At 44.9% G+C, this 100,983-nt stretch overlaps 6 protein-coding genes across 14 annotated transcripts in view; all 6 read left to right on the top strand.

Annotated features, from left to right (window-relative positions):
* The first annotated feature begins 538 nt into the window (after positions 1-538).
* LOC110538006 (uncharacterized) lies at positions 539-9,416 on the top strand. The gene is made up of 7 exons (XM_021624527.3): positions 539-650; positions 1,364-1,805; positions 2,085-2,603; positions 2,831-7,102; positions 7,205-7,391; positions 7,530-7,752; positions 7,995-9,416. Exons 2-7 carry the CDS (start codon positions 1,382-1,384, stop codon positions 9,414-9,416), a joined length of 7,047 nt encoding a protein of 2,348 aa, XP_021480202.2. The 5' UTR covers positions 539-650; positions 1,364-1,381.
* LOC110538019 (uncharacterized) lies at positions 9,275-19,173 on the top strand. 4 transcript variants are annotated; one of them, XM_090192830.1, is made up of 5 exons: positions 9,275-9,405; positions 11,307-11,469; positions 13,767-13,882; positions 15,296-15,439; positions 17,217-19,173. In XM_090192830.1, the coding sequence occupies exons 2-5, from the start codon at positions 11,325-11,327 to the stop codon at positions 18,063-18,065; spliced, it is 1,254 nt and encodes a 417-aa protein (XP_090048956.1). In that variant the 5' UTR covers positions 9,275-9,405; positions 11,307-11,324; the 3' UTR covers positions 18,066-19,173. The 4 variants fall into 4 exon arrangements, with proteins under 4 accessions (XP_090048956.1, XP_021480242.3, XP_021480233.3 ...); XM_021624567.3 differs by lacking the exon at positions 9,275-9,405 and adding an exon at positions 9,815-10,201; XM_021624558.3 differs by lacking the exon at positions 9,275-9,405 and adding an exon at positions 10,183-10,456.
* A 2,384-nt stretch (positions 19,174-21,557) lies between these two features.
* On the top strand, positions 21,558-36,608 carry LOC118938460 (uncharacterized). Of its 2 annotated transcripts, none has more exons than XM_036942482.2 (4): positions 21,558-21,919; positions 22,337-23,200; positions 32,775-33,757; positions 33,939-36,608. In XM_036942482.2, the coding sequence occupies exons 2-4, from the start codon at positions 22,342-22,344 to the stop codon at positions 35,700-35,702; spliced, it is 3,606 nt and encodes a 1,201-aa protein (XP_036798377.2). In that variant the 5' UTR covers positions 21,558-21,919; positions 22,337-22,341; the 3' UTR covers positions 35,703-36,608. The 2 variants fall into 2 exon arrangements, with proteins under 2 accessions (XP_036798377.2, XP_036798386.2); XM_036942491.2 differs by having other exon boundaries at positions 21,568-21,855.
* A 322-nt stretch (positions 36,609-36,930) lies between these two features.
* On the top strand, positions 36,931-41,318 carry si:ch211-79k12.2 (C2H2-type zinc finger protein). The gene is made up of 3 exons (XM_021624514.3): positions 36,931-37,183; positions 37,468-37,651; positions 37,787-41,318. The coding sequence occupies exons 1-3, from the start codon at positions 37,157-37,159 to the stop codon at positions 39,262-39,264; spliced, it is 1,689 nt and encodes a 562-aa protein (XP_021480189.2). The 5' UTR covers positions 36,931-37,156; the 3' UTR covers positions 39,265-41,318.
* LOC110534479 (cell surface glycoprotein MUC18) lies at positions 38,142-67,671 on the top strand. 2 transcript variants are annotated; one of them, XM_036942515.2, is made up of 7 exons: positions 38,142-42,544; positions 58,319-58,440; positions 58,783-58,987; positions 61,468-61,613; positions 63,064-63,208; positions 64,210-64,363; positions 66,809-67,671. In XM_036942515.2, the coding sequence occupies exons 1-7, from the start codon at positions 42,487-42,489 to the stop codon at positions 66,894-66,896; spliced, it is 918 nt and encodes a 305-aa protein (XP_036798410.2). In that variant the 5' UTR covers positions 38,142-42,486; the 3' UTR covers positions 66,897-67,671. The 2 variants fall into 2 exon arrangements, with proteins under 2 accessions (XP_036798410.2, XP_090048927.1); XM_090192801.1 differs by having other exon boundaries at positions 64,179-64,363.
* Positions 67,672-73,824: 6,153 nt separating this feature from the next.
* cadm4 (cell adhesion molecule 4) overlaps positions 73,825-100,983 on the top strand; it is a 217,318-nt gene continuing 190,159 nt past the window's right edge. For 2 of the 4 annotated variants that reach the window (XM_090192769.1, XM_090192772.1), the window contains exon 1: positions 73,825-74,190. In XM_090192769.1, coding sequence (XP_090048895.1) covers positions 73,947-74,190 — 244 coding nt within the window. In that variant the 5' untranslated portion in view covers positions 73,825-73,946. The remainder of the gene's footprint in view (positions 74,191-100,983) is intronic. The other 2 variants (XM_090192783.1, XM_036942466.2) reach the window with 2 other exon arrangements.

Genomic DNA, 100,983 nt, shown 5'->3' with positions numbered 1-100,983 from the left:
ATTTTAAGACAATTAAATACTCTACTAACAAAAAAGCTGTTCGAATTATAAGTGTATGTATGCCCCACAATGTCCTTGTGTAATGTGATGTTGTACCCCCCAGACCCAATTGTCCTTTGTATATTATGTATATATATACTTGTGTTCCCACATGTACTTCCTGTATTGATTTGTTGTTAAAGAAAAAAGAAAGAAAAGGAACCCATGCGGTATCGATGATGTGACGCAATCGCGGAGCCTCTGGAGGCACGCAGAGGCCAAATTGAGCTCTTTACCGCATCGCTGTACGACTCTCAAATGATGTAATGATATGGAGGGCTCCATATAGCTCCGCATTGACATGGTTGGTTGGCGGTAGGTCCTGTATAAATACAAATTTACTTCCTTACCAGCAGCTCTGCGAAGCATGAATGCCCAATTTCTGCAGAGGCCATATCACGGTAAATGCTGCACGGCCAATCCAAACAGCAGATTTACCTCGCATGGCCTTTAAGGCTGAGCAACGAATAAATGCATCTCAGGAAAAACTACAAATCCCACTCTGCAACCTGGTTTGTGTATGACGCCATGATCTCTGCAGCTCGTTTCTGTTGGCTTTGTGCGAAGCGAGAAACGACGCGGAGATGTTTGGGCTAAAGAAACCAGCATAGGTAACGTTATAGATTTACACATGGTGGTGTGATCATATGAGCAGTCATACGGTGATACATATGCCGCTTGTGTGTAATGCTGAGCGTTGCAAATGTTTTAAATCCACGCAATATAGGCTATTTGTATGCCTTTCATCAATGCCGTTTCTGAGCAGTCCAGTAGCCTAGCAGCAAGACATCCGAACAATTAAAGATGATTGATGGACACCAGTTAGTTGTGAGCAATAACGTCCCTCGTCAGTATTTGGCATGTTTAATCGGCCCGTCATTTGCGCAGCAGTAAAGTACCCCTGGTTGTAGGCTTGTCGGTGTTGGTTTTCTGTTCTAGCGCAATGTAAAGTACCATCCTTGTAGCCTATTATCCATCCCTCTCTGAGAGCATCTTTGTCATACAAATATAGTGTCCATTAATTTGCCTGCCTGCCAGCTGTCGATAAAGGCAGCAACATGTCATGATTCCCTTGGAATCAGAGCCTATAGGCTTAGTTTGGGATGGCCATTTTATGGTCGTATACTCTCTTTAGAATAAAGAGTCGGTTGCTTTACATGCACACATTATGGGTCGTTGTCTTTTTTAAATAAATAAAACGTCTATTTTAGCCTGTGTTTTAGTGTGCAGTGTGTGCTTCACTGTTTTCCACACCATTGTGTTTTACCTTAATGCAGATGTAGTATGTTGTGTGAGTGTTGTTGAACTTGTCACTCTTTTGCAGGGAATTCATTTTACAGACATGGAGGAACCTCCAGTAGTGGAGGCAGGAACCAAGTCGGTCATGGAGCGCTTGACACAGCCAGTGGAGACAGTTGAACAAGCAGTAGAAATCGAGGAACAACCAATCGTTACAGGTGAACAATGCATGGAAACTGAAGAACAACCAATGAGTGAACTGCTACCTGCCACAGTAGAAGAGGCTTTGGAGTGTGTCTCAGACCCCACAGCTTCTACAGAGATAATTCTTGAACTATCCGCTGTTCCTCTAGAGTCTGCTGCTCCTGAAGAGTGGGAACTGGGCCAACCTGAGGATGCACAGAAGGAGACCCATGTGGATGACGTGGCCGCTAGTGACAGAAAAAATATTCCCCCCAAGAAGAACCGAATGGAGCCACTCAAGATGGACATGTCTAGGCCACCAAAAATGGTGATGCCTCTCACATGTGAGTATTGAACTTCTCTGATAGTCTGACATGACTGGTTACCATGTAATACATTTTTGTATTTATCTTTCAAGGCTTTAGTATTGCAGACAGAATCTCATAATTTCCCCTGTAGTGTTTTTAGGTGATTTATTTGTAGTTCTTTCATAAGCAGTTTTAAGCTATTACTACAGTTCATTCATTTTTTTTGCTCTTATAGTAACCTCCATTGTGTGTTAATATAGGTTTGAAGCTCGGATACAAGTGTTCTGTCCTCTAATCCCTTCTCCCTCCCCCCAGCTTCCCAGATCTCTCTGCAGTGCCTGGAGTGTCACATCATCTTCAGCGACCACAAGAGCAAAGAGCGCCACCTCAAGCAGAGTCACCCGGCAGAGTACGAGCAGTGCATGCTGGGGGATGCCCTGTTTGCCTGCTACGTCTGTGACCGCCAATTCACTAACTCCAGTGACCTCATGCTTCATCAGCGTGCACACACGGAAAAGACACCCTTCAAGTGCCCCATCTGTGGTGAGGCCTTCAGCCGTTCCTCTGAGCTCACCCTCCATAAGAAGCTTCACTTCGGCCTGTACGGATACACCTGCGCAGACTGTGGAAAACCCTGCAAGACACTCACCTTACTGAAGTATCACCGCCGCACGCACACAGGGGAGAGGCCCTATGTCTGTAAGGAGTGTGGCAAGAGGTTTAGTATGTCCAAGGCCCTCCAGAAACACGCACTAGCGCATTTACCGGAAGGAATGAAAGGAGACGTTGGAGGGATCACACCACAGATGAAGGCACAGCTAAAGAAGAATAGTGGTGAGTGCTGAAAAACATGTTTGTTTTCATGTCATACAACTTCCCATACTGGGATGTGCAGTGAAACACTAGTGATATACACTATACAGTGATAAAGCTAGTGATATACACTATACAGTGATAAAGCTAGTGATTCTATGCAGAGTCAAACCTTTATGTTTGTGACAAATGACTACTTCACCTTTTACACCAAGATGTAAACTTTCATCTTTGTTCTTTGTATCTAGGCACTGCAGTGGTGAAATTGTCCTGCTCCGTGTGCAAGGCAACCTTCAAGACTGCCAAGACACGGCTGCATCACATGAAACACAAGCACAACCTGTGTGTTACAGCATCCAGCAGCACCACACTAGCTGGCCAACAGGTGAAGCTAGGTCAGCCCATCATAACCCAGGTTCCTATGGGCCAGCCAACCTTTCTCCACATGGAACCCCTTGGTCCCCTCCACCAGGTGGACAACATAGACACTGAACAAATCCGGAAACTAATAGAGTCTTTGGGGAACGTGCGCAAAGTGAACCAGGTGGTGATACTGGGACAGGTGCTGCCACACGGTCAATCATTGGATCTACAGCGGCTACAGGGAAAGAGAGAGCATTTGCAATTCCGTTTTACTCAACCACATTTTATAGAGCTGAGAAAGATTGGGGGTGGAGAGACTAAGTCAATGGGACTGGAGCAGGCAAAGCCACAATGTGAATCGCTGGAACCAATTATTACATTGGAACCTGTAATATCAGATGGACAAATGGAGACCCCATTACTTTCACACACACAGGAAGTTACATACGCTGAGCATGCTGGATTAAAACAAACACACGAAGGAGAGATGATTCCTCAGCAGTTACTTGGACAGACTGGTCAGACAGTTGAAGAAGAGAACACTATGATTCAGACTGTATCAGTGGAACAGGTGTTCTGTCACAGTGAAACAGTTGAGCTCGGGGAAACGACTGAACAAAGTCAAATGGTTGTGTTGGACGTCACTCCTTCACTGATACCAACTCTGGAATTGGAACAGACTCAAACCGATCAACAAGGACTTATGTCTGCTTCCTCATTCCCAACATTTCTACTTGAACAGACTTCTGGACAGAATCTAATGGTTCAGGAGGGAAATATCTCTGTCCCGTCGCTCATACCAACAGTGGAGTTAAAGCCGAGGCCATTAAAAACTGACCAGCAGGAAGAACTCTCCACTTCCTCATTGGTACCAACAGTTAAGTTTGCACAAACTACTCCTGGACAAACAAGCCAGGTAGGAGGAGAGACAGCCACACAGATGGAGACATTACAGTTAGAGCAGATCTATTCCCGTATTGGACAGACACAACAGACAGGAATAGGACAGCGAAGAGCAGTTGAGAAACATCTTCTAGAAAACACAGAGAATGACCAGCAGCACATTTTGGAAAATCCTTGCGAAGGAAAATCACAAGAGCAGTTGCAGACACTGATAGATAAGTCTGCTTCTAACAACGCACTGAACAGCAGAGAGCTACAACCTTGCACTCCGACGTCAGAAATATTCCCTCCGCCGTCCGAGACAAAGGCACCACAGAGTTCACAACTGCCTGTGCATTTGATGTCAGTACAAGAATTTGTAAAAGTGAGGAAGAGAAAGCAGCCAAATAACTCTATAGTGCAAGGAAATATGCAACAGCAGATGGTTGAGTTGAAAGGGGAGGCTGCCAAACGACCAAGAGCAATGAAAGCTCATCTTGTTGTGAAGTTTGGTCCTAAAGAGAAACCTAAAAACCAGAATAAGCTTCCACAACCATCTAAGTTGCTTCAGAAAGGAGACCAGATTCAGGATATGAACCAAATGTCTCTCACAACTCTACCTGAAAAGAAATTGTCCTTAAAGGTTGGTAAAGAAAAAAAGGTCAAGAAGAAAAATGATATTTCCAAGTCAAAAATCAAATCCCCATCCATATTGTGTGAACCACATGTGCAGCAAGTCTTGCAGGTAGACGAGCAGGTGCATCAAGTGAAGCCGAGGAAGAAGAAAGTAGGAAAGCAAAAGTATGTAATTAGTGAGACTTGTTCTGAGCAGATTAGCGCTGAACCGATTAGGGAGCAAGAGGTGATCGCTCCACCCAAGCCAAAAAAGAAAAAGCAGCAGACGATGGCGCAGGAGGACCAGCCTAAGAAAACAAAGGGGCAAAAGATGTCAAAAATGGGGAGAAAGAAAAATAAACCGAATGTGAAAGCAAGCCCCAAAACAGAAGATATTCCCGACCCTGAAATAAAGCAACAGTCCCTACTCCTACTGAAGGGTCACAAACAGCCCCAATTAAAAGTTTACAAATTAGATGCCTCAAAAGCCCCCCAAGGTCAAACAGATCTCCACCAAGACACCCATCCCATCCATAAGAAGAAAGGGCCAAAAAGCAAGCAATTAAAAATGCTAGCTGCTGGAGGGGAAAAAAAAGTAGGGAGACCCAAAAAGAACCACACAGCACTCTCTGTGTTGGCTCCTTTAAAGACTATGTCTCATTCTTCTGACACCTCTCCGACCAAGCCAAAGACCACCAGGAAACGTAAGGCCCAAAAAGTGGAGACAGAGGGGCTCATCAGTGGCTCTCATTCCCCGCGAGCCCTTGAATGTAAGGACTGTGGTGAGAGGTTCTCTGACGTCTCGTCCCTCCAGCAGCACAAGGCAGCCCTGCATGCAGTGGAGAGCCCTGGTCTCACCTACACTAACGGAAACATCTTTGAGGGCGTTTCTGGGTCAGATCTAGGCCCGCCTCCACTTAAAGTGACTGAGGAGGTCATTGAAAATTCATTGAGTCAAAACACGTTTGGAATGCAGGTAGCATCTGACTGGGAGGTGGAGATGAGAGGGGTAGGGTTGGGAGAAAGAGGGGAGCGAGTCTCTTTCCCAACCCTAAACCCTTCCCCCTCTCTGCCTCTGGCTGCTGTGCTTGTTGAAGGTGGACAGAAGGAAAGAGAGAAGAACATGAATAAAACCTCAGAGGGGATGGAATCATTTTCTCATATGGCACCAAATTCAACTCTTTCTTACTCCCCTCCACAAGTTCAATTCACTTATCTGGCCAAATCTGACAAGGTCCAACCCCTTCTGTCCGAGAATCTTTCTCCTCCTCACCTCACACCCATAGCCCCCCTCCAAAGCTGTCACCAAACAGGGGACACTAAGTCAGAGAGTCAGAGCAATATGAATGACACTGCTGATGCTCTCATACCTACCGTTTCTGGATTTGAGCACCTAGGGCCTATTGAGGATGAAATTAAAGAGGAGTTACTACTTGAGGTGGATATGGTCACTGTTGGGGATGGGGACCAAAATGAGGGGGAACACCAGAGCTCACCGCATAAAGACAGTTCACAAAATGAGGGATCCAGCCTTCATGAAAACAGCACTCATGAAAACAATAGCACTCATGCACTATCTGCACATGCTCAGATTGAAAATGTGAATAGAACTGTAATAACACAAAATGTACAGACCAAATCCTGCCCCTCTGACCCGCTGGAGATCAAGAAAGAGGAGGAGGAGATTATGGTGCAGAGAAGAGAAGTGGAAAAGAGGGGAGTGGGTAGAAGGAATTACACCAGGGGCAGGAGAAGAGGAGTTGGACGTGGGAGGAGAGGTTCAGCCACAAGGAAGAGTCTAGAAGGAGCGGGTATGAGAGAAATTGAACCAGAGAAAGAAATTGATGAATGTCAGGTAGTCTACCAGCTGTATTCACTCAATAATGATACTGAAATCAAGGATGAAGCAGACGTCACTACTCGCCATCCTGGTCAGTCATCTCCCATCAGTTTACAGACCGAGATCAGATCTATCTCTGAGCAAAACATGCTAACAGCTCCATGTCCATCTGGATCCTGCATCTCACCGCTTGAGGATCTTGAGGACCAGGTAGTGTTTGAGCTAGAGTCAGTCACCACCAGTGTAGTGGAGGTGTTGAAGACCGAAGATGGGATGGTGATGAAAGGAGTAGCAGGGGACCAGGACGACAGGGACACTGGCCAATCCCCAGGCATCATACTGGAGAGGTTCCTCACCTCAAGGCAGAGCGAGGCAGCAGTGGGGGAGAATGGAGTGGTGCTCATGGTAGACTTGAGAGGTCAGGAGGTCAAGGTGGAGGAGAACACCTCAGATTTGGTTCCTGTGCCACACACTTCTCATGCCAGACACACAGTGGAGCAGAGGGGGGTCAGGATGTATCTGGTGAAGCAGGAAAACAACCTGGTTTTGAATGACCCCCAGGTTAGTCAAGGTCAATCCCAATTGAATGTGGAGCACAGCAGTACCAGGCAGTGCATATTCTACCCCGTGAAGGAGGAGAGGGAGCTTCTGGATGAGCCATCTCAAAGTGAGCAGGGAGTACCAGCGCTGGTGGTGCCTGGAGAGGCCAAACTCAACCATCCAATGGAGAGTCTATCCACTACCAACCCTGCAGTAGAGGAGTATGAGGTGAACAGGAGAGCAGCAAAGTTGAGATCTGAGATCAATGAGTATGGAGAAGGTAAGATCTCAACATGAGTCATGTATTGTAGCAATGTACCTTTTCATAAGCAATAGTGAAGTTATCCATAGATGTAACTAAATACTGTTTCTTTTTTTCCAGGTGACCTAGACTTTGAGCAGCAAGACATCGAAGAGCTTGTTGATTTCCTACTTCAGAATTCTGACGAAGTGGAGTCCGAGGTTGTTGAATGTTCTGACCCGCAGCCTGACCCCGAGGATGTAGTTATGGCCTGTTTCCATGACAGCCAAAACCATGCCTCACTGCATTCAAATTATATACCAAACAAGTAAGTATTGTAATTTGCATTTTCCTCATGACTACACTGTACAATTTAATTAAAGTTTCTACTTTTTATTGTCATGTACTGTATGTATCCTTAAGGACATGTCATGCTGTCAGTTTTGATGTAAATTGTTGTCCTCAGCTTGCCAACCACAGAAAGCCAGGCTCATTCAGTATCTATGGGAGGGTCCCAGGCAGGGACTGGCTACAGGAAACCCATTGATTACTTCTCCAAGTATTTTGGTTGGGACGCTTGGGCAGAGATTGCCCGTTGCACAAATAAAGTGTCCCATCTTTCGAACGCAGTAACAGCAAAAGAGGTGGCCCAGTTTGTCGGAATCCACATTGCCATGGGAACATTGAAGGTATGTAAATGAAAGTATTGGCGTATAACCTGAATCTTATCCTTATGGCGGCTAGTTTTATTGCATCTTCATCCTTACTACACAGAATGGGACATGTAAAGAACAAATTAGTTAGACCTAGTGGGTCAAACTCATGCTAATCTCTGCACTTTTGAATGTCTACAGTCATTCTTATGAGCACTATCTAATGCTGCATAAACTAACATTGTCTTCAATGTCGTTCTCCCTTTCTCCTCTCCTAGTTCCCCAGTCTCAAGCTGTACTGGCAGGACTTCACCAGGGTGCCTCTGGTTGCTGACACCATGTCTGCCTCCCGCTTCTCCCAACTCTCCTGCAAACTGCAACTGGCATCTCCAGCGCCAGCAGGGGATCCCATGGACACCCAGGAAGCTGGACACAGTGGTAATCCAGACAGGCCTAAGGAGGGAGACCCCACATGCAACCCTCTCAGAGATTTACACACCCCAGCTAACCCAACAGTTGGCACAACTAGAGGTGAACTGGGTGGCAGTGTCCACACACTTACACACGGCCACAGTCAAATACAAGCTCTTAGCTCCTTGTCTGTGTCTGCAAAATCCACAACCCAGACGTCCACAGTCCCTCACAGCATTTGGCAGAGGTGTGGGGACATGCCATCCAGCCAGGACTGTTTTAGTTTTAAAACTGACCCCCTTTGGAGGGTTAGACCGTTAATGGACCACGTTCGGGCCGGATGCCTGATGCTGAGAAGAGAGGGTGACCATGGAGTCGATCAATACCCTCTCCCTTTGACGTGTAGAGCGGTCAACAACAAGCGGCCCTCCTTGCACAGCACTGTCTTAGTTAGATCTGACGGTCTGATCCTAGATTTCAACCTTAGTCTGGATCTCTCCAACAAAGAGGCCACAGTTGAGAAAATGGTGCCCAGAGATGGGATGGTGTATCTCTGCAAGCAGGAGCTCTCTACCCCTGCCATGTTGGAGCACCTCCTTGGGTCTGGGGTGCATGGTGCGGGAAAGGTGGGAGGAGCCAAAGGACAGATGGGTGATGAGTTTGTTAGCTCTGACGGGCGGCTGATGCTACACAGGTACCATCTCGGCTTCATCCTCTCTACGGTAGGGAAGGCCCAGCAGAACATGGCATCGCTCGTCGACAGCTTCGAGAAGGCTCAAAAAGCAGCCAGCCTCAATAGAGACTTATTGAATCTCTACCATTCCCCACTCTCAGCCTCAGCACCAACTAGCTGGCCACAGGCTGTTCTGTGGTACCTTACAGATCTGGCTCTGGTAAACTCATGGATGCAGTACAGGCAGGATCATGTTCCTCTGCCTGAGCCTTTGAACCTCATGGCATTCAGGCTAGAGGTCTCCAAGGCCTTGATCCTCTCTAGTGGCTCAGACACCCAGGACTCAGCCCCTCCGCACCCCCCTCAGAAATTACAGTCCCCGGGCACAGCCCCAGATCCTGGCCTGTTACAGGATAGTCCTCTCCCTGACGTGGCCACGCGGTACGACGGTTCGGGCCACTGGCCGGAGCAGCTTGGGGAGGGAGAAGGTGGCAGGTGCCGCTTCGGAGGCTGTGAGCGACTGTCTCGAGTACGATGCCTCAAGTGTTGCGTGTTTCTCTGTATCTCTCGTAACCACAACTGCTTCTTGAATTTCCACAGTCAAGGTACTTTTTGAAGCTGATAAGATTTGTTTTTTTATTAAGTGGTGCATGTTTTATTTAATGTTATGTTTAGCTTTTCTTTAAATATGTTTTTCTTTTAGGTTAGAAGCTCTGATTTCATATTTCTCCCCCCTACCCCAAATATGTTTTTGAGTACTACTCTTTTCAGTGTCAGCTTCAGTACTGTGCATCAAATTAGGAACTTGGTCCCTTTTTTAGCCTACTGTGTAAATGTAATCTTAGTGTATGCAATGGCTTTTGTATGAATTTGCCTACAAAATAAAATGTGAAAAGATAATTAATGATAACCTTAAAGTCAATGTCTCTGAAACCAAGTGAAAATACATTTGAAGATGTTTTTGAAATTATCATTTAAAATAGTGCTGCATTTTTTTCTGAACCTTATTTAGTTGTTTACATGCCAAGAAGCTTTTGCATGTTTTTTTGGCGTTCTTTGTAAATGTAATAATTGAGTTAATACTGTTGGAGTAAATACATGAACGTTTCCTGACTGTTTGGGTTGTGAATTGTATTGGTCCACCTGCTGCTCTCAAGTTACATTTTTCACCGGAGTTATTCATCAAATCTTTAGCTACAAACAGCGAATTAATTAGATTATTTACCAAATCAACTGCACGCAAGCATAGACAAACATGTCTATGCATTTACTCAAATTAAGGATAAAAGAGCAGAGAAGCATTCAAAATGGAATTGTTTTGTTGAAGACCAAAATATTGCCCTTGTCACGTGACAAGGGGCAATTCAATTTCCACATTCACTGTACTGGAAGCGGTTTGAGGTAGGTGGCTAACGGCTTGTTCGCAATTCACGTTTAGCTGTAACGTTAGTTTGCTAGTATCGTTTAAGACTTATGCTTACATATTTACCATTATCATGGTGGGTCAGTTGGTTTCCGTGAACTAAACGTGTCCGTAAAATGCTAAGTTGTTATTTCTCCGTTTTGAATTGTTAGCCAGCCAGCTAATGTAGCTAGCTGGGTTATGTTATTCGAATTTGGTGTTAGCTCAGCAAACCATTGAGGTATAAGACTAAGGTAAATACACCGCTGACTGTTAAACCGTCTTGCAAGAACCTAAAACTAACCCATAACCATTTATTTTTGTATAAATTTGTAACGAAAATATCGGGCTGTGTATCAGGCGTGTCGGTGTAGCCTTTTCCAACCATTAGCAACGTTTGTCTAACAGGAGTTTCGCGAAATCCTATTTAGACAACGTTAACATTAGTACAAATGTAACATGTCTATCGTCATTGGCATACTGTATACATAAAATACATATAGCCAAAGTATAACTACCGTTGCTTCACTAAGTGAAAATTATAATCGGTTTCTGGGGAAACTCGCAATATATCCTTCTAATGTCGAGTAACTTGCTACGGTTAGCTGATATGGGCAATCTTCTCACCGTTAGCTAACTTTAGGGCCTTGTTGGTTTGGGAGCCTATATCAGCTAACGTTAGCGCATTGAGCTGCTAGCTGTGCATGTTTTAACGTTCTTATGTCTAACTTTTGCAAGCAAATTAAAGCTATTAAATCAATTATGGGCATTTAGCTAGCTGTAGTTAATGTTAGTTAACAGCTGGCTATGTAGTTAACTAGTCAACAACTTAGTTCGCAACTAACATCGAATTAGCCAGCCAGCCATAAAGTCAGTGAACCCTTTTTTATTTTTAGCTTTCAGTCCAAATAAGTGGGATTTAATTGAGATATGCCTGTGCACAGGACTTAGTTATTTTAAATGTCTGTCATAACTTCTCAGTTACCAAGCTTGCAATGTGATCATTTATTATTAGCTATATTAAAACCCATCTGGCTACATTACATATTAATAATGTACCTCCCTGGTTGGCTAAGTCGATCTTCTTATGTTTAAACTTTTCAGGACATCCAGTCTCCCACGATGGACTCAGACATACTGAATATAGAGGAGATAGTGATGGGGAAGGGGCCACCAGATCCCCCTGCAGAACTGACCACTGAGAAACCAGCAGAACCCTACAAACCCATCTCCTTCAAAGCACCGCCTCCACCCACCATTCAACCATGTGAGTGTATTTTTATTGCAGAAAAAACAGTACACATACAAAAGTATACAAACAGACAATGTTAACAACCTATGCTTTGGGGTACAAGAAATTACTTGTACAAAGACCTTAAGATGCACACATATTGGGTGGCAGTTACTCTACTGTTTTAAGTTTTTGTAATGACTCACAGATAGGGCCGTTACGGTGACCGTATTACCGCCACACCGGCGGTCACGAGTCATGGCTGCAGTCAAACTCCATGTGACCGTTTAGTCACGGCAATTAGGCTTCTCCAAGCTCTGATGCTGCTGATGGTAGTAGCCAACCAAACTGCCTAACTGCTTGGTACTCAGCATGCAATTGTCCCTCTTATCACTCTGACATCCATGATAATGAACCATGGGAAAAGCATCCTCCATTTGCTATTTAAGTGCATAGATGACATGTGTTTTTTCCCCCGCTGCCTCTGTTTTGAGACAGGTGCATGATAATTGTCCGTTCTAAATCAAAACATATATTATTTAGTATATGTGAAGACAAGATTAAATCAAGAATAGTGTGATGGGTGACAATATTAGCATATCACTTGTGAATAATATAATACCCAGCTTAAGACAAACAGTGCATGTTTTTTTGCAACTTTTTCAAATCATAGTCACAAACCTCATGTAGCCTACCCCATAGGACTCCATGTTTGTTTGGTAAGGATTGTATCACAAATAAAGTGGCCAAATAACTGGTTAAAATGAAGCACATTAATCTGCTTCACAATGGGTGTAGAGCTTAACTGGCATAACTACTCTGCCCGTAAATTTCAAGTTCAGGGAAGATAGTTTACACCATAAAAATGCACCTTTTATCATAAAAGCATTACATGCATAATCATACTTTTGAAAATTGTGTTTTCCTGCTAATGGAACATTTGCACTTATAACCTACTGCTATGTGCGCATAGCGCATTGCTGCGCTTATAACATTTTATGCCGTTTTCATCTCTTGCGTCAGGCTCATTGCTTGAAACAGGTTTTTTGATGCTAGTGGTTGTATTAATTTGGGATCTATTGCATCCCACAACTGTCCCAGACTGTTAGGAATATGTATTTCTCTCACAGAATAGAATAGGTCAACTTTTGTATTATGGGCGATAGTCGATTGACATAGGCAAGTGCGTTTGCTGTTCGTTGGGTCTACTCATCTTGTTGGCTGATGAATAGTAAATTGGGACAGTTCTTCCAATATCTTCAATATGCACTTCCGAATTGGATAAGGACACGCAGAGTTGCCTCCCGACGTGTCTGTCGTCACTTTTAGCCTGTGAGAAAAACCTGATCACGTGACGAAGAGCGAATGAGAGGTGCTTCGGCACACAGCCGGCAGAAGGGAATTATAATTATTATATTCAGCCCAATGGCACAAAGGCCACTGTCTGAAAAAGGCATGGATTATTTTAGGGGGCATTACAGCCACACAGAGGATGCAGCTGGGAAAATTGAGGCGTTATCAAGTGCTTGTCAAGTTGTGAATGAGAAACTGATGAAGTGTGTACAGCCTTGCCAAAAAAACTAAGCAGAGCTCATGCCTTTCATGCAACTTTAAAGAAAAAAAAATAATCTTTAGTTGCATCATGCAGCCAATAATGTATTAAAAATCACAACCCAACATTTGTCACAACTAAAGTTACATTACTCTAAATTATTCATATAGGAGTGCCTTTTAAAAAAAAAAAGTTAAACCTTTCAACACAGAAAAGCCGCATGTGCGCAATCTCTCAAATAATTTGGAGAAAATATCCTTTCAATTTTGTTCTGCTATTTTCAATTGTATTAGGAAAACTATAAAATAATGCTATGGAATTCTAAGCAAATCTTTTCTCCCAAATGAGCTAGTGTAGCCCACAGCCATATGGCATAGCCAGATCAGGACCTAACATAAGGACAACTCTGAGTATGATATTCTGTTCTTCTGAACTAGACTACATTTTCTTTGTTTCTTTAGACCTGTCTAAAATAAATAATGGATTTGTGATATTACATGGATTTGTTAGACTTTAAAAAAATATATTTTTAAATGTAGTTGTTCCAAAGGTCTGCATCAGTGGCTTGTTGGAGATGCTAAATGTGTTTGTTAATTAACAGTCAATTACTGCGATCTTCAGTCCATTTGCTTGCTAATCACCGTCTGACAAAATGTAATGACCGTCACAGCCCTACACATAGACAAATACAGATTTTCTTTGGGTTGAATGAAATCAATCTGGTAGGTAGGGAAGGCAATGCATATTCAGCTGTCATATCGCTGACCCCTTCTTCTCACAGATCAGCATGAGAACCTGCAGTGTTTCCAGTGCTTCATCACCTTCTGTAACTCCAAAGCCAAGGAGAGGCACATGAAGAAGAGCCATCGTGAGGAGTACAAGCAGCAGCTCCAGCAGGTATACTACTACACAACCTGCCTAACAATCAAAACACTTTCTAGAAGGTATTACCTACTGAAGCCCTGTTTTTACCTTAATGTTTTCTGTCATATCATAAGCTTCAGACCAACATACAGTTGAAGTTGGAAGTTTACATACACTTATGTTGGAGTCATTAAAACTTGTTTTTCAACCACTCCACAATGTTCTTGTTAACCAACTATAGTTTTGGCAAGTCGGTTAGGACATCTACTTTGTGCATGACACAAGTCATTTTTCCAACAATTGTTTAAAGACAGATTATTTCACTTAGAATTCACTGTATCACAATTCCAGTGGGTCAGAAGTTTGCATACACTAAGTTGACTGTGCCTTTAAACAACTTGGAAAATTCCAGAAAAGGATGTCATGGCTTTAGAAGCTTCTGATAGGCTAATTGACATAATTTGAGTCAATTGGGGGGTGTACCTGTGGATGTATTTCAAGGCTTACTGTCAAACTCAGTACCTTGATGCTTGACTATTGTAAAATCAAAAGAAATCAGCCAGACCTCAGGGGGAAAAAATGGTAGACTTCCACGAGTCTGGTTCATCCTTGGGAGCAATTTCCAAATGCCTGAAGGTACCACGTTCATCTGTACAAACAATAGTACGCAATTATAAACACCATGGGGCCACGCAGCCGTCATACCGCTCAGGAAGGAGACGCATTCTGTCTCAGAGGTGAACATACTTTGGTGCGAAAAGTGCAAATCAATCCCAGAACAACAGCAAAGGACCTTGTGAAGATGCTGGAGAAAACAGGTACAAAAGTATCTATATCCACAGTAGGAAGGAAGCCACTGCTCAAAAACCGCCATTAAAAAAAAACAGACTACGGTTTGCAACTGCACATGGGGACAAAGATCGTACTTTCTGGAGAAATGTCCTCTGGTCTGATGAAACAAAAATATAACTGTTTGGCCATAATGAACCTCGTTATGTTTGGAGGAAAAAGGAGGAGGCTTGCAAGCCGAAGAACACCATCCCAACCGTGAAGTACGGGGGGTGGCAGCATCATGTTGTGGGGGTGAAATGAAACATTTGACCCAAGTTAAACAATTTAAAGGCAATGCTACCAAATACTAATTGAGTGTATGTAAACTTCTGACCCACTGGGTCTGTGATGAAAGAAATAAAAGCTGAAATAAATCATTCTCCCTACTATTATTCTGACATTTCACATTCTTAAAATAAAGTGGTGATCCTAACTTACCTAAGACAGGGAATTTTTACTAGGATTAAATGTCAGGAATTGTGAAATTCTGTTTAAATGTATTTGGCTAAGATGTATATAAACTTCCGACCTCAACTGTAAATGCTTATTTCCAGACAAGACCAGTAGGAATTTGCGGCATAACATAATTTATGCACGTCTGTATTTTCTTCCCAGGGAGATACTCTGTTCACCTGCTATGTGTGTGACCGTACCTTTCCGTCCTCGGAGGAGCTGACCCAGCACCAGGGCTCACACAACAAGGAGGACAAGCCCTTCAAGTGTCCCCACTGCCAGGAGAGCTTCCGCACCTTCTCTGAGGTGAGTGCAGAACAGTGACACAGGTTCTGAACCAATATATGTTTAGTATAACACTGCTTGAAATGAACTAGTAAAGTGTCAGACTCAAGGTCTCGACATAATAAATAAATGTGTTTTTATCGTCAGATACACCGGATAGGTGCAGTCAAATGTGTTGATTTATAGGGTCAGCTATAGTACGGAGCCCCTGGAGAAAATAAGGGTTAAGTGCCTTGCTCAATGGCACGTTGACATTTTTCACCATGTCTGTTCGGGTATTCGAATCAGCAACCTTTTACTTACTAACCCAACACTCTAACCCCTACGCTACTTGCCACCCAGGCTACATTAACGCTTGCCCAGGGCAATAAAACATTTTCAAGCAAGGAGATTATAGATTGAAATTGTCCAAATGGACAAGTAAAGAAATCACTATCAAACAATTAGGCTACTCTGATCAGAATTTGATATAATTGTCCTCCGGATGTGATGTTTCTCTCACTGTCCTCCCAATCTATGCAGAGTGCATCGAAGTATAATTATTGTAGTCCTGTGTTGAAGGGCATGAGGGGTCTTTCAATCATGCAGTCGCGAGATGCGTTTTGATCAAAGTGCACATTTGTTGATATTCATTGCTAGTTAGTGAGTTATTTGCCCAGTTAGGGCACATATCTGGTCAGAAATTAAAATCCTGGAAAAGTCATGGTGTGTACATCGCCTGCGTGGGTGTCAGTGGGCTGTTGTCATAGAGGGATAGAGAGAGAGATGTTTGCTCAGCAGGTAAAATAACAGACTAACTAATTGCCAATTCAAAACATTGTGTACTATAGCTGGTTCTCGCTAACTATTTAGCTATTAGCATTTATTAATGTTCGATGACCTAAAATAACTTTCCACTGGCACTTGTGTATAACCGTAAATTGTCGACAGTTCAGTTGATACGGGTGCGCAGTTGATGAAACCAATCCTGCCTACTCTGTTTGTAATACCGTCTCGACCTCAAAATTGGCTAAGAATCTCTATTCAATACTGACCATGAAATTCTGACAAAGTAATAAAAAAAAGTTATTGACTAGTAACTCCTATGCTGTCAACATTTCCCTGAACACTGAATATTTTAACTTTACAAATAGTTAAAGAGCTTAGTTAGCTACCTCTCCCACCTTAGCCATTTGATCCCCGGTACATTGAGTGAGGGAATTATTCTATAAAGATATAAAAAAGTATTTGCTTGTAATTGTAATGTTGCAGGGTGGCCAACTATCCTTCTGGAGAGCTACTTTGGAGTGCAGGCTTTTGTTCCAGCCCTGCTTGAACACACCACATTGTAAAACATCAGCTACTCAACAGGACCTTGACTCTGGTGTGTTTGACCAGGGTTGGATCAAAAGCCTGCACACCCAGTAGCTCTCCAGATGGAGGGTTGACGGACCATGTTTTATACAGTAGCCTTTTATATCAGTGCAGTATTTTACTTTGTGGGGGTTATGTGCCTTTGCTCAAGGCCACTAGGAGGAGATGTAGTACATGGGATCAGAGACCAGCAGCCTTCTATTGTCAATACCAGTGTTGATAATTAATGTTATTTTGTGAAATGGTTCCTTGCATCACTCAACAGTTTTCAGTCACCTTTTTGGCCCATGGTGTTACAGATCCCTTTTTTTTTTTGGCGACTTGAGCTTTCAGACAAGTAAAAACACAGTCCTGCTTGTGGCTAGAACAGTTAATGTCAATCACTGGACTCTTCCCTCAGCCTTGACTCACATTTCCGTTCTGTTCACTCTCTGTTCCCCCTCAGCTGACGACCCACAGGAGACAAGTTTGTCCAGAGAGGCAATTTGTGTGTAAGGACTGCAGTGAGACCTTCCGCAGCCCCGCCCTCCTTCGTACCCACCGCTTGGCCCAGCACCCCCGTCCAGAGGCAGAGGTGGATGAGCCAGATGACCCTACCAAGACCCACCGCTGTGGGAAGTGCAACCGGGGCTTCGAGACTGAGTCTGAGCTAATAATGCACCAGGAGAACCATGCCGGTGACCAGCACTGCAATGGCAGTGCTTCGCCTGCAAAGAAGCGCGGACGGCCCTTTAAAGCAGAGGACGCAACGGTCGGAGAGAAGAAAGGGAAGAGGAGAAAGAAGAAGGAAGAGGGCACAGAGGAGGCGGAGACTGGAAACAATGCAGAGGAGGCTGCAGCAGCTCCGGCTGAGACCAAGGGGAAAGCAGCAGCAGCAGGAGGTGGCAGGCGAGGCCGTCCTAAAGCAGCAGCAGGCGAGGAGGCCAGAGAAGACGACAGTGAAGCCCCAGCAGAGGAGAAGAAACCCAAAGCGGCTCCCGCTCCACCCAAGCAACACCCCTGCCCTGAGTGTGAGCTCACGTTCCCTGCCCTGGCCCAGCTCCGCGCCCACAAGAAGGAAAAGCACACCCCACGTAAGGCCCATCCCTGCGAGGAGTGTGAGGAGAGCTTTGCCCGTCCCGAGCAGCTAGAAGCCCACAAGAACCGGGCACACACCAAGGGGCGTTACGCCTGCCCTACCTGTGGAAAGAGCTTTGGCCGAGAGAGCAACCTGAAGGGCCACCAGCAGAGCAGCCACCCAGAGGAGGAAGAGGAGGAGAAGAAGCAAGAGGCGGCGGGCCGCCGCAAGAGATAATTCAGAATGGGGAAGGGGGTTTTCTGTAAAGTGATTGGGAAGGGGGACGAAGTATCAGAGGGGTTTTAAAGAATTTGAATTTGGTCAGGGGTTTTTGTTTGAGGTTGGGCGTAAAATTTAGATCATAAGTTTGAGGTGTTTTTAGAATTTGAGGAATTTCTTGCAGGATTTTTAACAGGTGACCTGAGGTGTCCCACTGACTGTTCCGCATTTGTCATTTTTGGATTGTGTTAAGATGTTCAAGGCACACATCACACTTGGAGTGACTGACTTACTAACCAAAAGATGTTAGTCTTTGTTAAACCCATCTGTTTCTTTTCTGGACTAAGAACGACAGTAATTAGTTTTGGGGATTGTGTTTGTTCCCTCTGTTTTGATTATCTTTAAATGATGATCATGAGAATTGAGTTACTGTTTTTACATTATTTTTAGAGGTGTATGTAAAATGGCTTTCATGCTGTCTGACATGGAGCTTTTCTTGTTTTATGATTTTTATATTGCTAATTACGTTTTCTGTAGTAGAAGATGAAATGCAACCACCGTGCATTTTATAAAACCTGTTGGCTATTTACTTTTTGAAAAATATTATTGTGATAAGTGAACCATGGATTGTAATGTTTGGGAGTTACATAAACGTCTCTTAGAAATTGCATCTATTTATATACGGTTTCTGGTTCATGTAGTGGTGCATTGTAATGCCAAACTTTCAATTATGATTAACTTCTAAATTGTACTGCTATTGTTAAATGCGCAGGGCATAAAATTTTTTAGGCCCAATGGTTCTTCTTTGATGTCATGCATGGATTTTAAAATAATGTCATCCTAAACAATGGTTGTAAAGAAGACTAATAGTCAATAACTCGAATTAGGATAATCCTGCTACCAGCTACACCTTGTCACCTATATTTCTGATTTGTTATACTTAATTTAAATGTCATAAATATTCTAATGAACTTTACATAAATTATTTGGTGTAAGTTTGGCATGATGACGAAATTACCAGAGGCCTGAATGGACGTTTTCTTGTTTTCATTGTTCTCCCCATGTAACATGCCTGGACACTCTGCCAATATGTAATAAAGGTGCCCCGAGGGCTGCTACAGAATGATACATTTGTCTGTTTGCCTTTCAATGTGTCCTTCATTACCCCCTATTTTTATTAATTTGTGCTTTGTGACGTCACCCGCTATTGCCTAGCAGCTGTAACTACAGACAGACGATTATCAATTAAATTCGGAATTAAAACATTCTTAAAGGTAGTAAGTAGGCCCAAAGAAATCACTGACCATAGGTCAACCAACATTTCTGCGGACAATCCCAAACGTAATCCCTCACCTAGCGCAGGTAATTGAAAAAGTGGACAGGCTATTTGTAGAGTATGATGGATTAACGAAAAAACTGAATCTAAATGAAATATAGGGGTTTTGCCGTCGCGCAGAGTAATTAAGACGACAGCAGATGCCCTGTGCTGATAGCAAGATTAACATAATTGTGTTTACTACGCCCTCTGCTGTTTAAAAGAAAGTATTGCGTTTCTAAAATAAAGTTACCTTTGAGTTGCTTTTTTGCGTTAACAAAATGGATCTAAGCTTAAAGTATCTTGTGAGCTTGCTGATTTGTAAAACAGTTTCCTACACACATAGTTCGTCTTTATATTGGAACCACTGTTTTTTATAGAGCCATGTAGCTATTAAAAATAAATGTAAACCTATAATTTATTGAACTTGTCCAATTGATCTCACCTGATTCATTTGGTCCCCTGTTTACGTGTTCTCAATCATCAAGCTTCAATACCATATTCGACCTGAGGGCTGGATACATTTAGAGATGCCACCAAAAAACAGAGCGAGACCTGGGTTTGATTTTACAGGTATTTTGCATCTTTATTGCACAGCTCTCCTCTGTGTTCCTTTTATGCCAGGGACTTGCACATCATTTTATGAACGCCCACTTTGATCCGCTTGAACTGGGGACTTCTAGGCAATTTTTCCAAAATGTTGTTTTGCTGAATTGATGTCCTTGTCATATATATATTTTTTGTTCTGCCCACCAGGAAATCCCACTGCTCCACAATCCTCTGCATCTCCTGAGGAAGAGCCATTGGACCTGAGTCCAAAGAAGATCTACTGCCATAACTGTGGCTGGAGAGATTCCCTTAGAAATTCGTCCTTCTGTGTCCAGTGCCTTGTGGTCCTTAGGGATCCTGTTCTGAACCTCTCCATTGACATGAAACCAAACCTGAGTCAGACGACTGCTGAGCCCACCTGGGATATTCCACTTCAGCTCCCCTCTCCTGACACCATAGATCTGGGCTTCTCCTCGTTTTCCTTTCCACCATCCCTGGAGGCAAACCAGAGTGTCTTCCAGACCCCTGAGCCTGATGTGGTGTCCCCGGGTCCCTTGCTGTGCCGATTCTGCCAAGAAACTTTTGCTCTGCCTATTCTTCTGCACCATCATGTCAAGGAAAGGCACCTTCATTCATGCAACATGTGTTGCCGCATATTCAAGAATGACATGCTCCTCATCAGACACCAGGTCAACATGCACAGCTTAGCTCTGCCTCGCTATCCTCGTCCTGCCTTCTCCAAACGTGGCCCAGGCCGGCCTAAAGGCGTTGCTCATATGCTGCTGAAACCCTACACCCGCCCCAAACCTACTCATGTCTGCCTGGCCTGCTCTCGAGAGTTCTGGTCACCAGGCGTGCTCCACAAACACAAGTGCAACCCTCGACTGGTCCAGTGTACCACCTGTGGGGGCTATTTCGGCAGCCATCATTTGTTCTGCAAGCACAAAAGCCAGAACCTCTGCAGCAATTCCTGGAGGGCCATAGGGAAGGCAATGGCTCAGGCAGCATATGCAGCAGCTCAGGCAGCACACAGAGCAAACTCAACAAACCCACAGAGGGAGAGTTCAGGTGCCACCTTCCAGATCTTGGAGATAAACTTCACCACTCCTCATCACAGTGACTCTTCATTACCCTCCAGCAATGAGGAGGAGGAGCTGCAGAGTATGGATCGTTCAGGTGCAGAATCCCCTTCTGCATAGTCTTGTCAGGACTGCATATCATAATCTTAAATTTTTTTATTGCAGCATTTTGTTCAGAAAACAGGAGGCACATACTGTTTTTAAAAAATGTTGAGAATATGTGAAATCATTATTTTACAGACGCATCCCAAAAAAATAATAAAAAATGTTCTGGCATTAAATATCCCCCTTGTAGTTTTATGCTTTTTCACACTCTGTGCAAAGTTCCATTCACAGGTCAGGCAGGTAGCCTAGTGGTTAAGAGTGTTGTCCAGTAACTGAAAGTTCGTTGGTTCGAATCCTGAGCCCACTAGGTGAAAAATCTGCCAATGTGCCATTGGGCAAGGACCTTAACCCCAATTTCTCCTGTAAGTCACTCTGGATAAGAGCCTCTTCTTAGAGTCAAATATTATTTGTTATTGTAATACCCCTCCACGACAGTAGGTGTCATTAAGTGTGTAAAGTGCCGGATGTTTTTGTCCCACTGTTGTGTAGAAGACGGAAGCAGATCGGTCGCGGTTTGTGAGTGATTCAATTACAACAAATGGTGTTACAAAAAAAATTGAACATACGTTTTAACCAGTATTTAGGCTAGATAGTAACATTGTGCAACAAGCGTTATACAATATCACAGATCAATCACATATGATAGTTTCTGGATATTTTTCGGACAGTGAAGAGCGCATGCCTTCACGGCCACAAGGTGTTTCTGTCCAGGTGGAGCATCTGAAAATTAGCCATCTTCACTGTTGCAATCAGAACTGAGGTGATCTGCGGAAGTCCTTATGTCGTCATAATTTACCTGCTTATTCTGTCAATAGTTGTAGTAGGTAGGTAGTTTTTATTGACGTGGGGCATTTTTGCGCTTATGATTTTAATTAGGTTGGCTAAGTAACTAGCTACCGTTAGCTAGCTACAATTCAAAGTTAATATGGTGAATGTTGCCGTCACAGTCAGTGCGTTCATGTATTTAGCTCGCTCACTGCACTTGCTTGAATATGGCTAGTTACTTTTTGAATATTTCAGAATCAGTGTCAAACATACATTGTCTTAGCTGTTTTCTGACGTTTTCTGCCAACTTTAGTATAAAAGCATTCAACATTTTGTTTTGTAATGGCAGTTACTTTTAGTGACACTAGAATTGTATTATGGTCTGGTCTTACTGTACATAATTCTGATGGCTTTTGTCCTGATCCTGAAATGGCGGCATTAGAGAATTATATCAATAGATTGTGTTTGTCTCACAGGTACCATGTCAGACTTCACCATCGATATCCAGCTGACAGAACTAGGGTTCCCTGACATCTTGCAGCCCAGAGAAACAACCTGTGTGAAGGAAACACCATCGCCTTCGGCCTCTAACAATATATCCCCTTTATCCCTGGCTAACCTCCAAACCCCCAGTTCCTCGCCGCCTCCTGCTGCTCTCACCCCCACAGCTGTGGTCCCAGAACTGGTCGATGTAGATCAGCTGGTTTCTGTAGACTCACAGACTGCTTCTACAGTTCAGCAGGTTGCCTCACAGACTGGCACTCATATTACAGTAACCCCAAATCCATGTGGTCCCCCTGAGACACTGACAATACTCTGCCCACCCCCTCCTTCTACACACAAACCTGTGGCAGTGCCACACACTTCACGGCCTGTTAGTCCCATATTGCTACCCAAGAGTTTAGTAAGTGGTCAAAGCAATAGCCTTCACCAAAACCCCAAAATAACTAAAACTGTCCTGATATCTGTGTCTCGTATTGGAGTTGGTACTGTGTTGACGTCTGTACCAGCTACTTCCACTCCCCCTGTTGAACACTTAAGAACCATTACGAATGATTCTGAGCTGCCACTGGCAGACCAGACTGCAATATTTCAGACCACTCCAAAACCTGTAAACACAGGGAAGCCAGGAAGGGCAGTTGCTGAGGAAGAAGAACCAGGTGAAAAAATTGGAGGAGGGAAAGGTGTTTTCGATGATGGGAAAGTGCAAGAACCGAAAGAGAAAGAAGCAGAAGTTGCAAAGAGTTTAGAGGAGGATTCTGAGGAAACAGATGACAGTGAGGTTTCTGAGAATGAGGATGATGACGAAGAGGAAGAGGAGGATGAGGAACTGGACCCAGGTAGGCTACAGATCTAAAATCTTAATACCTTATTGTCAAGCAACATTTTTTTGCCTTATTGTCAAACAACATTTTTTAGCTTAAAACAGTTGTAAGTTCACATACGTTAAAGTACACGTCTATGCTTATTTCCTATTCATGTTGTTTGTTAAAGCTCCCAAACAGTCATTCTGATTCCATTGTAAAATAGCCTTTTGAGTGACTAAAACATCAACTGTAATATTTTTTCCCTGATTAAAAATGCTCAAAATTTGTCAAACTACCAGGAAGTCTGAAAAGGCAGACTGAGTGGGCGGGGAGCTAGTAGACTGAGTGAGGCGAGGAGCTCACCTTGAGTGAAGTTTTTTTCAAACACCGATGTCAAGCAACATGTTTGCAGTGAGATTATCTCAAGCAAATTTGCTGATACAAAAAGCAACTAAAACAACATTGAAATTGCATTCAACATTCAATTCTGTCATACATCACATAATGGTTTCACACAAAAAAATGTATCCAACTGTTTGGTTATGTAACAGCATCCATATAGAAAAAATGTTGGCTATATAATTTAGCTAGCTAGCCCAAAAGGAATTGTCAGCACTGTTTATCAGGTGAGCTAGCTAGTTCTTGGACAACTTCAGTTTCAATTTCAGTTCACTTTACAGGGGGAGGTTCAAAAGTGGGATTAAAATGGATTTCATTGTAATTTTTTGTCAACAATCTACACAAAAAATGTTTGATGGAAAATAAAACACTATCTTGATTAGATATGTATTCAACCCCCTGAGTCAATACATGTTAGTCACTTTTGGCAGGGATTAAAGAGCTTTGTCTTTAAGAGCATTGCACACCTGGATTGTACAATATTTGCCCATTTATTCTTAAAAAAATATTCTGTGTCAAATTGGTTGTTGATCATTGCTAGACAGCCATTTTCAAGTCTTGCCATTGATTTTCAAGACGGTTTTAAGTCAAAACTGTAACTAGGCCACCCAAGAACATTCAATGTTGTTTTGGTAAGCAACTTGTGTGTATTTGGCCTTGAGTTTTAGGTAATTGTCCAACTGGAGGATGAATTTGTCTTCCAGTGTCTGTTGGAAAGCAAACTGAACCATATATTCCTCTAGGATTTTGCCTGTGCTTAGCTCTATTCCGTTTCTTTTTATCAAAAAAAAAAAATCCCGTTCCAGTCCTTGCCGATAACAAGCCTACCCATAACATGATGCAGCCACCACCATGCTTGAAAATGTGTAGAGTGGTACTCAGTGATGTTTTGTGTTGAATTTTCCCCAAACATAACGCTTTGTATTGAGGTAAAAAAAAAATTATAATAATAATTCCTAGCCAAATGTTTTGCAGTATTACTTAAGTGCCTTATTGCAAACAGGAAGCCTGTATTCTGTACAGGCTTCGTTCTTTTCACTGTCATTTATCAAATCAAATTTTATCAGTCACATGCGCCAAATACAACAGTGAAACACTTACTTGCGAGCCCCTAACCATCAATGCAGTTAAAAAAAATACGGATAAGAAATAAAACTAACAAGTAATTAAAGAGCAGCAGTAAAATAACAATAGTGAGACTTTATACTGTGCAGAGGGGTACCGGTACAGAGTCAATGTGCGCGGGCACCGGTTAGTTGAGGTAATATGTACAGTTGTGGCCAAAGGTTTTGAGAATGACACAAATATTAATTTCCACAAAGTTTGCTGCTTCAGTGTCTTTAGATATTTTGTCAGATGTTACTATGGAAAACTGAAGTATAATTACAAGCATTTAATAAATGTCAATTACTTTTATTGACAATTACATGAAGTTGATGCAAAGAGTAAATATTTGCAGTGTTGTCCTTTCTTTGTCAAGATCTCTGCAATCCGCCCTGGCATGCTGTCAATTAACTTCTGTGCCACATCCTGACTGATGGCAGCACATTCTTGCATAATCAATGCTTGGAGTTTGTCAGAATTTGGGTTGTTTGTCCACCCGCATCGAGGATTGACCACAAGTTCTCAATGGGATTAAGGTCTGGGGAGTTTCCTGGCCATGGACCCAAAATATTGATGTTTTGTTCCCCGAGCCACTTAGTTATCACTTTTGCCTTATGGCAAGGTGCTCCATCATGTTGGAAAAGGCATTGTTCATCACCAAACTGTTCCTGGATGGTTGGGAGAAGTTGCTCTCGGAGGATGTGTTGGTACCATTCTTTATTCATGGCTGTGTTCTAAGGCAAAATTGTGCTGAGAAGCAACCCCACACATGAATGGTCTCAGGATGCTTTACTGTTGGCATGACACAGGACTGATGGTAGCGCTCACCTTGTCTTCTCCGGACAAGCTTTTTTTTGAATGCCCCAAACAATCGGAAAGGGGATTCATCAGAGAAAATGACTTTACCCCAGTCCTCAGCAGTTAAATCCCTGTACCTTTTGCAGAATATCAGTCTGTCCCTGATGTTTTTCCTGGAGAGAATTGGCTTCTTTGCTGCCCTTCTTGACACCAGGCCATCCTCCAAAAGTCTTGGCCTCACTGTGCGTGCAGATGCACTCTCACCTGCCTGCTGCCATTCCTGAGCAATCTCTTTACTGGTGTTGCCCTGATCCCGCAGCTGAATCAACTTTAGGAGATGGCCCTGACACTTGCTGGACTTTCTTGGGCGCCCTGAAGCCTTCTTCACAACAATTGAACCGCTCTCCTTGAAGTTCTTGATGATCCGATAAATGGTTGATTTAGGTGCAATCTTACTGGCAGCAATATCCTTGCCTGTGAAGCCCTTTTTGTGCAAAGCAATGATGATGGCATGTGTTTCGCAGGTAACCATGATAGACAGAGGAAGAACAATGATTCCAAGCATCACCCTCATTTTGAAGCTTCCAGTCTGCTATTCGAACTCAATCAGCATGACAGAGTGATCTCCAGCCTTGTCCTCGTCAACACTCACACCTGTGTTAACGAGAGAATCACTGACATGATGTCAGCTGGTCCTTTTGTGGCAGGGCTGAAATGCAGTGGAAATGTTTTTTGGGGATTCAGTTTGCATGGCAAAGAGGGACTTGGCAATTAATTGCAATTCATCTGATCACTCTTCATAACATTCTGGAGTATATGAAAATTGCCATCATACAAACAGGCAGCAGCAGACTTTGTGAAAATTAATATTTGTGTCATTCTCAACTTTTGGCCACGACTGTACATGTAGGTAGAGTTATTAAAGTGACTATGCATAGATAATAACAACAGAGTAGCAGCGGTGTAAAAGAGAGGAGGGGGGGGGGGGACAATGCAAAAGTCTGGGTAGCCATTTGACTAGATGTTTAGAAGTCCTTATGGCTTGGGGGTAGAAGCTGTTTAGAAGCTTCTTGAACCTAGACTTGGTGCTCTGGTACCGCTTGCCGTGCGGTAGCAGATAAAAGAGTCTATGACTAGGGTGGCTGGAGTCTTTTACAATTTTTAGGGTTTTCCTCTGACACCGCCTGGTATAGAAGTCCTGGATAGCAGGAAGCTTGGCCCCAGTGATGTACTGGGCCGTTCGGCACTACCCTCTGTAGTGCCTTGCTGCCGGAGGCCGAGCAGTTGCCATACCAGGCAGTGATGCAACCAGTCAGGATTCTCTCGATGGTGCAGCTGTAGAACCTTTTGAGGATCTGAGGACCCATGCCCAATATTTTCAGTCTCCTCAGGGGGAAGAGGTTTTGTCGTGCCCTCTTCACAACTGTCTTGGTGTTCTTGGACCATGTTCGCTTGTTAGTGATGTGGACACCAAGGAGCTTGACGCTCTCAACCTGCTCCACTGCAGCCCCGTTGATGAGAATGGGGGCGTGCTCGGTCCTCTTTTTCCTGTAGTCTACAATCATCTCTTTTGTCATGATCACATTGAGGGATAGGCTGTTGTCCTGGCACCCCACAGCCAGGTCTCTGACCACCTCCCTATAAGTTGTTTCATTGTTGTTGGCGAGACAGCCTATATGTCAGGCCTACCACTGTTGTGTCATTGGCAAACTTAATGATGGTGTTGGAGTCGTGCCTGGCTGTGCAGTCATGAGTGAACAGGGAGAACAGCAGGAGACTGAGCAAGCACCCCTGAGGGGCTCCTGGGTTGAGGATCAGCGTGGCGGATGTGTTGTTACCTACCCTTACCACCTGGGGGCGGCCCGTCATGAAGTCCAGGATCTAGTTGCAGAGGGAGGTGTTTAGTCCCATGGTCCTTAGCTTATTGATTAGCTTTGAGGGCACTATGGTGTTGAATGCTGTCTGTAGTCAATTAATAGCATTCTCACATAGGTGTTCCTTTTGTCCAGGTGGGAAAGGGCAGTGTGAAGTGCAATAGAGATTGCATCATCTTTGGATCTGTTGGGGCGGTATGCAAATTGGAGTGGGTCTAGGATTTCTGGGATTATGGTGTTGTGAGCCATGACCAGCCTTTCAAAGCACATTATGGCTACAGGTGTGAGTGCTACGGGTCGGTAGTCATTTAGGCAGGTTACCTTAGTGTTCTTGGGCACAGGGACTATGGTGGTCTGCTTAAAACATGTTGGTATTAGAGACTCAGACAGGGAGAGGTTGAAAATGTCAGTGAAGACACTTGCCAGTTGGTCAGCGCATGCTCGCAGTACATGTGCTGGTAATCCATCTGGCCCTGCGGCCTTGTGAATGTTTAGAGGTCTTACTCACATCGGCTGCAGAGAGTGTGATCACACAGTCTTCTGGAACAGCTGTTACTATCATGCATGTTTCAGTGTTATTTGCCTCGAAGTGAGCTTAGAAGTAGTTTAGCTCATCTGGTAGGCTCGTGTCACTGGGCAGCTCTCTTAGTAAGGGCGCCTGTATCTTTGTAGTGACTGGGTGTATTGATAGACATTTCAGATTTTCATTTTCTATTAACTTGTAAACATCTATAAAAACATAATTCCACTTTGACATTATGGGGTGCCATGTGTAGATCAGTGACACAAAATCTCAATTTAATCAATTTTTAATTCAGGCTGTAACGTAACAATGTGTAAATAGTTGAGGGGTGTGAATACTTTTTGAAGGCACTGTATACAGTGCATTCGTAAGTATTCACCCCTTGACTTTTTCCACATTTTGTTGTCTTACAGCCTTATTCTAACATCGATTTAAATAGTTTTTTCCCTCGTCAATCTACACACACTACCCCATAATGACAATGCAAAAACTGTTTTTTTTGCAAATGTATACAAAAATACAAAATTAACTGAATAAGGCTGTAACAAAATGTGGAAAAGGGGAAGGGGTCTGAATACTTTCCCGAATGCACTGTTGTATGTATGCCTTCGTAAGTATTCAGAACCCTTCCCTTCTTCCACATTTTGTTACAATGCAGCCTTATTCTAAAATGGATAAAGTAAATAAAAATGATCAGCAATCTACACAATATCCCATAATGGCAAAGCTAAAAACAGGCTTGTAGAAATTTTAGCAAATGTAAAAAAAATAATGAAATACCTTATTTACATAAGTATTCAGACCATTTGCTATGAGTCTCAATTGAGCTCGGGTGCATCCTCTTTCCATTGATCATCCTTGATGTTTCTACAACTTGATTGGAGTCGACCTGTGGTAAATTTTAAATTGATTGGACATGATTTGGAAAGGCACACACCTGTCTATGTCAGGGGCCACAGTTGACAGTGCATGTCAGAGCAAAAACGAAGCCATCAGGTCGAAGGAATTGTATGTCGTGCTCTGAGACAGGATTGTGTCGAGGCACAGATCTGGGGAAGGGTACCAAAAACATTCTACAGCATTGAAGGTCCCCAAAAACACAGTGGCCTCCATCATTGTTTAATGGGAGAAGATTGGAACCACCAACACTCATCCTAGAGCTGGCCGCCCAGCCGAACTGAGCAATCGAGGGAGAAAGGCCTTGGTCAGGGAGGTAACCAAGAACCCGATGGTCACTCTGACAGAGCTCTGGAGTTCCTCTGTGGAGATGGGAGAACCTTCTAGAAGGACAACCATCCCTGCAGCGCTCTAACAATTAGTCCTTTATGGTAGAGTGGTCAGACAGAAGCCACTCCTCAGTAAAAGGCACATGTCAGCCTGCTTGGAGTTTGCCAAAAGGCACCTGAAGACTCTCAGACCATGAGAAACATGATTCTCTTGTCTGATGAAACCAAGATTGAACCCTTTGACCTGAATGCCAAGCATCACCTCTAGAGGAAACCTGGCACCATTCCTACGATGAAGCATGGTGGTGGCAGCAGCATGCTGAGGGGATGTTTTTTAGCGGTGGGGAGAATAGTCAGGATCAAGGGAAAGATGAACGGAGCAAAGTATAGAGCGATCCTGAGTGAAAACCTGCTTCAGGACCTCAGACTGGGGCGAAGATTCACCTCCCAACAGGACAATGACCCTAAGCACACAGTCAAGACAATGCAGGAGTGGTTGCGGGAAAGTCTCTGAATGTCCTTGAGTGGCCCAGCCAGAGCCCGGACTTGAATCCGATCAAACATCTCTGGAGAGACCTGAAAATAGCTGTGCAGCAACGCTCCCCATCCAACCTAACAGAGCTTGAGAGGATCTGCAGAGAAGAATGGAAGAAACTACCCAAATATATGTGTGCAAAGCTTGTAGCGTCATTCCCAACAAGACACAATGCTCTAATTACTGCCAAAGGTGCTTCAACAAAGTACCGAGTTAAGTCTGAATATTTATGTAATTGTTTGTTTTGTAAATTAGCAGAAATGTCTAAACCTGTTTTTGCTTTGTCATTATGTGGTGCTGTGCGTGTGTATAGATATTTTTTATTTATTTTTTTTGAATACTTTCCGAAGGGGGGGGGGGGGGTGGGGGGGGGTGTGTGTGTGTGTGTGTTGGTGCACACACACAGAGACAGTACCAGTCAAAAGTTTGGACGCACCTCCTCATTCAAGTTTTTTTGTTGCATTTTTACTATTTTCTACATTCTAGAATAATAGTGAAGATCAAAACTATGAAATAACACATGGAATCATGTAAACTCAGCAAAAAAAGAAACGTCCTCTCACTGTCAACTGCGTTTATTTTCAGCAAACTTAACAGGTGTAAATATTTGTATGAACATAAGATTCAACAACTGAGACATAAACTGAACAAGTTCCACAGACATGTGACTAACAAATTGAAAAATGTGTCCCTGAACAAAGGAGGGTGGGTAAAAATCAAAAGTAACAGTCAGTATCTGGTGTGGCCACCAGCTGCATTAAGTACTGCAGTGCATCTACTCCTCATGGACTGCACCAGATTTGCCAGTTCTTGCTGTGAGATTTGACCCCACTCTTCCACCAAGGCACCTGCAAATTCCCAGACATTTCTGTGGGGAATGGCCCTAGCCCTCACCCTCCGATCCAACAGGTCCCAGACGTGCTCAATGGGATTGAGATCCGGGCTCTTCGCTGGCCATGGCAGAACACTGACATTCCTGTCTTACAGGAAATCACGCACAGAACGAGTAGTATGGCTGGTGGCCTTGTCATCCTGGAGGGTCGTGTCAGGATGAGCCTGCAGGAAGGGTACCTTCCTGCAGGTCCTTTTCAGCATCAAAAGCCTGTAATACACTGCAGGTCCAATAGGTTCCCCACTGTGCAAATATGTCTACAATATATATATATATATATATATATATATATATATATATATATATATATATATCTCTCTCTCTCTCTCTCTCTCTCTCTCTCTCTAAGGTTTTTACAATTTTCCATGGTCTCCCCATACTAATAGTGAGTGTGCAACTCTCAACATTTCCCCCACTCTTCCCTACCAGGCAGTCAAGGAAATTCTGACAAAGTTCTGACAAATATTTTTCAATGCAAGTAAAAGTTAGTAATGTTACGAGTAAAATAGGAAGCCCAGGTTTCAAGGCGATGAGATATTAATGTTTCAAGAAAAAAGGAATGTGTATATATTTGGCCTGGCCAAACTGCTGACTAAATGGAACTGCTAATTATGCGTTTTTTTTACTCCACTGGCCAATTGAGACATGGATTTTGTGTGTGTGCCATTGAGGTTGAATAGGCGAGACGACAAAAGATTTAAGTGCCTTTACAACGAGGTAGGTCCCAGGCGCACCGGTTTATGTCAATAACTGCAACGCTGCTGAGTTTGTTAAGCTCAACAGTATCCCCTGTCTATCAAGAATGGTCCACCACCAAAGGGAAACCAACCAACTTGACACAACTGTGGGAAGCATTGGATTCAACATGGGTCTACATCCCATTGGAACCGTTTCGACACCTTGTAGAGTCCAGGCCCTGACGAGTGGAGGCTGTTCTGAGGGCAAAAGGGGTGCAACTCAATGTTCATGTTTTGTACATTGACTACCAGACAATATTCATGTTTTGTACATTGACTACCAGACAATGTTCATATGTCATGACTGTCAGTCCGAGGTGGAAGCAAGTCATTATTATTCGTGTTGAAAGTCTCAAGTCACAAAGTCGAATTCTCATGTTAAGTCCCATGTAGAATTGGTTGGGTCAAGTCACAAGGTCCGGTTCTCATGTTGAGTCCCATGTAGAATTGGTTGGGTCAAGTCACAAGGTCCGGTTCTCATGTTGAGTCCCATGTAGAATTGGTTGGGTCAAGTCACAAGGTCCGGTTCTCATGTTGAGTCCCATGTAGAACGGGTTGGGTCAAGTCCAAGTCGTGCGTTCTAAGAGCTAGTCGAGTCGCACGTCAAGTAAAAAAAAATATATTTTCATGCAATGACTTGTTCAACTACAAGTCTTTGTCTATTTATTGAGGATAGCAGACAGCCCTGTTCTTTATTTTGATTATGTATTATTCATTTTAACAACAAATTCCAAATGCAAGTAAATGATTAATTTCAAGCAATGTTGACATACCAAGAGAGCAGTAGACGTATGCTAGTTGTTTGAAGCCCCATTGCTGGTGAGCTTGCAAAGTAAACAGTAAATATTATTAATCACCAAACATTTTTGGAGCTGCATGTTTGCGCTGCATCCGATCCTATAGCTAGCTGTACAGCATGTGACTCGAGTCCACACCTCTGCTATCAATGTCAAGAAGTTTGTATGAATCTTCCATTTGGCGTGTCTAATGATGTAATGACATGACAACTGCGTCTGAGTTCTTGGCAACCCTTCCACTGCTTTTGTTTCATGCTGTCTGAAGACCTGGCTAGCCAGCTACTAGCTAACACACGACACAGATGAAAGCAGAATCCTCTAAGTATCCTAGCCTTAGATGAATAGGGGAAACCTCTAATTGCACTGTGTCAGCAAATACAGTATAGTCACATTTTGGCACCAGTAGTAGACTAGTTACCTAGCTATGTAAACCACGCCTCTCCGAAACGAGGTAAGAGAATATGACAATACCATTGGTCTATTCAAATTTGAGATTTTGTGATGTCACAATATGCCCTTAATATTCCCACCTCTTGAATCCTGGTGTTTGACATTGGGGAGGGGACCAGTAACTTTATAATCAAACTTATCAATGAAGAAGCAACAGTCATTCTTCATACTTTAGGTATCCCAGTTTGATCTGGTTTCATCCAAATATCATCAATTTCCTGAAAACGTTTTGACTGCTGTACCTTTAACACCCTTCCCCCTTTGCCTTTCAGAAGCAGAGCCTGGAGGTTCAGGCGAACACCGCTGTAGCGTCTGTGACCTCGTCCTTTCCTCCAGCTTCCAGCTCCAGGAACACATGAACCTGCACACAGGGGCACGCCCCTACTGCTGTGCCGAGTGTGGTAAGCGCTTCTGTCAGCTGGCCAACTACCGCTCCCACCTGCGGACGCACGCCCTGCCCCAGACCTCAGTCCCACCCGTACAGCTCCGCTGCCGTGTTTGCCTGAAGGGCTTCGATTCTGAGCAGGGTTTGAAGGACCACCTATCCAAGTCCCACTTTGAGAAGGAGTTCTATGAGTGTGACGCATGCAAGCGCATCTTCACCTGCCTGACCAAGTGTGAGGAGCACCTGGAGGAGCACAAGCGCGAGCTGGCGGACCACGTGTGTCTGCAGTGCTGCCGCCGCTTCCGCCTGCGCCGCTCTCTCCGCCGCCACAAGGAGCGGGGCTGTGTCCGCAGCTATCGCTGCACCGACTGCCCCATGAACTTCAGCCGCAAGAATGCCCTCCTCAAGCACAGCTTCTCCCACCTGGGCCTGCTGCCTTACACCTGCATCCAGTGCCGTGCACATTTCCGCCTGGCCAGGCTCTACCGTAAGCACGAGTGTGAGCCGGAGCGGCTCCACTGTGTGGCATGCCTGGGCGTCTTTCAGAGCCACAACGACTTCCAGAGGCACAAGAGGGAGACGGGCTGCTGGGGCCAGCAGGGGACCAAGGGGGATGAGATCCGCTGTATGGAGTGTGGCCAGGCCTTCTCCACGGCTGACGAGCTGAAGAATCACGCCGGGGCCCACCAGAGGGTGATGACCTGCTCCGAGTGCGGCAAGGGCTTCCGCTCGGCCTTGATGCTGATGTCACACATGGGGGGCCACGCAGGGTCGAGGCCCTGTCTGTGTAAGAACTGTGGCCTGGGCTTCCCTCACCAGCAGGGTTACGAGAGCCACCTCAAGGACTGTGGACGCAAACCCCCTCCTGTGGTGAGTATGGGTTACCCCCCTAAGGACTGTTGCAGTACACTGATATATGTTTGTCACTGTATATGGCTCTTTGGAATAAAAGTATTTTCATATTAGTTTAGTTTAGTTAGTTTAAGTTGGATTGGATAGAGAAGGGTACAAGTAGCTCTCTGTTCACTGTTGTAACTCTCTCTTTGTGCAGATGGCTCCAAAGAAACTACGGAAGGACCCCCCTGCTGCTCCTTCCAAACCCCTACCCCAGCTCGCTCCAAGGCATCTCCCTGCTCCTGTGAAGAAACCAGAGAGTCAAGTGTCAGCACCACTTCCTACTCTGATGAGAATGCCAGGCTCTGCCCCTGCCAGAGTCACTATGGGAGTCCATAACACCACTACTGTCCGTGTGGTGAGCCCTGACCAACCCACCAAGGGGCTGTGGAAGCTCAGCCTGGACAAACAGCCGCCTCCTGGGGTGTCCTTGGTCATGTTTGTCCCTGCCAACACCCCTCTGGCCTCTGGCCTCTCTGGCCCATCCTCCACCGCCCAGCTTCCAGCCCTCTCAGGCACCCAGTCCCAGTGGAAGGTCCTCAACCCAGCACCAAATCCAGGAGCCCCTCCTCCGGTGCTGTGCCAGTCCAGCTTCACCTCTGAGCCGGGCCTGAGCCTCATAGCAGAGGCAAACCGGCGCTACTCCTCTGATGCCCCGCTGGATCTGGCATTAAAGACAGCTGACTACGAACAGGAGCCTGCTAATTTACTACCTCTTGATCTGTCTAACAAGTCGACTTGCTCCACTCCTTCTGCTAACCTTGTAGTCAAGACTGAACCGAGAGACCCTGGGTTTGCAGAGGAGACTGAGGAAGAAGTATTCACAAGTTTAACAGGTGATAAAAAGGGGATAGTCTTTCAGAGTAAGAAGGAGCCAGGGGAGGATTCTAAAATGGAGGCTATGGCTCAGAAGGGGGAAAATGGAGAAGGGAGAGGAGATGAAGACAGGCAAAATGACAGCAGAGATGATGGAACAGCTCAGTCTCAAATTAAGAAGGCATCAAAGCCGGGAGTCCCGTCAACACTACAGCTCCTGACCGTCAAACAGAAGAACACTGCCAAAGTGGATCCAGTGAATCAGCTGAAAATCGAGTCAGTCAGCTCTTTGCACTCCAAAATGCTTCGGGGCTTAGTCCATATAAAGCAGGAACCACTGTCTCTAGAGCCTGACAGTGGAACACAGAGCACAGACTTCTGTTGGTCCAGCCCGCTGACAGCATTGAAGAGGAAGATGGAGCCAGACGTGGGGCTGGACTTGAGATGGGATGGGGGCACCCCAGGCTGTGTGCTTGACTTAAGGTTGAATGGAGGGAACCCAGCCAGTTGTGATGTGGCGGTGAAAGCAGAGGAGAGGAACATGGAAGGAGACCGTGTAGAGGAAGCGCTTGATGGTGGCGAGAAGGATGGAGCAACAGAGGAGAGGAAAGCAGATAAGGGTGGATCGGAGGAGAGGAAAGAGCAGAAGGATGGATCGGAGCAGGATGGATCGGAGGAGAGGAAAGAGGAGGATGGAACGGAGGAGAGGAAAGAGGAGGATGGAACGGAGGAGAGGAAAGAGAAGGATGGATTGGAGGAGAGGAAAGAGAAGGATGGAACGGAGGAGAGGAAAGAGAAGGATGGAACGGAGGAGAGGAAAGAGAAGGCTGGATTGGAGGAGAAGGATGGAACGGAGGAGAGGAAAGAGAAGGCTGGATTGGAGGAGAAGGATGGAACGGAGGAGAGGAAAGAGAAGGATGGAACAGAGGAGATGGATGGAACGGAGGAGTCTGACACACCTGTTGATGAACCCACAGCCCATAACCCAGAGACACAGCTCCCCTCCTCTCCCATCCCATCTCCTCCCTCCTCACCACCATGTAAAAGACGAAGGTCACTAAGGACAAGGGAAAAGCCTAGAGCCCTACACGACTGTTTATTATAAGGGCAGTACTTTACAGAGTAAAAAATAAGATTGCTGACAACAATGTTAATTAGGCTGCTTTTTAATGGCCCGAGGAACAGAGGACAACAACCAAGCCTAATGTAAAACAATTCATACTAGGCCTGTTATTAAATCATAATAGCAACACATTTTGTGAATTAGTGGTGATTTTGATAAACCATGCCTCTACATTAATTTGCCCTCGGGATTTGGTTGCTTTCCTGTATTCCAGTGATTTTTTTTGTTAGACATTGCAAGTCTTCAATAGCTATGTTTAATGTACCTGCTAGTGCTTACTGAGCTAGCCAACAATCCTGGTTGTTAGCTGCTTACTGTGTGGCAAGCGATTGAGATTAGGGTAAATAGTGGCTATTGTTTTCTATATTACAGTAGTTGCGTATGTTGGCAATAGGATCATGCTCTTCTTCCAGTGTTACCGCACACATTTCCAAACACTCCATATCTATTTGACTATACCAACATAACTTATTTGTTATTTTTTTGTTATAGGTTGTCTAGTTAGTCTTCAATTGAATGTCATTGTAATTTTGTAGTTTCTATTCAATATAAGCTGCTGTATGGGACTTCAGTCGCCAAGGTTTCTTATTCAGGTACTGATGGAGAATGTTTGGGAGCCAGGATTTAATGTACTGTCAACTTTCTGAGAAATGTTTCTCAACAGCTCGGTTTTTGTTTGATTTGAGTTCCATAATGGGTAAAATATGCAAGAAATATGTGCTGTCCAATTGTAATGTTAAATTGACTTGTATATCTTTTTCTATCACGTTGAATGTCTTACCCCAACTTCAACTGAATGGTTACAGTGTTTTGTAGAGTTTTAAAACATTCTGTTCAGAAATTGGGATCTTAAAGGATACAAATAAAGATCAACGTGTCGGAATGGTATGGAGGGATTTTCTTGGAAAGGCTTCTTTCATTGACCTATACAGAACAACACTTGAGTGCTGGAGAGGAACGCGGGAAGGCACTATGGTAAGTGTTTGTATCTCATTGTAAACACACTGATATAGATATTAATATAACATAACTTAACATTTAACCAACGCGTTGTAATTCCAGTGTTGAATTTTGAAATGTTAATAAATGATGAACTCGGCTAGGTAGGTCTGTAATTATATAGGCCTACCTCCTCGAGACAGTTGGATAGTGCTAATGCGCACAGTACAGAGCTCGGTTGAAGAAAAGACTACAAATATTGTCACATGGTAAGAAAGCCCGGAAATAATTTGTCAAATCCGGCGAAGATAACACAAGTAGGGAAATGTGGCGGGCGTAAAGAACACACAACAGCTTGCAATATATATCCCTTTCAGTGTCGATCGGAAGACCGTTGGGTTACGAAGCGCAAATTCCTTTCTCTTTCTTCGAGCAATGTAGGCTGATGAAACGAACAGACGGCAAAAAACTTTGTATAACTGTACACATTATTCTACATGGACAAAGACAAGTTCGCTGTGAGCGTAAGTATATAGGCCTGTCAATAAAATGCATATTTTGAAGAAGTGAGAATATGATTGTGTAGCCTATTTGTATCCATAATAAGAAAGGAATCAAAAATCAGTCTTGGATTAAAAAATTATTATTGTAAAAAAAGATTTATAATACAGTTTAAATATTTGTTAAACTGATAACTATTGATAATGTATATGTATATGTAAGTCACAAATTAAACATGTTGTAGTATAAGCAATCTCATTGCTATTTACAATTGACACCTATCCTTCCTCTTAATTTCCCCACCCAGCATGACCCATGCTCCTGGTTGGAGATGCACCAGTTCATTGGAGACCTGATGGTGTCTGGGGGGGCTCTGGGGCTAAAAGACGCCCCACCAGCAGGCCCAGGCTCAGCCCCCGGCTCAGCCCAGCCCAGACAGGTCCAGGTCCAGGCAGAGAGCATTAGAGAGGCCAGAGAAATCAGTGGACAAGGTGAGTAGAGAACATTGTGGAGTAATAGGAAAGGACAGGGAATACTAAGGAAACTTGTTTTCGTAGGTAATGGCTTGTCTGGCTTTATAATAAATCTATTTTCTTGCTTTTGTCTTTTCCCCCACTTGTACACAGCTCAGCACCATACCTGCACTTGCCCTGGCTGCCCATACTCTTCCTCATTTTCCTCCTTCCAGACCATAAAGCCCAGAGGCACTGTGTCCTCACAGCCCGAGCCCAGCAGCACCTACAGCCCAGAGCTCAGTCAGCCCCATAGTCAGGACAAGGAGACCAGCACCCATTGCCCCAGCCCAGCCCCTACCACTTCCACTAACCAGGGTACTTCTTCACCAAGCCCCCTGCCTCAAATTCCCACCTTCCCTTGTTTCTGCTGCCGCCGGGGCTTCCAGACCTGCACCCAGCTACTGCACCACCAACAGGGGGCAGCAGACTTTCCCTTCTCCCAGACGCACACCCACTACCACCACCACTGCCCACTTACCACCTGCCTGCCCCACCACCACTCCCACCATGGCCTGTCCCCTGGCACCTTCCCCTGCCTGTCCTGCCAGCATTCCTTCCCCTCCTGCTCCCAGCTCCTCCACCACCAGCAGGGCCACAAACCCCCCCAGAACCATGTTGGAGGGGTGACCACAGTGTCCCCCACCCTACACCCATGCATGCACTGTCCAGCCTCCTTCCCCCGACCCTCTCAGCTGCTACAGCACCAGCGCACCCAGCACGCTCACAAGGCTGGTGGCTTCCTGTGCACTGAGTGCGGGCGCGCCTTCAACTCCCACTCCAACCTCCGCATCCACCTCAACGTACACACCGGCGCCCGACCCTACTCATGCCCTGACTGCGGCAAGAGTTTCAGCCAGTCGGGAGCATTGAAGATCCACCGTCGCATCCACACTGGGGAGAGACCCTATGCCTGCACCTACTGTGGGAGGGGCTTCCCCCACCTGGCCGGGGTCCGGGCCCACCAAAGGACCCACACAGGTGAGAAGCCCTACCGCTGCACCCAGTGTGGGAAGTGCTTCACCCAGTCGGGGGCACTGAAGATCCACACAAGGATCCACACCGGGGAACGGCCGTTTGTGTGCAGCCTCTGTGGGAAGGGCTTCTCCAACCGCTCCGGCATCCGCTTCCACCAGCGCACTGTCCATGGGATGGTGTCGGATATGGGAGGGGGTGGAGGAGCCGGTGGGTCCCATAGGGGGAGACTGAGTCTAGGCAGCTCAGCTGCTGTGGGACGCCCCAGTGCCAATCCAAACAGGATACGCAACAGCCCCCATACTGACGTGTGCTCTAGCATTACTCCTGCCCCGACCAAAATCCTTTCCCCTGGGTCTCTCCTTGCTCCTCCAGGGTCAGGTCTGACTATAACCTCAGACAAAGAGCCCCAGTTCCAGTCTAGCGGTGTGAAGATCCCCTCCGGAAGAGCAGAACCAGACAGTAGCAGGGAAGGGAGGGCTCAGCTGTACACCTGTGAGGACTGTGGGCTGTGTTTTGGGGACGCTCCCTCCAGAAACAGACACCAAACTCTGGAGCACTACTCCACAGAAGGGGTAGAGGAGGATGACCTGGGGGACACTGAGGGGGAGGGGTGAGAGAGAGGGAGGGGTGAGGGGGAGAGATGGAAGCTTGATGCAGTAGATTGTTGGATCAAAGGCTAAGGGAGAGGTGGGAAAACTGGAATGGGAACATGGAGAGGTGAGAAGAGGCTGAAAGTTTGAGACTCATCGAGGAGGACCATGTGTAAAGGCATGTTGGTGAAGGGAGGGTGAGAAGACAAAGTGAAAAATTAAGTGTCTATCAATGGGATCTATGACATATTTCAGATTGAATTCCACTTTAAAAGATGCACTCCAGGCCTAAGGAAGTCTTTTGCGATAGTTTTCACATTTTGTGAGTCCAATTTTCTCTTTGTCAAAAAGATTGGATTGGATGCGCGCTGTGTTAAGAAGCAGGGTTGTGTATCGGAGGACGCATGACTTTCAACCTTCGTCTCTCCCGAGCCCGTACGGGAGTTGTAGCAATGAGACAAGATAGTAGCTACTAAACAATTGGATACCACAAAATTGGGGAGAAAAAGGGCAAAAAAAAAAGAAGAAAAAGTCAAGTACCATGATTAGGCTACTAAAGATGATATTTGAGAGCTTTGGATTCTTTATTTATTTTACTGGTTTAGCAAAATCCACAGATATCATCTCAAATATATGACACTGTAAGACATTGTCCCATAGGGCAGCGCACAATTGGACCAGCGTCGTCCGGGTTAGGGGAGGGTTTGGGCGGGGTAGGCCGTAAATAAGAATTTGTTCTTAATTGACTTGCCTAGTTAAATAAAGGTTAAATAGTACATAAAAAGTAAGTGCAGAAGTGAGGATATGTTGTATTTAGCATCATGATGTAATATATATTTTGTAATAATAGAAACTGATATTGTATGGCCCTTATATACTTGCGTATATCAGTTTATCTATTTAGCTCATTGTGCCTTGATCTCAGATTAGATCATTCTAGTACATAAAAAAATACATATATTTGCATAAACCACACTGTACTAAACTTCATGACAACTGATATGTTAGTGGTTTAGTGATTTTATTGAGGATCAATATCTCCAATGTTGGAAGATATTTCTTATACAAAGTATATTTTTATCAGGATCATTTCTCAGAGACATATGGTTTGTTGACCTGTTTTCTATTGCTTCAGATCTCCACCTAGTGGACATTTAGAAGCATAGCAGCAGAAACACAGACACTGAAACTAGTCAGTCTAGGCTACAAGTGTCACTCATTCCACGGAGGTCCGAGTGTCTTCGGGTTTTAGCTGCTCCCTTGTCCTTGATTTATGAATTGCGGTCACTAATTAGTAAGGAACTCCCCACACGTGGTTGTCTTGGGCTTAATGGAAAGGAAAAGACAAAAACCTGTAGACACTAGGCCCTCTATGGAATGAGTTTGACACCCTTCTCTAGATCAGTGGTTCCCAACCAGTGGTACTAGAACCCCTGGGAGTACTTGGCCTATCCATAGGGGGTACTTGAGAAAATAATGGTAAAATGCACATGAGGGTGTATTTCAGAAGTGGAGGCTGCTGAGGGGAGGATGGCTCATGATAATGGCCGGAATGGAGTAAATGGAATGGAATGGAATCAAACGCATGAAAACCATTTGTTTGATGTATTTGATACCATTCCACCGATTCCGCTCCAGCCATTATCATGAGCGTATCCTACCAAATGAAGGTGCCACCAACCCCCTGTGCTTCAGGAGTAGTCCAGACCGAGCACAATTCAGGTGAGGGTCCAGTTACTGAAAAAGGTTGAACTATTGATCTAGATATCTGTGTTGCCTCCCACTATTTTCAAATGTTACTGTTGCCTGTGGTCTTTATTTTCCAGACACTGAAACTATTGAAACTTCTGTATGGCCAACTTCCCTTCTTTGGTATTCTGTAGCCTCTAGGGCAGTTCAAAAGACTGATTGAGGACCTTTTTACCGAAGATTGTGTTGGTTTTCTATGATTGTGTGTTGATGTGAATATTTGTCTATATTGATGTATATAGTGTGTATGTATACAGACAGGGCTCATCTGTAAAAGAGATGTCTCCCTGTCAAAATACATATTATATATCCATCTGTTTTTCCACGTAGACCAGTTTTCAGTAAATGATTGCCCTCAGTCATTCAGGGTTGTTTAAAAATATCATCTATAGGGCCTTTTGTAATGATAATTTAATTCCAGCCTCTTTGACCCAAGATGTGCTTCTGAGTGTCTCCGATGTTTACTAACTGGTATAAACTGATACTAAAACCACGGTCAGCTGGGATTCCCAACAACAGACAAGACTTGTACAATTATCTGGGAGATCTTATATCAGACATATAGCATGACAAGCCACTAGTGATGACACTACAGAAATAGCAGAATTGGTTTACCTAGAAACAGAAAAATGAAAAACGTATGAGACGGGCGTTCTTGGGAGTATGACAAATCAAAATGTGTCCATGAAAAGGCTCTGTTTCAAGTTTGTTAACGGTTCCTCGAAACTCAACAGCATTTCACAGTACCTTTTGGAAAGAGATTATTTTGTTATAGGTTTTGCAAGTGTTTATTTGGTCGCGCTGAAACGATCTCAAGTGCTGCGTAAAATCAGGCGACGCAGAACAGTCATTCATGGGTAAAGAGCGTCCTTCCACTTGTCATGATATGTAATTAAGTGTAAACGGAACCATTTTCGGACCCACCTGAAGTCGGGACAGGTTTGGTTAATGATAGGTAATTGACCTATAGATGGCAGTACGTCTCCAATCATGATCCTGGTGAGCTGCCGTCCTGAGCGAAAAACTACAGGAGGGTAGCTCTCCAGGAACCGGGTTGGAGAACCATGCATGACACGGTCAGTGCTATCTGGGATCTTTGGGGACATCCCTACCCCATTAAAGTAGAATTTTAAAATGCTAGGTAAGTGCTATGGTTGTGGTTAGGGTAGGGACTTTCCAATGATCCGTATAGCACTGACCTGCGTGAAACTACATCAACATCCTGAGCACACGGAGACAAGTGACGCACTAACAAGTGATTGGTTATTGGAGCGTATACTCCCATTGTTATCAATATATACACGTCTTGTTTTTACTTAATATCTACAACTTTCCAAACTTTGAAAGAAAGACAACCCTGGAAGCCACGCCTCCTCCAGTATCAATAAGTATAGTGCCAGACGTTCCTTTCGACAGTCAGACGGATTTGCATTATTTGGATACAGACAGTGAAGCAGAGTGGGAATACTCATCAATAACCAGAATCCAATAACAAACATGAGAGGTTTTATACTCTTTGCGATTTTAGTAATTGCACATGCTCACAGCAGTATTGGTAAATATAATTTTATTTACTTTAACTGAGTGAATTTTATTCTACTCTCTCTATGCACTTACATTTTATGTAGGCTTATTCGTTTTAATAGAACTGCAAATGTGAACTCTGTTCAGCATTGTCCTTCAAGTTGGTTTATTTGACAACAGTCGTGTAAAGTACTGAAGTAAAAATACTTGAAAGTACTACTAAAGTAGTTTTTTGAGGTTATCTGTACATTACGATTTATATTTTAGAAAAAACATTTCTTCACTACTTTCCTAAATAAAATAATGTACTTTTTACTCCATACATTGTCCCTGACCCCCAAAAGTACATTTTGAATGCTTAGCAGGACAGAAAAATTGTCCAATTCACTTATCAAGAGAACATGCCTGGTCATCCCTACTGCCTCTGATCTGTGACTCACTAAACACAAATGCATCGTTTGTAAATAATGTCTTGAGTGTTGGAGTGTGCCCCTGGCTATCCGTACATTTTCAAAACAAGAAAATGGTGCCGTCTGCTTTGCTTAATATAAGGAATTTGAAGTGATTTATACTTTTACTTTTGATACTTCAGTATATTTAGAACCAAATACTTTTAGACTTTTACTCAAGTAGTATTTTACTGGGTGACTTCCACTTTTACTTGAGTAACTTTCTATTAAGGTATCTATACTTTTACTTAAGTGTAACAATTGGGTACTTTTTCCACCACTGCCATCCGGTTTGTTTAATATAAGGAATTTGAAATGATTCATAGTTTTACATTTACTTTTGATACTTAAGTATATTTTAGCAATTACTTTTACTTTTGATACTTAAGTATATTTTAGCAATTACTTTTACTTTTGATACTTAGGTATATTTAAAACCAAATGCTTTTAGACTTTTACTCAAGTATTATTTTACTTGAGTAATTTTTTTATAAAGGTATCTTTACTTTTTCTCAAGTATGACAATTGGGTACTTTTTCCACCACTATTTGACAAGATATTGTAGATCAGCTGTGTTGGCATCAAATAAGGGCTTATACTCAGATTTAACTTGAACTCATTATCTCATTACCTGCACATGGTGTGTTATCATGGTTGGTATATTATTATATTATTATTATTATATTATTTTGTTCTCGGTTTTGCAAGTGTTTATTTGGTCGCGCTGAAACGATCTCAAGTGCTGCGTAAAATCAGGTGACGCAGATGTGTATGTAAACTCGGCAAAACAAAGAGACGTCCTCTCACTGTCAACTGCATTTATTTTCAGCAAACTTAACATGTGTAAATATTTGTGTGAACATAACAAGATTCAAAAACGGAGACATAAACTGAACAAGTTCCACAGACATGTGACTAACAGAATTGGAATAATGTGTCCCTGACCAAGGGGGGGGGGGGGGGGGGGGTCAAAATCCAAAGTAACAGTCAGTATCTGGTGTGGCCACCAGCTGCATTAAGTACTGCAGTGCATCTACTCCTCATGGACTGCACCAGATTTGCCAGTTCTTGCTGTGAGATGTTACCCCACTCTTCCACCAAGGCACCTGCAAATTCCCAGACATTTCTGTGGGGGATGGCCCTAGCCCTCACCCTCCGATCCAACAGGTCCCAGACGTGCTCAATGGGATTGAGATCCGGGCTCTTCGCTGGCCATGGCAGAACACTGACATTCCTGTCTTACAGGAAATCACGCACAGAACGAGCAGTATGGCTGGTGGCATTGTCATGATGGGTCATGTCAGGATGAGCCTGCAGGAAGGGTACCACATGAGGGAGGAGGATGTCTTCCCTGCAATGACAACAAGCTCAGTCTGATGATGCTGTGACACACCGCCCCAGACCATGACGGACCCTCCACCTCCAAATCGATCCCGCTCCAGAGTACAGACCTCGGTGTTAAGGCTCATTCCTTCCACGATAAACGCGAATCCGACCATCACCCCTGGTGAGACAAAACCGCAACTCATCAGTGAAGAGCACTTTTTGCCAGTCCTGTCTGGTCCAGCGACGGTGGGTTTGTGCCCATAGGCGACGTTGTTGCCGGTGATGTATGGTCAGGACCTACCTTACAACAGACCTACAAGCCCTCAGTCCAGCCTCTCAGCCTATTGCGGACAGTCTGAGCACTGATGGAGGGATTGTGCATTCCTGGTGTAACTCGGGCAGTTGTTGTTGCCATCCTGTAACTGTCCCGCTGGTGTGATGTTCAGATGTACCAATCCTGTGCAGGTGTTGTTACACGTGGTCTGTCACTGCAAGGACGATCAGCTGTCTTCTTCCCTGTAGCGCTGTTTTAGGCGTCTCACAGTATAGACATTGCAATGTATTTCCCTGGCCACATCTGCAGTCCTCATGCCTCCTTGCAGCATGCCTAAGGCACGTTCACGCAGATGAGCAGGGACCCTGGGCATCTTTCTTTTGGTGTTATTCAGAGTCAGTAGAAAGGCCTCTTTAGTGTCCCAAGTTTTCATAACTGTGACCTTAATTGCCTACCGTCTGTAAGCTGTTAGTGTCTTAACGACCGTTCCACATGTTCATTAATTGTTTATGGTTAATTGAACAAGCATGGGAAACAGTGTTTAAACCCTTTACATTGAAGATCTGTGAATTCATTTGGATTTTTACAAATTATCTTTGAAAGACACAGGGTCCTGAAAAAGGGACGTTTCTTGTTTTTGCTGAGTTTATATATATTTTTTTTATATTGTCTCTGTTTATGCCTGGGTAATCGATTCAATTATTAATTGAGAGCGGAACTCCCCTGAAAAGCCAATTATTTGAATACAAATTGAAAGTGTGACAAATCACATGAATCTCTGCACCTCAATCCAATTCCATGGGATTTGATTTACCTTGGAGACTCAACGCCTGTGGAGAAAAGCAATTTAAGTCACTGTTTAGTTTTTTGCCACTGTCTAAAAACATGTTTCCAATTGCTTTTCTTCAGCATTGTCCATGGTGTGGATCGATAATGCCACAGTCATCCCCATGAAATGGTGTGCTTTCAACGTGTTGTTCAAGTAATTCAAGTTTGTGGTTTGTATGTGTTTTTGCACTAAAACGCTTTGTCCAGCAGGGGACCTCCTATCTACCTTTTATTACCAGCATCTCCTAGTCAAGTAGACAAACCTGTTGTTCATCTGGCTGTGTTTGGCTAATTGCCAGCCTGGTTTGAACCAGTCAACAAGAAGGAAAAGGAAGCACTTGTATAAAAATAAAACATTGTATTTTTCACTCAAACAATAAGCTGCTGCAACAGCCCAGTCTAATGCCCTATATGTGGCCTAATGTTAGGGGCACCAGCCCAGTCTAATGCCCTATATGTGGCCTAATGTTAGTTTCACCAGCCCAGTCTAATGCCCTATATGTGGCCTAATGTTAGGGGCACCAGCCCAGTCTAATGCCCTATATGTGGCCTAATGTTAGTTTCACCAGCCCAGTCTAATGCCCTATATGTTGCCTAATGTTAGGGGCACCAGCCCAGTCTAATGCCCTATATGTGGCCTAATGTTAGGTGCACCAGCCCAGTCTAATGCCCTATATGTGGCCTAATGTTAGGTGCACCAGCCCAGTCTAATGCCCTATATGTGGCCTAATGTTAGGGGCACCAGCCCAGTCTAATGCCCTATATGTGGCCTAATGTTAGGGGCACCAGCCCAGTCTAATGCCCTATATGTGGCCTAATGTTAGGTGCACCAGCCCAGTCTAATGCCCTATATGTGGCCTAATGTTAGTTTCACCAGCCCAGTCTAATGCCCTATATGTTGCCTAATGTTAGTTTCACCAGCCCAGTCTAATGCCCTATATGTGGCCTAATGTTAGTTTCACCAGCCCAGTCTAATGCCCTATATGTGGCCTAATGTTAGTTTCACCAGCCCAGTCTAATGCCCTATATGTGGCCTAATGTTAGGGGCACCAGCCCAGTCTAATGCCCTATATGTGGCCTAATGTTAGGTGCACCAGCCCAGTCTAATGCCCTATGTGGCCTAATGTTAGGGGCACCAGCCCAGTCTAATGCCCTATATGTGGCCTAATGTTAGTTTCACCAGCCCAGTCTAATGCCCTATATGTGGCCTAATGTTAGGGGCACCAGCCCAGTCTAATGCCCTATGTGGCCTAATGTTAGGGGCACCAGCCCAGTCTAATGCCCTATATGTGGCCTAATGTTAGTTTCACCAGCCCAGTCTAATGCCCTATGTGGCCTAATGTTAGGGGCACCAGCCCAGTCTAATGCCCTATATGTGGCCTAATGTTAGGTGCACCAGCCCAGTCTAATGCCCTATATGTGGCCTAATGTTAGTTTCACCAGCCCAGTCTAATGCCCTATATGTGGCCTAATGTTAGTTTCACCAGCCCAGTCTAATGCCCTATATGTGGCCTAATGTTAGGTGCACCAGCCCAGTCTAATGCCCTATATGTGGCCTAATGTTAGTTTCACCAGCCCAGTCTAATGCCCTATATGTGGCCTAATGTTAGGGGCACCAGCCCAGTCTAATGCCCTATATGTGGCCTAATGTTAGTTTCACCAGCCCAGTCTAATGCCCTATATGTGGCCTAATGTTAGGTGCACCAGCCCAGTCTAATGCCCTATATGTGGCCTAATGTTAATTTCACCAGCCCAGTCTAATGCCCTATATGTGGCCTAATGTTAGTTTCACCAGCCCAGTCTAATGCCCTATATATGGCCTAATGTTAGTTTCACCAGCCCAGTCTAATGCCCTATATGTGGCCTAATGTTAGGGGCACCAGCCCAGTCTAATGCCCTATATGTGGCCTAATGTTAGTTTCACCAGCCCAGTCTAATGCCCTATATGTGGCCTAATGTTAGGTGCACCAGCCCAGTCTAATGCCCTATGTGGCCTAATGTTAGGTGCACCAGCCCAGTCTAATGCCCTATATGTGGCCTAATGTTAGGTGCACCAGCCCAGTCTAATGCCCTATATGTGGCCTAATGTTAGGGGCACCAGCCCAGTCTAATGCCCTATATGTGGCCTAATGTTAGTTTCACCAGCCCAGTCTAATGCCCTATATGTGGCCTAATGTTAGGTGCACCAGCCCAGTCTAATGCCCTATGTGGCCTAATGTTAGTTTCACCAGCCCAGTCTAATGCCCTATATGTGGCCTAATGTTAGGTGCACCAGCCCAGTCTAATGCCCTATATGTGGCCTAATGTTAGTTTCACCAGCCCAGTCTAATGCCCTATGTGGCCTAATGTTAGGGGCACCAGCCCAGTCTAATGCCCTATATGTGGCCTAATGTTAGTTTCACCAGCCCAGTCTAATGCCCTATATGTGGCCTAATGTTAGGTGCACCAGCCCAGTCTAATGCCCTATATGTGGCCTAATGTTAGGGGCACCAGCCCAGTCTAATGCCCTATGTGGCCTAATGTTAGGGGCACCAGCCCAGTCTAATGCCCTATATGTGGCCTAATGTTAGGGGCACCAGCCCAGTCTAATGCCCTATATGTGGCCTAATGTTAGGGGCACCAGCCCAGTCTAATGCCCTATATGTGGCCTAATGTTAGGGGCACCAGCCCAGTCTAATGCCCTATATGTGGCCTAATGTTAGGGGCACCAGCCCAGTCTAATGCCCTATATGGCCTAATGTTAGGGGCACCAGCCCAGTCTAATGCCCTATGTGGCCTAATGTTAGGGGCACCAGCCCAGTCTAATGCCCTATATGTGGCCTAATGTTAGGTGCACCAGCCCAGTCTAATGCCCTATATGTGGCCTAATGTTAGGTGCACCAGCCCAGTCTAATGCCCTATATGGCCTAATGTTAGTTTCACCAGCCCAGTCTAATGCCCTATATGTGGCCTAATGTTAGTTTCACCAGCCCAGTCTAATGCCCTATGTGGCCTAATGTTAGGGGCACCAGCCCAGTCTAATGCCCTATATGTGGCCTAATGTTAGGGGCACCAGCCCAGTCTAATGCCCTATATGTGGCCTAATGTTAGTTTCACCAGCCCAGTCTAATGCCCTATATGGCCTAATGTTAGGGGCACCAGCCCAGTCTAATGCCCTATGTGGCCTAATGTTAGGGGCACCAGCCCAGTCTAATGCCCTATCTGTGGCCTAATGTTAGGTGCACCAGCCCAGTCTAATGCCCTATATGTGGCCTAATGTTAGGTGCACCAGCCCAGTCTAATGCCCTATATGTGGCCTAATGTTAGGGGCACCAGCCCAGTCTAATGCCCTATATGGCCTAATGTTAGGGGCACCAGCCCAGTCTAATGCCCTATGTGGCCTAATGTTAGGGGCACCAGCCCAGTCTAATGCCCTATATGTGGCCTAATGTTAGGTGCACCAGCCCAGTCTAATGCCCTATATGTGGCCTAATGTTAGGTGCACCAGCCCAGTCTAATGCCCTATATGGCCTAATGTTAGTTTCACCAGCCCAGTCTAATGCCCTATATGGCCTAATGTTAGGGGCACCAGCCCAGTCTAATGCCCTATGTGGCCTAATGTTAGGGGCACCAGCCCAGTCTAATGCCCTATATGTGGCCTAATGTTAGGTGCACCAGCCCAGTCTAATGCCCTATATGTGGCCTAATGTTAGGTGCACCAGCCCAGTCTAATGCCCTATATGTGGCCTAATGTTAGTTTCACCAGCCCAGTCTAATGCCCTATGTGGCCTAATGTTAGGGGCACCAGCCCAGTCTAATGCCCTATATGTGGCCTAATGTTAGGGGCACCAGCCCAGTCTAATGCCCTATATGTGGCCTAATGTTAGTTTCACCAGCCCAGTCTAATGCCCTATATGGCCTAATGTTAGGGGCACCAGCCCAGTCTAATGCCCTATGTGGCCTAATGTTAGGGGCACCAGCCCAGTCTAATGCCCTATCTGTGGCCTAATGTTAGGTGCACCAGCCCAGTCTAATGCCCTATATGTGGCCTAATGTTAGGTGCACCAGCCCAGTCTAATGCCCTATATGTGGCCTAATGTTAGGGGCACCAGCCCAGTCTAATGCCCTATGTGGCCTAATGTTAGGGGCACCAGCCCAGTCTAATGCCCTATGTGGCCTAATGTTAGGTGCACCAGCCCAGTCTAATGCCCTATATGTGGCCTAATGTTAGGGGCACCAGCCCAGTCTAATGCCCTATATGTGGCCTAATGTTAGGGGCACCAGCCCAGTCTAATGCCCTATATGTGGCCTAATGTTAGGTGCACCAGCCCAGTCTAATGCCCTATATGTGGCCTAATGTTAGGGGCACCAGCCCAGTCTAATGCCCTATATGTGGCCTAATGTTAGTTTCACCAGCCCAGTCTAATGCCCTATGTGGCCTAATGTTAGGGGCACCAGCCCAGTCTAATGCCCTATATGTGGCCTAATGTTAGTTTCACCAGCCCAGTCTAATGCCCTATGTGGCCTAATGTTAGGGGCACCAGCCCAGTCTAATGCCCTATATGTGGCCTAATGTTAGGTGCACCAGCCCAGTCTAATGCCCTATATGTGGCCTAATGTTAGTTTCACCAGCCCAGTCTAATGCCCTATATGTGGCCTAATGTTAGTTTCACCAGCCCAGTCTAATGCCCTATATGTGGCCTAATGTTAGGTGCACCAGCCCAGTCTAATGCCCTATATGTGGCCTAATGTTAGTTTCACCAGCCCAGTCTAATGCCCTATATGTGGCCTAATGTTAGGGGCACCAGCCCAGTCTAATGCCCTATATGTGGCCTAATGTTAGTTTCACCAGCCCAGTCTAATGCCCTATATGTGGCCTAATGTTAGGTGCACCAGCCCAGTCTAATGCCCTATATGTGGCCTAATGTTAATTTCACCAGCCCAGTCTAATGCCCTATATGTGGCCTAATGTTAGTTTCACCAGCCCAGTCTAATGCCCTATATATGGCCTAATGTTAGTTTCACCAGCCCAGTCTAATGCCCTATATGTGGCCTAATGTTAGGGGCACCAGCCCAGTCTAATGCCCTATATGTGGCCTAATGTTAGTTTCACCAGCCCAGTCTAATGCCCTATATGTGGCCTAATGTTAGGTGCACCAGCCCAGTCTAATGCCCTATGTGGCCTAATGTTAGGTGCACCAGCCCAGTCTAATGCCCTATATGTGGCCTAATGTTAGGTGCACCAGCCCAGTCTAATGCCCTATATGTGGCCTAATGTTAGGGGCACCAGCCCAGTCTAATGCCCTATATGTGGCCTAATGTTAGTTTCACCAGCCCAGTCTAATGCCCTATATGTGGCCTAATGTTAGGTGCACCAGCCCAGTCTAATGCCCTATGTGGCCTAATGTTAGTTTCACCAGCCCAGTCTAATGCCCTATATGTGGCCTAATGTTAGGTGCACCAGCCCAGTCTAATGCCCTATATGTGGCCTAATGTTAGTTTCACCAGCCCAGTCTAATGCCCTATGTGGCCTAATGTTAGGGGCACCAGCCCAGTCTAATGCCCTATATGTGGCCTAATGTTAGTTTCACCAGCCCAGTCTAATGCCCTATATGTGGCCTAATGTTAGGTGCACCAGCCCAGTCTAATGCCCTATATGTGGCCTAATGTTAGGGGCACCAGCCCAGTCTAATGCCCTATGTGGCCTAATGTTAGGGGCACCAGCCCAGTCTAATGCCCTATATGTGGCCTAATGTTAGGGGCACCAGCCCAGTCTAATGCCCTATATGTGGCCTAATGTTAGGGGCACCAGCCCAGTCTAATGCCCTATATGTGGCCTAATGTTAGGGGCACCAGCCCAGTCTAATGCCCTATATGTGGCCTAATGTTAGGGGCACCAGCCCAGTCTAATGCCCTATATGGCCTAATGTTAGGGGCACCAGCCCAGTCTAATGCCCTATGTGGCCTAATGTTAGGGGCACCAGCCCAGTCTAATGCCCTATATGTGGCCTAATGTTAGGTGCACCAGCCCAGTCTAATGCCCTATATGTGGCCTAATGTTAGGTGCACCAGCCCAGTCTAATGCCCTATATGGCCTAATGTTAGTTTCACCAGCCCAGTCTAATGCCCTATATGGCCTAATGTTAGGGGCACCAGCCCAGTCTAATGCCCTATGTGGCCTAATGTTAGGGGCACCAGCCCAGTCTAATGCCCTATATGTGGCCTAATGTTAGGTGCACCAGCCCAGTCTAATGCCCTATATGTGGCCTAATGTTAGGTGCACCAGCCCAGTCTAATGCCCTATATGTGGCCTAATGTTAGTTTCACCAGCCCAGTCTAATGCCCTATGTGGCCTAATGTTAGGGGCACCAGCCCAGTCTAATGCCCTATATGTGGCCTAATGTTAGGGGCACCAGCCCAGTCTAATGCCCTATATGTGGCCTAATGTTAGTTTCACCAGCCCAGTCTAATGCCCTATATGGCCTAATGTTAGGGGCACCAGCCCAGTCTAATGCCCTATGTGGCCTAATGTTAGGGGCACCAGCCCAGTCTAATGCCCTATCTGTGGCCTAATGTTAGGTGCACCAGCCCAGTCTAATGCCCTATATGTGGCCTAATGTTAGGTGCACCAGCCCAGTCTAATGCCCTATATGTGGCCTAATGTTAGGGGCACCAGCCCAGTCTAATGCCCTATGTGGCCTAATGTTAGGGGCACCAGCCCAGTCTAATGCCCTATGTGGCCTAATGTTAGGTGCACCAGCCCAGTCTAATGCCCTATATGTGGCCTAATGTTAGGGGCACCAGCCCAGTCTAATGCCCTATATGTGGCCTAATGTTAGGGGCACCAGCCCAGTCTAATGCCCTATATGTGGCCTAATGTTAGGTGCACCAGCCCAGTCTAATGCCCTATATGTGGCCTAATGTTAGGGGCACCAGCCCAGTCTAATGCCCTATATGTGGCCTAATGTTAGTTTCACCAGCCCAGTCTAATGCCCTATGTGGCCTAATGTTAGGGGCACCAGCCCAGTCTAATGCCCTATATGTGGCCTAATGTTAGTTTCACCAGCCCAGTCTAATGCCCTATGTGGCCTAATGTTAGGGGCACCAGCCCAGTCTAATGCCCTATATGTGGCCTAATGTTAGGTGCACCAGCCCAGTCTAATGCCCTATATGTGGCCTAATGTTAGTTTCACCAGCCCAGTCTAATGCCCTATATGTGGCCTAATGTTAGGGGCACCAGCCCAGTCTAATGCCCTATATGTGGCCTAATGTTAGTTTCACCAGCCCAGTCTAATGCCCTATGTGGCCTAATGTTAGGGGCACCAGCCCAGTCTAATGCCCTATATGTGGCCTAATGTTAGTTTCACCAGCCCAGTCTAATGCCCTATATGTGGCCTAATGTTAGGGGCACCAGCCCAGTCTAATGCCCTATGTGGCCTAATGTTAGGGGCACCAGCCCAGTCTAATGCCCTATATGTGGCCTAATGTTAGTTTCACCAGCCCAGTCTAATGCCCTATGTGGCCTAATGTTAGGGGCACCAGCCCAGTCTAATGCCCTATATGTGGCCTAATGTTAGGTGCACCAGCCCAGTCTAATGCCCTATATGTGGCCTAATGTTAGTTTCACCAGCCCAGTCTAATGCCCTATATGTGGCCTAATGTTAGTTTCACCAGCCCAGTCTAATGCCCTATATGTGGCCTAATGTTAGGTGCACCAGCCCAGTCTAATGCCCTATATGTGGCCTAATGTTAGTTTCACCAGCCCAGTCTAATGCCCTATATGTGGCCTAATGTTAGGGGCACCAGCCCAGTCTAATGCCCTATATGTGGCCTAATGTTAGTTTCACCAGCCCAGTCTAATGCCCTATATGTGGCCTAATGTTAGGTGCACCAGCCCAGTCTAATGCCCTATATGTGGCCTAATGTTAATTTCACCAGCCCAGTCTAATGCCCTATATGTGGCCTAATGTTAGTTTCACCAGCCCAGTCTAATGCCCTATATATGGCCTAATGTTAGTTTCACCAGCCCAGTCTAATGCCCTATATGTGGCCTAATGTTAGGGGCACCAGCCCAGTCTAATGCCCTATATGTGGCCTAATGTTAGTTTCACCAGCCCAGTCTAATGCCCTATATGTGGCCTAATGTTAGGTGCACCAGCCCAGTCTAATGCCCTATGTGGCCTAATGTTAGGTGCACCAGCCCAGTCTAATGCCCTATATGTGGCCTAATGTTAGGTGCACCAGCCCAGTCTAATGCCCTATATGTGGCCTAATGTTAGGGGCACCAGCCCAGTCTAATGCCCTATATGTGGCCTAATGTTAGTTTCACCAGCCCAGTCTAATGCCCTATATGTGGCCTAATGTTAGGTGCACCAGCCCAGTCTAATGCCCTATGTGGCCTAATGTTAGTTTCACCAGCCCAGTCTAATGCCCTATATGTGGCCTAATGTTAGGTGCACCAGCCCAGTCTAATGCCCTATATGTGGCCTAATGTTAGTTTCACCAGCCCAGTCTAATGCCCTATGTGGCCTAATGTTAGGGGCACCAGCCCAGTCTAATGCCCTATATGTGGCCTAATGTTAGTTTCACCAGCCCAGTCTAATGCCCTATATGTGGCCTAATGTTAGGTGCACCAGCCCAGTCTAATGCCCTATATGTGGCCTAATGTTAGGGGCACCAGCCCAGTCTAATGCCCTATGTGGCCTAATGTTAGGGGCACCAGCCCAGTCTAATGCCCTATATGTGGCCTAATGTTAGGGGCACCAGCCCAGTCTAATGCCCTATATGTGGCCTAATGTTAGGGGCACCAGCCCAGTCTAATGCCCTATATGTGGCCTAATGTTAGGTGCACCAGCCCAGTCTAATGCCCTATATGTGGCCTAATGTTAGGTGCACCAGCCCAGTCTAATGCCCTATATGTGGCCTAATGTTAGTTTCACCAGCCCAGTCTAATGCCCTATATGTGGCCTAATGTTAGGGGCACCAGCCCAGTCTAATGCCCTATATGTGGCCTAATGTTAGGGGCACCAGCCCAGTCTAATGCCCTATATGTGGCCTAATGTTAGGGGCACCAGCCCAGTCTAATGCCCTATATGTGGCCTAATGTTAGGGGCACCAGCCCAGTCTAATGCCCTATATGTGGCCTAATGTTAGTTTCACCAGCCCAGTCTAATGCCCTATATGTGGCCTAATGTTAGGGGCACCAGCCCAGTCTAATGCCCTATATGTGGCCTAATGTTAGGGGCACCAGCCCAGTCTAATGCCCTATATGTGGCCTAATGTTAGGGGCACCAGCCCAGTCTAATGCCCTATATGTGGCCTAATGTTAGGGGCACCAGCCCAGTCTAATGCCCTATATGTGGCCTAATGTTAGGGGCACCAGCCCAGTCTAATGCCCTATATGTGGCCTAATGTTAGGGGCACCAGCCCAGTCTAATGCCCTATATGTGGCCTAATGTTAGGGGCACCAGCCCAGTCTAATGCCCTATATGTGGCCTAATGTTAGTTTCACCAGCCCAGTCTAATGCCCTATATGTGGCCTAATGTTAGTTTCACCAGCCCAGTCTAATGCCCTATATGTGGCCTAATGTTAGGGGCACCAGCCCAGTCTAATGCCCTATATGTGGCCTAATGTTAGGTGCACCAGCCCAGTCTAATGCCCTATATGTGGCCTAATGTTAGGTGCACCAGCCCAGTCTAATGCCCTATATGTGGCCTAATGTTAGGTGCACCAGCCCAGTCTAATGCCCTATATGTGGCCTAATGTTAGGTGCACCAGCCCAGTCTAATGCCCTATATGTGGCCTAATGTTAGGTGCACCAGCCCAGTCTAATGCCCTATATGTGGCCTAATGTTAGGGGCACCAGCCCAGTCTAATGCCCTATGTGGCCTAATGTTAGGGGCACCAGCCCAGTCTAATGCCCTATGTGGCCTAATGTTAGGGGCACCAGCCCAGTCTAATGCCCTATATGTGGCCTAATGTTAGGGGCACCAGCCCAGTCTAATGCCCTATGTGGCCTAATGTTAGGGGCACCAGCCCAGTCTAATGCCCTATATGTGGCCTAATGTTAGGGGCACCAGCCCAGTCTAATGCCCTATATGTGGCCTAATGTTAGTTTCACCAGCCCAGTCTAATGCCCTATATGTGGCCTAATGTTAGGGGCACCAGCCCAGTCTAATGCCCTATGTGGCCTAATGTTAGGGGCACCAGCCCAGTCTAATGCCCTATGTGGCCTAATGTTAGGGGCACCAGCCCAGTCTAATGCCCTATATGTGGCCTAATGTTAGGGGCACCAGCCCAGTCTAATGCCCTATATGTGGCCTAATGTTAGGGGCACCAGCCCAGTCTAATGCCCTATATGTGGCCTAATGTTAGTTTCACCAGCCCAGTCTAATGCCCTATATGTGGCCTAATGTTAGTTTCACCAGCCCAGTCTAATGCCCTATATGTGGCCTAATGTTAGTTTCACCAGCCCAGTCTAATGCCCTATATGTGGCCTAATGTTAGTTTCACCAGCCCAGTCTAATGCCCTATATGTGGCCTAATGTTAGTTTCACCAGCCCAGTCTAATGCCCTATATGTGGCCTAATGTTAGTTTCACCAGCCCAGTCTAATGCCCTATATGTGGCCTAATGTTAGGGGCACCAGCCCAGTCTAATGCCCTATATGTGGCCTAATGTTAGGGGCACCAGCCCAGTCTAATGCCCTATATGTGGCCTAATGTTAGGGGCACCAGCCCAGTCTAATGCCCTATATGTGGCCTAATGTTAGGGGCACCAGCCCAGTCTAATGCCCTATATGTGGCCTAATGTTAGGGGCACCAGCCCAGTCTAATGCCCTATATGTGGCCTAATGTTAGGGGCACCAGCCCAGTCTAATGCCCTATATGTGGCCTAATGTTAGTTTCACCAGCCCAGTCTAATGCCCTATATGTGGCCTAATGTTAGGGGCACCAGCCCAGTCTAATGCCCTATATGTGGCCTAATGTTAGTTTCACCAGCCCAGTCTAATGCCCTATATGTGGCCTAATGTTAGGGGCACCAGCCCAGTCTAATGCCCTATATGTGGCCTAATGTTAGGGGCACCAGCCCAGTCTAATGCCCTATATGTGGCCTAATGTTAGGGGCACCAGCCCAGTCTAATGCCCTATATGTGGCCTAATGTTAGGGGCACCAGCCCAGTCTAATGCCCTATATGTGGCCTAATGTTAGGGGCACCAGCCCAGTCTAATGCCCTATATGTGGCCTAATGTTAGGGGCACCAGCCCAGTCTAATGCCCTATATGTGGCCTAATGTTAGTTTCACCAGCCCAGTCTAATGCCCTATATGTGGCCTAATGTTAGGGGCACCAGCCCAGTCTAATGCCCTATATGTGGCCTAATGTTAGTTTCACCAGCCCAGTCTAATGCCCTATATGTGGCCTAATGTTAGGGGCACCAGCCCAGTCTAATGCCCTATATGTGGCCTAATGTTAGGGGCACCAGCCCAGTCTAATGCCCTATATGTGGCCTAATGTTAGTTTCACCAGCCCAGTCTAATGCCCTATATGTGGCCTAATGTTAGTTTCACCAGCCCAGTCTAATGCCCTATATGTGGCCTAATGTTAGTTTCACCAGCCCAGTCTAATGCCCTATATGTGGCCTAATGTTAGTTTCACCAGCCCAGTCTAATGCCCTATAGGTGGCCTAATGTTAGGGGCACCAGCCCAGTCTAATGCCCTATATGTGGCCTAATGTTAGTTTCACCAGCCCAGTCTAATGCCCTATATGTGGCCTAATGTTAGGGGCACCAGCCCAGTCTAATGCCCTATATGTGGCCTAATGTTAGTTTCACCAGCCCAGTCTAATGCCCTATATGTGGCCTAATGTTAGTTTCACCAGCCCAGTCTAATGCCCTATATGTGGCCTAATGTTAGTTTCACCAGCCCAGTCTAATGCCCTATATGTGGCCTAATGTTAGTTTCACCAGCCCAGTCTAATGCCCTATATGTGGCCTAATGTTAGGGGCACCAGCCCAGTCTAATGCCCTATATGTGGCCTAATGTTAGTTTCACCAGCCCAGTCTAATGCCCTATATATGGCCTAATGTTAGGTGCACCAGCCCAGTCTAATGCCCTATATGTGGCCTAATGTTAGGGGCACCAGCCCAGTCTAATGCCCTATATGTGGCCTAATGTTAGTTTCACCAGCCCAGTCTAATGCCCTATATGTGGCCTAATGTTAGGTGCACCAGCCCAGTCTAATGCCCTATATGTGGCCTAATGTTAGGGGCACCAGCCCAGTCTAATGCCCTATATGTGGCCTAATGTTAGGGGCACCAGCCCAGTCTAATGCCCTATATGTGGCCTAATTGTTAGGGGCACCAGCCCAGTCTAATGCCCTATATGTGGCCTAATTGTTAGGGGCACCAGCCCAGTCTAATGCCCTATATGTGGCCTAATGTTAGGGGCACCAGCCCAGTCTAATGCCCTATATGTGGCCTAATGTTAGGGGCACCAGCCCAGTCTAATGCCCTATATGTGGCCTAATGTTAGGGGCACCAGCCCAGTCTAATGCCCTATATGTGGCCTAATGTTAGGTGCACCAGCCCAGTCTAATGCCCTATATGTGGCCTAATGTTAGGTGCACCAGCCCAGTCTAATGCCCTATATGTGGCCTAATGTTAGGGGCACCAGCCCAGTCTAATGCCCTATATGTGGCCTAATGTTAGGGGCACCAGCCCGGTCTAATGCCCTATATGTGGCCTAATGTTAGGTGCACCAGCCCATCCACTGAAGTGTATCAAAATACTTCTCAACAAAGAAACCCCACTGGAATGACTCTAGAAATAGGTGGGCTAAACAATAATCTTGTCTACTACCAGCCATGGGACGAGATTAGCTAAACAACAACTAAAGTGTATGATGATGGTGTTGATTTGGTCCTTGTTGTCTTCTTCTGTGCTGTCTAGCGGCCCTGGTCATAAAGGGACCAGACAAGCCTGTTCTGGAGAACGATGAAGTCACCCTGGAATGTCTGCTTTCTGACTCGGAGCTCAACACCAGCCAAGTCCACTTTGAGAAGTTTTCCAAGGTCAGGACACAGGCTACTTCTACCTCTGACTTTACTTCTAATTGGGTTATATGATTGCCAATTCTGTTGCTGTACTATGTGAAGTAAAGCGTGTTGAGGTTCTACACTTATCGAAACATGACTTGAACTCGACTTCAGTTAGTGCAGTATGTTTATGTCAACAGGGCTCAGCTTGATCATTTTTATTGTATATAAAATTACCAATGTTTGCAGACCAAGAAGGTAATTATTCTCACTACTACTCATATCACTGTGCCAGTCCCGCATATGACTGCTGTTTGCAGATGAGGTAAATCTCTGTTTCTCTCTCTCACTGTTCCTCTCTCTCCTACTCTTCATCAGTACATGAATAAGTGGTATCGGCTGGAGGAGGAGCCTATGTACCGCCGATGTATCCCTGATGTTATCTTGAGGCGTGAGGCGAACCAACTGCTTCTGTCCATCCGCAGCATCCACAGCTACTTCCACCAGGGACTCTACCGCTGTGTCGCAGACAACGCCACGGCAACCGACAACTCCTCCCAGCCCCTGGCTATCACCATCAACTGTGAGTATGGGGTGGGCTATATACAGTGCCTTGCGAAAGTATTCGGCCCCCTTGAACTTTGCGACCTTTTGCCACATTTCAGGCTTCAAACATAAAGATATAAAACTGTATTTTTTTGTGAAGAATCAACAACAAGTGGGACACAATCATGAAGTGGAACGACATTTATTGGATATTTCAAACTTTTTTAACAAATCAAAAACTGCAAAATTATTCAGCCCCCTTAAGTTAATACTTTGTAGCGCCACCTTTTGCTGTGATTACAGCTGTAAGTCGCTTGGGGTATGTCTCTATCAGTTTTGCACATCGAGAGACTGACATTTTTTCCCATTCCTCCTTGCAAAACAGCTCGAGCTCAGTGAGGTTGGATGGAGAGCATTTGTGAACAGCAGTTTTCAGTTCTTTCCACAGATTCTCGATTGGAATCAGGTCTGGACTTTGACTTGGCCATTCTAACACCTTGATATGTTTATTTTTGAACCATTCCATTGTAGATTTTGCATTATGTTTTGGATCATTGTCTTGTTGGAAGACAAATCTCCGTCCCAGTCTCAGGTCTTTTGCAGACTCCATCAGGTTTTCTTCCAGAATGGTCCTGTATTTGGCTCCATCCATCTTCCCATCAATTTTAACCATCTTCCCTGTCCCTGCTGAAGAAAAGCAGGCCCAAACCATGATGCTGCCACCACCATGTTTGACAGTGGGGATGGTGTGTTCAGCTGTGTTGCTTTTACGCCAAACATAACGTTTTGCATTGTTGCCAAAAAGTTCCATTTTGGTTTCATCTGACCAGAGCACCTTCTTCCACATGTTTGGTGTGTCTCCCAGGTGGCTTGTGGCAAACTTTAAACAACACTTTTAATGGATATCTTTAAGAAATGGCTTTCTTCTTGCCACTCTTCCATAAAGGCCAGATTTGTGCAATATACGACTGATTGTTGTCCTATGGACAGAGTCTCCCACCTCAGCTGTAGATCTCTGCAGTTCATCCAGAGTGATCATGGGCCTCTTGGCTGCATCTCTGATCAGTCTTCTCCTTGTATGAGCTGAAAGCTTAGAGGGACGGCCAGGTCTTGGTAGATTTGCAGTGGTCTGATACTCCTTCCATTTCAATATTATCGCTTGCACAGTGCTCCTTGGGATGTTTTAAAGCTTGGGAAATATTTTTGTATCCAAATCCGGCTTTAAACTTCTTCACAGCAGTATCTCGGACCTGCCTGGTGTGTTCCTTGTTCTTCATGATGCTCTCTGCGCTTTTAACGGACCTCTGAGACTATCACAGTGCAGGTGCATTTATATGGAGACTTGATTACACACAGGTGGATTGTATTTATCATCATTAGTCATTTAGGTCAACATTGGATCATTCAGAGATCCTCACTGAACTTCTGGAGAGAGTTTGCTGCACTGAAAGTAAAGGGGCTGAATAATTTAGCACGCCCAATTTTTCAGTTTTTGATTTGTTAAAAAAGTTTGAAATATCCAATAAATGTCGTTCCACTTCATGATTGTGTCCCACTTGTTGTTGATTCTTCACAAAAAAATACAGTTTTATATCTTTATGTTTGAAGCCTGAAATGTGGCGAAAGGTCGCAAAGTTCAAGGGGGCAGAATACTTTTGCAAGGCACTGTAGTCACATGCATGTCTGTAACAGCTGTTTTTTTTTGTTTGTTGTTTTTAAAATGGTGCGATGGCCAATAAGTCGGCACAGCAGGAAAGACCAAACCTCCTGGAGAGCTGCTGGGCATGCAGGCTTTTAGTACAACCCTGCTTTAATACACCTGATTTGTATCCGCTGCTCCCCAGAACCTTGATTAGCTGAATCCGGAGGGTAAGTGTAGTGCTGGAACAAACCCCTGCACACCCAGTTGTAGCTCTCCAGGAGGAGCGCCTGCTATCCACTCCACCGTACAGTATATCCATTCTCCTCATTGTTTTCAAAAACAATGTTCCAGAAATGGAAATTCACAGGGGAATAGAAATACAAATAACCAGAAGAAGAGACATATTGTACTGTACAAGGTACATGAAAGGGTGGTCATAGCGTGAGGCCTATTTTCCCTTGCGCTACAGGGGCGATCAAATCGTCCGTCATGTCTTTTGATAGGCTTCTTTGCCCGTGGAGCAATCGATAATGGGGAATGGGACAGAAGGAGAGAGCCCAAGGCACATGGAGATGGTTCCGTTGACGTAGAGAGGGAGAAAATGAACCTTCACACTCCACAGTGCACCATTGTTAGGACTTAGGAAGATGAAGGCAATTACCATTATCTGATTGTTCCCTCATGGGCAATTTGTAGAGGATTTGAGGCACGATACTGCAGAATACTCAAGGATATGACTCTGTTGACTGATGTCTATGCATGTTTGTACACTGTGTGCACAGCTGCACACACACACTCAAACCTCTTAAAACCATCACACATGCATTCTTCTTGATTTCTGCCTGAACCTGCTGTGTTTCTGATCCCCTGTTCAGACATGCGTGAGCTGTCTGTGTACGATGTGTCCTCCTCCAGCCGGAAGTTCATCAAGGAAAACCTGCTTGTGACACTAGGCGAAGACGTAGAGGTGGAGTGCTCCACCACAGCCTCTGAGGCACCACAATACTTCTGGCAGAAATATGTGAGTTTGGCCTTCTATCGCTCGATCTCTCACTCTCTGTCCCGCTCCTCTTTCTCTCTCAGCACCATAAGAGGTGCTCAGTATTCATGTTATACCCTGGTTTGGGCCCTCCTCTTTCTGGAGAGCAGCTTGTCCACTCAGAGGATTAATAGTTTAATGAGGTCTAGACAAGTGGCAACCTGAAAGCCAATCTGTTGATAGATTCCTAATGATTTTTCAATGTTCAGTTAACCATTGTTGAATTATTCAACTTGCTGTTACCAAAGCCACAAACCAAATACCCAGGGGAATTAAGACCTCTCAATGCTAAATGTCAAACTCCGAATGGCCATGCAGGCAACAATAAGACCTTGGTGAATTGATTTGCTGCTCCCTAGTGGTAAAATAAGGTATCACTACTTCAGCACATTGTGGGTCCACTATTTCAGACTTGATGCAATTTCACACCTTTAAAATCAACTTAGTCCTCATTTTAATACATTTTTCTGAATGTGAATGTCTTTAGAAAGAATACCCCTCCACCCTCCAATATCCATCACTGTGAATATCCTCCATCTACCTTTTGAACTGTTCTGTCCACACATTCATAACTATTTGCATAACTGTTTATACATCTATGTCTCCTCTTTCTCTCTCAGCACCATAAGAGGTGCTCAGTATTCATGTTATTCCCTGGTTTGGGCCCTCCTCTTTCTGGAGAGCAGCTTGTCCACTCAGAGGATTAATAGTTTAATGAGGTGGTAGAAATTATTCAAAGATGGGGATGGGAGGAATTATGGGGGCAGAGAAACAAACAGTATGGGCCATTTGATGGACAGCAGCTGACTGACTGCACAGTCCTGGTCTCTAGTAATGTCAATGGGAGGCAGGCAGGAGGCTAGAAGCATCTGAGCCAGTGGATTTGCATACAGAATGCTGTTTTGGCCAAACCTGGTCTTTCCTGGAAATCCTCTTAATTCAGCCCCTCATTCAAATTGAAATGTACTTTCTTGGCAGGAAAATGGGAGATCCCAGGAGCCAAATCATTTGTATGGTGTAATGTATTTTTTTTGGTTTGTTTCTATTCTGTTTCTCCTATTATTTCTCCCCTACTGTGTCTAACTCTCCCTCTTAATAATAGCCCAGCAGCTAGTTCTGTGTCCACTGTGCCTCCCGTTTTCTCATTATGTGTTGTTAACAGTGTTTCCGTGCTATTCTTTGCTGATTTCCACATCTAGGTCAGTGAATGGGGTTTATGTGGAATTTATTCAGTGGGATTACTGTTCAGGTAAATACACCTTGTCCGGGAGTTTATCGCTTCTCTCAAAGGGACACGCATACTGTAACTCCACTGAGAAACGTTTTCTTGACTCGTTCGCTCGCTTTCTCCTCCATTCGCACCCCTCCCTCTCTCTCTCTCTCTCTCTCTCTCCTCTCTCTCTCTCTCACCCACCATCCTTCCCTCTAACAGGGAGAGGACTGGATCGTGCCCTCCTCCAAGCTGAGGCTGAAGAATGTGAGGATGGAGGATGGTGGAGACTACACCTGCATGGCTGAGCATCCCACCCTGTCCAGCCTGAAGAAGAGCAGCACCATCTCCATAACTGTGCTGACAGGTAGGTAGAGGGTCAGGGGTTAGGAAGGGGGGGGGGGGGGTACTACGGGGGTCAGGGATTATGAAGAGGGACATTATGTGTAGTGGTTAGAATGCAGGAAGGACAAGAGGGAGGGTGAGAGGTACAGATGTTAGGGCCAATGCACATATGTAGAGGAGGGGTACAGGGGAGTGTCAAGCGAGAGGCTCCCGTGAAGGCGAGGGTCTTACGGCTATGTGATGGAGGAGAGGAACTGGCCACTGCAGAGGACGTGTCTTAGGACACTAAATATGTCACTGAAGAAGAGGACTCATTACGTTACAGCTAATCCAATTTATCATACTGATCATTGTTCATTTTTTATCAGCGACCTGCGAGATGATTACGCATCATTAATGGTCACGGGTTTTTCCACACGATCATATCGCCAATATAGTGTCAATTTTAATCATTGCGATTACAATCGTTTCAATTATCTATCCTCCAAATCAGTTGCGCCAATCAAACTGGATGCATGTCAATTATAACAGTGAAGACACTGCTTCAGTATGAAGGGGAAGTGAATAATCAAAGTGAATAATCAAAGTAAACAATCATTTGCTCTTCATTTTACACTATTTTCAAACAATCAAATGTATTTAATACAGCCCTTTTTACATCAGCAGTTGTCACAGTGCTTTACAGACACCCAGCCTAAAACCGCAGAGAGCAAGCTATGCAGATGAAGTAGCACAGAGGCTAGGAAAAACTCCCTAAAAAGCAGGAACCTAGGAAGAAACCTAGAGAGGAATCAGGCTCTTCTGGCTGTACCGGGTGGAGATGCATGTGGCCATTAAGGCCAGATCGTTTTTCAAGACATTCAAACTTTCATAGATGACCAGCAGGGTCAGATTATAACCATTTTATCCAGTAGAGTTGGATACACGACAACATGGACAGTGTTGAGCTAGGCTAACAAAATAATCTGTCTGTGAATCATCCGCTATTAAAGCCTGTAGTGTGTCTGACTCTCCGGCCTGCAGCCACCAACGGCCGTCTCAACCAAGCCTGGTACGACTCCACCAACCTGGTGTTGATGACCTCCGTGGCGGGGGTGGTTCTCCTGGTGCTCATCCTGTCTATCACCGTCTTCTTGGTCCGCAGGGCCAAGCAGGCCAAGAGCACCAAGGGACCCATGTGAGTGCTGAGCTCTGTGGCACAGTGCCCTCCTCACCTCTCTCTCTCTCTGTGTGTGTGTGTGTGTGTGTGTGTGTGGTGCCCCCTCCGTTCTCTTATCTCCTTCCCCTCCCCTCTTCCATTTATCCCAGATTATAGCCAGGCCAATATATTATATCTATTGCCTTATATTTCACTCTGACTCTTACGATAGTACCAAGGCTAAGGTGGATTTACTGTGTGTGTTAGTGTTCTTGTAGACCGCTATGTCCCAGTGGCGGTGACCAGCTAGACTCAGTCGCTGACTGATCTCTTCCCTGCCCACATGAAATAATACTACAATTTATTATAAAATACTACAGTACTTACTATAGAATTCTGTGGTATACTGTAGAATACTACACTACACACTGTAGTATCCCTCAATCATGTGTAGTATTTTGTAGAATACTATAGTAAATGCTACAGTAATGTCCGTAAAAACACAACACTTTTTAAAACTAAAGTAAATACTACAATATTTAATTAGCATATTCCCTACCCATTCCCCTATCCCAATTTGTGCCACCTATAAGTAAAAAACCTACATGCCAAGTATAGACCATATATTGTGTTCCATACAGGTTAGAGAAAAGAGCTGACGTTCAGACCCCAGTCCTACCTACTTACAGGTTAGAGAAAAGAGCTGACGTTCAGACCCCAGTCCTACCTACTTACAGGTTAGAGAAAAGAGCTGACGTTCAGACCCCAGTCCTACCTACTTACAGGTTAGAGAAAAGAGCTGACGTTCAGACCCCAGTCCTACCTACTTACAGGTTAGAGAAAAGAGCTGACGTTCAGACCCCAGTCCTACCTACTTACAGGTTAGAGAAAAGAGCTGACGTTCAGACCCCAGTCCTACCTACTTACAGGTTAGAGAAAAGAGCTGACGTTCAGACCCCAGTCCTACCCTACTTACAGGTTAGAGAAAAGAGCTGACGTTCAGACCCCAGTCCTACCTACTTACAGGTTAGAGAAAAGAGCTGACGTTCAGACCCCAGTCCTACCTACTTACAGGTTAGAGAAAAGAGCTGACGTTCAGACCCCAGTCCTACCTACTTACAGGTTAGAGAAAAGAGCTGACGTTCAGACCCCAGTCCTACCTACTTACAGGTTAGAGAAAAGAGCTGACGTTCAGACCCCAGTCCTACCTGCTTACAGGTTAGAGAAAAGAGCTGACGTTCAGACCCCAGTCCTACCTACTTACAGGTTAGAGAAAAGAGCTGACGTTCAGACCCCAGTCCTACCTACTTACAGGTTAGAGAAAAGAGCTGACGTTCAGACCCCAGTCCTACCTACTTACAGGTTAGAGAAAAGAGCTGACGTTCAGACCCCAGTCCTACCTACTTACAGGTTAGAGAAAAAAGCTGACGTTCAGACCCCAGTCCTACCTACTTACAGGTTCTCTAGTAGGTTTCTTCTAAGTGAAAGCCTCCACTTCTATGTAAAATATAATAAAACAAAACACTATAGTGGACACTACAGTAATGTCTGCAAAAACACTACATTAATTACTGTAGTATATACTCCACGTTTTGTTTAACTACTGTATTTATACTGTAGATAGAGTTAACAGTAGATACTACAGTATACTTCTACTAAGTACTACAGTATTCACTGTAGTGTTTTGCAGACTGTAGTCCTCAAAATCACTGCAATGCATACTATAGTATTTATACTATAGTATTTTTTTCATGTGGATGTGTTTTCACCAGACTCTTGCAAAACATGTAAGGATACTGTGGTCATATAGTATGTACTGTTAAAATCATAATAAATACACAGTAATCAGACACATTGTGACCCACAACTTATGTTGGTCAACCTCATATCAGAGTACAGTACATGCTTGCTGTAATAGGTATTCTGTCCTATATATGGAAGCTATTGAGGTTAGGTTGCTCTCTACATCTGTGTGTTTGACCTACAGTATATTCTGTAGATTACTGGTTGGCAGTCTATTTCTTCTCTTTTACTTGTCTTTCTCTCCTCTGTGGTTCTCTGAGCATTCCATTTACACATAATGGTGCAACTCTCTATCTTTCTCTCCTCTGTGGTTCTCTGGGCATTCCATTTACACATAATGGTGCAACTCTATCTTTCTCTCCTCTGTGGTTCTCTGGGCATTCCATTTACACATAATGGTGCAACTCTCTATCTTTCTCTCCTCTGGGGTTCTCTGAGCAGTCCATTTACACATAATGGTGCAACTCTCTATCTTTCTCTCCTCTGTGGGTCTCTGAGCAGTCCATTTACACATAATGGTGCAACTCTCTATCTTTCTCTCCTCTGGGGTTCTCTGAGCAGTCCATTTACACATAATGGTGCAACTCTCTATCTTTCTCTCCTCTGTGGGTCTCTGGGCAGTCCATTTACACATAATGGTGCAACTCACTCTTTCTCTCCTCCTCCTCTCTCTACCTCCAGTGATGACCACTCTCAGAAGAAGCCCATCTACACAGCCAGTGTGGAGTCTCTGGCCTCTACCAGTGGAGACAAACAACCACTGGTGTGACCGCGCCAAGAGATGGAGAGGAGAAGTAGGGGAACAAATGGAGAAAGATGGTAAAGGGGGCAAGGGAGTGAGGAATAGGAAGGAGGGAAGATGTCGAGGTGGGAGGAGAGGTGCCTGGGTTATGGATGCAGAGTTGCAGTGAGCCAGGATGCAGAGTAAAATCGAAGCTATTATCAAAGGCTGGCTGCGTGTAAGAGGAGGGAGACAAATTATTGTTTTACTGGGGTGGTTTGCTTCCAGCGGGGTTGGCTGAAGTGTTCTTGAACAAAAGGTGTGCAATTTTCTCTTTATTGATCTCGCAACCTGCAAAATTGACATTCACTTTCTTATCTGAGGCAAGGCGAGGGGGAGGAGTCTTTTGTACTGTGTGAACCCTGAGCAGCTGCAGACCGGTTTCAGGAGGTTACCTTGAGATAAACTGCTCACCACCACCACCACTTTTGCAGCCTTGGGCTCACAAAAAGGAATGTCTCTTACGTTGCAAGTATGATGTGACTGCTGTATCACAAATGTGCCTTTTCCCCTCAATGCTTTTACGTGGTGTAGAATATTGGTGTGGATTTTTTCTCTCAAGGAAATGTATAACCTTATGTAGCATACTAGTGGTGACGCACTTCAAAGTATACAGACAAGATGTACACTTGTAGATTATTTTCTATCTCTATATTCCAATGACAACTAAAGCACTTTCAAACATTACCCTCAGAGCTATCTATTTGCTGTATTTCCTGTACTTTTAATATTCATGATATAAAGTTCCTTTGAGACATTCTAATAGTAATTCCCCAGTGTCTTTTATCATTGATTTAAATGTAGGACATATCGAGAGGGGGAGGAGTATTGACAATGCTGTGAAAGCTGGATGCTGGTACAAGCTTGAACACATACAGTAAATCCAATGGCCTCTTGACCTCCTATCCTCTCTGTAACCTCAGTTCCCTCCACTTCCTATCCATTCTGCAAGGCCTTCCTCTACAGCTGACCTTTACTGCACCTCACACACGCCATCTAACCACGGAGAGAGAGCCTACATACGATATGCCCAGTCAATAACAGAAGACCGACAGACAACCTTGAGGCATCTACCCATTGTTTTAAGTAAGGCTATGTATGTGGTTACACATGGTTCATTCCCCACTGCATCCTACAGCACCATTAATAACTCTCCCTCTCCCAGCCAGGCTACAACTTCATTCTTTCATTTTCTCCTCTGTTGCCTTCTGACCTTAACGTGTTTGCTTCACCGCTTATCACTATAACGGCTCTTTTCATAACTATTTATTTAATTACGCCTGGACTGTCTGTTGATGTTTTACTATGTGTGGCTGGTTGAAGGTAGGCTGCCGTTAATAACGGGAAGGAGATGCTGTGGTTTAATGATGACACTCTGTTAAAGGGTACCGTCCATGCGCTACAGAGCACAGCGAGGATAATGTTATTAAACTGATTATTCAAGTCTTCACAGCAGCTCCTTCTCCAGCAACCGTTTGGCTTTTTACAGGCTATTTGTGTGTCCTAGCTGCTAGGTGTAAAGGCTGAGGTCAAAACGGTGTCGCCAAAAGTCCATAAAACAGTCATGCTTCATCAAAATACCGTTTGGAAATTTGAAGCGCTCTTCATTTGAAATGCCAGTGAACAGCGTTTTATTTTGGCCTTTGAGGCATTTATGGGTAAAAAGCATACGCATTCATGGATGTTGCTGGTTCAACAGGATGGCCCAAGGACTACTAGACTACAGTGAGGTCAGTCGCATGAGGGCTTTCTGCCTCCATGGTTGTGTTTGGATAGCTCTGGCCCCTAGGCACTGACCTAGAATCAGATTTCCCTTCTAATGTCACCGGGTAAAGTTGAGGGCTGCCCTTAGACACTGGCATAGGGTCTGGCTTCTGACCTCATGTCAGTAGCTAAAGGTTGTAGGATTGGAGTAGGCTTACAAAAAGATGACCAGCTACACTTTTACCTCACATATCACATTGGAATAATTGTTAGGAATCGTTGTTATTACCTTACACCAAGTATTTATCATTGCTGATTCTGTTTCCTAAGAATATCCATTCACAATATAGTGATAAGTATACCCATAACCACACACATTGGTTATTACATTAAGTCTATAGTTGGGTGACTAGCTGATGCTACTTGACCTGCAGTCAATGATAAACTATGCTGTGAACTGGAGTGCAACATGTTTCAGCAAGACGGCAGTATACCTGTCTACAGAAGCCTGTCTCAGTGGACATCTCCACTGGAATGAGAATGACTAGAGCATGTATAGTTCTCTTGAATAATATAGCAACTAGGTCCCGCTCAAAGACATTTTTAGAACACGTGGTCTCTATTCTGTTGAATTGCTATAGACTGGCACAGTCGTGCACGTCACTTGGTTTTGTATGTTTCCTTGTACATGTATGGACTGAAAAAAAATATAGGTTTTCTCTGGAGAGGCAGGTGTTCCCACATCATTACTCTCCAACAATGCCCCATCTGATGCGGGGGAGCCGCCGCTGACACCCGCCAACCGGGGAACAAACACTCGGAGAGAAAGTGACAGGGGAAAATGAAACGGAACGCGAAATGCGGGGGGGCGGATATTATCCTAGCCAAAACAACATGATGAAAGAGAACATATCTCGGCGTGGGACAAGTAGAAATCAAAAGACAGAAGGAACGGAAGTGTGGTTGAGCGGGAGAAGTACAGAAGGGTAAATCAGTAGCCTACAATCATGTCAGGCTACCCACGGGGCCTGTTATGGAGACTGAGACAGGCCACTTTTCATGTAGCAATTTTAGAGGAACATTCAGGCTTAGGGCTACAACATTTCCATCGAGCAATTCTCAAAGCTTAAAATGAGAATGTGCCCTGCTTCAAATATATTATAATTTTCAGGCTGAATTAATTAATTAACAAACACATGTTAATTACAGGCTCATGTTACGAGCTGTTCTGACATGCTATGCACTTTGCTCATCCAAAGGTGTCGCCAAACACTTACTTTGAAACATATTCATTCACGTATAATAAAATATTCACTGAGGTATATTCAAAAGAAAATACAATTTTCATAATAAGCCCGTTTGGTGCCACGCTCTGACTAGAAAACACAATTTGGAGTGCAGTGCAACCACAGCATGACGGTAAGAGTCTCCGGTGCGTCTTATTCAGACGTTATGTGCGCCCCGAGCTCTGTCAAGAACAAGGGTTTGGAACCGCTGGAGAGTTTTGTTGGTTTCATTCCATTACCGCTATTCCAAGCGGTAATTTGATCAAATATAGCTTTATTTAGGCTAGTGCTCTGCTCTACACTCCACTGATGATTTCACTTTACATTTAGAACACAAACAAACACAAGTTTTTTGTTTACTCCTAGGCTACTCCAATATCAAACTAGGTCTAATAAATTCCTTTGATGACAGACAATACGTTCTAAAGCCTCCATGTATATGGCCATAATAGCACATTTTAATATTCAGCCTATTATGTTTTGAATCTTACAATAACATACTGTATATAGACTACCGTTCAAAAGTTTGTGGTCACTTAGAAATGTCTTTGTTCATCAAATCAAATTGTATTTGTCACATACACATGGTTAGCAGATGTTAATGCGAGTGTAGCGAAATGCTTGTGCTTCTAGTTCCGACCATGCAGTAATATCTAACAAGTAATCTAACCTAACAATTTCACAAAAACTAACTTATACATACAAGTGTAAAGGAATGAATAACAATATGTACTTAAAAATATATGAATGAGCGAAAGCCGAACGGCATAGGCAAGATGCAGTAGATGGTATAGAGTACAGTATAAACATTTGAGATGAGTAATGTAGGGTATGTAAACATTATATAAAGTGGCATTGTTTAAAGTGACTAGTGATACATTTATTACATACATTTTTCATTATTAAAGTGGCTGGAGAAGAGTCAGTATGTTGGCAGCAGCCACTCAATGTTGGTGATGGCTGTTTAACAGTCTGGTGGCCTTGAGATAGAAGCTGTTTTTCAGTCTCTCGGTCCCCTCTTTGATGCATCTGTACTGACCTCGCCTTCTGGATGATAGCGGGGTATCATGACAGGCAGTGACTCGTGTGGTTGTTGTCCTTGATGATCTTTTTGGCCTTCCTGTGACATCGGATGGTGTAGGTGTCCTGGAGGGCAGGTAGTTTGCCCCCGGTGATGCGTTGTGCAGACCTCACTACCCTCTGGAGAGCCTTACGGTTGTGGGCGGAGCAGTTGCCGTACCAAGCGGTGATACAGCCCGACAGGATGCTCTCGATTGTGCATCTGTAAAAGTGTGTGTTTTTGGTGACAAGCCAAATTTGTTCAGCCTCCTGAGGTTGAAGAGGCGCTGCTCCGCCTTCTTCACCACGCTGTCTGTGTGGGTGGACCAATTCAGTTTGTCCGTGATGTGTACGCCGAGGAACTTACAACTCTCCACCTTCTCCACTATTGTCCCGTCGATGTGGATAGGGGGCTGTTCCCTCTGCTGTTTCCTGAAGTCCACGATCATCTCCTTTGTTTTGTTGACATTGAGTGTGAGGTTATTTTCCTGACAACACACTCCGAGGGCCCTCACCTCCTCCATGTAGTCCATCTCGTCGTTGTTGGTAATCAAGCCTACCACTGTAGTGTCGTCTGCAAACTTGATGATTGAGTTGGAGGCGTGCATGGCCACACAGTCATGGGTGAACAGGGAGTACTGGAGAGGGCTGAGAACGCACCCTTGTGGGGCCCCTGTGTTGAGGATCAGTGGGGTGGAGATGTTACCTACCCTCACCACCTGGGGGCGGCCCGTCAGGAAGTCCAGGACCCAGTTGCACAGGGCGGGGTCGAGACCCAGGGTCTCGAGCTTAATGAAGAGTTTGGAGGGTACTATGGTGTTAAATGCTGAGCTGTAGTCGATGAACAGTATTCTTACATAGGTATTCCTCTTGTCCAGATGGGTTAGGGTAGTGTGCAGTGTGATTGTGATTGCGTCGTCTGTGGACCAATTGGGGCGGTAAGCAAATTGGAGTGGGTCTAGGGTGTCAGGTAGGGTGGAGGTGAAATGGTCCTTGACTAGTCTCTCAAAGCACTTCATGATGACGGAAGTGAGTGCTATGGGGTGATAGTGATTTAGCTCAGTTACCTTCGCTTTCTTGGGAACAGGAACAATGGTGGCCCTCTTGAAGCATGTGGGGACTGCAGACTGGAATAAGGATTGATTGAATATGTCCGTAAACACACCAGCCAACTGGTCTGTGCATGCTCTGAGGATGCGGCTAGGGATGTCGTCTGTGCCGGCAGCCTTGCGAGGGTTAACGCGTTTGAATGTTTTACTCACGTTGGCTGCAGTGAAGGAGAGCCTGCAGGTTTTGGTAGAGGGCCATGTCAGTGGCACTGTGTTGTCCTCAAAGCGAGTAAAGAAGATGTTTAGTTTGTCTGTCGAGCAAGACATTGTGGTCCGTGACGGGGCTGGTTTTCCTTTTGTAGTCTGTGATTGACTGTAGACCCTGCCACATACCTCTTGTGTCTGAGCCGTTGAATTGCGACTCTACTTTGTCTCTATACTGAATCTTAGCTTGTTTGGTTGCCTTGCGGAGGGAATAGCTACACTGTTTGTATTCGGTCATGTTTCTGGTCACCTTGCCCTGATTAAAAGCAGTGGTTCGCGCTTTCAGTTTTGCGTGAATGCTGCCATCAATCTACGGTTTCTGGTTGGGGGAATGTTTTGGGGGAATGCTCGTTGGGGGAATGTTTTGGCGGAATGCTGTGGAAGTCCTCAACTGGCAGCTTCATTAAATAGTACCTACAAAACACCAGTCTCAACGTCAACAGTGAAGAGGTGACTCCGGGATGCTGGCCTCCTAGGCAGAGTTGCAAAGAAAAAGCCATATCTCAGACTTGCCAATAAAGAGAAAATATTAAGATGGGCAAAATAACACAGACACTGGACAGAGGAACTCTGCCTAGAAGGCCAGCACTCCGGAGTCGCCTCTTCACTGTTGACGTTGAGACTGGTGTTTTACGGGTACTATTTAATGAAGCTGCCAGTTTAGGACTTGTGAGGCGTCTGTTTCTCAAACTAGACACTCGAATGTACTTGTCCTCCTGCTCAGTTCTGCACCGGGGCCTCCCACTTCACTTTCTATTCTGGTTAGAGCCAGTTTGTGCTGTTCTGTGAAGGGAGTAGTACACAGCGTTGTACGAGATCTTCAGTTCCTTGGCAATTTCTCACATGGAATAGCCTTCATTTCTCAGTACAAGAATAGACTGATGAGTTTCAGAAGAAAGTTCTTTGTTTCTGGCCTGTAATCGAACCTACAAATGCTGATGCTCCAGATACTCAACTAGTCTAAAGAAGGACAGTTTTATTCCTTCTTTAATCAGAACAACAGTTTTCAGCTGTGCTAACATAATTGCGAAAGGGTTTTCTAATAATCAATTATCCTTTTAAAATGATGAACTTGGATTAGCGAAGACAACGTGCCATTGGAACACAGGAATGATGGTTGCTGATAATGGGCCACTGTACACCTATGTAGATATTCCATAAAAAATCAGCCGTTTCCAGCCACAATAGTCATTTACAACAATAACCATGTCTATACTGTATTTCTGATCAATTTGATGTTATTTTAATGCACAAAAAAAATATTTATTTAAAAAACAAGTACATTTCTAAGTGACCTCAAACTTTTGAACAGTAGTGTTATATATTTTTTAATGAATCTCATTGAATTTGAATCATACATGTTGGCTTAACTATGCATGTTTTGTAAATACCTTTTATTTGGTAGACTGTTAATGCTTGTTATCAATCAGGTTTACAGTAGCCTACCTACATTGATTGATTGATATATATTGTAGCATGTTCCCTCCCTCTCCCCTTGTTTTCTAAACACACCCTCATCTTTATATACAATCCTCCACTTGCTCCTTGCTTCTTATTGGTCAGAGAACAGTTCCGAGTCCCGCCCTCTCTGCCTGCTTTTAAATATATTTAAGTAACCAAGAAAAACTGTCCAAACCACGGTCGTTTATTCACGTCAACGAGAAAAAAATGGGTGTATGTGTCTAGTAGTATGCAGTTTTTTTGTATGTAAAAAGACCCCAGCGAATGTTATTAAACAGAACCAGACACACTCCAGGCTTTATTCGCGGGTGAACCTGCAGGTTCACGTCACTTTGATTTCTCCAAGGAAGAGGAATATCAAAAAGAGATCAGCGGGACTATCAACGATGGCATTTACGGCGGTGTGGAACTACTGCGTTCCCTTGTCTGTCATCACTTTGCTATCTCTTGTGGGGACAGGTAAGAACGTTTTCTATTTGGGAATGATATAAAGAATGGGCTATCCGCTGGTTAAGAAAGACTCAGAAACGAGAGATTCATACTTTCTGTAGGGACTTGCACTGACCTTTGTTGACTATTCAAGTGGAAAGGAGTGCGTGACAATAACCTAAACATGCACCGCAGGCTATTTCGTCATGTAAATTATATATTTTGTCAGTGGATAGGACTGCCCGCAGCCTGCCTGGGACAGTGGTGATTGTGCATATGCGATTACGCGCCTCATGTGGTCTGTGAAGCTTTTTAAGACGGATGAGGTCTGTATCTCATTGAACACACATCGTTGATGTTTCACCTACACATCGATATATTGATGCTACATGGTAGCATGCTTTATTTTCTGTGTTTGGACAGGTAGTATTATATGCAGACATGCGTTGTTACGACCCCATATTGAAAACAAAAGTAAAAGCCATTGCCACCATTGTACCTTTTGGCCAGTGTTCCGATCTTATATGACATTTAATTGTACATTGCATCGCCATCATACGCCGTAACCTATACATCTTCCACTTCATCATTTGTATCGACAGAACATAGTTGGGATTGTATAGCTAGATATACGACTGTGCGCGCCATGCGCATAGGCTATGTAACCGCACAGTGTGAATATCGATTCAGCCACATGCCTGCTCATAACAAATACCGCAGCAGAGCAGAGAATCCCACTACTACCACACATTCTCTGTCCAGTCAGTCACTGCTGACAGCGTCCTCGGCAGAGTCATTTTGATGCCTGGGTTCTGGGGACAGATAGTCGCAGTGTGCTAGCCCAGTATCCCTAGCCTCATGTTCGTCTGATAGATTACTACGAATTTTCTGACATTCTCCACATGATGTGTTCTGGAAGCTTTGAGTTCTCAACACCTTATCAGCTGGTCTGATATCTATAAGTGTTGTATTGCAGAATGATCATAAAAGCCAGCCAGGCACCCTTAGGCAGTGCTGGAGGCTACTATTGTCCTCTCTCCCATGTATGTCTTTACCTAGGGATAGTCCCAACCTGTTCCGTTCGGTTCCCATAGGGACAGCCTATTTCATGCTCACCATCCCATGAGAAGTGCATGTGCTGCACACTGGAGATATGGATTAATGTCATCTCCAAGACAACTTGCTCTTTTTACTGCATGGCTTTGGTTTTGCCATCTGTTTGTATCCGAGAGGAATTGCTTTAGCTCAGCCTGCATCAATGTTTATTAGAATGAGTTACAATTCTCATGATTCTAACACAGGAATTAGAAGTGGGTTGTGTGGATAGTCTTGTTTTATAGGTTCCCATATAGTACCCATGAGCTATTACTAAGTTATATTACGCTGTAGTGTAGGCTGATGTCTTTATATTCAGTAATATTGATTATGCTTCTAGCAAGGCAGTGAATGGGTTAATATCTTGCTTCCATACTGTGTGTATTGTCACAGAGCGATGCTGTGCCTGCCGATGATGTCTACTGTTGAAGAAACATGAGTCTTTCCTATGTTACCCCTATGTATGTATTCCACAGCTGCTGCTCTATAGCCAAGAGAGGGAGAGAGAGAATGATGTTATATGCATGAGTGTGTTACTGTATGTGCATGTATCCTTTACTGGAGTAAGAGAGAAAGGTGTTTGTGCTGCTTACTGTGCAGGGTTTTGTCAGAGCTGCAGGCTGCCTTGGCTGGGGCCTGGTTGGTGATCACTGTCATTAATCAAGCCAGTGACAGGGCTGGGGGGGTGGGGAGTCAGCCGAGGGGTGTAAGGAATCATGACATGTAACGTGGTCAAGTTTATGGGGAGCTGGAATGGGGTAGGGAGATGGAGGAGAGCGATAGAAAGAGGGCGTTGGAGGAGAGGCAGAGCGGCAGTGAGGAGATGGAGCTGGAGAGATGGCTGGTTTTCAACACCCCTTCATCATGCAAATCAGGATGGAAATCAAGAAAACTAATTTAAAGGGGAGATGGAGGAGGGAGACGAGGGGAAGGGAGAAAAAGAGAGGCCCTCTGACTGTGGCAGAGAGTGAGATGGACGGATTGATTGGATGGATGAATAGACAGAGTGATGTAAAGACAGGGAGGCAGCCAGAGATGGCTACCTAAGAGGAGGAGAAAGAGAGGGACAGAAAGCGATGGGGAGAGAGAGAGAGAGATGATGAAGCAAAGCAGAGGCAAGGAGGACTTCACAGCGCGTGTCTGCTGGGCAAGCCTGAGGGACACACACACACACACACTGAGAGCTCTGTATCGGGGTTCTGGTGTGTGTGTGTGTGTGGGTGATCCGCTACAGCTGCAGGCCAAACTGCCAGAGCATCCCCAGAGCAAATCAAATCAAATGTTATTTGTCACATGTGCCAAACACAACACTGACCTTACAGTGAAATGCTTACTTACAAGCCCTTAACCAACAATGCTGTTTTAAGAAAAATACATTTTAAAAAAAGGAATAAAAGTACAAAATAATTAAAGAGCAACAGTAAAAGAACAATAGCTTGGCTATATACAGGAGGTGCTGGTACAGAGTCAATGTTAGTCCGGGGGGGGGGGGGGGGGGGCAATGCAAATGGTCCAGTTAGCCATTTGATTAGATGTTCAGGAGTTTTATGGCTTGGGGGTAGAAGCTGTTAAGAAGCCTTTTGGACCTAGACTTGGTGCTCTGGTACCGCTTGCTGTGCGGTAGCAGAGAGAACATTATATGACTAGGGTGGCTGGAGTCTTTGATCATTTTTAGGGCCTTCCTCTGACACCGACTGGTATAGTGGTCCTGGATGGCAGAAGCTTGGCCCCAGTGATGTACTGAGCCGTACACACTACCCTCAGTAGTGCCTTGCGGTCGGAGGCCGAGCTAGTTGCCATACTGCAGAGCTCCTACAGTGAGGGGAAAAAGTATTTGATCCCCTGCTGATTTTGTACGTTTGCCCACTGACAAAGAAATGATCAGTCTATAATTTTAATGGTAGGTTTATTTGAACAGTGAGAGACAGAATAACAACAAAAAAATACAGAAAACGCATGTCAAAAATGTTATAAATTGATTTGCATTTTAATGAGGGAAATAAGTATTTGACCCCTCTGCAAAACATGACTTAGTACTTGGTGGCAAAACCCTTGTTGGCAATTACAGAGGTCAGACGTTTCTTGTAGTTGGCCACCAGGTTTGCACACATCTCAGGAGGGATTTTGTCCCACTCCTCTTTGCAGATCTTCTCCAAGTCATTAAGGTTTTGAGACTGACGTTTGGCAACTCGAACCTTCAGCTCCCTCCACAGATTTTCTATGGGATTAAGGTCTGGAGACTGGCTAGGTGACTCCAGGACCTTATAATGTGCTTCTTCTTGAGCCACTCCTTTGTTGCCTTGGGTCATTGTAATGCTGGAATACCCATTCACGACCCGTTTTCAATGCCCTGGCTGAGGGAAGGAGGTACATGGCCCCGTCCATCGTACCTTTGATGCGGTGAAGTTGTCCTGTCCTGTTAGCAGAAAAACACCCCCAAAGCATAATGTTTCCACCTCCATGTTTGACGGTGGGGATGGTGTTCTTGGGGTCATAGGCAACATTCCTTCTCCTCCAAACACGGCGCTTTGAGTTGATGCCAAAGAGCTTCATTTTGGTCTCATCTGACCACAACACTTTCACCCAGTTGTCCTCTGAATCATTCAAATGTTCATTGGCAAACTTCAGACGGTCATGTATATGTGCTTTTTTGAGCAGGGGGACCTTGCGGGCGCTGCAGGATTTCAGTCCTTCACGGCGTAGTGTGTTACCAATTGTTTTCTTGGTGACTATGGCCCCAGCTGCCTTGAGATCATTGACAAGATCCTTCCATGTAGTTCTGATAAGATAATTTCCAATCCCAATGATAATAACTATCAACCAATAGCTCTGACCAATCCCAGAGGTTTGTTAGACCATGGGTATAATAATAATGAGTCAAAGACTCAGCTTATACAAAAGGTTAGTACAGTTTATTCAGAGAACGTTCTAAAGTCAAGAATACAAAACAATTCATTTTATACTGACTTCTCAAGCCCACACATTCACACAGCCATACACACACACACACACACACACACACACACACATACACACACATTCACACACATTCACACAGCCATACGCACACACATGTCCTGCTACCTAGCCGCGGGAGCTTTGTGACCTTGTTCTTGACACATACTCCCGGTTCTCTCCCAATCTCTAGTCAGGTCGGCACCAAGCTCAGACAGTCTGTGTTTATAATACCATAAAGACATATTGTCTTTACCCTAATTCTGACTTGGACTACACATTTATTGATTATGATTTTATACATTCTAATCACTTCCATACAATTCTATGTTTCAGGGCGGAATATTCTAATCATTCAATTAACAGATAATTCTCACCTAACAAGTTCTGAACTGATTTCTCATCGTTCTCATGATCATTGCAACTCCACGAGGTGAGATCTTGCATGGAGCCCCAGGCCGAGGGAGATTGACAGTTCTTTCGTGTTTCTTCCATTTGAGAATAATCGCACCAACTGTTGTCACCTTCTCACCAAGCTGCTTGGCGATGGTCTTGTAGCCCATTCCAGCCTTGTGTAGGTCTACAATCTTGTCCCTGACATCCTTGGAGAGCTCTTTGGTCTTGGCCATGGTGGAGAGTTTGGAATCTGATTGATTGCTTCTGTGGACAGGTATCTTTTATACAGGTAACAAGCTGAGATTAGGAGTACTCCCTTTAAGAGTGTGCTCCTAATCTTAGCTCGTTACCTGTATAAAAGACACCTGGGAGCCAGAAATCTTTCTGATTGAGAGGGGCTCAAACACTTATTTCCCTCATTAAAATGCAAATCAATTTATAACATTATTGACATGCGTTTTTCTGTTTTTTGTTGTTGTTATTCTGTCTCTCATTGTTCAAATAAACCTTCCATTAAAATTATAGACTGATCATTTCTTTGTCAGTGGGCAAACGTACAAAATCAGCAGTGGATCAAAATACTTTTTTCCCCTCACTGTAATACTGCTAATGCCACCTCTGCTGCTACCAGCACCACTACCACCACACTGCACCCCAGCCCGTCTGCTATTACTGCTGCTCCTATCACCTCTGGGCATTTAATCACCTCCATTTGTTTATGTGACTGCATGCAATGAGAGCCATCTGTTTGAACCCCTTGTCATCATGCATCTGGGCCATGGATCTGCTAAAGACCCTGGCGTTTGAAAAACGGTAGCAATTGGATGGACTCGGGGGGAGAAGATTTGAATACCAATTATTGTCGGTGTGCACGTACACATCCACATGCACCGAGTATAAATCAATGTCGGTGTGAGTCACCGTCTTATTCTGCCTTAAACACACTAACATATAGGGAAGCAGGCATGTACACACACACTGCAACTTCAGAGGACAGCTGACACAGTTTGATCAGGTTACTGTCTAATGCGAGAAGATGAGTGATTACGCAAGACACTGTCAGCCTGAGCTGTTTTTTTTATGCTTGTCAGGCATAGTTTGCATCATGTCAGAGCAGGATTCACTTGTGCTTTCTTCTAGATTACGCCGGAATCACTAGTTCAGCTCACCACTTTGTTCTTTAATGCATCGAAGAAGTCTTCAGCGTAAGCCAAGATTTTATCCTTTGATCCAAACCTTTGATAATTCTACTCCAAATAAAATAAGGTTGTCGACAATTGAATTAAAATAGTGGAACGTCCTCCTCTTCTCACAGAAGTGCCATAATAAAGTTCTTGAGCGATGCCAATGTTGGCATTTCTCTGTAATACATCCTTATTTCATGATTCCTCTCTAGTGGGACTACACAATGGGAAAATCAAACGTTGGCATACGGTGCTGGCGTGCCCGTCAAGTCAACATGATTGGGGCGATCCTCAGGTTTGTTTTGTATTCAGCCTGGCACGGCAGTATCACAGCAGTTTGATAAGCTGATTTAGTTTTAAGGCTATCTGCTGTCAAAACAGAAGCTCTGTCTTCTGCACTACGGAACACTGAAGGGATCAACTCATAAACACATTTGAGTGTGTCGCTTTTCACAAAGTCACAACGGTGAACGAGAGAGAGAGTGAGTTACGGAGCGTAATGTGGGTGAGTTTTATTCTTCCCTCCTTTGGTTTTATGGTTCCATTACTCATGGATTGAAGATTTCCTAGCTGACTGTAGTGCAGGTGATGCATTTAACTGTAATGATTCTCTCATTTCCAACTAGCCCACCGTCTCATCCATAACAATGGAGCTATGGAAATATGGGCAATATCTCAAGTCTTAAGTATATTCCTCTTAGTCTTTTCTCTCTTCCTCTGCACACTGATCAGAAGACACAGGATATGTGAAAGCAACATGGTAGAAGCCCATCAGGAATGTCTAGCTCATCAATGTCAGTGCAGACTGCAGAGGGAGGGAAGGAGAGGAAGAGAGGAAGCCACTTTGAGAGTATTGAGATGACTTGGCCTCTATCAGTCTTGGCCGTCGGTCACATGCCATAGTTCACTTCCTGTTTACTACTTACAGTAGCTGATCTGTCCGCAGTGAGAAGTCGACAGGATATAAATAGATTGTGGACACTGGCAATGGAAAGGCAGAAGGCAACCATGTTGATGATTTTAGTCGGATATCTCATTTGTTTCTTTTCAGTCCAACAAAATAAAAAATCTGGATTTGTGAGGGATTATTAAAAATATACAGTGCCTTGCGAAAGTATTCGGCCCCCTTGAACTTTGCGACCTTTTGCCACATTTCAGGCTTCAAACATAAAGATATAAAACTGTATTTTTTTGTGAAGAATCAACAACAAGTGGGACACAATCATGAAGTGGAACGACATTTATTGGATATTTCAAACTTTTTTAACAAATCAAAAACTGAAAAATTGGGCGTGCAAAAATATTCAGCCCCCTTAAGTTAATACTTTGTAGCAACACCTTTTGCTGCGATTACAGCTGTAAGTCGCTTGGGGTATGTCTCTATCAGTTTTGCACATCGAGAGACTGACATTTTTTCCCATTCCTCCTTGCAAAACAGCTCGAGCTCAGTGAGGTTGGATGGAGAGCATTTGTGAACAGCAGTTTTCAGTTCTTTCCACAGATTCTCGATTGGATTCAGGTCTGGACTTTGACTTGGCTATTCTAACACCTGGATATGTTTATTTTTGAACCATTCCATTGTAGATTTTGCTTTATGTTTTGGATCATTGTCTTGTTGGAAGACAAATCTCCGTCCCAGTCTCAGGTCTTTTGCAGACTCCATCATGTTTTCTTCCAGGATGGTCCTGTATTTGGCTCCATCCATCTTCCCATCAATTTTAACCATCCTCCCTGTCCCTGCTGAAGAAAAGCAGGCCCAAACCATGATGCTGCCACCACCATGTTTGACAGTGGGGATGGTGTGTTCAGCTGTGTTGCTTTTACGCCAAACATAACGTTTTGCATTGTTGCCAAAAAGTTCAATTTTGGTTTCATCTGACCAGAGCACCTTCTTCCACATGTTTGGTGTGTCTCCCAGGTGGCTTGTGGCAAACTTTAAACAACACTTTTTATGGATATCTTTAAGAAATGGCTTTCTTCTTGCCACTCTTCCATAAAGGCCAGATTTGTGCAATATACGACTGATTGTTGTCCTATGGACAGAGTCTCCCACCTCAGCTGTAGATCTCTGCAGTTCATCCAGAGTGATCATGGGCCTCTTGGCTGCATCTCTGATCAATCTTCTCCTTGTATGAGCTGAAAGTTTAGAGGGACGGCCAGGTCTTGGTAGATTTGCAGTGGTCTGATACTCCTTCCATTTCAATATTATCTCTTGCACAGTGCTCCTTGGGATGTTTAAAGCTTCAGAAATCTTTTTGTATCCAAATCCGGCTTTAAACTTCTTCACAACAGTATCTCGGACCTGCCTGGTGTGTTCCTTGTTCTTCATGATGCTCTCTGCGCTTTTAACGGACCTCTGAGACTATCACAGTGCAGGTGCATTTATACGGAGACTTGATTACACACAGGTGGATTGTATTTATCATCATTAGTCATTTAGGTCAACATTGGATCATTCAGAGATCCTCACTGAACTTCTGGAGAGAGTTTGCTGCACTGAAAGTAAAGGGGCTGAATAATTTAGCACGCCCAATTTTTCAGTTTTTGATTTGTTAAAAAAGTTTGAAATATCCAATAAATGTCGTTCCACTTAATGATTGTGTCCCACTTGTTGTTGATTCTTCACAAAAAAATACAGTTTTATATCTTTATGTTTGAAGCCTGAAATGTGGCAAAAGGTCGCAAAGTTCAAGGGGGCCGAATACTTTCGCAAGGCACTGTATATATATACATATATATTGACTTTATTGTTTAAAGCGGAAGGTCATTTAGAATAATTGACATCTCCTCAGAGAGTGCTAAACATGCTAATAATAACGGTGATTTACCTAAGCTGTCCTTATGACAAGTCTATGTCTGAGTAATTGGCTTTCCACCAACTTCTCTGGGAAGATGTTATGGTGAAGAGGAGATGTCAAGGACATCCTTATTTTCTGGCTCTCTCAGCCTGTCAATCAATCTGTTGTTTAATCTCCCGCTGAGTGTCTGCTCCTCTCTCCTCCCCAGCTTCTTGGTCAGTAAACTGACAGCCTTTTCTCATGTCCCTCTGTATGTTCTGACCTTCTGTCTCTTGGGCCGGTGCTCTTTATGTTCCTTACCTCTGTCCTTCTGTATGTTCTGACCTTCTGCCTCTTGGGCCGGTGCTCTTTATGTTCCTTACCTCTGTCCTTCTGTATGTTCTGACCTTCTGCCTCTTGGGCCGGTGCTCTTTATGTTCCTTACCTCTGTCCTTCTGTATGTTCTGACCTTCTGCCTCTTGGGCCGGTGCTCTTTATGTTCCTTACCTCTGTCCTTCTGTATGTTCTGACCTTCTGCCTCTTGGGCCGGTGCTCTTTATGTTCCTTACCTCTGTCCTTCTGTATGTTCTGACCTTCTGCCTCTTGGCCGGTGCTCTTTATGTTCCTTACCGCTGTCTGTGTGTCTGTTTTGCTGTTGAGACTGTGAAATCAGATCATCGATTCCCACTTCACCATCGCTTGACACCTTGTGTAGTATAGATGCTACTGCTGTGTGTTCTATGTGCGCCACACTCTTATGTGAAGGACATCGGAATTGAATTCAACAATAGCAAGAAACAGGGACAATGAGAGAACTAGGGAGTGGGAAAGAGAGAGAGAAACAGGACTAAAGAGAAAACAGGATATAGAGCTTGAAGAAGGGGAAGTCACAGGGGTGAACATTCCTTCCTATTGAGGACTTTGTTGCCATGATTCTGGGTAAACACCGCCCCCCTCCCCTTTGCCCCCCTTGCTTGTTTAACACCCTGTTCCACCCTGCTGACACCTGTCTCCGTGACTCCCGGATGACTCTGGCCTGGCACTAACACAGCGGGATGGAAGGCCCCCGGTAACACTGTAACCACAGTGATTGTACCCACTCAGACGGCGTTAGAGCCCTCGCCAGCCTTGATTGGATGATAGGAGCTGATTGAACTGAAAGGCCACCCGTCTCAAATTGGAGTGTTGAAACCTGGGTGCTGCTTGAGCAACGGAGCTAATACATGCCTCCCATTGCTTGATGAGGATGAAGAGAGAAGCAGACCGAAGCACGCCCGCTCACACACACACAGACACATGCACACACTTCAAATTACCTGTGATGAGTGGTTAGCCATCTTACATTGGAGTGTAAGGCACAACAGTGTAATGGGGCTAATACTGTCCCATCGTTAGCTCATGAGTACAGTCTGAGTACAGATTTTGAATGGGCTATATTAGGGGCTCCTCCAGGGTCAGGGGGATGAGAGAGACAGAGATTAGCCCAGGTGAGGCTTCCTCAGCAGGGCATGACAAGCAGACCAGTCCCCCTGAAGTCCGGCTCTGTTGGAGGTGGTTTATGCTGGGAAGGGAGAGGGTGATAAGAGAGGAGAAAGAGGAGAGTGTATATTGCTGCTTGCTGGGCCTGGGAAAGAGGAAAGCTGGGAAAGGAGGGAAGGAGCCCTGAGCGTACGTCACAGACCAGTGGAGCGGACCGGCTGAGAGTCGGGGTGAGAGACGGAGAGAGGAGTCCAACAAACGAGTGAATGATTGCAGGATTTGGAGTTGAAAATGGAAGGGTGGAGAAAGACAAGGAAGATGAATCTGCCAGAGCCTTTTTATTTTTATTGAACTTTTGTTTAACCAGGCAAGTCAGTTAAGAACACATTTTTATTTACAATGACAGACTACCAAAAGGCCTCCTGCAGGGGCTGGGATTAAAAATAAATGAAATAAAAAGATAGGACAAAACACACATCACGACAAGAGAGACAACACAACACCACATGAAGAGAGACCTAAGACAACAACATAGCATGGCAGCAACACATGACAACAGCATGGTAGCAACACAACATGACAACAACATGGTAGCAGCACAACATGGTAGCAGCACAACATGGCAGCAGCACAACATGGTAGCAGCACAAAACAGGGTACAAACATTATTGGGCACAGACAACAGCACAAAGGGCAAGAAGGTAGAGACAACAATACATCACGCGAAGCAGTCACAACTGTCAGTAAGAGTGTCCATGATTGAGTCTTTGAATGAAGAGATTGAGATAAAACTGTCCAGTTTGAATGTTTGTTGCAGCTCGTTCCAGTCGCTAGCTGCAGTGAACTGAAAAGACGAGCGACTCAACGATGTGTGTGCTTTGGGTACCTTTAACATAATGTGAATGGCAGAACGGGTGTTGTATGAGGAGGATGAGGGCTGCAGTAGATATCTCAGATAGGGGGGAGTGAGGCCTAAGAAGGTTTTATAAATATGCATCAACCAGTGGGTCTTGCAACGGGTATACAGAGATGACCAGTTTACAGAAGAGTGTAGAGTGCAGTGATGTGTCCTATAAGGAGCATTGGTGGAAAATCTGATGGCCGAATGGTAAAGAACATCTAGCCACTCGAGAGGTGTAAATCTGGAGGAAGAGAAGTAGAAAGAGGTGGAGAGATTAAGAACAGAGGTGTGACCACAGGCAATGTACAGAGATCCAAAGCTGCAGAGTGGAAAGAGGAGTGGGAGAGAGACACGATGGCCATGTAGAGAGGAGTGGGTGCTGTGTAGACTACGCAGAGAAAAGAGGCCATGAGCTCATTCTATACAACACACACACACACACAATGACATAGACTGTTGTCTGTCATTCTCTCAGGTCGCTATGCTCCCACTTACATAGTGTGTAGAACAGCACAGTAGTACTCAGCTTTCAGTATTAACCCCCCCACCCCCCTCTTCAAATGACTAAGATTTCCTCTTGAAATGACCTTCTCAGAACCCTCCCTGAACCCCCTCCGTAACACACACAGACACACACACAGCCATTCAGCAGCTTGCCATTTACCAGGAATTCTAATTCTTAATTATGGGATGTCTTGATGAGCTCTGGAAATGTTCAGTCTTTCTCTCTTTCTCTCTTAAAGACTGCCTTTCAAAGATATTTGTTGCTTTTTAAAACGGCGTATGGGGCACCGATATGAGTCATGAAGTCAGCCTTGTCTAAATCAGAGTTTGGAACATCGGAGCATCACAACGGGTAAATGAAGGTTGGGTTTTGGTTTGACGATGTCCATTGGCCCACTAACATAGGGTGAACAGCTGTGGTGATTACTCTCTATCCAATAGCATAGACAGTGAGACAGTCCTGCCCAGCAGCTCTGACTTTGTTTACATGAGACAACCCGTCTCACATGTTTTTACTTGAGAAATACTGCACAGAACACCTTAGTTAGATGTAAAATTGTGCAATGAAAACATCCTCTGCAAAAATGTCCAGATTAATTACAGATCTCTTGAGTTCTCTTACATTCATTCTGGGGATTTTGAGGGAAGTGAAATAGGCTTCCGTGTCTACAGTGTCTCATGGGGGACAAACATCATTAACCAAAAGCGGAATCGGTCAAGAAACACAACTCCAAAACTGAAATCTCATTTCTCTAATGAGCAACAGAAAAACACGTGCCGATCGGCTTGTTTAGTCATTCTTGAAGGGAAATCAGACTAACGTATTTAAAGGTCACTACAACACGTTTGAAAAGGTCTGCGATGAGGTCACCGTCTTAGAATGTCTCCCAATGCCCCCCGTCTCAGTGCAGACTCATATCTACTGTGAATCTGCCCGTTGGCTGCGGTTGTTTTTTTGTCTTGATGAAAGGAGTTTTTTAGGACTTGGATGAAACATTGATATTCCAGACGGATTATGTTCCTTATTCTGGCCAGCTAATTACGATAATGGCGATAATGAGTTGTTTGGCTCCTAATGTGTGTTTGAAGTGGGGGAGTTGCAGAAGAAAGTTTCTCAGTGGGCTTGTCATTATTAGCTGTTACCAACAGTGATGCTTTGTTTATCTGAGCTGTCCCATATGCTCTTTCAACAACAAGCATGTCTGTTGATTGCTAGATTCAGTGAAAAGGATAACTGCTGCCACTAGATCAAATACACAAGATTGAGCAATATGGTTCTGGAGGGAGGCCAGATAATTGTTGACTAGTGCTGAGCCGAAAAATCAAAATTTCAGTTATTTTTTTGTTTATTAACAGCGAATTGATAATAATATTTTAGTAAAGTAATTTGAATAAATTATGGTTAATAGTTGATCATCAGTAATGGGCAGTCACTACCATCATGGGACTTCTATTAATTGTTAGATCCTGTGTTATAGCATTCAACCCATATAATCACAACCGAAACCAAGCCGACCTCATTGTTGACACACACCCCTGGAACCTCTCTACAGTAGCATCGCTTTTTATCTCATGAACCACACCCAACTCTCTCTCTCAGCCTGAGACAACAGCTTTAGTGTCAGGAGTGAGCTTTGATCCGCTTCATTAGTAAACCGTAAACCACCATTAATTAGGGGCAATTAATTACCAGGATATGAAAACAATCCTCGGAAAGTTCGCCACACTTAAAGACCCCTAAGCGTTCCAGAAGAAAGAGAGGGGAGAGGGGCCAGAGAGGGAGAGACTCCAGTGAGGTGCTAAATGTTGCTGCGGGGAGATTTACCGAGATGATTTGCAGGGCTTTTTACAGATTCATAAGATCATCAATTCATGCAGTCCTTTGGATGAGAAAACAAAGCGGTGCGGGCCACCTGCGCAGAGGGAAGAAAGGATCTCTGGCTCCGATGGGAAGAGATGATCTCACCTCACAGTGGAACTCTCCTTTTTTAAAGGGAGAGACTGTTACGCTCTGAGAAGCGCGGCCGGCGCTAAGAAAACGGCCAAGCACCAGCGACCTTGAAGACGGGTTAGTGCTTGTTGAGTCTGTCACTAAGGACTCGTTTGTCAGGATGGTTAGAAGGTGATAAGCAGGTAGAGCTGGATTCACCTCATTTCAGTGAGTGTGGTGTGCTGTTCTCTGGGCTCTCTGTAGTTTGCAGTGGTGCATGGAGTGATAGATGTACCGCTGCCTGGCTCTGTGGCTGGATGCAGCCTCTCAGAGACGGTCCTGTGTGGCTGGATGCAGCCTCTCAGAGACAGTCCTGTGTGGCTGGATGCAGCCTCTCAGAGACGGTCCTGTGTGGCTGGATGCAGCCTCTCAGAGACGGTCCTCTGTGGCTGGATGCAGCCTCTCAGAGACGGTCCTGTGTGGCTGGATGCAGCCTCTCAGAGACGGTCCTGTGTGGCTGGATGCAGCCTCTCAGAGACGGTCCTGTGTGGCTGGATGCAGCCTCTCAGAGACAGTCCTGTGTGGCTGGATGCAGCCTCTCAGACGGTCCTGTGTGGCTGAAGATGCTGATATCTCCATGTTCATCTGAGAGGGTGTAATGGGAAAGGGAAAGGAGGATACCTAGTCAGTTGTACAACTGAATGCCTTCAACTGAAATGTGTCTTCGGCATTTAACCCAACCCCTCTGCAGACACGCCTGGGCCCTCTCCCTAGCCTCTCTCTCTGTCTGGCAGGACAGGACAGTCACACAGCCTAACAGACGGGCCTGGGCCCTCTCTTCTCCCTAGCCTCTCTCTCTGTCTGGCAGAACAGGACAGGACAGTCACACAGCCTAACAGACGTGCCTGGGCTCTCTCCTCTCCCTAGCCTCTCTCTCTGTCTGGCAGAACAGGACAGGACAGTCACACAGCCTAACAGCGAGCCAGCCATTGATATTGAGGTGATTCGACAGAGAGGTCCCAGATATGGACGTTAGTCAGCACAGCCAGAACCACAGGCAGAACATTGGAACGGTTGCCTACTCTGCCTTGTTGGGGAAATGGAAAATGAAAATGAACAGGCTTGTTGTGGCCAATGGATTTCAATGGAAAGAGTCCACGAAGGGACTGGTATTCTAGTTGGTATTCATGTCTGTTCCATGGACACGCCTTGTTATAGGCCTGTTATGTGTACTGGTCTCCTCTCTCCACAATAGCTTAGCACTCAGTGTGAAACAATACAATGCCCTTGCATTTAGTGTCAAAGATCCATGATGGCAGATAGTGTTGCCCCCAAAATGTCCTACTGTGACCTTTTTGTTGATCAGATCATGTAGAAGTCCCTCCACTAAGTCTGGCCTACTTTTATATGCAATTCCATGGCTTGTGGAGATGGATTTGAGTGGTGTTGAGGGGAACGTGATTAATGGGCTTACACAGAAAATTAAAAACAAACATAAAACATTGGTAATTAAAAACCAGGTTGATCCCCAAAGATGGGTGATGGATAAATCATTTTGCAATGTGGCAGGCACTGTGGAGGACACACACACACACACACACACACACACTCTCCCGGAGAGACCTTGGATTTTGCTGAAGAATTTACTTGAATTAGTTTGGGCTGAAATTTTCTCTGCACAGTTCAAATGTCAGGCCACATACGGGCCTTTTCTGATGAGCTTCTAAGGATGATGTATCAGACGGGAGGAACACACCTGGTGCAGCTCGTCAATGTACTTAAACCCATCTTCTTTCTCTCTGTTTTCCTTGTAGCTTGGCATACCTTTCTCTCTGTTTTCCTTGTAGCTTGGCATACCTTTCTCTCTGTTTTCCTTGTAGCTTGGCATACCTTTCTCTCTGTTTTCCTTGTAGCTTGGCATACCTTTCTCTCTGTTTTCCTTGTAGCTTGGCATACCTTTCTCTCTGTTTTCCTTGTAGCTTGGCATACCTTTCTCTCTGTTTTCCTTGTAGCTTGGCATACCTTTCTCTTCCCTTTGTCCTCGTTCAGAACCTGTTTCTCTCTTTTCATGTCTTTTCTTTTTTTCATTTACATGAATCCCTCTCTTTTCCCCCTCATTATTTCAATGTCTCTATCTCTTTCACTCACTCACTCACTCACTCACTCACACACACACACACACACACACACACACACACACACACACACACACACACACACACACACACACACACACACACACACACCCCTACCCCAGAGTGGCGAAGGCCCAGAAGTGATTAAGTGGTATTGTGTGTACTCACCACAGACTGTCAATAGCTTTCATTGCCACCTCTCTATCCCCTCCCCTTGTCAGTCCATCTCCATCCCAGCAGTGCACTTCTGTGACAATAGCCACACACACACACACACACACACACACACACACACACACACACACACACACCTCAATCATCAGGCAGTGGTGTGTGTATTTAGCAGCCGCACAATGGTTGAATCAGAGCCGATCAGCAGGATACAGGCTCCCCAGTTAAAAGGGAATGAGGGAGGGAAGGAGGGCAGACAGATTTCGGCAGGGGGACGTTTGCTACCTCGGTAGCCCCACTGTTTGGTGATTGATCTCTTGGCCGCCATCCTCCATCGTCTCCCCGATCTCTCCCCCCGCCACACTCTCTCCCTCCTCCCCTCTCTGATTCTGACCCTGGGATACAGGGATGTGATGGCCAGGTGTGTTGGGAAGGTTTGACTGGGCCCAGGTGGCCAGCATCAACGCCTGTGGTGTTGCTTTCCCTCCTCATTTGCATAGAGAAAATGTGTTTTGCAGCCCTCTTTGTCTTTTCCCTGTCTATGTTATTGTTTTATTTTGGATCTCTTTCTTTCTCTCTCTCTCTGTTTCTCTCTCTTTCTCTCTCTTTCTCTCTCTCTCTCTTTGTTTCTCTCTCTTTGTTTCTCTCTCTTTCTCTCTGTCTCTCTCTCTTTGTTTCTCTCTCTCTCTGTCCCTCTCTGTTTCTCTCTGTCTCTCTCTGTCTCTCTCTCTCTTTCTCTCACACTCTCCCTCTCTCTCTTTCTATTTTGCAGTTGCTCTAGCTTACCCTCCACATCTCTCTTGCACAGGGCTTGCTGAACTCTGCATTTTCCTGTGCTGTGCTGCACTTCTCAAATTAGATATTTCCCCCATTGGCATTCCCTTTTGAGACCCTATATACCTCCATCCCTCTGCTTTCATTTACCTCTCCTATACTCCCTCGCTTCCAACCAACCCCTCTTTTCCTCTCCTGCTTTCTCCCCATCCATCTTTCTCTCCATCTCCTCTATCCGCTAAGTCTGAATGAAAGCGGATGGAAGCTCTTATTTACAGCAGAGGGGAAGTTTAGCTCCGTTTATAAACATTCATTTTTAATTCATCTTTCTCCGCAGCCCAAACCGGAATGATGTTGTGGAGAAACAAACCAACCAATCTGTCTGATCTGATACACTTTTCTGTCTTTATTTCCTCTACCCTTTCCTCCCTCCCTTCTCAACGGCTCTTTTCTCTCTCCTTTCCTCCCTCCCTTCTCAACAGCTCTTTTCTCTCTCCTTTCCTCCCTCCCTTCTCAACGGCTCTTTTCTCTCTCCTTTCCTCCCTCCCTTCTCAACGGCTCTTTTCTCTCTCCTTTCCTCCCTCCCTTCTCAACGGCTCTTTTCTCTCTCCTTTCCTCCCTCCCTTCTCAACGGCTCTTTTCTCTCTCCTTTCCTCCCTCCCTTCTCAACGGCTCTTTTCTCTCTCCTTTCCTCCCTCCCTTCTCAACGGCTCTTTTCTCTCTCCTTTCCTCCCTCCCTTCTCAACGGCTCTTTTCTCTCTCCTTTCCTCCCTCCCTTCTCAACGGCTCTTTTCTCTCTCCTTTCCTCCCTCCCTTCTCAACGGCTCTTTTCTCTCTCCTTTCCTCCCTCCCTTCTCAACGGCTCTTTTCTCTCTCCTTTCCTCCCTCCCTTCTCAACGGCTCTTTTCTCTCTCCTTTCCTCCCTCCCTTCTCAACGGCTCTTTTCTCTCTCCTTTCCTCTCCTCCCGTCTACTCCATCTTTCATTCTGTTTATATTAGATCTTAATCTGTTATATATGGCCATCTATACTGAACAAAAATATAAATGCAACATGCAACAATTTCAACGATCGGGCTGATTGAAATAAATTGATTAGGCCCTGATCTATGAATTTCACATGACTGGGAATACAGATATAACAGATATACAGATATAATACTAATATAACCCACAATCAGGTGTCAATCCTCTCAATTACTTTCCTTTCTCTCGCTCACACTTACACACACACACACACACACACACACACACACACACACACACACACACACACACACACACACACACACAGCCATTGTCTCAACGCATCTTTTTTGGGGGTTGTTCAATTAAGAAAGAGGGCCCTATAGCGTTCAGCACTCTAGGCAATCACTACGGGCTGCAGCTAACGGTGTGCTCTGCTAACGGTGTGCTCTGCTAACGGTGTGCTCTGCTAACGGTGTGCTCTGCTAACGGTGTGCTCAGCTAACGGTGTGCTCAGCTAACGGTGTGCTCTGCTAACGGTGTGCTCTGCTAACGGTGTGCTCTGCTAACGGTGTGCTCTGCCAACGGTGTGTGCTCTGCTAACGGTGTGTGCTCTGCTAACGGTGTGCTCTGCTAACGGTGTGCTCTGCTAACGGTGTGCTCAGCTAACGGTGTGCTCAACCACTCATGAAATGATGTGAATGGCTGCGGGTGGGAGAGTGGAGCTCTGCCTTGCAGCCACCCTGACAATTACACAGCTGTACCTAACTGCATAGCCCTGCCATTCAGATGCCCAGGTCCTCTCTCTCTCTCTCTCTCTCTCTTTCACTCACTCACACTCACACTCCACTCCACAATCTCACACACATTGTAATCTAAATCACACAAATAAATTGTTTTTATTTTTCACACACATATTATACTACGCTTTCACCTTCACACACGTGCACACTCATTCACACACGTGCACACTCATTCACACATGTGCACACTCATTCACACACGTGCACACTCATTCACACACGTGCACACTCATTCACACACGTGCACACTCATTCACACACGTGCATGCGCACAAACACATCCACACACAAGGCAAAATACATAGGTACAGAAACTCATGTGAACGCAGACATACATTCGTTCATGAACATGCTTACACCCTCACACAGGTTCATATACTAGTGATGAGCAATTAACTGAGCAATTACCCGAAACATATTCGCCCATGCAGAGATGCTCCATTTAACCTAACCCCCCCCCCACACACACACACACACCTATGCATTTACATGTACAGGATTCATAAGGATCTTTGAAATGAGCTGAGCTTAGAAGGCAGGAAGAGATTAACTTCTGTGGATTTAATACATCCGCCCTATTTCACCTCCCTCACCAACTACCTTTCAATCTCATCTATTCCCCTCTATCTTTTATTCATCTCTTTATCTCTCAGCCTATCCATATTTCTCTCTTGCTCTCCTCTTCCTCAGAATTTACCACCACAGCTTTCTTTTGCTCAGTGTCGGTAACAAAACATTTTTTTTTTTCAAGCCTCTGTCTCTCTCTCTCTCTCTCTCTCTCTCTCTCCGGCCTCTTTCAGAAGTTGGACTTGGCAGTGGGTGTGAGGAGAGGAAGACAGAGAGAGGGGGGGATAGGGAGGAAGGAGGTGGTCCCTGTGGGCTGAGGGGTAAAGCTGTAAAGCGAGTGGGAAACACGTCTGCTGGCTTTAGATTCATCTTATTAATTGCTCTTGTGAAATTTCAGGTTGTGACACACTTGTTATTGCTTTGTATTATTAATAAAAGCATAAGGGGAGATAGGAGGAGGGAGATTGGGGGATGGGGAGACGGGGATGGGGGAGATTGGGGGAGGTAGGAGGAGGGGGACGGGGATGGGGGAGATTGGGGGAGATGGGGGGGGATGGATGGGATGGGGGAGATGGGGGGATGGGGGAGGACGGGGACGCGGAGGTAGGAGGAGGGGGACGGGGAGGTAGGAGGAGGGGGACGGGGAGGTAGGAGGAGGGGGACGGGGATGGGGGAGATAGGAGGGATAGAATCAATACACAGGCTTAGGAAGGAAATTAAAAGTGGCGAGAGGACAGAATGGGACAGGCTTGGTGGGGCGGTTGGCAGGTAACGTTATTAGTAGCGTCTGGGTTAATGACTGTTATTTTACAGGAAGGAAAGAGAATATCACCATGCAACACAATGCTCTGTAATTGGCAGTGTGATTGGACCGTTGCTAGCTCAGCTGATTTCAAACAAAGCTGTTTTTCCAACCGAAAACAATGGACAGAATATGACTGTCTTTAGTCGACAAAAGAAAATGGGCTCTCTGGGTTCTCTCTCTCTCTACCTCTCTACCTCTACCTCTCTCGCTCTACCTCTACCTATCTACCTCTCTTTCTCTACCTCTCTCTCTACCTCTACCTCTCTCTCTACCTCTCTACCTCTACCTCTCTCTCTCTACCTCTCTACCTCTCTCTCTCTACCTCTACCTCTCTTTCTCTTTCTCTCTACCTTTCTCTCTCTCTACCTCTCTACCTCTACTTCTCTCTTTCTACCTCTACCTCTCTACCTCTACCTCTCTCTACCTCTCTAGCTCTACCTCTCTCTCTACCTCTACCTCTCTCGCTCTACTCTCGCTCTACCTCTCTCTCTACCTCTCTCTCTCTCTACCTCTACCTCTCTCTACCTCTACCTCTCTCTCTCTCTACTTCTCTCTCTCTACCTTTCTACCTCTACCTCTCTCTCTACTTCTCTCTCTACTTCTCTACCTCTACCTCTCTCTCTACCTCTCTAAAAGGACGGTTTACAATAAGGTGCACTAGTAATTTGCAGTGTGTCCAGGTGTTAAGACTGGTGTACATTCAACTGTAATAGCATGTATCTGCAAAATTAAAGTAACCCAAATGTAAGTTTTCAATGTTTTCTCTTTTCACTGCTACTCACCACATTGCGTCAGAACGTTCATCGTTGGATCATGGATGAAACAATGTTTGACCATTAGAGATCAATAGAAGAGTACATACACACTGTAGTGCAGTCAGTCGATTTCATTCAAATGCTTTATTCCATACCACGCTGCCTCCTTCAGCGATACAGTGTCTTCTGTTCATAGATACTCGTGCTTTACTTGAATTCAACCTGTTATTGCTTTCGAGATTCAATATTTACATTTAACGAGCGCTGTATCTGGAAGTGACTTTCGTTCAATTATGTCGTGTGTGTCTCGCCATGTAAACATGCAGGAGAGATGTAATTCTATTTAATAGCCACATCTCTGGGATGGAGGACAGGAATAGATAGAGTGAGACAGGCAGAGGATAGATGAGTGCTGCGCGAGAGGCCTTAGTGATCTAATTGCAGCTAGACAGCTACCATGTCTGTTTTCTCTGTCCAACTTTTCTCAGTTTCTCCATCTCATCTGTCTCTTCCACGGTTACACCAACGATGATAAAGACGCCGATAATGATGAGGATGAATGAACTGGCTGTGACACACACACACACACACACACGTGTAAACTCTCTCATACACACGTATCTACACACCAACTGGTCCCATGGTTAGTAAAACAGAGAGGGTAATGGGTGTGGATGCAGCTCTGTGGAGATTAATCTGTGCTGCGTAGACGTGACCCACTTTATTTGAAGTGGAGAGGCATCCGTTATTATCCCAATTCATCACCATTAGGCCTTGGCTCCCCTGCTGTTAAACACACACACTGCTAACCAGTCCCCGGGACACACACGATCACACACGATCACACACGATCATACACGATCATACACACACAATCCCCTAGGGAAGCATGGGCAAAAGCCTGGGCAAAAGCCTGGGCAGGAGGGAAAGGTGAGAGGGATCAATGTTTTTACACACAGATATGTGGGTATAGGCTGCATATTGGCAGTGATGTTGTGTGTGTAGGTGGAAGGGAATGGTGAGTGTAATGACTTTGTGGGGTTGGATGAGGGGAATGAACCATGGGGGATGAACCATGGGGGATGAACCATGGGGGATGAACCATGGGGGATGAACCATGGGGGATGGACCATGGGGGATGGATGGGGAAAGAGGAAAGAATGAAGGAAAGAGAGATTGGTTGGAGGGAGGGAGGGGAACAGTGGGAGAAAAGAGAGATTGGTTGGAGGGAGGGAGGGGAACAGTGGGAGAAAAGAGAGATTGGTTGGAGGGAGGGAGGGGAACAGTGGGAGAAAAGAGACATTGGTTGGAGGGAGGGAGGGGAACAGTGGGAGAAAATAGAGATTGGTTGGAGGGAGGGAGGGGAACAGTGGGAGAAAAGAGAGAATGGAGGGAGGGAGGGGAACAGTGGGAGAAAAGAGACATTGGTTGGAGGGAGGGAGGGAGGGGAACAGTGGGAGAAAAGAGACATTGGTTGGAGGGAGGGAGGGGAACAGTGGGAGAAAAGAGAGAATGGAGGGAGGGAGGGGAACAGTTGGAGAAAAGAGAGATTGGTTGGAGGGAGGGAGGGGAACAGTGGGAGAAAAGAGACATTGGTTGGAGGGAGGGGAACAGTGGGAGAAAAGAGAGATTGGTTGGAGGGAGGGAGGGGAACAGTGCGAGAAAAGAGAGATTGGTTGGAGGGAGGGAGGGGAACAGTGGGAGAAAAGAGAGATTGGTTGGAGGGAGGGAGGGGAACAGTGGGAGAAAAGAGAGATTGGTTGGAGGGAGGGAGGGGAACAGTGGGAGAAAAGAGAGATTGGTTGGAGGGAGCGAGGGGAACAGTTGGAGAAAAGAGACAGATCCCACTAAGCATTTACCGTCAGGTAACGTCTTTCGGACGTTTGTATTTGTCCCGGACTTGATTTCAACGTCCATGGATGTTGATTTAAAAAATAATAATAATAATCTAAACCAATAATAGACATCTATGTTTCACAAGTTTGGAAAGCAGAGTACAGTGTACAGTAAATAAAAGTATAGTGCAGTACTCTAATGTAGTCTACGCTACTGAACAAAACTGTACTCTACTGATTTTACCTTACTGTAATGTACTGTACTTTACTGAATGAAACTCTACTGTATTCTACTGTACTCTACTGATTTTACCTTACTGTACTGTAATGTACTGTACTTTACTGAATGAAACTCTACTGTATTCTACTGTACTCTACTGAATGAAACTCTACTGTACTCTACTGAATGAAACTACTGTATTCTACTCTACTGAATTAAACTCTACTGTATTCTACTGTACTCTACTGAATTAAACTCTTTTGTATTCTACTGTACTCTACTGAATGAAATTCTACTGTACCCTACTGAATGAAACGCTACTGTACTTTACTAAATTAAACTTTACTGTATTCTACTGTACTCTACTGAATTAAACTCTACTGTATTCTACTGTACCCTACTGAATGAAACGCTACTGTACTTTACTAAATTAAACTTTACTGTACTCTACTGAATTAAACTCTACTGTATTCTACTGTACTCTACTGAATTAAACTCTACTGTATTCTACTGTACCCTACTGAATTAAACTCTACTGTGGCCTACTCTACTGAAAAAAACTTGACTGTCCTGTACCATACCCTACTGTGCTCTATAATGTATTATAAACTGGGTGGTTTGAGCCCTGAATGCTGATTGGCTGACAGGTATACCTGATTGGTATACCACGGGTATGACAACATTTATTTATATAATGCTCTAATTACATTGTTAACCCGTTTATAATAGCAATAAGGTACCTCAGGGTTTGTGTTATATGGCCAATATACCACGGCCAAGTGCTGTGTCCAGGCACTTTGCATTGTGTTGTGCATAAGAACAGCCCTTAGCCGTGGTATATTGGCCATATACCACACCACCTCGGGCCTTATTGCCTAACTAATCTGCCATACTGTAACGTGATGTTCAAACTTGTAAAACTGCTTAGACGTCTATGATTCTTTCAGATTGGATATGGTCCACACCGACCAAATTTGTACTTGTTTGGGGGTGGAGCTCATTAGAATAATGTTTGTTTTAACTTTTACACTTTGGTCATACAGCAGACGCTCTTATCCAGAGCGACTGACATTCAGTGCATTCAACTAAGGTAGATAAACAACAACATATCACAGTTATAGCAAGAAAATAAAAACATCTGTTACCGTTACTGAGAATGTTATTGCAGTTGAAGTGTTCTGTTGGTTGAATGTCATTGCTGCCAGTATTAAAGCTTTTGAAAAAGCTCACATAAGTGCATGTGACAGATTGGCTCAATAATAAATATTCTGTTGCAGTCTTCAGTTGGCTCCTCTTTCCTATATTGTTGTGATATAATGCTTACTTCATTGAGAATGTACAGTACCAGCCAAACGGTTGGACGCACCTACATATCCAGGATTTGTCTTTATTTTTATTTCTACATTGTAGAATAATAGTGAGGACATCAACACTATGAAATAACACATATGGAATCATGTAATAACCAAAATAAGTGTTAAACAAATCAAAATATATTTTATATTTGAGATTCTTCAAAGTAGCCATCCTTTGCCTTGATGACAGCTTTGCACACTCTTGGCATTCTCTCAACCAGCTTCACCTGGAATGCTTTTTCAACAGTCTTGAAGGAGTTCCCACATATGCTGAGCACTTGTTGGCTGCTTTTCCTTCACTCTGCAGTCCGACTCATCCCAAACCATCTAAATTGGGTTGAGGTCAGGTGATTGTGGAGGCCAGTAAAAATAAAGAAAAACCCTTGAATGAGTAGGTTTATTTTTGTATTTTTTTGTGTATTATTTTTAACCTTTTATTTAACTAGGCAAGTCAATTAAGAACAAATTCTTATTTACAATGACGGTCTACAGTACGTGGGTCCAAACGTTTGACTGGTACTGTATGTGCAGTTGAAATTTGTGGATAGAATCAATGACTGAAAAATATATTTTCAATGTTGTTAAGTTATGTTTTTAAATGTCCACATAAGACGTCTTTTCAACATCCATATAAGACATCTCTTAAAAGACATCTTTTTGACATCCATATAAGAGATCTCTTAAAAGACATCTTTTCGACATCCATTTAAGACATCTTTTCGACATCCATATAAGACATCTCTTAAAAGACATATTTTCGACATCCATATAAGACATCTCTTAAAAGACATCTTTTCCACATCCATTTAAGACATCTCTTAAAAGACATATTTTCCACATGCATTTAAGACATCTCTTAAAAGACATCTTTTCGACATCCATATAAGACATCTCTTAAAAGACATCTTTTCGACATCCATATAAGAGATCTCTTAAAAGACATATTTTCGACATACATTTAAGACATCTCTTAAAAGACATATTTTCGACATCCATATAAGACATCTCTTAAAAGACATCTTTTCGACATCCATATAAGAGATCTCTTAAAAGACATCTTTTCGACATCCATATAAGAGATCTCTTAAAAGACATATTTTCGACATACATTTAAGACATCTCTTAAAAGACATATTTTCGACATCCATATAAGACATCTCTTAAAAGACATCTTTTCGACATCCATATAAGAGATCTCTTAAAAGACATCTTTTCGACATCCATATAAGAGATCTCTTAAAAGACATCTTTTCGACATCCATTTAAGACATCTCTTAAAAGACATCTTTTCGACATCCATATAAGACATCTCTTAAAATACATCTTTTCGACATCCATTTAAGACATCTCTTAAAAGACATCTTTTCGACATCCATTTAAAGCACCTTTTTGATGTCCGTATAAGATATATTTTACCTATTTTAAATACATATTTTCAATGTCCGCAAAAATTACTTATTTTAACATTTCACTCAACACCTTATTGTCTTTTCAACATACTTTTGCTTCCTGGGTGATAGCATTTGAGCCAGAGACCAGAAATGATTAGAATTACCAACAGTATCCCCTTAATTACTGAGAGAATGAGCGAGGGAGAGAGGGCAAGGGATGAGAGGATGTCAGAGGTTATGAGATGCATAAGGTGTGTGTGCAGGGAGAAACATTTAACCTGAGTAGGAAATTAGTGAGAATGGGTGAAAGAAAGAGCACGAAGAGAGAGAAGGAGAAAGAGAGATTCCGATTGAATTTAATCCTTGTGGGGATCTAACAGTGAGTTATTTTGGGGTGAGAGAGGGAAAAAGGAGAAGGATTACATCTGTAAGTCATTTTAATGATGTCTCTTGCACCATTAGGGCCTGAGCCAACAGGCCAAACAGGCCAAACAAACACACTGTCATTAGAATGGGAATGGACTTGGTCTCACGTAGTGCAGTACTCAGAAAATACCTTTGGATGTAATTAATGGTTGTGGCCTTCATCAGTAGACACAGGAGGAAATGAGAAGATAGCAACTATGCTGAGACTCCTGGAGTGATGATGTTGATGATGGCCTCGGTTTTTCTAATGACTGCCTTGCCTGGTTCACCAACTACTTTGCAGACAGAGTTCAGTGTGTCAAATCGGAGGGCATGTTGTCCGGTCCTCTGGCAGTCTCTATGGGGGTGCCACAGGGTTCAATTCTCGGGCCGACTCTTTTCTCTGTATATATCAATGATGTTGCTCTTGCTGCGGGCGATTCCATGATCCACCTCTACGCAGACGACACCATTCTGTATACTTCCGGCCCTTCCTTGGACACTGTGCTATCTAATCTCCAAACGAGCTTCAATGCCATACAACACTCCTTCCGTGGCCTCCAACTGCTCTTAAACACTAGTAAAACCAAATGCATGCTTTTCAACCGTTCGCTGCCTGCACCCGCACGCCCGACTAGCATCACCACCCTGGATGGTTCCGACCTAGAATATGTGGACATCTATAAGTACCTAGGTGTCTGGCTAGACTGTAAACTCTCCTTCCAGACTCATATCAAACATCTCCAATCTAAAATCAAATCTAGTCGGCTTTCTATTCCGCAACAAAGCCTCCTTCACTCACGCCGCCAAACTTACCCTAGTAAAACTGACTATCCTACCGATCCTCGACTTCGGCGATGTCATCTACAAAATAGCTTCCAATACTCTACTCAGCAAAATGGATGCAGTTTATCACAGTGCCATCCGCTTTGTTACTAAAGCACCTTATACCACCCACCACTGCGACCTGCATGCTCTAGTCGGCTGGCCCTCGCTACATATTCGTCGCCAGACCCACTGGCTCCAGGTCATCTACAAGTCCATGCTAGGTAAAGCTCCGCCTTATCTCAGTTCACTGGTCACGATGGCAACACCCACCCGTAGCACGCGCTCCAGCAGGTGTATCTCACTGATCATCCCTAAAGCCAACACCTCATTTGGCCGCCTTTCGTTCCAGTTCTCTGCTGCCTGTGACTGGAACGAATTGCAAAAATCGCTGAAGTTGGAGACTTTTATCTCCCTCACTAACTTCAAACATCTGCTATCTGAGCAGCTAACCGATCGCTGCAGCTGTACATAGTCTATCGGTAAATAGCCCACCCAATTTACCTACCTCATCCCCATACTGTTTTTATTTATTTACTTTTCTGTTCTTTTGCACACCAATATCTCTACCTGTACATGACCATCTGATCATTTATC

This window comes from Oncorhynchus mykiss, chromosome 2 (genome assembly GCF_057628025.1).
Source record: "Oncorhynchus mykiss isolate SJ-2025 chromosome 2, ASM5762802v1, whole genome shotgun sequence".
Lineage (NCBI taxonomy): Eukaryota > Metazoa > Chordata > Actinopteri > Salmoniformes > Salmonidae > Oncorhynchus > Oncorhynchus mykiss.
Note: the sequence above shows the minus strand (reverse complement) of the source record. Positions and strands in the feature narration are given on the sequence as shown.

Coding starts and splice junctions, on each gene's coding strand:
- LOC110538006 (XM_021624527.3), top strand. CDS start 1,382: ATGGAGGAACCTCCAGTAGTGGAGGCAGGAACCAAGTCGGTCATGGAG. Junction 7,392..7,529: donor TCAAATTATATACCAAACAA/GTAAGTATTGTA, acceptor TGTTGTCCTCAG/CTTGCCAACCACAGAAAGCC. Junction 7,753..7,994: donor TTGCCATGGGAACATTGAAG/GTATGTAAATGA, acceptor CTCCTCTCCTAG/TTCCCCAGTCTCAAGCTGTA.
- LOC110538019 (XM_021624549.3), top strand. Junction 11,470..13,766: donor TCCACCCACCATTCAACCAT/GTGAGTGTATTT, acceptor TTCTTCTCACAG/ATCAGCATGAGAACCTGCAG. Junction 13,883..15,295: donor ACAAGCAGCAGCTCCAGCAG/GTATACTACTAC, acceptor TTTTCTTCCCAG/GGAGATACTCTGTTCACCTG.
- LOC118938460 (XM_036942482.2), top strand. CDS start 22,342: ATGTCAGACTTCACCATCGATATCCAGCTGACAGAACTAGGGTTCCCT. Junction 23,201..32,774: donor GGATGAGGAACTGGACCCAG/GTAGGCTACAGA, acceptor TTTGCCTTTCAG/AAGCAGAGCCTGGAGGTTCA. Junction 33,758..33,938: donor GACGCAAACCCCCTCCTGTG/GTGAGTATGGGT, acceptor CTCTTTGTGCAG/ATGGCTCCAAAGAAACTACG.
- si:ch211-79k12.2 (XM_021624514.3), top strand. CDS start 37,157: ATGGACAAAGACAAGTTCGCTGTGAGC. Junction 37,184..37,467: donor AAGACAAGTTCGCTGTGAGC/GTAAGTATATAG, acceptor TTCCCCACCCAG/CATGACCCATGCTCCTGGTT. Junction 37,652..37,786: donor CAGAGAAATCAGTGGACAAG/GTGAGTAGAGAA, acceptor ACTTGTACACAG/CTCAGCACCATACCTGCACT.
- LOC110534479 (XM_036942515.2), top strand. CDS start 42,487: ATGAGAGGTTTTATACTCTTTGCGATTTTAGTAATTGCACATGCTCAC. Junction 42,545..58,318: donor ACATGCTCACAGCAGTATTG/GTAAATATAATT, acceptor TGTGCTGTCTAG/CGGCCCTGGTCATAAAGGGA. Junction 63,209..64,209: donor CTCCATAACTGTGCTGACAG/GTAGGTAGAGGG, acceptor TCCGGCCTGCAG/CCACCAACGGCCGTCTCAAC.